General features: G+C 44.1%; 1 protein-coding gene across 1 annotated transcript; it reads left to right on the top strand.

Moving 5' to 3' along the window:
• Positions 1 to 62740: 62740 nt before the first annotated feature.
• On the top strand, positions 62741 to 140662 carry ELOVL6 (ELOVL fatty acid elongase 6). The gene is made up of 4 exons (XM_079990320.1): positions 62741 to 63089; positions 128709 to 128840; positions 132117 to 132268; positions 136176 to 140662. Exons 1-4 carry the CDS (start codon positions 63001 to 63003, stop codon positions 136598 to 136600), a joined length of 798 nt encoding a protein of 265 aa, XP_079846446.1. The 5' UTR covers positions 62741 to 63000; the 3' UTR covers positions 136601 to 140662.
• The last annotated feature ends 3517 nt before the right edge of the window (positions 140663 to 144179 follow it).

Genomic DNA, 144179 nt, shown 5'->3' with positions numbered 1-144179 from the left:
ACAATGTTTTTCTCTACCCAACAACCATGTTATTCCCTCCCCTTTGCTGAACAAGGTCATCATTGGTATTTTGTGGTTTGTCTACCTCTGATGTTAGAGCTCTGGGTGCTATAATTAAACATAAGTATTCTCTCATGAATATTAAAGAAACTGACTTCCTTCAGTGTTTCCTGGCATTTGCATAATTATAATCTCTGCAATGCCTGTCAGATTTGAGCTGTCAAGTCTGTTTACACTGCAGTGGGAAACTATTTACTGGGACATACAAATGTAACATTTGCATTTGTAACAGCTTGAACTCTATTATGGTAAAAAGATTCATTTCCTGGGTGTCGTTTTTGAAGTCAGATGTATTCAGATTTGGCCTTTTCCACATCCCATCAACAAACAGACATCTGTATTTCCTCCTGGTCTTTCGTTTGGCTGCTGAATCTTTGGGGAAGGGCTGCAGCTCAATGGTAGAGCGCGCAGTTTAGAGGCAGAAGGTCCTAGATTTGATCCTCGGAGAGGTAGAGCCTGGAGAACCACTACCAGTCAACATTGGCAATACAGACTCACTATCATGTAGCTTCCTATGTTTTTGTTATCAAGATCCACCTTGCCCAGCCTCTTGCTTTCCAGATGATTGAAGTTTAATCATCAGGACCAGTGGCCATGCTGTCTGTGATGGATGGAAGTTGTAGTCCCAAACATCTGCAGAGCACCATGTTGTGGGAAGGCTGTTCCAGCAAATATTTTACTCTCGGCATAATTTATGTAAATTGTTAAAGGAAGCCCCAGGCCACCAACAGCCATGCTCACCACAAAACACGTAGGAAGGCTCCCATACACAAAGTCATAACCTTGGTCCATCTAGCTCATTTTTGTCAGCACTGACAAGTAGCTGCTCTCCAGGGTTTTAGGCATGGATCCTTCCAGCCCTAAATGGGGATGCTGAGGACTGAATGCATGTGCTCTACTGCTAATCTGCATCCCTCCAAGCTGGCAAAGTTACAAGTAGCATTCTTTAAGAAGAGAAATGTTTTTGGGACTCAAATTTCTGTACTATTTTGTGCATGATAGAAAATGAAGCATTTTTATTTTTCCTTAAAACCTACGTTTTGATGTTTTTACAATCCTCATTATTTTTTTAAGCAGGGGAAGGAAAAGATCAATAATTTTAAAAAATGAATCAGGTGGATCCAGGAAAACATGGGTCAGAAGGAGAATGCAGAATAATAACCACACTTTTCAAGGTATAATACTCTTTCTGCTTATAATGTCATTTTTGCACTTTGACTACCAGGGCAGGCCCGTTAAATCTGTTGTAGTTTATATCTCTCACTCTTGCACAACTCTCATTCATGTCAGTGGCTCTTTGAAGATGAAGCAGCAGCAGCAGTTCTTGATAGATCATGTGCTGATAACTCTTTGAGAGGCTTGTTATGTTTTGGAGGGTGAGAGGTTTGTGTAAGATGGTGGAGCTTCAGCCAGAGGTAGACTGCAGGCAGTTGTGGGTGAGGCAGCTAACACAGAATAGGACCATCATACAGTAAATAATTAAACTACTTTCTGATTGTAAAATCACTGAAACATTATACTGATGAAATCTGCTGTCTGTCTTTACTGATGCAACTGAGGGAACACCACAGACCATGCTTGTGTATGGGCATGTTCTTTGTGGGTAGAAAAACAGCTGCCATTCAGCAAGTTCCATCACCCAGTGCTCGGCAGAACACCAGGTTCAAATAGCACCCTTCAGCATCCTTCCGTACCTTCTGTACTCAAGAAGGCTGTGCCCATGCCAGAGCTTAATTTAAGACAGGGATCATCAGAGCTGAGCCATGGACTTATGAACTGAGCCCTGGAACCTGTTTTTACTGTGCCAACTTGTAACGTGTGAAGTAAGAAGAAGAGGTTGCATCTGAGCAGGTGCATATATACCTCCCCAATAAGTAACCACAGTGCATCCCAATTCACACGGCTGGCTCTAAAGGATGGACCTGTTGAAGCTTCATCTGCCACCCACAGGGAAAAGAAGGAATTAGGCAGAGGTATCCTAGCAGTTCAAAAGCACATCAAAGTGCAAGTAGATAAATAGGTACCACTCCGGCGGGAAGGTAAACGGCATATCCGTGCGCTGCTCTGGTTCACCAGAAGGGGCTTAGTCATGCTGGCCACATGACCTGGAAGCTGTAGGCCGGCTCCCTCGGCCAATAAAGCAAGATGAGCACCACAACCCTAGAATCGGCCACGACTGGATCTAATGGTCAGGGGTCCCTTTACCTTTACCTTTATGGTGCTTTCAGACAACCTGTTAGTTAAGCGTTCATTGGATTTACTTCGGGGAGAGCAGACAACATTCTTTGATTTGTTCTCATTTGTTTGTGGGGAGGTTAGATGGTGTTGCATCGAAGCAAACATTGTCCCAGCCTTTCCAGTGCATTTTCCTTATCACAAAAAAGTCCCATTTTGGGGGGAGCAGGTCTGTTGTGCAGGACCTCTCAATCCACTAGCATTGCACAACCTGATTTTCCCACTATGTGACTGAATCCAATGCAGGAACAGCGACAGTCTGCAACTGCCCTGGAGAGATTAAAATAACTAGGCATTTTTGTTTGGTTCATAATGATATTTGCTTTTGTAGAAACACCAAATTCATTATGTAAACTCTTTCATTAAAATCTCATTCAGTTCCCCGTGTGTTTGATGAAGATACACCCCATTTGTTACTCATATTCACATCTGTTTCAGTTTGTTGTTCTATTTGTTTTAAAAGTTAAATAAATGGAGCACTGGCTTTGATTTCTGTTCCTGGCAGCCTCCATTTTTCTCCAGCCCAGATAACCTGGACATCATAATTGTTCTGGGGCACTGAGGGGAAGGGAGAATGGTGCACACACCAGACACACAGCAGCTGTAATTTGTGTGTGTGTGGTTGATAACCCACCTCCATCTAAAAGTCCCAGCATAGCATGATTTCTGGGCACCTGCAGAGTGGTGGGGGTGGACAGAAACCAAAGCATTCTCTGAAGTTGGCTCTCCTGCTGCCTCAGCTTTTACCAGGAAAGTAAATCCCCTTGCATCCTGAATGGTGTGAATGAATAAAGGGAGTCTTGACTGGGAGTCCCATTCATTCCCATTCATACTTCTGTGCATTCATCTCAGTAGGAATGAAAATAAGACCAAATGGTCCTCTCGTCCATTCATGCACAGCCCTATAAAGAATCTCTCCCCTTCCATCTATATGATGTCCCACCTCTCTTCAATGAAAATGGCTAGTTGTGAAGCAGATTGGAGACGGTAACTGGAATGGCTCATTTCTCTCAAAATAAATAAATGGTTTCTCATAAGCTGCGACAAACTGATGGATCCAAAAGGGATTTTGCCCATATTCAGTTAATAATACGATAAAACTTTCTTTAGACCTTTTGATGATTTGAGGTTTATCATTTTACATTTGTTTATTATCGTACTTTGCTTCAGAGATTGTCAAAAAGTGACTCAGACATTCCTGAAAAAACAGAAACAAATGGATAATATCCACATAGGATCGATCTCTTACAAAAATGTTTCCACGTCATTGACTGCATTTTCTGTTTTAGTTAGTTTAGTTAGTTAATTTTTTATATAGCTTCAAATTTCTACAAAAAGCTCTAGGTGATTTATAATTCTAAAAGAAAATGATTTTTAAAGCCAATTCCTTATATGTTAAGTTTCTTGTTTCAGTATTTTTTAAAAAATCTTGTTAACTCAGTAAGTATCCCAACTATGAAGTCCTGCATCAAAGATACACCTAACTAGAACATCCAACTGGTAGGAAACATGTTTTCTTTTATGAAATGTAATGGCATTCCCTCTGCTACCCACCACACTAACGAACGAACGAACGAACGAACGAACGAACGAACTAAATAAATAAATAAATAAATAAATAAATAAATGAAATCAAAATGTGCCTTTTTTATATCATGCCTTATACCTCCCTTTTGTTAACAATGCATTGCCCAGTCCCAACAAGGCTTACTTATACAGTGGTACCTCGGTTTAAGGACGCAGGTGGCGCTGTGGGTTAAAGCCTCAGCGCCTAGGGCTTGCTGATCGAAAGGTCGGCGGTTCGAATCCCTGCGGCGGGGTGCGCTCCCGCTGCTCGGTCCCAGCGCCTGCCAACCTAGCAGTTCGAAAGCACCTCCGGGTGCAAGTAGATAAATAGGGACCGCTTACCAGCGGGAAGGTAAACGGCGTTTCCATGTGCGGCTCTGGCTCTGGCTCTGGCTCTGGCCAGAGCAGCGATGTCACGCAGGCCACGTGACCCGGAAGTATCTCCGGACAGTGCTGGCCCCTGGCCTCTTAAGTGAGATGGGCGCACAACCCCAGAGTCTGTCAAGACTGGCCCATACGGGCAGGGGTACCTTTACCTTTACCTTACCTCGGTTTATGAACTTTATCCATTCCAGAAGTCCATTCTTGAACCGAAACTGTTCCTAAACTGAGGCGCGCTTTCCCTAATGAGGCCTCCCGCCGCCGGTGCCCTTCCACCATTCGGCTTCCATTCTTAGACCGAGGTAAAGTTCTCAAACTGGGACAGTATTTCCAGTTTTGCGGAGTTTGTAAACCGAATCATCCTTAAACAGGACTGTTCTTAAACCGAGGTACCACTGCAATCATTACCATCCATTTTACAATGTGTTTAAGGATTGCAGTGTTTTTCTTCAGAGCATAAGTCTATATAAATCTGGCCACGAGGGGGCAGATTCATCCAAAAAAGAAAGAAAGAAAAAGAACACTGTCCATCATATGGGAGAAACTTAGGAAACAGCAAACTAGTGATGTTGTGCGTAACATGAATAATCTCATTTTTATCATCGTGTCTGAAAAGCTTAACTATTCATTGTGTTCAGTTTTTAAAAATTATCTTCAGAAGCCATGCAATTCCCCCTCTCTAGCACTAGGGTGTTTATTTAGCAGATTGCTATTATGAGGGGATAGAGATCTGGCATCTTATTCTTTGATGATGGACCAGGAGCATCACAAGAACACAAATATAGGTAAAGGTTTATCATTTTATATTTGTTTTACAAAGCATTTCAAAGAACTCCATGGTGTACACACACACACACACACACACACACACACAGAGAGAGAGAGAGAGAGAGAGAGAGAGATTTTCTCCACCCATCCAAGTTAGAACCATTTCAAGTTATTACATGCAGTACTGTGCATGTCTAACCCACAGAGCCTAGGGCTTGCCAATCAGAAGGTCGGCGATTTGAATCCCTGCGACGGGGTGAGCTCCCATTGCTTGGTCCCTGCTCCTGCCAACCTAGCAGTTCAAAAGCACGTCAAAGTGCAAGTAGATAAAACGGTACTGCTCCAGCGGGAAGGTAAACGGCGTTTCTGTGCACTGCTCTGGTTCGCCAGAAGCGGCATAGTCATGCTGGCCACATGACCCGGAAGCTGTACGCCGGCTCCCTTGGCCAATAAAGCGAGATGAGCACCGCAACCCCAGAGTCTTCCACGACTAGACCTGATGATCAGGGGTCCCTTTACCTTTACCTTTACTGTCATTTTACAGCTGGGGGGACGGACAAATTTGTTAATGCACACCAGCCACAATGTAATTTTGCCAGTGTCTAGTGGTTGTGTCAAACTAAGTTGTACTCAGAGTAGACCAACTGAAATCAATAGACTTAAGTTGATCATGTTCCTTAATTTTAATGGGTCTACTCTGAGGCTGCACACACACCATACATTTAAAGCAGGCATAGGCAAACTCAGCCCTCTTGATGTTTTGGGACTACAACTCCCATCATCCATGACCACTAGTCCTGTTAGCTAGAGATGATGGGAGTTGTAGTCCCAAAACATCAGGAGGGCCGAGTTTGCCTATGCCTGATTTAAAGTGTATTTCCCCTTCCCAAAGAATCCTGGGATCTGTAGTTTGTTTAGGGAACTGTAGCTCTGGAAGGAGTAAAGTACAGATCTTGCTTTTGGGGGGAATGTGCTTTAAATTTGTGGTGTATACACAGCCCAAGACTAACTTAGGAGACAACCCTAAGAGATGGCAATGATGATCATGTTGCAGAATGACGTCAGAGGAACTCTGTGCAACTAGAAACCTACCTTTAAGAAAGTAGCTACATAACATATATGTAACACAGCCATAGCCCCCTGGTAGAGCTAAAAAGCACAGAACAGAAAATCCTCCGTTGTCATTTCTGTGGCTTAGTTCTCTTTCTTTTGTTATCTCCCAAGTAATGTGCTTCTTGTTGGGCCACAAATGTTGCAAATGTAGCACAAGCTCGAAACAATCACCTTACAAGAAATACAATCTTTGCTTTTTGTTTCTCAAATAATGGTCATAATTCTACCGAGCGGACTGAAGATCTTGTACATACCATGCAGGGCAGAAAAGCTGTCACTGCAACAATTACAGCGCAAGAGAACATATTGTCCTATAGGAAAATTAAGAAATGTCACTGATGAAAAATGTAGCTCCTAAAGAAAAAGTCCTTCTTTTAAGGAGAGGTGAAAAAAAAGCAAAAATAGAATTCCAGAGCACAGCAAGATTTCCAGTTTTTCTGTGATGTTCATCAAAATTGAAACAGCTCACGCATTAATTAATTTAACCTCACATCACCCCTGAGAAATAGGGTGTATTAAGAGTGTGTTGCACTTGCAGCAATGAAACCTTACCCCAGGCAGAAGAGAGGATGAGGATGTGTTGTGCACAGCTGGAGACTAGAGAGCCAGTGTGGTGTAGTGGTTAAGAGCGGTGGACTCGTAATCTGGTGAACTGGGTTTGCTTCCCCGCTCCTCCACATGCAGCTACTGGGTGACCTTGGGCTAGTCACACTTCTCTGAAGTCTCTCAGCCCCACTCACCTCAGAGTGTTTGTTGTGGGAGACGAGGGAAAAGGAGAATGTTAGCTGCTTTGAGACTCCTTCGGGTAGTGATAAAGTGGGATATCAAATCCAAACTACTCCTCCTCCCCCTCTTCTTCTTCTTCTTCTTCTTCTTCTTCTTCTTCTTCTCATACATGCAAGATCCACGGATGGAGGAGAAAGCCATTCAGTCTGCATTTTGGGGCAAAGCAACGCAATTTTCCAGTCCTAGTCTTGAATGCAAATCAGAACATAACTATTTAATCAAAATGTACACATTTCCAAAATTTTGCAATGCAGTTTCAATCACAAAACTGCAGAAAGCCCGACATTTTATGGACGTGGAATGTGCACAAAATGCATATTTTAGGGGAATACACACTGAAAAGCAGCTAAAGAGCACCCTTGCAGTCTTCTTCTTCTTTGGCTATCACTTGTAGCAGAGTAAGATTGTCTTCCATGAACACGATCTTAACAGTGAGTCCTTCAACAATGGGGACATAGGTTTCTGGGTGGGAGTTGATCACGGTGAGGGTTTGCCAAATGTGTCTTCCTTTTAGCTCATTTTTTTCCTTTTTGCCCTGAATTCATGCTTCTTCAAAGTCCACAACACCTTTGGTAAAGGCTGTTCTCCAGTTGGAGTGTGCGCAGGCCTGTGTTTCCCAGTTATCAGTGCTTCTGTTAACTTTTTTTAGATATGCCTTGAGAGCGTCTTTGAACTTCTTTTGTTGTCCACCAATATTTTGTTTTCCATTCTTGAGCTGGGAATAGAGTGGTTGCTTTGGAAGGTGGTAATCAGGCATCCAAACAACATGACCAGTCCAATGAAGTTGATGTTGAAGAATCATTGCCTCGACAATCACTTTGAGCGAAAACCCATGGCAAGGGTGACCAGGTACTTTTTCTGTACTTGAACTGATAGCTCAGATTTAAAAGTACTCATGCAAATGTTAATTATCATTATTTTAATGATTTTTTTGTAACAAAAGTAACAAGGGGGGGGGGTGAGAAAAACAGAGAGGGGAAAGGGAGGTGGAAACATCAGCTCATATTAACGCAATAACCACCTATACATCCAGCTTGATCTAAATAACTACGTAAATTAACATAAGCTCACCCAAATGCTCAAGTACATGATACTGAGGTTTAAGAGAAATGTGTTCAAATGTGGGAGCAATGAGGTCCTCAGACTATTGTGTGATAGATGGTGGGTGTTTATGCTTCCAGGGTTTACATATAAATTTATTGGGTACCATATGGGCTCATAAAATCCAATGTGATGGGTTCTTTGGTCTGAGTCTTGGACAGATTTCATTTCTCATAAGAGCATAGAGAACTGCCTTATACTGAGACAGACCATTGGTCCATCAAGCTCAGTATTGTCTACACTGATTGGCCAGTGGCTCTCCATGTTTTCAGAAAGGAGACTCTCCTAGTCCTACCAGATGTTGAGGATTGGACCTGGGAACTTCTGCATGCAAAGCAGTTGCTCTGTCCGGGTCTCCTCTGACTCAGAAGACTGGACCATGTCACTTTTGAATTCCTATTTTATAAGGCTGTATTACTGTTTTCATAATACTGATTTATTACTTTTGTATCCTACTTAGAGCTTTCAGAATAGTAAGCCAAGCCCAGAAATACTTTTAAATAAATAAATAAGGCCAGAGTTATATTGTTATTATTAGCATTATTAACGTCATCGTGGTCGTCATCCTCATTTAATGGTAACTAGTAATCTTTGTAAAAATAGCCCCTAAACTGGAACATCTTATGCAAGAGTTTGCATCATCCTTGTTATCTTTCTTATTAATTGGAACTGACAAGCCCATATTGTTCAGTGAGGTGTTCAGAATGCAGGCATCTTGCCAGTCTTAGTATCCTACCAGAGCACCATAAGAAGACCAGCCAGGAAAACAGGGAGGCGGGAGGCGGGGAGCAGGCAGAAGATGTGCTCTTTCATTTACTGCTCTCAGGTCAGGTCATTCAGTTCAGGACAACTTTGCAGCTGTCACTCATGAAGCAAAGCAGCCATCTCCTATTGATATGCCCCAGATTGCCCTGGAAACAATTTCTGAGATGGTGCAAATGGGCCACTTGTAACAGAGCAAGCTCACAGTTGCAGGGAAAAGGGGGGATTTTCCAAAATGCTATAGCCATTTGTAGCAGCCTGAGCCTGCAACGATAAAAGAAAAAAGTCTCTTCAAGATGTATGATGATGATGATGATGACTATGATGACTATTATTATTATTCTAGCTAAATAGATCTATTAGTGCTGGACTTTTGGCTACACAAGAAGAACCTCACTTCCCTCTCCCTGTGTGTGCCTGGGCACCTCTTCCCAAACTTGTTCTGGAGGTTCCTCAACTCACACACCCCCCCCCCGAGCAGATATGGGAAGGGGATGGGGAAAGAGCAGGTAGAGGAAAGGAAGGAGAAATTCCATTGTGCAAGAGAAAATCCTTGCGCTACTGGATCCTATTAGTTGGAACCTGTCCATTATTATTATTTATTTCATTTATGAATTACTTTCCACAAGGCATTTTTCAATACTTTATAATAAAGCATATATAAAACAGGAACATATATAAAAACAGTTAAAACAATTAGAAAACATTTTTTTAAGCACGCACACGTTTTTATTTATAAAAAGAGTTTAAAACTCAGCACATACATAAAATTTATTTATTGGCCCTCTTCCATTCCATTACCATATCCAGCCACTGGTTCAGCACTTGTTCAGAGATGCAATGAAGTATCAGCACTTGTTAAGCCTCACCTGTCTCAGGTAGCAAAGATGGTGCTCAGACTTTAAAACCAGACTTGGAGCAGGCAGCCTTTCAGATAGAGCATTCCTTCAAATAAAGGACTGTCCTTTGACAGCCCTTCAAGCAGAGAGTTGTTCTCTAGAAAATCAGGCAACAAAGAAGCCTTGTCTCCTGCTGCTTCCCAAACTCCCCCTACTGTGATACTATGTAGAAAGAAGAAATACGAATTTAGACGTTGCACCTTTCACATAGTGAACAATAGCCCCATTGCTAATCTGCCCAATGACCATGGCTTTGCCATCCATGTGTTTGGCTGGCATGTGAATTAACTCTAGGAGCATATCAATGAACACACGCAGAATGTTTTCACATGCCGGTCAAACATGCAGATGACATGGAGGGGATGAAGTCTAGCTGCTGGGACACATTTACTACAGTGTTTTCTGAGTTAAAAATTGGATAGTTTACAGAGTCAACCCTCTTCTCTGCTCTCTCCCCACATTCCCTGTAACCTCCAGCAAGTCTCTCCTGCTTGCTATGGGGGGAAATGAATGAGTTTTGAAAGAATAACAAATGGATACATGATATTCATTAGTGACTCTGGCCTTTGCCAGTTATTTGTATGCCATGTGGAACAAGCCATTTTCTCCACACCACTGTAAACGTCACCAGATAAAGCTTCACAGTGTGAGCAGGAGATAAAATGGCAGCACTTCTATCATGCCTTGAGAGAAAATGCTTCCCAAAATGTCATGGGACTGCCCAACACAGCAGAGGGGAGAGCCAGTCTAACACATGATAATAGTAAACAGAAAAAAGAGGAAATGAACTCCAACCTCCATCTTATATCAGGCTGAGGGCCATATTCCTGTCTATGTAAGCTTTTGAGAGGCCACATTCCAGTGGTGGGCAGGGCCAGAGTCAAAGGTAGGCAAAGCAATGGTTGTAAAAATGACCTTTGTAGAGTAGACTAGTTTCTAAACATCCTCACCCACTCTTTATCCTTCATTCAGGCAACCAAAAGTCATCATCAGAATCCAAGGACACATTCCTGCTAGGCAAAAGCATCCAAGGAGCATGTGAAGCAGGACCAGTGAGAGGTGTGGCTGGGGAGGGGTGAGGTTGGTGAGAGCCAAACCAAAGCAGGACCACATTCAGCCCCTGCACCTAAGATTCCCCACCATTTAACTGAATGTTGCGGAGATAATTCTCCCTAACTCACATGTACGTATATCTCAGAATGAAAGGTGCATTTGTAGAATTTGCACCTGTATTGTGTTTGAAATTGTTTTAACCTATGAAATTGTGTCTATCTATGACATGGTGTTTATGCTATTGTTTTTTGTTTTTATTGTTAAGTCACTTTGAGATGTTTTATAGGATGTGATTGGAAGGAAATAAAATAAATAAATAAAATAAATAAAATAAAATGTATGAACAAGAGGCCTACATCTATGTGACCAGGTGAAATATGGGAGGTTGTCAGCTGTGGCAACATGATCCTCTTTTCGTTCAATAAAATATTGTCATGCTGCCAACTTTCCTCTAATAGCACTTGTGTGCATTGCAAAGAAGGATTGATTCTTGATGGGAAAGGACAGTTTTCCCTTGCTCTTTTAGAAAATCAGTTTCCTTGACATGCAGCATAGACCGGCAGCCAGCAAGGGAGAAAGTTGTCATCTGCAGCAAGTCTTGTGAAATGGGCAGTTACCCAACAGAACAGTTATTATCACCTCCAATTTTGCACAGGCCACTAAGCAGCCAAAGGAAGTCACTAGGGATGATTTCTTCATGTACTCTGCTTTGGATAATACCCATGGATCTGTCACGTAGCTTAATGCTCTGCCCAGCCAAAATAAACTTCGTGGCAACTACCGCTTGGAATGCTTCTCACCACATAAGAGAAAGGAAGCAAACTTTCCAGCTGAAGAATTCTGCAGTAGTTTATATGCTCACCATGTAAAAAACAACAACATTGTTGTATTCCTGGTGGGATTGATTGCATTTAAATTCAAACCTCGATCCTATAATTCGGGTCCTTTTCCAGGTTTGCCTGCCATCTGGGGAATAGAGAGAGGGCCACCATGAGGATGCTGAATTAAATGGGGCACTACTTACATTCTTATGAACTAGGCCTGTGTCCATAGAGGAAAATCTGAAGGCTCAGTTGAGAACATTAAAATTTCAAAGAGTTCATAGCCAGTGAGCTAGCAGATCCAATTCAAGGTGTTTGTACTAGCGTATAAAGCCTTAAATGGCTTGAGACCCAAGTTCCTAAAAGACTGCCTTTCCTAGTATCAGCCACATTGAACTCTACAACTGACAGGTGAAGTCTTGTTGGTGGCACTACATGCCCACCCATGACAGAGCCTTTTCAGTGGTGGTTCCTCAGTTGTAGAAATGCCCTCCCTAGTGAGGTGAACCTACTGACTTTCAGGAGTGATTTGAAAACGTTTACCCTGACATTTGGTGGCTGAAACATACTGTTCCTGGCAACCACAGATGGAATAATGCTTTTAACTGAAATTGCTTTTAGAATGTTTTGACTGTTTTAAAATGTTTCTGTTTTGTTTCTGTTTTAAATTGCACATCCATTTGCCACCCTGGACTATTTTGGTGGGGCTGGGATATAAAATAAATAAATAAATTGTGAATTACCAATTCATTTGCAGGTGGGATTTGTTGTGCTCAGAGACCAGATCCACACATAATGGTAAGCTATACCATGGCTTAGTCCTGGATAGTGTTACAGTAGTAGAACTGGGCCATGGACTTCTCTGGGAACATGAAACATTTCCTCATTTCCACTAAACCATGGTTTGGCTTAGCGTTCTGTGGAAACTGAACCAGAGTAAATTGCAGGCCTCAGAATATTGGAACAGAATATTTCAAACAGGTGATTTTCAATGTTATTGAATACTTAATCAGGGGGAAATATAAGTACATAAGAAGAGCCCTGCTGGATCCTGAATTTGTCAAATTCTCTTTTAAAGCCATTCAAAATTATCCCCTTTTAAAACAAGGCAAGCTCTGTTTCAGATATACGCTGGTCTTTATGAACAGAAACAAAGGAGAAAACATTTGTATTTCCAACTGAACAAGCACAGTTTAGTTTGTAGAATGGACACAGTTGGAGGCGGGTGAGGAGAAGAAGCCACATAGATAAGGGCAGATCTCCCAGAACATTCTGTCTCCAGGAATTGAATCATGATCAAAGGGCTAGGTGTGAATAATTTGCTTCCCATGCACTTTCCAGAACAAAGACCATCTCTGTCTGAATATTTAACCTTTGGCAGTTACAAGCTCGGCATTTTCTATATACAGGAACAGCTATGTTTCCTCCCCTCCATAAACATCATACAGGACAAAGAGGCATTGGGTGAGATAATGGGATCAGTGCAGCATGTCCCCAAACTCAATGCCCAACGAGGCCTCTAGATCATAGCTGTCAACTTTTCCCTTTTCTTGCGAGGAATCCTATTCGGAATAAGGGAATTTCCCTTTAAAAATGGACAAAGTTGACAGCTATGCTCTAGATTGAAAAGAACATGTTCAGGGGCTGCCACTGTGAGGCATCTATAACATATGAAAGCTACACCAATAAGATGAACAACAACTGGTTTTATTTCTTGGCTTCTGTTGTGCAGTTTTTAGTCTGGCATCCATCTTGGAACCACAGGATTCGAGCTTGCAGAATTCCACCTTTACTCAAGAAACACTGCTGCCTTTTGGTCACTAGGTGGCAGCCACACAAACACATCTGGAGGAGGTACAGTCCATTGTCAGACACCAGCACTGTGGCCCCTGCTATTCTTTTAATTCTTCACCTTTCCTAGCCAAGCAGGTGAGCGGTGACAAAAGCAAGGAAAGAGCATAAGAGCTCAAGGAGGAGACCTGTTTAGCCAAAGGCCCAACACACTCAGCAGGGCGGCACCAAAAGACGGGCCTCCCAATTTTCATCAGGGGATTGTTGGAGGGGCACAGGTGGTGCTGTGAGTTAAACCACAGAGCCTAGGATTTGCCGATCAGAAGGTCGGTGGTTCGAATCCCCACGACGGGGTGAGCTCCCGTTGCTCGGTCCCTGCTCCTGCCAAACTATCAGTTCCAAAGCACGTCAAAGTGCAAGTAGATAAATAGGTACCATTCCGGCGGGAAGGTAAACGGCGCTTCCATGCGCTGCTCTGGTTCGCCAGAAGTGGCTTAGTCATGCTGGCCACAGGACCCGGAAGCTGTAGGCCGGCTCCCTCGGCCAATAAAGCAAGATGAGCGCCGCAACCCCAGAGTCGGCCATGAATGGACCTAATGGCCAGGGGTACCTTTACCTTTACCTTTACCTTTACCTTTACCTTTACCTTTACCTTTACCTTTACCTTTACCAGAGAGCATTCTTGATCAAGGGCCCTCCACAATCTGGACACGGGGACATGTTGTCATCTAACAACAACAACAAGCAGAGCAATAAGCCTGCATGAAATTTCTCTGCACCCAAATAACAGTGACAGCAAAATTGGGAGAGCACCTGTAGCCACCAGTTTCAATGCCAGATTAAGAGAGAGCAAAGGAGGACATGTGCCCCTAGCAGCAGATTGGGAGACAGTGGGCAGCAAGCAGCACCCCGCTCTGACCTTTGTGGGTGACAAAGTGGTAGTCCTGCAAAGCAGATTCTCTGCCTCTGAGTATAGACCTTTCTCACCAATCCTAAGTCAAGTCTTCTATATCCTGTGCCTCCCTCCCCAAGGCATACTGCTAGGGACTGTAGATTTCACCCTAAGCCTGAGTCACCTCCCTACTTCCCCATCTATCATTATGGGCCGGGCCCATTGCAATTCCTTTTAGCATCAGTTCAATAGATTACGTATGAAGCTTCCCCACTCTGCAGCAGCAGCAGCAGCACCTTTTGCCCTGTTGTCGACTTGAAAGTACTAGCCTCCCTCTAGGAGAAATACGAAAACAAAAACTGAAAAAACCCCTGATGACATGAACAACGCACATCTGTGTCAATTTGTAGAAGCATGAAATCCTTCAGAATAAATCAAGAGTGGAATACTCTTAGCTGACAGCTCAGTCAAGCTTGCTAGATGGGTAGTTACATTGATTCCCCAGCAGTTACAAATAATGCTATTTAAAGATCTCCGCAGTGCATCTGTCAAGTCTGAAAGAAAATCACAGATATATTTCAATTGAAGGGTCTTACACCTGAGCATGCATCCCCCCCTACTTTTCAGTCTCCTTAAAAGGTAAAGATAAAGGACCCCTGACAGTTAAGTCCAGTCGCGAACGACTCTGGGGTTGTGGCGCTCATCTCTCTTTACTGGCCGAGGGAGCAGACGTTTGTCTACAGACAGTTTTTCCGGGTCATGTGGCCAGCATGACTAAGCTGCTTCTGGCGAACCAGAGCAGTGCACGGAAACACCGTTTACCTTCCCCCCAGAGCAGTACCTATTTATCTACTTGCACTTTGACGTGCTTTCAAACTGCTCGGTTGGCAAGAGCTGGGACCGAGCAATGGGAGCTCACCCTGTTGTGGGGATTTGAACCGCCAACCTTCTGATGAGCAAGCCGTAGGCTCAGTGGTTTAGACCACAGTGCCACCCGCATCCCTTTCAGTCTCCTTAGCTCTTTGCAATTCTGAATCCACTCAACAGCTTTTGTACCAACAAAAACAATCTTCTTTAATATAAATATAAATATATGTATAAAATCAAGGAGAGAGAGAGAAAAATAAATTTGCTAATTTGTTTAGACATTGTCAGGAAAAAGTGCCTATTGGAGTGAAAAAGTTGTTTTATTAGGCTTTCTTGACTGTGTGTAATTAAGGAGTACTAGAAAATGAATAAAGATGAAAATGTGGGATGAATAAATCACACTGTGTGTATTTTGGGCTTGTAATGAGTTATTAAATTTCTTGAAGGTTCTAAAGCCAAAGCAGAGGGTTCATCCAGACATTCCCATGCCCTGCTGCTTTCTCTCAGGAAACCTCAATCTCTACTGCTGAATTGGAACAAACATCAATCAAGTTTTCCCCAGATTATCATTTGCTCCAATTTAATACTAAAGAGCAGGTTTTCCTGGGGAAAGCATGGGACAAGAGAAAAACCAATCAGACCCATGCTTTGTAGGCATGGGACAAGCAGAAGTCTGCGATTTGCAGACATTTAACTTTGTCTACAAGCTGGGGATGGTCACATGTTACTCAACAAATGTATAGTCTCTGTACACAATAGAAGAGCTGCACAAATGAACAAGCATACGCTTTCACACAGTGTGCAGAGACCGTTTGACAAGAATCCATTGCCTAGTAAATTATGACCTTGTAAGAATTCCCATGCTGTGTCAAACCAAAGTCTTGTTTAGTTCATCAGTCTGCTTCCATTTTTCTTTTCTTTTTAAAAGTTGCATCCCTCTGAAACACTGCAGACCTGCCTCCTGCAAATTGGTGCCTTCCAGATGGCTTGGACTACAACTCCTCATCTGATGGGATTTGTATTCTAAAAGATCTGGATGGACCAACTTGGAGGAGAGCCTGATGTAGACATACAGGGCTGAATCCAGAGGAAGTTATGGGCCAATCCTAAAAGAGAGAGAGAGTTAGGGAGCCGATCATTCACCAGTTCCAAAGCCTTCTTGGTTTGTTGTGACCAGGAACTCAGTGCAATCATGGTTCCTGATCACAGCAAGACTGGTAAGTATGTTCAGGGCTCGCTGCTGAAACATGGCATGATTGGTGATGGAGTAAGTGGGTTCTGCCTCCCGTATATTTGCACGTTAATGATACATGAAGGGACTTTAGCCACCTGTAGATCCTCTTGTTGACATTTTTTTCTTCTGCTTGATGCCTTTGATCCTCACAGAACTGACTCTGAAAGCTCCATTTTTCAGACCATTGACCCGGCAAAGGCTTGGAAGAGTCAACAATTCCCTGATCTGTGAAAGTATTCATACTTAGGGCCACCCATGCTTGGCATTATGCAAGGGCTTGGTGGTTTCCAAGTGATAAGAGAAGGGTGGCATGTTACAGGGTGGAGGAGGGGAAACGCAAGGAGATGAATAGAAGAATTGTCATCTGCGTGAACACAGAAGAGCATTTGTCCTCTAGCTGTTAAGGACACCCCCAATCAAAATTCGGATATAACAAACGAATGCTTTATCTCATCACTTAAATGCTTTCTTTGGGTCATGGCAAGGCCAAACCTCATTTGCTTTAAAAAAAGGAAAAGGAAAAAGAATCCTAGAAACCTTCAATTTGCTCAAATTGTTTTATTTTTCACTATCTTTTAGCCGCTGTTGGTTTAAAAATCAGAAAGTGGCAATGAGCAGCGCCATGTTAAAATCACAATAAAACCAACATCTATACCATGATTTAAAGTAAATTCAGAGCATACAAATTAAGAATAAGCCTGTATTAATCACCACTGAAGGCTTGGAAGAATAAAATGAGTTGAGACAATAGGGAACCTTCCCCTGATCCCAGCCAGAGTTTGAAATGGTCGCCATTGTCAGTGGTAACAAAGACAATGAACACAGCCTTGGAACAAAGGGGTGGTAAGAGGAACAATCAGCTTACCACCATGATGTAGGAAAATTCACTGATCCACAATTTAAGGAAGTTGCACAAGGAAATGGAAAGCTCTCTTTGCTTTTATTATTAATATTTTGTTTTTGTTTTTGTTGTTGCTTTAATAGGAATACAGTCGTATCTCGGAAGTCGAATGGAATCCGTTCTGGAAGTCCGTTTGACTTCCAAAACGTTTGAAAACCAAGGCACGGCTTCTGATTGGGAACCCGCAGAACCCACATTGGACATTTGGGTTCCAAAGAACGTTTGCAAACCAGAACACTCACTTCCGAGTTTGTGGCGTTTGGGAGCCAAAACGTTCGAGTCACAAGGCGTTTGACTTCCGAGTTACGACTGCCCTCCTGGCCAATGAAAGGTAGGTCTAGAAAGATAATGAATAAGTAAATAATAATTACTCCCCGCCTCTAATTTTCCAATAATTGTATGCACTTTTAAGGTGTGTGGGGATTCACAACACAGTGTCGATATAAGATCACAGTGCCTTGAGCTGCATTTCAAGTTTTACAGAACTTGTTCTCTAAACTGAAAGAGAAAAGAGAATAAAAGGGAGGACAGGAAAATATATTGCTAATGGCATGCTTACCAGTGCCAGCTCCAGATTTCAGGAGTTGAGTGTCCCTCATCCCTGCGTAGGTCCCCCGCTTTCTCTAGGGTTTTAAAGTGAACTCCCCCAATTTGCATTTCTCAGACTAGGAGAAAATTGGTTCCGTTCACCTACCTAATTCACTCTTCTCAAAACAAGGCACTAACCAAAACGGCCCTATCCTTTAAAAACCACACTTCTTGGCATTTTGTGATGCAGTTCTCCAGCCATAAATGTGTACAAAGATACATCTATTAGGGGAAATGTGCACAAAAATGCAAATATGGGTGAAAATAGCATACAAAAATGCATTATGTTAACGAACATTCATTGCATGCACATGTATATGTATATGTATATGTATATGTATATGTATATGTATATGTATATGGCAAAATCATGCATAAACATGTTCACAAAAATACTAGTGAATTTTCTTGAGGACTTTAAAAACAAACAAACCACCAACTGGTGCATACTTGGAGTGAACTGAATTTTAAGGCTGGGAAAATGAGAAACTGAATTTGATGAATCCATCCATCTCTACCCCAGACCTAGAGATTTGCAAATGGCTTCTAATGTCTCATCAGAGAAGATGCTCCCTGTGCCAATCCCATTAGTGTCAGCAGATACACAACTTCAGATGAAATATGGGGAAATCAAGCCCAATTTCTTTTTTTCCTTTTTTTTGGGGGGGGGGGTTTATTTCCCTTTTCTGACTCACCGTTAACAAGGGACTTTTGAAGTTTTGGCATGGAAGGAAATAGTCCCATTAACTAAAACTGACAAAAGGAACGGGTGTGCATTCACTTGGGGGTATGACTCAACCTTCTGCCTTCTTAACAGCTGCTGTAATATGATTTGAGAAGTGGAGATGATCAGAAACATACAGAAAATTGTGTTCTTTTTTTTCCCCTAGTGAAGATTAAATACAGGAAAATATTGCAGCTGCATACCGTCTGTTCAGTTCTAAAAGAAATAACCCAGAACAAATAAGAGGCAAACAATGTGGAAATGCCAATCCAACCAGTCTTCTTGGACTTGCTCCTTTTGGTCAGATTTCCCCCCCCCCCCCCTAGACTCCATATGAGAATATAAGAAGGGCCTGCTGAATCGACACATCTAGACTGAATTTACATGGCAGTTTATTCTATTTTCATGACTTTCCCCTAAAGTTCCACATAATATTTGAGCTTTCACATGATGCAAAAGCCACTTCTGGAACTACAGTGAAATCTATTTGTTTCTTTATTGTTGCATTTGCAGCCCATTATTTTCTCCAGGAGCTCAAGGAGGCACACATGGTTCTCCTGTAATTCCCACAGCAACCCTTTGAGGTAGGTTAGGCTGAGAGGCAGTGACTCCGCCTCCCTCTTACCTTGGAAGGTCTACCTCCCTTCTAATTTTAACCCAGAGAATTTCTAAAACTGACTTCCAGTTGGCACAAGTGGAACCTGCCACACTTGTAAGTTTCCATCTTATTTCTTACAAACGAGCATTAGTGGGTGTGTACGTTAATGAACAACACAGCCCCTTGGTGCCTTTTTTTACACTGCGATTGAATCAGCATACGGACTGGTGTACAATGCTAAACTGTAAGGAGAGATAAAAAGGAACACATTGAAAACCCTTAGTAAAGTGCACACATGGTGTTCTGGATGGGCAGAATTTTGTGCACATTCATACTCAATATCCAGTCTAACTGATAGGTGTGATTTGCCTCCCAGAATAAGCTTTTAGACAAATGGCAGCTTTCATTGCTCTAAGGAGGGAGCCACTTTGAATAACAGGGAATAACTGGGTTCTCAGCTACAGTAGTGCAGACTGGAGAAACTTCCCCCACAATTAAAGGGCTGAGCTGTCATCATTCAGAAGGAAGACGTTCCTGTAGAAACTCTTAGATTCTTGCTGTAATTTTAGCACCTTTGCTGTCAAAGCGAGATTTCCACTTAACAGCTTTTCTCCCTCTCAATGGATATAATGAATTGTTCAACTCCGATTCTGTGAGCTAACAATTTTCCTCTTGATATTCAGCTGTGATGTGCATTTTTCTCCAGCTTTGGATGGCTTATGCAGGGAGATCTAGGTTATTATCTGGTCTACAGTTTAGGTATTTATAGACTGTGTCCATCTCTTTTTCTACTTCTAGAGTTCTACAACTGAATATTATGTAAGTTCACTTAAAATTCTGGTTGTTGTATATGAGCAAAGCCAAAGAAACCCACATCTTTCCCCGGTGAGACTTATTGCTGCCTTCTGCTTCTGACTTTCTGCTTAATATTAGCTGATCTTTTGTGTCTCTTTTGTAACCTCATTATACACAGCTTAAACGCTATGTTGTTAAGTGGTATATATAAACTGTTGAAATAAAATAGAGCTTTAGGAAAAGTAAGGGAAAGGTAAAAGTCTTAGAAGTGTAAATATGAGTACTTTAATGCCTACAATCTAGATATGCTAAAATCTGACTCATTCAACAACTGCTGTCCACACCCAACTTATGTGATGCTTGCTTAGATTTCCCGTGCATTCTGATTCTTGGTTTTTCTCTCAGGTACTCCCAGGAATTTCCACGGCCCTCAATGGTTCCCACAGATGTCCTGAAGGACTCATAGAGGGATTATAGGAAAGAAACCACTGTACCTGCTACATATTATAATGCACTTTATATGTGTAGCCATTTGAACAGGTGTTCTGTGCATAATATTCTCCATCTTTCCCACTAGGTGGCCTTGCAGAATCATTCAGCACCTCAGTAGCTCATCTACTGTATACCAGGCATGTCCAACTCCTAAGAGACTGCGATTTACTCCCAGTATAAAAAAAAAATGTCATTGGAGGGAGAAGGAGTGTGCATGGGGTGGCTGGATTGCCCAGAGTTATTGAGCTCTTCAGGGAAGGATTGCACAGAGGGTTTTTTGCTTTCCCCCATAACTTTTCATACACAATAAGGATCCCGCGATCTACCAGGATCAGCCAGGGATCTACCGGTAGATTGCAATCTACTGGTTGGACATCCCTGCTGTATACAATAGACCTTGACCACATACAAACGTAAGAATAGCCTGCTGGATCAGGCCAACGGCCCATCTAGTAACCTCACCTCAAAAAGGATATTGTTTCCGTACATCCATGTACAGCCCATGTCTTTAGCGCCTGCATGGGCTGGGTGTCAGGTGCACCTTCTCTGACTTTCAGATCACAGGAACGTAGGAACAGCAACACAGCATTCCCGATGAATAGGTCCTGGTGCAGTGGACTCACATTTGCTCATGTGAGCACCTCAAATGCAGCAGAGCAATGGAAGCAAAGCTGTGGAGGTTTTGTTGCATACCTAATTTATTTCTTCTAATTAACCAAATAAAAGAACATAACTGTGGCGTTCGTATGGAGCCCCCAGTTGTCTCACAGACTATTGACCTGTGCACCACTAATCCGCTGCCACCAACCAGGTCCTCCCCAGTAAATCACTTCGTCTCAGTCAGGTTAACCAAGAAGAGTGTAGTTTATTTCAGACACAAACAAACTTTAACTGCATTCCAAACATTGTTACTCCTTACCTTCTTAATCTTATTTTATCCTGTCTCTATCTCTTCTACCGCCCCTCACACAAGAACCAACTGTACTAACTGCCTCTCTATTTCCAACTGCCTGCCAACTGCTTTCCCAACCAACCAACCAACCAACCCACTAAAACCAACCAACTACCCACCAACAACTAACTCAAACTTCAGGCTAAGCCATTTTATAAACAGGTGGGCTCCACCTCTGGCTTTCCTATTGGTCTACATTTTTAACCCTTTCTCAACCCCTGTACAGACAGGCTCTAAACGAACAGGCAACTGCCACAATAACAAACATGTACAAGAGAAACAGCTCTCTCATACTGCCTTCTTGTCCCTAAACAGATCAAAGGAAAAGCCACACAGTACTAGAGATGGAAGTCTGGAAGAGTAGCTTCTGCCTCCTCCTTTCTCTCAGACAGAAAGTAAAACAAACATGATCTGGTGATCCTTGCAATGGGAGGAATCCCATTCAGAAAAGGGCACCCAAAATGATCAAAGGGGTGGAGCGACTCTCCTATGAAGAAAGGTTGTAGTGTTTGCAACTTTTTAGTTTAGAGAAAAGGTGAGTGAGATGCAACATAATAGAAGTTTATAAAACTCTGCATGGCATAAAGAAAGTAGGCAGAGAAAAGTTCTCTCATAGCACTAGAACTCATGAATACCCAATGAAGTTGAATATTTGAAGATAAAAGAAAGTACTTTTTCACGCAGCACATAGTCAAACTATGGAACTCGCTCTCCCAGAGAGCCAGTGTGGTGTAGTGGTTAAAAGCGATAAACTTGTAATCTGGGGAACTGGGTTCGTGTCTCCACTCCTCCACATGCAGCTGCTGGGTGACCTTGGGCCAGTCACACTTCTTTGAAGTCTCTCAGCCCCACTCACCTCACAGAGTGTGGGGGAGGAAAGGAAAGAATGTTAGCCGCTTTGAGACTCCTTCAGGTAGTGATAAAGTGGGATATCAAATCCAAAACTCCTCCTCATCCTCCTCCCCCAGGAGGCAGCGATGGCCCCTGACTTGGATGGCTTCCAAAGAGGATTAGACAAACCCATGGAGGAGAAGGTAAAAGGTAAAGGTAAATGACCGACCCCTGGACGGTTAAGTCCAGTCAAAGGCAACTATGGGGTGCGGCACTCATCTCACTTTTCAGGCCAAGGGAGCCGGTGTTTGTCCACAGACAGCTTTCTGGGTTATGTGGCCAGCATAGCTAAACTGGTTCCAGCGCAAGGGAACACCGTGACAGAACCAGAGTGCACGGGCTATCAATGGCTACTAGCCGTGATGGCTATGCTCTGTCTCCACAGCTGGAGGCAGCAATGCTTCCAAATACCAGTTGCTGGAAACCATGGAAGGTGAGAATGCTCCTGTGCTCGTGTTTCTGCTCCCTGGTTTCCCACAGCCATGTCATCAGCCACTGTGAGAACAGGATGCTGGACTAGATGGGCCATCAGGTATTACTCTGCTTGGAGCATTGCATGATATAATGAAACAAAAGGGTTAAAGATTAAAGAAAAGTAGGGACAAGATAAAAGTCCTAGGAGTAGAAATATGATGTGCTAAATCTAGATATTTAATCTAGATATGCTAAAATCTGACTCATTAACTCTTCAGCAACTGCTGTCCACCCCAACTTATATGATGCTTGCTTAGATTTCTCCGTCATTTTGGTTCTTGGCTTTTCTCCAAGGAGTACTGTACTCCAAATATGGTTGCACCATAGATTTGTATTACAGCATTATGATATTGGCAGTTTTATTTTCAGTTCATTTTCTAATGATCCCTAGCATGGAATTTGCCTTTTTCACAGCTGCCATACTGGGTCAACATGCTCATTGAGTTACCGTATTTTTACGTGTATAACATGCCCCCCCCTGTATAAGACGCCCCCTATTTGGGGGGATTCAGAATTAATAAAATGGAGGGAGATTGCCCACAGATGTTGAGCTTGGGGGGGTTAACAAAAATTGCTCATGCACATCACATAGGCCTTAAATCGTCTGCCCGCTCTCAACCAGCAGCCGCCAATCACCAGCCCAATTGCCAAAGCACCAGCCAATCAACAGCAGCCCTTGTCACTGCCACCAATCAACTGCACAATCATCGCTGAAAATCTCCTGCTCACAGCAGAAACCAATCACCCATCCCCACTCTGCACTACTCATGTATAAGACGACCCCCAATTTTAGAGATTATTTTATCAGAAATTAACATAGTCTTATACACAGAAAAGTACGGTATCTACTATGACCCCAAGGTCTCTCTTCTGGTCTGTCAGTTGAGCCCAGTCTTGGCCGGGGAGGGCGGGGTATAAATACAATTACATAAATAAATAAAAAATAAATAAAACAAAGCTCCAGAGGTTTTTTTGCTCAAACATGCATCACTTTACACTTGCTTACACTGAATTGCATTTGCCATTTTACTACCCATTCACTCAGTTTGGAGAGGTCTTTTTGAAGCTCTCTGCAATCTCTTTTTGTTTTTAACAACCCTGAACAATTTAGTGTCATCAGCAAACCTGGCCACTTCACTGCTCAGTCCTGACTCTAGATCATTTATCAACAAGTTAAAGAGCACAGGTCCCAATATCAATCCTTGTGGGACTTCATTTTCTACTTCTGTCCATGGAGCATTTTGATCAGGGGACAATAGCACGTCCCCAGTACTAACTTACTATTGGGGCCCTGTATCGCTACTCACAATGATTCTGTGGAGGAGTCAGCCCCTTGTGAGATTTCTAGCTTGCTGGACTCATTACTGTCTTTGACGTACAGAATGACACCATCTTGGGTACATCCTTCTTTGTCCTTTCTATAGCATTTATATCCTAAGATAACCATGTCCTGCTGGCTCTCTCTGTCCCATCAGGTTTCCATTATGCTCATTATATCAATGCCATCCTCAAAGACCAAGCACTCCAGTTCTCCCATCTCGACTCTGATGCTTCTAACATTGGCATATAAAAATTTGTATGTCATTTCTCTGTTCAAGTGCCTTTGGCACTCACATTTTGACTTGCAGTTCTTTGGACTGTCTGTGTTGCAATCTTGCACCCCTGTACTTACAATGCCCAGTTCTCTGCAACTTTTGAATGTTTGAATGTTGATTGATTTTATCATCTACATCCTGGGAGTGCGTTCATACTGAACCAGAGCCTCCTCAGCTTCTGTTGGCTTTCTCCCCATAGTCAGTTTAAAAGCTGCTCTGCAACCTTTGTGAATTCAAGTGCCAGCAATTTGGTTCCATCCTAGTTCAATTGGAGTCCATCCCTTCTGTACAGACCTTACCTGCCCCAGAATGTTCCCCAGTGCCTAACAAATTCAAACCCCTTCTCCCAACACCATCGCCTCATCCACACATTGAGCCCACACATTGAGCTAAATTTATAGCAAACTGAGGTTCTAACCCCCCCCCCAACAAAAGGCCTGCCCCCCTAACAAAAATCCTGGCTATGCCCACGGTAACAAACAAATACAGCAGCCCTCTCAATAATCTATCTGACGACATCTGCAAGCTGATCTATGCTATGCTTTAGAACATAAAAATGTCAAAGAGTTCAAAGTTTCTAGGGCAAAAATGTGCAAGCTGATGGAAAAATGTGATTCATTTCTGCTCCAGTTAGAATTTGCTTGTGCTAATTGTTGAAGCGATGCATCTCTATAATGTGAACAATGGATTTAGGTAATTGCCTTGTTAGTTCTATTTCCTTCCTCCCCAGTCTGGAACTATGGGGATAGAAAACCTAGCATTAGCTGTGGAAATGTATGCAGCTGGATTTGTTACTAAATAAGTACCTTTGAATCTCAGAAGGGCTGCTGTCCACATGGCGTAAAACTAGTGATTCAAGCTAGCACTGTTTGCTTGGTAAAGGTGGGCCCATTAGGGCTACTGGTGCACAGCCCTCCCAGTGGAAATTACAAGCATTCTTTTAATACCCTCAAAATCTCAAAACCACTCACTCTTTCCTGTCCCCGTTTTATACTTCTATTTGAACTCACAGAAGCTCTGCAAACATTTCTGTCAATCTGTTGTTCTCTGGCCAATCAGCAATCTTTACCACTCAGCTGATCCTAATCCAAAAGTACAGCTATGGCAAAAAAAGGTCCCTCCTATATGGTTCTAAGCAGAAAAAACATGTGACTGATCAGACGACCTGAAATCTAGCCCCTCATGGAATGCTCTGTCTCTTGTTATGAGGCCTGTCCAGCAAAGCCACTATTGCATATATTTCAGGATTGCCTCAACAACAGCATATGTGCCACACCAGCCAAGAAGGTCTTACTCTTCCTGTTAAGTTGTGGGCGAACATGTCAGACGACACAGCGATTCTTTAAACAGCTCTTCTTTATTCAGATGCCAGAACAGAACTAGGCTGAGGAGCTCAGTCAGCCTGCTTATTATAGAGCTCCAGAACAATGCAACTGTTGCCATTTTCGACAGTATCCCCCTGCTGGCCCAGGGTGAGAACTTCAGTACATAACACCCCTCCCCGCCGAGATAAGGCGTTAGTTACAATTGTAATGGTTTCCTTATATACAGCACGACGCGTAATGGTTCAATTAGGCACAAAAGCATATCGGTTACATTTCTCATACTTAGACCAACAGTGATACATGTCCAACAACATAGTCCTTTAAATAAGTTGGGCGCTTGGAAACTCTGTCAGACCGCCGGGGACTGGTAGCCAAGTCTGGGGGGCCACACAATTCTTGCTAAGGCTGTGGTGCGACCCTAGGTGGCGTTGAAACCAAATCCCATGGATCTGCTGCTGTGGGTGGAGCCTCCACAAGTGGAGTGATCTGAGCCTGTGATAAGTCTGGCAGACCCTCTGATGTGGCTTGGTTCGGCTCCACGCTGGCAGTTTGCGAGGGAGGTTTAGGTGGAGCCTCGCCATCTGTAAGTGTCTCTTTCGGAGCCACGAGCGCATTTGGGGGCACCACGGTAGTGTCCATCGATCCCATCCTCGTCGCCAGTGTTAAGTTGTGGGCAAACATGTCAGATGACACAGCGATTCTTTAAACAGCTCTTCTTTATTCAGATGCCAGAACAGAACTAGGCTGAGGAGCTCAGTCAGCCTGCTTATATAGAGCTCCAGAACAACGCAACTGTTGCCATTTTCTAAAACTATCCAATCACTGAACATCACTTTTCGATCCTTCATTTGCATAACTATCTACAGTATCCCCCTGCTGGCCCAGGATGAGAACTTCAGTACATAACACTTCCCATAGCTACAGCTTTGGATTTAAGCAGAAACCAAGCATGGCTCTATCTCTTTAGCTTTTGTTTGCTTCTAGCTTGTAACTCACACAAAACTCTGCTCTGGTTTTTGTCCTTCTAACTACCAGCCAAGCGAGGGAGAGAAAGAGGTCTCCATTCATTTGCCCTCTGGGGATAACTTTTATCTTCTTTATCTGAAAATGCAAAAATTATTAAACTTGCTTTGGCGCTTCTTTTGAATGCGTGTTAAGCAGTCTCTGGTACTTCTAAAACAGTCACTTCAAGGACTTTATGGATGACACAGTAGTTTATAAATATAAATAAAAGTAAGGCTAAACCAAACTACCTTTAATAATCCTCGCATCATGCAGGATTGCTAGATGACCACTTTAGCTATGTAATTCTTATTTCTGAGTTCCTGTATAAAAGGGGTGATACCTTCACTTTCTGAGAGATAGTAAAGGTATCACCCCCTTTATACAGGATCTTAGGAATTTTGCTACCATTAACAATGGCCTCAAACCTTAAAGGAGAATGGAATGTGGCTGGCTTTAGTTTATACCATTATAACTGAAATCAGGATCTGCCTATCATTCTTCATTCGCCATTACACTCCCCATTAATATTTTTTATTGGGTGATTAATCATGTGGCGTCATGAGGTGCAGAAAGTTATCAAGCTCTAAACTGCAAATTAAATTTTTCATAAGCAGATTTTACTTAGTCCACAATCATAGATGGATTTCATAATAAAAACCAAAAGTTCTTGCATAAATTGACATGAAAGGACGGCGAGATAGATGGTTTTTCTGCATCAGTGGTCTATCGTGCACTAATGCTTCTTTCATATGAGTATAGCACATCTCTCACTTGCAGCATTTACCCTATGCCCAGACAGAAATTTGTACAAACTAGGCATTTTGGCCCTCATCCAGCTCCAGTTATGGGCACCTAGTCATGCAGAACAACTATAAGCCCCAGATGGAAACACAAATTCCCAGCTACATCAAATTCCCAGCTAGTTCAAAGGACTCTAGATAAATGCTGTGCTGTGTATGAGTGCTGGATGTGCTGCTGAAAACATGCCAGTTCTGTATACAGAAACTTTCTTCTGCTTGCACATTTCCCTTGCTAGATCGGGGCACTTGTTTCCGAAAAGAATGGTGTAGCACAATGAAGGTGTTCCTGCTATAGGATTCAGGACAATGAAATGTAGAGAATATTTCCAGGACTTGGTTTATTGTAGCAGAGTCATTGAGGTGGGTCTCTTTTTACCTTCTTTGATCCTTATATTCTTTTCTAGGTACTAGCACCCAGTGGGAGTCTTTCTGTTTTTATTTTAGAAAATGGGAGTTAGGGGAGATGATCAAAAATGCTTAAGAAATAGTGGCACAGAATATACATAGGGTTTATGGTTGTGTACACACCTTACATTTAAAGCACATGTGTACACACCTTACATTTAAAGGACATTTAAAGCATATTTTCTCCTCCTAGAGAATCCTGGGAACCGCAGTATGTCAAGGTTGCTGGGAATTGTAGCTCCATAAAGAATAAACTACAGTTTCCATGAATCTTTGGGAGAGAGAAATGTGTGTTAAATGCATGGTGTGTACACAGCCTAAGGATTTATGAGAAGTATCCAGAGTTCCCATGAGTTGTACTTCACTCATGGGACATTGTTGAGTTTGGGAGGCAGTTTTTTTTGCCAGTCCCTCTTTTCCCTGAGGCCCTCTGTGCCAATTGAAAAGCCAATTGGAAGGTTTGGGGGACACTCTGTAATGATGTGGGAGGAGATATGAGGAGTGGCATAGGAACTTACCTCTTTCTGCTTCCACAAGCAGAAATTTCTGCTGGATCTCAGTGCCTTCCAAAAACTGAAAAACTCTGGATCTAACCCAATATATTGTGTTAGTTATGTAAATAAGATTAATGATATTAAAATTAATGAGGACTGTAAGGAAAATATACTGTTGGCCGGGGTTAAGACATTATTGACACTGAACAAAGGAGGAAGATTCTTGCTATCCTATTTTACCAATACAAGAATTTTCAAAATACTGCTATCTCTCATGACATTGCCTAATCCACCATTAAAGCCATCTAAAGCCCTTTCGGTGTAGTGCTTAGAGTTCTGGACTAGGATCTGGGAAACCAGGGTTCAAATCACCACTCACCCATGAAGCTCACTGGTGACCTTGGGCCAGTCACAGTCTCTCAGTCTAACTTGCCTCACAGGATGTTGTGAAGATAAAAAAATGGAAAAAGGGAACGAGGTACAGCACCTAGAGTTCCTGGCAGGAAAGGCAAGTGTCAGGGACTCAGCGGGAGCGCAGGGAGGAGAGGAGATGGAAAGCGAGGGGGAGCAATCCGAGGGCAGCGTAGGAGAATATGACAGCAGCCCGATAGATTCCATGAGCCTCTCCAGCGAATCGGAAGATTCACAGAAGGGGGCGCCGATGGGCAGGGCAAGGGGCGACCCAAGGGGGACACCCCAGAAGCAAGGGGCCAGCGGGGACTCCCAGAGCACCAGTTGCAAATCAGGACCAGCTTCCCCACCAGAGCGTAGTGGGGGGGAGGAGTCCCAGGTGTCAGAGCCCACATATGCACCACCAGCGAGAGAAGATGAGTCAGGGTGGACCACGCCTCCATCGGAGAGCGAGTTAACGGTTAAGAGGAAAGTTGCAGGCTGGGCGCGCGCGCCAAGTTCAAAGGTACAGGCGAGCGGCACAGAAGGTAGCCCGGATAGGGAACCAGGTCCTAAAGCCCGCCGGAAGGAGGGGCAAGAATCGTCAGGGTCAGCGTCAGAGGAGTCCAGGAAGGATGAGACCCTAGCGGGCAGGAGGGCCCAGAGGAGAAAGGAATTTAGGAAGAGGTGGAGCAAAGCGAGAGTCTTAAACTGGTGTGGAGGGGGAGGAGACTCAGACAGGACTTCGCCGGTCTAAGGTCGGGACGTAGAGCTGCACGCTGCGGCTTTGAAATGGAGACTGAATCTCAATAAAGACTTTTGTACATAACTACAGCCTAGCGTTGGTCCTCTGTGAGCTGGGACCTGGAGGCAGCTCTGACAGTAAGTCCTGTCTCAAATTTCAAAGAACCTCGCAACGTGAGAGGATGCAGCGAGGGGCGAAGATTGGTGCTTCGCGAGCTCACAAAAGCAGCACAAGATGACTACAGAAGAACGACTGGCAGCTTTGCAAGAAGCCGTGGTACAACTTAACGCAGAAATACGAGCGGCAAGGAGGAGAGAAGAGGAATCAGATGCTGTCTGCAAGGATCTGCAAAACAGGTTGGAAATGTTGACTAAACAGGGGCCACCGGCAGCCAAATCAGAAGGGATTGGGCTCGGGAAGAGAGGGGGGAGCCTGGTGTCGCATTTCGATGGGAGTCTGCAGCAATATCCTAACTTCAGAGCAGACGTAGTTTTTGCGCTAAAGTTGCTGGAGAAGGACTTTAGAGATGAGCAGGAGAAAGTAGGCTTCATACTAACGCATCTCCATGGAGAAGCTAAAGCGTGGTTGCGCAATCTGTGGAGAGATAATGATCCAGCCCTCCAAAACGCAAAAGCCTTCATTAAGGCGATGGACGATTGTTTTTTATCGGAGATAGATGTAGATGTCGCTAGAAAAGAGATTCACGGTCTGAAACAAGGCAGAGCCACTGTAAGGCAATATCATTCCCGCTTTTTTGCATTGGTCAACGCGCTGGGATGGGAAAAAGACTCAGCGTCCGTCAGGGACCTGTTCTGGGAGGGGCTGAACGGGGCTGTGAAAGACGAAATCGCAAGGGGGGAGAGGCCACGGAGCACTCAAGAAGTGGTCCAGAAGGCGTTGACGATTGGTGTGCGGCTGGAAGAACGTCCCTGGAGCAAAGATGAAGGGCGTTGGGGACGCACGCCAGCAAGGGCACCTCCTTTCTTCCCCAGAGACTCAGCGCGCGCTCAATCCACGCCTCCACTGGGAGGGGGAGAGGAGCCGATGGAGATAGGTGGTGCCAAGGCTCAGTCAGCGACCAGAGCCCTCACACCAGGAGCAGCCAAGGTGAAGCCTCCTAGAGGGAACAGGAAGTGTTACATCTGCGAAAGTGCTCAGCATATGGCAAAAGAGTGCCCCCAGAGGCTCCACAAGCACAATGCAGCCTCAGCAAAAGTAACAGAAGCAGCTCAGCAGAGGGAACCGCAGCAGGGAAACGACGAAGTCTGGCTGGAAGCAGAGCCGCTGGGGCCCAGCCAGACGAATCAGTGAAGCAGTCCCCAGGAATCTTACAGCCCACAGACCCCCTCCCGCCCAAACCAGTGGTGCAGCTCACCGCAACACTCCAGCTTCCCAATGGGCTCACCATGGAAGTGCCTATTACCATTGACTCTGGTAGCAATGCAGACTTTATGGGGGTGGATTTCATCAAGCAACATAGCATAGCGCTCCTGCCTGCCACGATGCCCCTGAAAGTAGTGACAGTCGATGGAAGAGAATTGCTGGGGGGACAGGTGGTACAGCAAACGCCGCCAAGGGTGATGCGCATTGGAAATCACCGCGAAGTCATCAGCTTCAACGTCACCCAACTGTCAGACACGCCCATAGTGTTGGGCATGAGCTGGTTGGACAGGCACAGCCCGGCATTGGCATGGTACCAGCGTAAATTGACCTTCTGCTCCTCCTACTGCGCAGAACATTGCATCATGACTAACCAGGAGGACGAGGGGCAAGAGGATGACCCACAGCTACAACTGGGCATGCTGCAAGCTGTACCCGACAAGTACAAGGCGTTTTTGGAGGTCTTCTGCGAGAAGGAAGCGGACAAGCTGCCTCCCCACAGACCCTACGACTGCAAGATTGACCTCCTGCCGGGGGCAACGCTGCCGACCGGAAAACTGTACTCCATGTCTGAAGACGAACTGCAAGAGCTCAGGGAGTTCATAGATCACAATTTGAAGCGGGGATTCATCCGAGAATCCAAAGCAGTGGGGGGCAGTCCTGTTTTCTTTGTGAAGAAAAAAGACACGCCCCAGAAGAGGCTTGTAGTTGATTTCAGAATTTTAAATTCAAAAACCAAGCCCACCGCTTTCCCGATGCCCAAGATCGACGACTTGCTCGCGACGGTGAGAAAGGGACGCATCTTCACCAAGCTGGATCTACGAGGGGCGTACAATCTTATACGCATGCGGGAGGGCGACGAGTGGAAGATGGCCATGTTCACGCCCTTGGGCACCTATGAGTATAGGGTTATGCCTTTCGGTTTACAAAATGGCTCCCACTGCTTCCAAGCCTTCATGCATCACGTGTTAGCGGGGCTCCTATACAAGAAGTGCGTCTGCTTCCTGGACGACATTCTGATCTTCTCGGAATCGCAGGAGGCTCACGAGAGAGATGTCAAGGAAGTCCTGCAAAGACTACGGGAGCACAGGCTTTACGCCAAGCTGGAGAAATGCCAGTTCGACATGACGGAGGTGGATTTCCTGGGCTACAAGCTGTCCGACGAGGGAATCGCCATGGACAGCGCCAAGGTACGATCAGTACTGGACTGGAAGAGCCCGCGCAATCGGAAGGAGGTCCAGAGGTTTGTCGGCTTTGCTAACTTTTATCGCAAGTTCATCAAGGGTTTCGCTATGCAGACGGCGGCCATCACGGACACCCTCAGCTCCAAGAAGAAGAAGTTCATCTGGACGGACCAGGCGGAGCAGTCCTTTCAGAAACTCAAGCGTCTTTTCGCTTCCGAGGAACAACTGCTGCATGTGAACCCCAGCAAGCCCATGAGGGTGGAGACGGATGGCTCCGACAGAGCCGTGGGGGCAGTCCTGTTGCAGCGAGACCCGCAAGGGGATTGGAGGCCGTGTGCTTTCTACTCCAGGAAGCTCAGCAAGTCGGAGCAGAACTACACCATCTGGGACAGAGAGTTGCTGGCCATTCATGCAGCATTCAAGGCGTGGCGGCACTTCCTCATCGGAGCCAAACACACGGTGCAAGTTCGCACGGACCATAAGAACCTGGAGTACTGGCGCACGGCGCGGTTCCTGAACCAGAGACACATCCGCTGGGCGGAGTTCTTTGCGGATTTCGACTTCAGGATAGAATATATCCCCGGAGACAACAACGTCATGGCTGATGCGCTATCCAGGAAGCCGCAGTATCTGGAGGAAGCAGCACCGGTAGCGGCCAAACACATTTTCGCACCCAAGGCGTGGGCATGCGCTTCTGCCACAATAGACCTGGAAGCGATACGGCGCGAGCTGCGAACAGATTCCTTCGCGCGCTCCAAGATGGAGGAGGTGCGCAGCGGCACGGCAAAGGACGACGAGTTCCAGATACGCGACGGACTGCTCCTCCGCAAGGGGGCCATCTACGTACCGGGAGATGAACTCCGCGCGACAGTACTGCAACAGCTACACGACGCACCCAGCGCCGGACATTTCGGCAAGGAAAAGACGGTGGAATTAGTAGCCAGAGACTTTTGGTGGCCCAAGATGTGGGGAGAAGTCGCGGAATACGTCACGAGGTGCGACACCTGCCAAAGGGCCAAGCCAGTACACAGACCGCCGGCGGGACTGTTAGAACCGCTACAGACCCCGTCCGAACCGTGGGAGAGGGTAGCCTTGGACTTTGTCACTGACCTGCCCAGCTCGAGGGGCAAAACAGCAGTACTCGTGGTAGTCGACATGTTCACCAAGATGGCGCACTTCATTCCTTGCGCGAAGGTGGCCACAGCGGAACAGACGGCCAAGCTGTTCATAGACCACGTGTTCAAGGTACACGGCCTGCCACGGTCTATCCTGTCTGACAGGGGGCGCCAGTTCATCTCGAGTTTCTGGCGGAAGCTGATGGGAATCCTGAACGTCAAGGTCAACCTAGCGTCGGCAAGACACCCGCAGACCAACGGACAAGCGGAGAGGGTCAACGCCGTCATGCAGCAGTACCTGAGATGTTACGCCAACCAGCAGCCCTCGACCTGGGTGGACTATCTGCCCCTGGCCGAGTTTGCCTACAACAACACACTACACGTGTCCACGGGGGTGACACCGTTTTTTGCCAACCACGGGCGACATCCCAGGACCTTCCCGGGCTTAGAGAAAGAGGGGGAGGGGGAGCCACAGGGAGCAGAGGCATTGGCAGAGGAGTTACAGGAGGTCCATGAACAGCTCCGTAGACAGTTAGACCTAGCAAAACACGTATACAAGATGCAAGCAGACAAACACAGAAGAGTGGGGGAGGACATACGGGTAGGGGACTGGGTCTGGTTAGCGGCCCAGGCAGTGCCGGCCAGGTCCTTAGCTAAGAAGAAGCTAGGACACAAGCGGTTGGGCCCTTACCTAGTCGAGGCACAGATCAACCCAGTGGCTTTCCGTTTGACACTACCGGAGGGTTCCAGAATGCACCCGGTCTTTCATAGATCGGTGCTAACGCCCTACAAGGCACCTCACAGGTTTCAGGAGCCAGGGACAGCTCCCAGTCCGCTTAGAGATGCACCCATGACAGGGGGGTCGCCGAGGGCGGGGCCACTCAACGAGGTGACGGAGATTTTGGACTCGAGATGGGGGGAAGAGGGAGTCGAATATCTCATCGCAAGGGAAGGTGCCCCGGCCAGCGCCAACAGCTGGGTGCCGTACTATGCGGTGGAGGAGCACTACCTCAAAGACGAGTTCCACGCACTCTTCCCACACAGGCCCATGCCGGAGGATTATTTTGACGAATATCTTTTCACCCCCACACTCTCAGCCAGTACGTTTCAGGGGTTCTCCTCGGTTGAGGAGACGGTTCCAGAGACTACCTCGCCGGAGGGGTCGGTCTCAGACTTGGGTGCGGAGCGCTCTTATTGGTGGGACACTCAACCCGAGGAGGAGTGGCGCAGGAGACTGCTCAGAGGGCCCTGGCACGCAGACTACCCAGAGGAAATGGGGGAACAAGGGGGCATGGACGGGTTGGGGGAGGATCCTGGTTTCGAGCACGCCGGCAACGAGATGGAAGCGGAGGAGAGCGACGTCGATGTACCCGTCACGGACTGGCAGCATGCCAGGGGGGAAGACCGGTATCCGGCATGCACCCCCACAGCATTGGAGCACCCGGAACCCACGCCAGAAGAGGGGGAGGGGGGAAGGGGGGGCTTCGAGGGGGGGATGGATGTCAGGGACTCAGCGGGAGCGCAGGGAGGAGAGGAGATGGAAAGCGAGGGGGAGCAATCCGAGGGCAGCGTAGGAGAATATGACAGCAGCCCGATAGATTCCATGAGCCTCTCCAGCGAATCGGAAGATTCACAGAAGGGGGCGCCGATGGGCAGGGCAAGGGGCGACCCAAGGGGGACACCCCAGAAGCAAGGGGCCAGCGGGGACTCCCAGAGCACCAGTTGCAAATCAGGACCAGCTTCCCCACCAGAGCGTAGTGGGGGGGAGGAGTCCCAGGTGTCAGAGCCCACATATGCACCACCAGCGAGAGAAGATGAGTCAGGGTGGACCACGCCTCCATCGGAGAGCGAGTTAACGGTTAAGAGGAAAGTTGCAGGCTGGGCGCGCGCGCCAAGTTCAAAGGTACAGGCGAGCGGCACAGAAGGTAGCCCGGATAGGGAACCAGGTCCTAAAGCCCGCCGGAAGGAGGGGCAAGAATCGTCAGGGTCAGCGTCAGAGGAGTCCAGGAAGGATGAGACCCTAGCGGGCAGGAGGGCCCAGAGGAGAAAGGAATTTAGGAAGAGGTGGAGCAAAGCGAGAGTCTTAAACTGGTGTGGAGGGGGAGGAGACTCAGACAGGACTTCACCGGTCTAAGGTCGGGACGTAGAGCTGCACGCTGCGGCTTTGAAATGGAGACTGAATCTCAATAAAGACTTTTGTACATAACTACAGCCTAGCGTTGGTCCTCTGTGAGCTGGGACCTGGAGGCAGCTCTGACAGCAAGATATAAACATAACAATAAATAAAATAAATAACATTTGCCTGAAGGCATGAGGGTTAATGTCAAGGTTCTGTCAAGGCTTTGGGAAAGCTATTCCTCCCCTGGTTACAGCAAGAGAAGAGAAAACAAGGTAGAGTCCTTTTTTAATGAGTTTTACTGAATCCTAATAGCAAGAGACAAAAGAAAGCAACCAGCTTCAACAATGGCGTTGTTCCAAACTGGGCTCCTCCTTCCTAGCAACCCTTACGGTGGCCACTCATGGTCAAATGTCTTTGAGTCCTTTGTTCCTGTACTCTTAACGAACGCCGCATTCTGGGAGAAGGGGGATCAGAAATACTTTCCAGTGACAATGTGTCATCTAGCTGCCCTGCTGCAGTCCACCCCCCTTCTTCTAACACTTCCCAACTTTTCTGTTTGTCTCTCTCTGAGCTGTGACTTTCCTTAAACCCCTCAAAGCCCTGCTGTAAATCAAAGCTGTCTCCTTGCAGCATCAGGAGAAGGGAAGGGGATGATCTCCACCATCCCTCCTCCTCCACCTCACCCTCTTGAGTTCAGTCCCTGATATTTGCAGAGGATCATGGTGTGCATACAAGCCCCATCCCATGGCTCCCATCTGCTCAGACTTTCTTGCTCCAATCAATTTTTCTAAAGGGGGTTTCTAATTGCATTCAATCTAGATCTAGTTAGGAACCTCGGTGCAACCAGAAACCCTGCAGTATCAAGGAGGCTCATTACCACATTCAGACCTTTCTTTGAGTGCCTCATGTTCAGGGAAGGAAATGCATCCAAAGTTCATGGGAGGTTGAGATAGTACACTTAAGCTCAGCCACCTATACACATTTAGTGTTCAAGTAATCAGGTGAAGGGTTGAAGTCTGTGACCATAACCCCATCCTACTGAGGCTTCCAAGTAACAGTGACGAATTTAGGGTGGTGCAAGCAATTTTCACACACAAGGTGCCAATTTTTGTCCTTGCTCAAGGTTCCATATTACAAGGTTCCATTTGCCCCTGCCAAATAGCTATTAAGATGATAATTGTTTGCACAGAGTATATGATAGCCTCATAGTTGCAAAGAAATTATGATGAAAGGTTTAAGTCAGACTAGCTCTAATCCAAAGGGTTGCAGATATCTCAGCATATGAAACTTGGTGAAAGAGAACCATGGGCCACTACTGTATACCCAGCCAGATGGGCAAGGTATAAATAATGAAGTTATCATCATCATCATCAGTGAGAATCTAGGCACAGCAGTGGATCACAGAGCACTTCATGGCTGTGCATTTGTACAATGAAATTGGCCTTAAAAACAAATCTGTGATGTTCCCCACAAGTAAAATTGTGTGGTTTTCATTCTTCTGCCAAACCATGCATACATAGTGGGCTAAGTTGATAATAGCACTGACTGACCCAGCACAATGATCTTCTTTTCCTGGATCCACACATATCATCTCCATGACAAGCTCCTATTCACTTGGGTGATCCTAGCTTTGATATTTGGCCTGAATGCTCTGAGGTGTTTTCACAGGAGTGAAGAATGTGATTCATAGAACTAGCCAGAACTGCTGTTGACATTCAGATTCCTGTTGGTTTGAAATGAACAAATACTTTGGTAGGTCAGGTAGTGGTAATGTGTTATATGACTGTCCATAAATAATGACCACAAGGAAACATAACAGCGACAACTTGAATTAAATGGCTGCAATCCTGAACACACTAAGGAGAAGGCCCAGTGATCAGTGCATCTTGAGAGAGCATCAGCACATATCGAGGAAGTATTTTCTTCTGTTTCTAATCTATATGTAATTATTTCTGATAGAAATGCACTTGCTTGGCAGAATATCACTCAGAATATCACTAAATGGAGGTAGTTTTCTCCCCACGTGGTGGACCTACATGGTAAATAAAGCACAATTCTGTTTAAATGGAAATGGCAGATTACATCAATAAATTGAAAACAAAACAGCATAATTTTAAATTTTCACAGCACTCGGGAAATATAAAATGTTCCATCTCTATCTCAGTTTCTGTCAAAACCCTTGTGAATCTTTTTGCACATCTTAGTAAATGGTATTGTTTGAAAGCCGAAGGAATATTTCACCCAAAGTACTTAGGCAGAATGCTTGCAGTCCATGCACACTTATCTGGGAGAAAGCCCCACTGAATATGGCGGGGTAAACGTGTGGTGTTACTGCCAGCACTATATAAAAAACATGATGCAATACTAGAACGTTGGAACACCATTGTTAGCAGATAAAATAGCTGTGCTGCATGAAATACAGGCATGGAAGAATCTGTCCATTTTGGCAGGGATGGTAGAAGAGCAGAGCAGTACTTCTCATTTCACCTCAACCAACAAAATGGGACACACCACCCCTGCTACCCTGAATCTGTTGGTCTATAACACTGTCCAGCTGCAAATACTGTTTTCCTTGAGTGAGTGCCGAGGGCCCTGCTCCTCTCTGCCACTTACCATCTGGCCTGGGGCGGGGCCTGAAGCCTCATAAGGACTGCATGGTGCTTGCTGCCTGCTGCCCAGGAGGACTCCCCTGAGTGAGTGCTTGAGGGCCCTGCTCTTGCCACTTACCATCTGGCCTGGGGCGGGGCCTGAAGCCTCATAAGGACTGTGTGGTGCTTGCTGCCTGCTGCCCAGGAGGACTCCCCTGAGTGAGTGCCGAGGGCCCTGCTCTTGCCACTTACCATCTGGCCTGGGGCGGGGCCTGAAGCCTCATAAGGACTGCGTGGTGCTTGCTGCCTGCTGCCCAGGAGGACTCCCCTGAGTGAGTGCCGAGGGCCCTGCTCTTGCCACTTACCATCTGGCCTGGGGTGGGGCCTGAAGCCTCATAAGGACTGTGTGGTGCTTGCTGCCTGCTGCCCAGGAGGACTCCCCTGAGTGAGTGCCTGAGGGTCCTGCTCCTTCCTGCCACTTACCACCTGGCCCAGGGCAGGGCCTGCCAGGCCTCACTAGGACAGTGTTACTGCAGGAGGGGCACAGAGTGTTTTTAAAATGTTTTTTAAAAAATTCTTTTGGATTTTTTGTATGTGGGGGGTGGGGGTGGGATGGATGTTTGGTTGGGTTGGGGAATTATTATTTTTTTATTTTGATGTTTTTGTAATTTTTAAATTTTTTTGTTTGTATTGTTTTATTGGTTTTGTTTGTTTGTATAAGTTGTTATTTTGTTCTTAGGGGCAGGGGTCAGGGCTGCCGGGGAGTGGGCCCCAGCCCACAAAATGGCTGGGGCATGTTCCACAGGGGGGGATGCACTGGGACAACCGATCTCAGTGATCACGGGTAGGAGGAGGAGTTACGCTAAGACCAGACCATGTCATTACAGAGGAGGCAGGTTTAGTCGTTGTCTGAGGACTATTCCTGCCTCCGGGTCTGGTCCTGACCGGATGGATACTAGAATCAGCAAGGGATACCCACATGACCTGAAGGTGCTGCTGTGCAATGCCAGTTCAATGATTCATAAGACCACTGCCATCCATGACTTGATCATGGATGGAGGACTTGACCTGGCATGTGTAACAGAGACTTGGTTGGATGAAGCAGATGGGCCTGTCCTTGCCGCTGCTTGTCCACCAGGTTTCTCTTACGCACAGCAACCCAGGTCATGTGGGCGGGGACAGGGGGTTGCAGTGATTTTTAGAAAGTCATTAGTTTGCACCAGGCGTCCTATTGGGAAGACCCAGTTTTCTGAGTGCATGTTCTGGAAGTTGGGCAATAGGGGCAGTACAGGATTCCTTTTGGTGTACCGACCTCCCCGCTGCACCAAGGATTCCCTGCCCGAGCTGCTTCAGGTCGTGGCGGATGTTCTCCTGGAGACACCTAGCTTGGTCGTCCTAGGGGATTTTAACATCCATGCCGACACGACCTTACAAGGGGCAGCTCGGGACTTCGTGGAAAGCATGGCCTCCATGGGGCTGTCCCTGAATAAGTCTGGCCCAACCCATAGCCGCGGACATGCCTTGGACCTGGTGTTTACCTCTATGGATGTTGGTGATCTGACACTAAGTAAAAGTGAAACAAAAGAAGTGCCATGGTCAGATCACTTCCTGGTGCAACTGGACTTCTCTGCGACCCATCCCCTCTGCAGGGAGGTGGGACCAATTCGGATGGTCCGCCCCCGCCACTTAATGGATCCAAATGGTTTCCAGAGAGTGGTAGGGGATGCTTTATCCCATGTTGATGGCCTTTCAGCTGATTCCCTGGTGGCCCGCTGGAATGCGGAGTTAACCAGGGCTATTGACTGTTTGGCTCCGAAGCGCCCTCTCCAATTGCATGGAGCCCGGAGAGCCCCGTGGTTTTCCATGGATCTGAGGGCAATGAAACAATCTTTGAGACGGCTAGAGCGCCGGTGGCGGATAACTCATTCCGAATCTGATCGGACACAGGTTAGAGCTCAACGTCGAGCCTACCAAGTGGCGATAGTGACGGCGAAGAAGAATTTCTTCACCGCCTCTATTGCATCTGCAGAAAACAGCAGCAGGAGACTTTTTCAGGTGGTTCACAATTTAGCGGAACCACCTGTAACATCGGGGCCCAGTACGGGCCACATGTTCTCCTGCAATGATTTTGCAAAGTTTTTTGCAGATAAAATCGCTCAGATTCGGGAAGAAGTAGACTCCACCGTGGGAGCAGGGCCAGGGCGGGAGAGTGCTAGAGTTCTGTCTAGTCAAGTTGAGTGGGATCAATTCCAATCTGTTACCTCCGAGGATGTGGACAGGCTGCTTGGATGAGTGAAACCAACCACCTGTCTCCTGGATCCTTGCCCATCCTGGCTTATAAAAGCTAGCCGGGAAGGACTGGGCGATGGGCTTCGTGGGGTGGTGAATGCTTCCCTCCGTGAGGGAGCCTTCCCAGACCCGCTGAAAGAGGCAGTTATTAAACCGCTTCTTAAAAAACCATCTTTAGATGCGGCCACAATGGCCAACTATCGCCCAGTCTCAAATCTTCCATTCTTGGGCAAGGTGATAGAGCGAGCGGTTGCCGAACAACTCCAGGCACGCCTGGAAGAAGCGGATCATTTGGATCCCTTCCAGTCGGGATTCAGGCCTCATCATGGGACTGAAACTGCCTTGGTCGCACTGGTTGATGATCTCCGGCGGGCTAGGGACAAAGGTGAGAGCTGTTTCCTAGTTCTGCTGGATCTCTCAGCGGCGTTTGATACCATCGACCATAACATCCTTCTGGACCATCTTGAGGGGCTGGGAGCTGGGGGCACTGTCCTACAGTGGTTCCGCTCCTTCCTCCTGGGCCGTGTTCAGAAAGTGGTGGTGGGGGATGAGTGTTCAGACCCCTGGGCTCTCATTTGTGGGGTGCCTCAGGGTTCTGTCCTCTCCCCCATGCTTTTCAACATCTACATGCAGCCGCTGGGAGAGATCATCAGGAGGTTTGGGCTGGGTGTTCATCAGTATGCAGATGATACCCAGCTCTACCTCTCTTTTAAATCAGAACCAGTGAGGGCAGTGAAGGTCCTGTGTGAGTGTCTGGAGGCGGTTGGAGGATGGATGGCGGCTAACAGATTGAGGTTGAATCCTGACAAGACAGAAGTACTGTTTCTGGGGGACAGGAGGCGGGCAGGTGTGGAGGATTCCCTGGTCCTGAATGGGGTAACTGTGCCCCTGAAGGACCAGGTGCGCAGCCTGGGAGTCATTTTGGACTCACAGCTGTCCATGGAGGCACAGGTCAAATCTGTGTCCAGGGCAGCTGTTTACCAGCTCCATCTGGTACGTAGGCTGAGACCCTATCTGCCTGTGGACTGTCTCGCCAGAGTGGTGCATGCTCTGGTTATCTCCCGCTTGGACTACTGCAATGCACTCTACGTGGGGCTACCTTTGAAGGTGACTCGGAAACTACAACTAATCCAGAATGCGGCAGCTAGACTGGTGACTGGGAGCGGCCGCCGAGACCATATAACACCGGTCTTGAAAGACCTACATTGGCTCCCAGTATGTTTCCGAGCACAATTCAAAGTGTTGGTGCTGACCTTTAAAGCCCTAAACGGCCTCGGTCCAGTATACCTGAAGGAGCGTCTCCACCCCCATCATTCTGCCCGGACGCTGAGGTCCAGCGCCGAGGGCCTTCTGGCGGTTCCCTCATTGCGAGAAGCAAAGCTACAGGGAACCAGGCAGAGGGCCTTCTCGGTAGTGGCGCCCACCCTGTGGAACGCCCTTCCAGCAGATGTCAAAGCGATAAACAACTACCTGACATTCAGAAGACATCTTAAGGCAGCCCTGTTCAGGGAAGTTTTTAACGTGTGATTTTACTGTATTTTTGGTTTTTATGGAAGCCGCCCAGAGTGGCTGGGAAGGCCCAGCCAGATGGGCGGGATATAAATAATAAATTATTATTATTATTATTATTATTGATAATCTGGATTCATTCCAATCTGGATTCAGGCCTAGTTTCAGAATTGAATAGGTCACAGTGATCCTTCATTAACAGACAAGGGAAGTGCAGCAACCACCCATGGCACCTCCATCTAATCCAGATTTATCTTCAATTTGTTTGCCTACACCCAGTCCATACACCTCCAGACATCAATTCAAGAGCTTTCCTTCTGACACTAATGAAACAGGAAAATGGAGCTGGGTGTCATCGGTACATTGTTAGAACTTGACCCCAAATCACCTGATGACTGTTCCCAGTATTGGCAACAAACCATTACCAAAAAATGAGCCCATTAGGCAGAATTGCATAGAAACATGGGCACATCTATTTTTTCTTAGCATTCTTTATTAAATTCCTATACCACCCTTCATCCAAAGATCATGGGGCAGTGTACAATATAAAAACACAAAAATACAGAGCATAACAACAAACAAAAACAATACTCACATGCAGTTTAAAAGGCCATACAGTGGTACCTCAGGTTAAGTACTTAATTCGTTCCGGAGGTCCGTTCTTAACCTGAAACTGTTCTTAACCTGAGGTACCACTTTAGCTAATAGGGCCGCCCGTTGCCACCGCGCCGTCGGAGTACAATTTCTGTTCTCATCCTGAAGCAAAGTTCTTAACCTGAAACACTATTTCTGGGTTAGCGGAGTCTGTAACCTGAAGCGTATGTAACCTGAAGCATATGTAACCCAAGGTACCACTGTAGATTGATTAATTAGCCAAAGGCCTGGGATAAGAGGAATGTTTTTGCCTCACACTAAACTGTTGACACAGTTGCAAATGTTTTGCAGACATGTGGCAATCAAAACTGAATAAAAAGAGAAAGTGAGAGGAGCCAAAAGTGGGAGATCCTTCTGAAGAGGGCTAGGGTCACATGTATCGAAAAGTCAAAGCTCTGGGTTTTTGCTCTCCTGGGACTAAATTGTATAGATTTATTTGAAATGTAGAAAGCAGTACCTGACCAGAATTTCCTTTTATGTTCTACTCTCTACAGCTTCCAGATGGTGCAGCAGAACTAATGAACCTGTGCTTCAGCACTGCCTAGTGCCAAAGCAGGTGCCTCAAAGTGGAGGAACAGCTTTTTGCCTGCTATTCATCACTTTCTCCAGAATTAGTACAGTGCATGAACCAAGAGAACAGCAGCAAAAAACTTTTGTCCTCATACCTTTCACCTCCCTTCCCTCCATTCCTCTCTTAAGGAGGAAGAGCCAGCCCATTGCTCATTTCAGCAATGTGTTTACATTTGCACTTCTCTTCCATGTTCCTCTCATTCATTGCTCACTCACCCTTGAAAGGGCAAGTGAACAGGCGGCAGCGGCAAGGAGGACAAGCAGCAGTGCATGGGCTCCCTGTTGGGAACTTGGCGTGTGCCCAGCAATGCTGGGGTCTGGCGCGGACACTGTGTCCATCAGACGCAGATTCAAGGGCTGCTGGGTTGTGTGCAGGAATGGGCAGATCTGTCCGTTTCTGTTTCTTTCAGTTTCTCCTTTTTCCTTCTTGAGGTCAGTTATCCAGGTTTATACATTAAGGTAAAGGTAAAGGTACCCCTGCCCGTATGGGCCAGTCTTGACAGACTCTGGGGTTGTGCGCCCATCTCACTCAAGAGGCCAGGGGCCAGCGCTGTCCGGAGACACTTCCGGGTCACGTGGCCAGCGTGACATCGCTGCTCTGGCGAGCCAGAGCCGCACACGGAAACGCCGTTTACCTTCCCGCTGGTAAGCGGTCCCTATTTATCTACTTGCACCCAGAGGTGCTTTCGAACTGCTAGGTTGGCAGGCGCTGGGACCGAGCAGCGGGAGCGCACCCCGCCGCAGGGATTCGAACCGCCGACCTTTCGATCGGCAAGTCCTAGGCGCTGAGGCTTTAACCCACAGCGCCACCTGCGTCCCTAGGTTTATACATTAGTTTGCTTTAAAAAACAAACTGCAAGATCTCAAGAAAATACATCAGCATTTTAATACAATTTTCTCCTAAGATATAGTAGTAGTAGTAGTAGTAGTAGTAGTAGTAGTAGTAATAATAATAATAATAATAATTTATTATTTATACCCTGCCCATCTGGCTGGGCTTCCCCAGCCACTCTGGGCGGCTTCCAAAAAAATTTTTTTTTAATTATAATACTGTAATACATCAAACATTAAAAGCCTCCCTAAACAAGGCTGCCTTCATATGTCTTCTAAAAGTCTGGTAGTTGTTGTTCTCTTTGACATCTGGTGCGAGGGTGTTCCACAGGGAGGGCGCCACTACCGAGAAGGCCCTCTGCCTGGTTCCCTGTAATTTGGCTTCTCACAGTGAGGGAGCTGCCAGAAGATACACCTCTATCTATGCAATATCCCCCCCCCCCCCTCATATACATATATTTGCAAATAATGTTTCCAAATAAATGCATTTATTTTCACTAATATATGCATTTTTTATGGACACTTTGCACCGGTATATGCATTTTTATAGACATTACCTGGCTGGAGAACTGCATTGCAAGTGCATATTTTGTTTCAAAAAGTGCAGATTAGGTAACTTTGCCTTTAAACCAGTGTGATATAGTGGTTAGTATCGGACTAGGCCCTGAGAGAAACCAGGGTTGTAGTCCTCACTCGACTACGAAGCTCACAGTCTATCAGTCACCCTCAGCCTGCCCTACCACACAAGGTCGTTGTGAGGACAAAATACTTTATAATAACAAAACATATAATTGTTAATTTTAAAAAAATCAATGTGTGACCCTCAATAAAGTAGCAGCAACAGCTCAATAAAAGTCAACATCATCATAGTCTATCAAATGCCTGGGGAAAGAGTAACGGTTTTAGCAGATCTTTGTGATGGCTCCAGTTGGAGCTCACTGGGGAGACCATTCCATAAACAGGGAGCCACAACTGAAAAGGCCCTGGTGAGCACTGGTGAGTTATGAGTTCCTGAAGGGCCCTTGCGAAACTACCAGGTGCACCGAGTGCTTCTTTTCCACCAGGCTTATGAAGATCAGCCTTGATTTATAATACTTGTGACAGATGGAGAAGCAGACGGAGAAGCATATGGAGTGTACTGCAGTCATGGAAAAACTTACTTATCATCAGCATGTGCTGCAGGGAACCACAGAGCTTGAGGATTGTGTGGATATTGGGTGGACCTTTACAACGTATCTTAAGAGTCGCCCCTATCTCAATATAGCCCCTGCAAAGTATGAATTCATATGGAAGTACCTTTAACTAGTAAAAGGTAAAGGTACCCCTGCCCGTACGGGCCAGTCTTGACAGACTCTGGGGTTGTGCGCCCATCTCACTCAAGAGGCCGGGGGCCAGCGCTGTCCGGAGACACTTCCAGGTCACGTGGCCAGCGTGACAAAGCTGCATCTGGCGAGCCAGCGCAGCACACGGAAATGCCGTTTACCTTCCCACCAGTAAGTGGTCCCTATTTATCTACTTGCACCCGGGGGTGCTTTCGAACTGCTAGGTTGGCAGGCGCTGGGACTGAGCAGCGGGAGCGCACCCCGCCACGGGGATTCAAACCGCCGACCTTTCGATCGGCAAGCCCTAGGCGCTGAGGCTTTTACCCACAGCGCCACCCGCGTCCCCCTTTAACTAGTATTTTCCCCCATTTATCTTCCTCAGCCATTATTTGCCTAGTCTGTCTATTTTTTCAAATATTCTTTTTCTTATAATTACGGTAGATGTCAATGCTCTTTGAATCATACACACACACAGAGAGAGAGAGAGAGAGAGAGAGAGAGAGAGAGAGAGAGTATTATAAAACAAGCGAGTGGGGTCCTGCCCCTGCCCCACCACATAAGATAATGGAGAGGATGGGTATTGATAAATGTTAGTGGAACTTCCATGATGCGGGTGATGCCGTGGTCTAAACCACTGAGCCTCTTGGGCTTCCCAATCAGAAGGTTGGTGGTTCAAATCCCCACGATGGGGTGAGCTCCCGTTGTTATGTCCCAGCCCAGAAGTTTGAAAGCAGGCCAGTGCAAGTAGATAAATAGGTACTGCTGCGACGGGAAGGTAAATGGCATTTCTGTGTGCTCTGGTTTCCGTCACGGTGTTCCGTTGCGCCAGAAGTGGTTTAGTCATGCTGGCCACATGACCTGGAAAGCTGTCTGCAGACAAATGCTAGCTCCCTTGACCTGAAAACGAGATGAATGCCGCACCTCATAGTTGCCTTTAACTGGACTTAACCATCCAGGGGTCCTTTACCTTTATCTTTAGTTGTTGTTGTTGTTGTTGTTGTTTAGTTGTGTCTGACTCTTCATGACCCCATGGACCAGAACACACCAGGCACTCCTGTCGTCCACTGCCTCCCGCGGTTTGGTCAAACTCATGTTAGTAGCTTCAAGAACACTATCCAACCATCTCGTCCTCTGTTGTCCCCTTCTCCTTGTGCCCTCCATCTTTCCCAACATCAGGGTCTTTTCCAGGGAGTCTTCTCTTCTCACAAGTTGGCTAAAGTATTGGAGCCTCAGCTTCAGGATCTGTCCTTCCAGAGAGCACTCAGGGCTGATTTCCTTAAGAATGGATAGGTTTGATCTTCTTGCAGTCCATGGGACTGTAGTAGAACTTCCTTTTCCCTACCATTTCCTTTTCCCTACCATAGGGGGAGTGAATATGTGTGTAGTACAAAGAGGGTGCAGTGTGCAGCCTTTGGGTGGGGATTCCTAACCTTGATGTGTACTGCTGTGTGTGCCTTCCCTTTTCTAGGTCTTTAAGAAGCCAACTAATAGGGGTACTCCAAGACCTAATCACATGGAGGACTGAGTGGAAAGGATTTACACATATTCTGGAGAACCCAGATCTGCCAAATAAACATGAGAGACACCCCAATGGTCTATATCAACAAAGGATAGCCATTGTATGCTTGCTCTTTTCTCACCCTTTGTGACTTGTCCTATGTGAGGTCACTTTTCCAGGCAAAATGGAGACACTTACCTAAGAGGATTATAAACAGGGAGTTACGAAGAAAGATGTGGTTTGTTACTAATCATACAGAGGTTAATGCTGGCCACATTACTACTACTGTATTATAGTGATGATGAACACTGTTGTTACTACCAATTATAATTGTTAAGTATCGAGAGCCCTAGGCACTGCAAAAACTTTTAAAGAATGAAACAGACCATGCCTGCAGGCTTACATTGCAGTTTAGGCTTGGATCTACTACTACTACTACTATTTATTAATTAATTTTATATACCACCATTCATCCAAATATCTCCAGGCAGTTCACAAGCTAAAATACAGTATAAAGGCACAAAATAAACAAATACTTCAATCTCTGTAATGTTCCATCTAACCTTAGACTTTGGTTTAAGAATGAACGGTGGTGGGTGGCAACCTAAAGTCATACTGGACTATTTCTGAATAAGTCATACACAGAACAGACCTTAGATGGAATCAATGGCCTTGGAGTTAGACACAGGTCTACTCTGAGCAGGACTTAGTCAAGTATAACCCAACACCCTCTGGGGAGATGTAATACAAAATATATGCATTGAAATGCTGCCATCTTTGGGAATTCAGGTAGTTTTTACAAAATTTCCATGAACTCTGAATGTTGACTATTGCATGACCTATGTGAATCAAGAGAGATTAACTAACAGTGCTAATTCTATATCTTTATATTACATTTATTTAATCACAATATTTATAAGTCCCATTAACAAAACATTCTCTGGGTATAAGTAATACAGATTTGAGAAATGGTAAGCAAGGAGGGTCCTTTTGCACTCAGGTCCTTCTATCTTCATTTGTTCAGCCCCTGTGAGATCAGTATACTGGACGGCACGAGCCACTGGCCTGATCCAGCAGGGCTCTTATGCTCATAAAGTTCAAAAATAAAGCATAAACATGAAATCTAAAACCAACTAGAAACAGCAGAAGTTATCAGTATGGAGTTATCCGACCCCCAAGCCATCTGAAGGTAGCCCAGTATAGGAAGTTTTTTTAATGTTTAATGTTTTAATATGTTTTTATATATGTTGGAAGCTGCCCCAAGTAGCTGGAACAACCCAGTAAGATGGGTGGGATATACATAGTAAAATTATTATTATTATTATTATTATTATTATTACTACTACTACTATTGAATAGGAGGTACCTATTTTCATTGGAGAAATGTTGGAGGGTGTGTACTACAGTGGTACCTCGGGTTACATACGCTTCAGGTTACATACGCTTCAGGTTACAGACTCTGCTAACCCAGAAATAGTGCTTCAGGTTAAGAACTTTGCTTCAGGATAAGAACAGAAATTGTGCTCCGGCAGCGCGGCAGCAGCAGGAGGCCCCATTAGCTAAAGTGGTGCTTCAGGTTAAGAACAGTTTCAGGTTAAGAACAGACCTCTGGAACGAATTAAGTACTTAACCCGAGGTACCACTGTACTTGAAAGCAAACAAGCTGAAGAGCCTGGGGAAAACATCTTCACCCAGTGCCAGAAAGGACCACCATGCAGATGCTAGCCAAGGTACCACTGTAATCTCAAAACAAACAGTAATAATCACAACATTAATTGGGGGAAGCAACACCCAAAACATTCTAATCCACTTGAATGGTGTAACTTCTACTTTAATCTTCAAGTGAATTAGGAAAGCTGATTCACTGTTGCTGAGAACTTAGTTTGACTGAATAGTGAACATAGTGAAACAAGCATGGGACAGGAGAGAATGACACTTTAACTCTGCGTGGGCATCCAAGCTTCGTATCTTGAGCAGCTCACCCAGTGTTTGGAGAGAGAGAAAAGATGCTGAGAATGCTCAAAGGCCCAGTTGTGGTGCGAGGACCCGACCCCCGCGAAGGGAAATGAAAACACAGGGACACGTGATATAAGGTTAATGGGCAAGAAAAGGCCACAACTTTATTGATTACAGCGAAGAAAAGGTACTGGCTTAGGCATTGGATCGCGTAACAAGTGAGTTTATTCACCAGGGGTTCATCACCTGTTGATGCTAATCCAACTATAGGCTCACCCCTGATGTCACCGAGGGTCGTGCCATGGCCTCCCGCCAAGCAGGCTTTGGACGGAATACATGACTGCCAGATTCCTTTAACGGAATACCCCTAGAAATTGAAGGCATAGGCGATGGCCACACCTAGCACTTCGACACACCACAACACATTATTCCAATGCCTAACCTACCCACCAATACCACACAAAGTTGTGACGATTGATATGAGGTAGGCGAAAAAACCAAAAAGCCTAATGCCAAATGGAAAAACTCCTACCAGGCCCCCTGGGCAACCGGGGCGACCAACCTAAGGTCCATAGCAAGGCCAATGACCTAAGCCCTAACTCAAAGGGAGTGGAGGGTGGGTGACTCGCACGGGACGACGAAGAGAAATGAGGCCGAGGAGAGACTGGCACTGCAGCATAAAGGCTGCTGGACACGCCCCCCCCCCACGGCACCTGGTTGGACGGCCACCGGGGGGGGGGGGCGTGAGCTCCAGCCAGGTGAGCTGGAGGCTGGGGGGCAACGCCCCCTGCTAGGGGCGGTGTTCGGGCTCCCGCCCACAACCACTCCCCTCTCTTTCAGGGAGGAGAGTCTTTTGCATTATTATTGGTCTGATATTCCTTAACTACTTGTTTAGGCATGCAGGTAAGAGTCTAGAGACACATGTAGAACTGGAGATGCTAAGCTCTGGAAATTGCACTTCCCATATTGTCATCACTGATGTAAATGACGCCTGACAATTTTGCTTAAGGGGAAGCAGGTTCTACCTGTTCAAAGCATGCTTTATGCACAGATCAGATGTGTTGGTTGCCTGGAACATCACAAAAACAGTCTAGATTTGCCTCACAGCAAATCAAACATTGTTGTTGTTGTTATATTATTATTATTATTATTATTATTATTATTATTATTATTAAAATCTCAATACCAACTTTCATCTGAAGATCACAGAGTGGTTTTCAAGATAAAAACACAAAAATGCATATAATAATAACAACAAAAACAACTTGGCCATCTTGCCCACTCATTTCTGATTGCTCAGATTGGCAGGGGACATCCAGGTTCTCAAAGAGAGATTTTTCCCAGCACCTTCTATCTCAGAAGAGGCTGGTAGGATTACCTAGTGGGGCCCTAAGAGGCAAGGGGGCACTGAAGGTGAAAATGACAAGAGATCACTGGATGAAGTTTTGCTGAAGTAGTTAAACTATTTAGTCTTAATGGGATTTTGAATAAATATGCAATTAATTGCAACTATTTTGAATTTCATTATTTCATTATGTTATTATCTTCCTTAGTGGGTTGTGCAAACCACTATTCTGAATACAGTAATGCTTTTTATAGGGTAGAGCATACCAGGGATGAGTTTATAGAATCAAGGAGATGATGGCTTGGAAAAGTTTGGGAACCCCTGTTCTGATTCTTCTAAGACGAGATGTCAAGGATTAAACCTTGGTCTTTCTGCAAAGAGCTCTAAGCTGCTGTTGCTGTCTCATACGAACAGCAGTTCAAGAGGACTAAAAAGAGGGTTCTGTTAACCCATCGGAAGAGATGGGGAGCAGCAAAACTGGAAAAGAAATCTGCACTCACTGAATAGGCAGAAATATGTGCCATTTGAAGAGCAAAGGCCTGAGGGAATCTGGAAGACCCTCATGCAAGCTCCTCTTCAATGTGTATCTGTTCTGTGCACACTGCAAACACCTCTTGGGTAGAGATATTTGATGAAGGGATGGGGGAACCTTCAAGCCTAGATAGTTCCTGATGTGTGTATGTGTGTGATTTTGCAGGGGGTTCTGCATCTGTTAGAAACAAGCCAGTGAGTGTCTATAGAAACAGCGAAGAAATCTGATACAGAAAAGAAAGCCTGAAATTATTACAGAGCAAATGTTTTGGAATACAGTACGTAGAGAGTAATCACACATACCACTGTAGGACTCTGCATGTTCTTTTATTTTATTTTATTTTTGGTTCCTCAAATAAAGCTGAATTTCAAAAGCTATATATTTTATTCATTGTTGTAACACAATCCTATACATTAGAAGAGTTGTTGTTTTGCGGTACACCCTACATTTTGCATGTAGAATATCCCAAGTCCAGTGCCCTGTATCCCAGGTCCACCTCTCTTACCTCTCCCAGGTGAGGTTGGCAGAGACCACAGTCTGAAATCATGGACAGCCACAGCCAGTCGGTGTAAACAATACTGAGCTGGGTGGACCAATAGCCTCACTCCTTGTAAGGCAGCTTCCTGTTTCATTTGAAGTTCACTGTTTTGAGTGGATTTACTAGCTAGTGTATCTAGTATTCAGTCTACATTTGCTTACTAAGAATTCCAATAAATCTGAATAAATCTGTGGGATTTCTCTTTTAAAAGGGCCTTCTCGGTGGTTGTTCCCAGGCCCTGGAATGTCCTCCCTGGAGAACATAGACTGGTTTCCACCTTGTTGTCCTTCAACTGGCCGGTGTGAAGACCTTCTTGTTCCTACAAGTTTTTTGGGGGGGGAAATGACTGCTTTTAATTAAAGTGCTGTTGCTGTGCTGTTTATATTGTAATTACTAGTATGTTTTAAACAGATTATATATATGTTTGTAGTTTTAGTTCTATCAGTGTTTAGTTGTTTTTTTAATGATGGGTTTTTTTCTGGGGTTTTTTTTAGCGATTCTTGTTTTTAACTGTAAGCCACCATGAGTCCTATGAGGGGAAAAGGCAGTATACTGTATAAATAAACTAATAATGCTAACACTAATACTACTAATAATAATGTTTTGGGTCAGGCCGTTATTGTGACAAAGAAAGCTTGAAGTGACAGAAATGCAACAGTAAACTACGTTTAACATACTAGTTAAACTGGAATGATAGGATCTACAGTGGTTCAGCTGCATTTAGGAAACTGGCTTAAAGCCAAGCAATCTTGTTCAACTGGTTTGAGGATTTGCAACCTTAGCCTATGGAAGCTGCACACTTGTAATGAGAAAGTAATATACTGTTGCATGCCACCCCAATCTCAAAGCAGTGTGATTCCAGAGCTTCCAGGCGCTTACCCTTCAGCGTGAGGGACAGCGGAGACTGTGGTGTCTTTATGGTATATGGTCAATTTACACATACAGTGGTACCTCGTGTTACATACGCTTCAGGTTACAGACTCCGCTAACCCAGAAATAGTACCTCGGGTTAAGAACTTTGCTTCAGGATGAGAACAGAAATCATGCTCCGGCGGCACGGCAGCAGCAGGAGGCCCCATTAGCTAAAGTGGTGCTTCAGGTTAAGAACAGTTTCAGGTTAAGAACGGACCTCCAGAACACATTAAGTACTTAACCTGAGGTACCACTCTATATACAACCTGAACCTATGATGGATTGGCTCACAACACTAACACCCAAGAGGGTCTTGCTTCTCCCTTGGCCACAGCCTTGGGTTCCAACAGAAATCGGGCATAGCTGTGTCTCCCAGCAGCCCAGCCTGCACACTTCCAGCTTCTAGCTCACATAACTCCACTCTGTCCTTTGTCTTTCTAACTACGTACCAGCAAGGTGAGAGGGAGACATCCTTTGTTATCTGCCACAGAGCCACTTCCTTTGTTACCTTAATGGCCGGTACACAGAGGGCCATTACCTCACCAAGAAAATAGCCTGGCTATTCCATGTATTGAATCCAACCTGAAGGGGGCTCAAGCATATATCCTACCCCACACAAAAAAAACCACACAATACTAACATTAGCTGATCACCAAAGTGAGATGAAACATCTTGCCCATGATAGGGCAAGATAAAGGTAAAGGTAAAGGTACCCCTGCCCGTACGGGCCAGTCTTGACAGACTCTGGGGTTGTGCGCCCATCTCACTTAAGAGGCCAGGGGCCAGCGCTGTCCGGAGACACTTCCGGGTCACGTGGCCAGCGTGACATCGCTGCTCTGGCCAGAGCCAGAGCCAGAGCCAGAGCCGCACACGGAAACGCCGTTTACCTTCCCGCTGGTAAGCGGTCCCTATTTATCTACTTGCACCTGGAGGTGCTTTCGAACTGCTAGGTTGGCAGGCGCTGGGACCGAGCAGCGGGAGCGCACCCCGCCGCAGGGATTCGAACCGCCGACCTTTCGATTGGCAAGTCCTAGGCGCTGAGGCTTTAACCCACAGCGCCACCTGCGTCCCTGATAGGGCAAGATAGGGCTGGCTATTGGCCAGAAAAGAAACCTAGCCAGCCAGGTCTGTGCTCTTTCTACTTGGATATGGATTTGCTATGCATAAATCAACATGTGAAGCTCTGCATGTCATGAAGGGAAAGCGCCATCACCTTTGGCAGAAGTACGATGTACATGTGTCAGCTTTCTTTAAAGCGATTTTCCTCGGGGGTGTATGGGTGGGTAGTAAGGATGAGTAGTTAAAGCTGCAAGACTAAAATGCAAACGCCTTTGGAAATCTATCCCACTGGAATGCTGCTGTTGTTGTTCAGCTGGTGGTGATCTGGCGCTGGTAGTCTCACCTGCAAAAAATATATTTATTTACTTAAGCCGCCGCACATCGGATGATTGGCCAAGGACACGCCTACAGCCCGTGGGCCGGCATAATGGCGAAGCGCCCCCTCCGCCGCGCTGCTCTCCCTCTTGCTCCGCGCTCTGCCTCTTTCGCGGGCATTCGGCTGGGCGTGACGTCATTTCATTCATACCGCCAGTTTGCAGAACAATCTAGACCCTGGGCTCGTTCGAAGTGAGACAAAGGTGAGGGGGAAGCTGGACCGCCCAACTTCTCTCGCCGGTTTATAAATGCCTCGAAACCGGTTGCTTGAGTTCGGCGCGCGCCCCTGAGCTAAGTCGGTCCCCCTGCAGCGGATTATTTTTTTTAAAAAAAAAAAATCTCTTCCACTTACTCATGTTTCGGCACTGTGGATTCAGTGCATCGCATATCTTTCATATAGAAATGTTTAAAAAGTCTCTATCCACACACCCCTTGCCAGCTCTCGGTGGTGCAGTCCATTGTGACATTCCGCTAGGAAACCTGTCGGCTTCGCCAACTGCAGACCACGAGGGCGCTCCTGGGTCTTAAAGCACGCGAAGTGTAGTTTGCTAAGATTTCGTCTTATCTAGGGAAGGAAAGTGCGTTCCTCGAACCTAACAGTGAAAGCTTTCCTCAGTTGCCTCTGAGGAAGATATTGGAACGGTAAACTTGGTTGCCTCGCTGAATTGCTGAGAGACAGTATGGTGTAGTGGTTAGAGTGTCAGATTAGGACCTGGGGGAGAGCAGGATTCTAGTGCCAACTTGGCCACGAGGCTCACTCCGTGACTTTGAGCCAGGCAGTCACTCAGCCAAACCTACCTCACAGGGTTGTTGCCAGGATAAAATGTCACTATGGGGTGGGGAGAGAACTATAAACACCACCCTAAGCTCCTTTGATGAAAAATAGGGTGTAAAAGAATTAAGTGACTAGGCTGCAATTTGAATCCATTAGCTGGGAGTAAACATATATCTTAGTATTCTGCATAGCTATTCAAAGGCAAATTCCACTGAGGTCAATTGGGCTTACTCCTAGGAAGTTGGGCATGGGATTGCTCTTTCGCTCTCCCATTGACATCAATTAAAATACCTAACTTTTGAAAGAGGGAAGGCCAAAAGGAGGGCAAACTGTTTGTGTAGATGAACATGTAAAAATTAAATCACTGTCCATTGTTATTTATTTAAGGCATTTATACTGCATAATCATTAGCATTTCTAAGCAGTGTATATAAAAATAAACCATACAGAGAAGAAAACAATAAATGTTCAGCATAAAACCAAACATAAGCTGGAGCATTACCTTAAAATGTCTGTGCCATGTGCCTGAAGTTCAGCAAGCAGAGTGCTTGTCTGATCTCAGGAGGGAATTCCACAGACATGTTCCCATAACACTGAATACATGTCTTCTAGTTGTTACAAGATGTGCATGGGGGACCCACATACAGAGAGCAAGGTGCTTAAGAGGTTGGTGGTGGTCCAGCTTCAGGAATGCTTAGAAGAGACTGAATATATCTAAATCCATTTCAGTCTGGCTTCAGGCCTGGTCATGGCACTGGAACTGCCTTGGTTGCCCTGGTTGATGACATTTACTGGGAGAGAGATAGGGGCAGTTAAGCCCCACTCTTTCTTCTTGACCTCTTTCAATACATTAACCATTATCCTTCTGATGCAGCTCAAGGAGTTGTAGGTACTGCACTTCAGTGTTTCCTCTTAGCTCCAGGGCCATTTCCATAAAGTTGTTATGGGAAGTCACTGTTCAGTGCCACAAGAGCTTGCCATCTTCTCCCACGTGCTATTTAACTTGTATATGAAGCCTCTGGGAAGTCATCAGGAACGTCACCAATTTGCAGATGACACCCAGCTCTATCTGTCCCTCTGTTCCATCCGAATCCGGCTTACAGATGTTTGGTGGCAGTGATGGGCTGGATGTGGACCAGGAAATTGAAATTGAATCCTAATAGACAGAGGAGTTATGTGTTCCAAGTTCTCAAATCCAGGAGGTGAGAAGATGGCCTGTTGTAGACAGGGTTGCACTCCCCTGGAAGGGGCAGGTTTATCATTTGGGGGTATTCCTGGATCCAGTATTGTCCCTTGAGATCCAGGTTCATGGTCCTTTCTATATCCCAGCACAGAACCTTCAATCAGTCAACCAAGGTTATCTGTGTCCCAAAACCAAATCAAAAGTGACAGAAAAGGTTCAAAATATCCTCCTCCAAGAATCTCTGGAGCTGGGTTGCCACAATATGCTCCAATATATTCCTCAAGTAGACCATTTGTCTAAAATTAATAGGGTTAGCCAAATCATATGTGGGCTTTTTAAAGAGAAACAATGTCATCTAACCACAGTCCTCTTCGGGTTTATGGGAACCACCTTCTCCATTGTGTAGGCATTTACTACCCTCCTGGTCCAGTTGCTTAGTCTTCTTGTAGCAAATATAATCCAGGAATAGGTAAAGATCAAGAGTGCTAGTTGTGGCTCTCACCCCTTCAAGAGTCTTGTCCATGTCCTCTGGTTGCAGAAACTGGAAGGCAGAACAGAACACGAAAAGAACAAATGGAACCAGGACAAGTGGATTAGAGCCTTTCTCAACTAGGTGTAATCCAGATGTTTTGAATGACATCAGCCCCAGCCCACACAGATGATTTAATATGTATTTAAGCTATGCCCAATAATCTGATTATCATTTGCGATAAACACAAATCAGAAGGTGCATCACATTAAGAGTCAAATCAGGATGAGCTGGACATGCCTAAAGAGATATTAAGAAAACACCAATATTTATGCATGGAACAGTGCTATTCAGCCATCAAATGCCTGCCTAAGCAGGATGTTTTCAAATTTATCCTGATAATAATGATGGAGACAGGTGCACCTCACTAGGGAGCACATTACACAACCAGGGGTCCACCACTGGGGCCTTCTCAACTCAGGCCCTGCCAACTGTGCAGTCCCTTGTAGCAGCAGCACAAACGAGGCCTCACTTGCTGAACGCAGGGCCCAAAGTAGTTGGGAAAGGTGTTTTTTTGGGTATTTGGTCCCTAAGCCTTTTAGGGTTTTTTTATTATTATTAAATGTTTATTAGCAGTTTCAATAATAAAACAAAAACAAACAAAAATAACAAACATACAAAAATACAAACACATGAAATTTCAATTTCTTATTTTCTTTTACCTTATTTCTCAGACCTCCTCACACCTCCCCTTCTTGTATTCCAAATTAAATTGTTAGCTCAGCAAATCCTTATAGCCTTTTAGGGTTTTATATGCTAGTACTAGCACCTTGATTTGGACCCAGTAGTTCACTGGAAGACAGGACATTGCTTTCAGGACTGGTGTCACAGGGTTGCCCACACACAGCAGCCTCCAGACAATCTTCAAGGGCAGCCCCACGTAGGCTACATAGCAGTAGTCCAAGTGGAAGGTCACTAGAGCATGAACAACTGAAGCCAGGCTATCCCTGACCCAGAATGGCCATAACTGGCAAACCAGCCAAAGCTGGAGGTAAGCACTCCTACTCACAAAAGTCATTTGAGACTCCAGTGACAAGTTGGAATCCAGGAGTACTCCCAGATTATGAACCTGATCCTTCAGTTGGAGTGTAGCATCCCTCAGAACAGGATATACATCTAACTTCCAAAATATAAAGTATACATGGGAACCACCCACACACTGTTTTAGTCCTCATTGTTGGATGAAGAACTCAAAACGCCTCGTTTGGTTTCTGCTGAAGTCTGTAATCCACAAATCTGATGGGCGCATAGGCAAGGGACAGGTTACAAGACTCAGCAGGTGCATAAAGATCAAGATACATGTTGCTGTTGTTGGCATCCATTTGTCTTGAGAGACAATGGTCAAACGGCTGTGCTGGCAGCACCATGGTGACTTCCCTGGGTAGCAGCTGGGGCAGCGTGTATGGAGGTCCTGGGGTGCCCAGACGACAAGATCCCACTCTCGGCCTCACTGTTGTGATCCGAAGGAAAGCAGAACAATACATTTGGCACCAGATTGGCTACAGGAGTTGCCAGAAGGAGGTGTACGAGATGCCATGCCAACCGCCTTAGGGACTCCACCCTTGTGAAGGGTTTAGTCCTTAGCCTTTTCTTCTCCCAGAGATATCCTGCAAAGCAGCAGAGGTTATGGATCAGATTTTTCCTTCTCCTAGATGGACTACGTTCCCAGGCTGATAAGCCCCACCTGCCCTTCACTCCCCCCTACAGCATGCACATAAACCACCTTCTTGACAACTGGGCCCGCTATTGGTCTCATGCATTCAATCCCCCAGAGCCTGTCTTCACATGCTGGGCAAATCCCTAACTCAAGCTAAGATATTTATCCAACAAGCAACATAACCCCTGCACCTTCCTTTTTGAAGGACAGGGCAGGCAGAGAGCACTTAGTGTGGCAAGCAGGTAGAGTCCTGGGACTGGGCAAGCAGATGGACACTCCTTCAAGTGAGTTGAGCTTACAAAGTTTGTTTGCACTGGTGCTGGGGTCCCCATGACCTTGGAGACAGAGGCGGGGCATCCAATTTCCTCTCCTCACTGGCAGGAGGCACTGAGGAGCAGCTCCACAACAGGAGGTATCTGAGATGGGGTGTCTGGTTCCACAGGGGCAGTACACTCCTCTGCCAACCTGCTTGGTCCCTCCCCTAGATCCAGCTCTCTATTCCCTGTAAATACTTGTACCCTCCCTGAGCTCAGACACTTCTTGGGGTCCCAATTACATCTCCCCCCATGCTAGGATCCTCCCTGGGGTTATTCAGATCCAACTCTTTATTTCACACAGTTAAGGTAACTGAAATGGAATCCCACGCACAGATTTTCTTTAGATTAGCATTTGTGAAGTTGAAACAATGTTTCTAATCCACCTTTTTTTGTTTGTAATCACGGGCGGACTGATTGGAACTGGAGAACCAATTAACAGATTCCTGATAAGTGCTATAAGCATGCTCTGAAAAAAATGGCTAACAGAACATTGCTTAAAATGCCTGCGGACTGGCGATTCTCACCTAGTACTGATGACCGAAACAAACTAACAAGACACAATCTATTTCTAGATAGGAAAGGATACAATTGTAGGCACTTGGTGCAGCTTGGAAACTGAGCATGATTCCTTAGATGCAAACCTGAGTTCAGTGGTTCCCCAGTAAAATGTGCAGCTACCTAGTTAAACAAGGCAAAATTAGGCAAATTTGTGGAGCCTAAGGCTACCAGCATCTACAAGGCATGATGTCTATCTATGTATCCTCCACTTTCAGAGGCATTACATCCGTGAACGCCAGTTGCTAAGAATCAAAGGTGAGCAGAGTGGCATCTGGTTGGCCGCTCTGAGAACAGGATGATGGACTAGATGTGCCACTGGCCTGATCCAGCAGCGATCTCCTTATGTAGCTCCCTAGACACTATTTGCTGTGAATGCAGTGCTGAACATATGGCGGAAATAAGGGGAAACTGTGGGTCTTTTTTTGTTCATTCTGGATATTTCCCCTTCATCCTTTCGCCCATATCAGAGTAGGCTTGGCCCAAGCTGTATGATGACATCATTTTTTAAAAAAGAAAAGACAAGACAAAATAAAGAGTCACTACTGCATTTGTATAGGGCAGTGAGGAAGAATACAAAGGACAATAATTTTATTTATTTTTCACAAAATTTAGATACTGATTGGTTGTTAAAAAACAACAACAACCCTCAAAGTGGTTAACAAAAAGAATAAAACAATGAAATTATCAGTAAACACAGTTAAAAGCAACAATTAAACCTTCAAAAAGAATGTGGTTTGTTGTTGTTGGTTTTGCTAAAAACGAGATTAAAATACATGTCAGCATAACCACATGTCTGGATAGACTTGCCTAAACAGAATTTTTTTGTAGCAATCACCAGAATGTACCTGCCTGATGTGAATAAGCAGGGTGCTCCAAAGTATGGGTGCCTCAGACTTCCGGGTTAGCGCCTCCAGTAATGGCGGAATTCCTCTGATCGGGAGGAATTTGCTTCGTAGGAATCCGGGTCTGGCCGCCACGGCGAAGGCGGAGACCCACTAGAAATCACAGGCGGGTGAAGCCTGTGAACGTGGGATTCGGCTGGCACCTTTTGCGCCTCCCCTACTCGTGGGGAAACCCGGTTTCGGGGATCCAGAGCGACGTGGGGTGAGCGGCGCGATGCTTCGAATTGACTGCTTCTTCCATGGAGCAAAGCTGCATAGCTGTTGCCGGAGAGCGCTGACTTTTTCCTGTGGACAATTTGATCTTAAAGCAACTATCCGTGAGTAGAGCGGAGAATTGGATTTTTAAACATCTTAATTTAATTAAGATTGAAGCAATGAGGATGCAAGCTGAAGTCTCGGAAAGCCTATTGTAAAGGACTAAATTTCCATCAGTAAAAAAATACTAAACCCCCCTTGGTGGCAGGAAAAGAGGGGGGAAAGTTTTGGACTGAGTATACCTGCAGGAGAGAGCGAACAGAGTTAATATACCACTGCTCCGATCCTGGAAACAGGCTGCCAACAGGACTGACCATGATTAGAACCTTCACTGACAGTTAGTTAAATAAGAGGAATACATTGTTTCCATGGTCTCCGTCTGCGTTTAAAAAGGAGCAAAAGTAACAGAAAATTGCAACTAACTTTATTGTTTGAATTGAGTTTAAAAGGACTAATACAAATAGAAACTGTTTCCCTCTAGAGGAACTGTTTCCCTCTAGAGGAAGCTTTTGAAACTGTCACAAGAGTTGAGCTGGGGGAATTTCCAGCTACAAGATAGAAACCTGTGAGATTCTGGGGACCTTGAATCGGTTAAGAATGTTGACAGAAGAGGCCTTAGTGGTTGTATTATGTAAGATAAGTGACTCATTGGAACAGCTTCACAAAAAGGTGGATGTGGTAACTACCAAAATTGACAATTTGGGACAAAAAGTGAACACCAATATAGAAACGATTCAGAAACTGACATAGGAATCTACTTTGACATGGCAAACTGCGGAGAAGGCTAGGGAGAAAGTTATTGCCGTTGAACCTAAAGTAACACAATTGGAGAGAGAGAGAGAGTCCCAGCCTTACAGATGCAATTTGATGACCAAAGGTTGATGCCTGCTATGATTGAATTTAAAGAAAATCAGATTTCGAGGATCAGAGCCCTACCTGAACTGGAGAAGGAAAGTGTGATAGATTTCCTTACACAGGAATTTAATGACTTTTGGGACCGGGACTTGGGTCAAGAAGAGATTAAAACTGTGAGGGCTCGGACTTGGAAGAGGAGGGAAAAAAGAGAAGAACAAAATAAGAGACTGTTGGAAATACCAGAGGAACTTAGAAGAACAACAGTCAAGAGTGGAAATTTTGAAAGACGTCCTGAAATACCTTTCGGATCTTAGATTTAACTACAGAGATTTGGTTGCCCTGTCAAGAAGGAATAAAATCATCTTTAGGTGGGAGTGTCCCCGAGATCTACTCTTTAGCCTCAAAGGAAGGGAAATGAAAACAAGATCAGTGAAAGACAAATTAAAGTTCATGTATAAATATGAAGAAGACTCGCAGAAGGGACTTGGAAAAGAGTTAAGAGCATCGGACAGAAGATCACCAGGTTGATTGACTATAGGGAATTGGCGGATATGACTGGCAGAATCCGGGACCAGGGAGAAGAGTCGGTGGAAGAAGATTGGAAAAAGTTTAAAGACTATTTATAAAAATATTGTAAAATTAATGAGTGTTAGAAAAATGTTGGAAAGGAGTTATATGGCTTTAGTAGAAATGTTACAAGGAATTAAGTACAAATAGATTATTAGAGTATTAAAGGGGAAATAAAGTTAAAATATGTTAAGACAATAATATATTAAAGGGAAAAATAAGGTTAGAATATGTTAAGATAAATTACAGGACAGAAAACAGAGGAAGATGGAAAGGAATTGCTGAAACAGTTAATTAAAGTGGAATACAAAAAGGGAGGTGTGAGGAGGTTGTTGAAACAAGTAAATGAAAGTTAAGATACTGAACTTATTAGATGTGTTTTAAATTGTGTTTGTTTGGTTTTGTTAATTTAATGTTTGGGGGTTGGTGTTGTATGGTGTTTTTGTTTTTGTATTGTATTGTTTTGTTTTGTTTAATTCTTTGTCTTTCTTTTGCAGTCTTTAAAATGTTAATAAATATTATTTAAATTAAAAAAAAACAAAGTATGGGTGCCTCCACGTCAAAATATTTTCTTTACGAATGCCATGAGCAGGGCCAGCACAAGACATTTTGACACATGAGGCAAACCACAAAATGGCACCACCTCACCAGGGAAGGAGGGTTGAGTAAAGATCTACACAACAAGATCAAGCTGGGGATAAAGATCTACACTGGGAACAAGGGGGGGGGGGTAAAATGAACCCCAGCTGATGGTTGAAGGAATGGGAGGGGAAAAGGTGGATGCAGAATCCAGGAGACCCCTAAGGGTGGAAGGAGACCAGAAATGCCTCCCATTGGCTGAGAGGCCCCTATAGAGGGGGGCCTGCTGAGGAGGGGGCAGATCAGGCCTCTAAGGAGCGTGTCGCTGCTGTCACTGCCACTGCAGTAGCAGCTGTGGGCAAAACATTACCTGGAGGCTGGATCTGCTGCCCCTGTGGATTCTGCCGCCTGAGGCAGTTGCCTCACCTTGCCTCAAGAGTGGGCCTGCCCTGGCCAGGAGCATTATGTGGCACCTGTAACAATGCCAGTGACACCGAAGGAAGATATTCCGCAGAGACTCTTACTCAAATCTATTCCCCAAATAGATCTTGCTCAATTGGTTCTTCCTAGCACTGGTGCATTCTTACTTGTTGGCATCCGCCCATCTCAAGAAACAGTGGAGTGCACCTCCAGGGGTGAAGATGAACTGCTGTGTTAGCAGCACTGAAATGACCTCCCTGGGGTGCAAGCCTGAGCAGTGTGCGTGGAGGTCCTGGGCGGCCCAGACAACAAGACTCCCCTCTCAGCCTCACTGATGTGGTCCAAAGGAAAGAAGAGTAATATGTTTGTCACCAGCTTGGCTGCAGGAGTTGCTGGAAGGAGGGCAAACAAGGTGCCATCCAATTGTCTTAGGGACTTAGGGTTTACTCCTTAGCCTTTTTTTCTCCTGAAGGTGTCCCACAATCAACATTTTAATCAAGTTATGGGAATGATAGGAATCAAGGAAGGCTTGGAGAGTAAAGACAAGTTTAAAACACATCCCTAAAAAGTGTGTTGCTGCCAAGGTTTGAAGGCCAGGTTGAAGGTGTTATCTGATGTGCAAACTGAGCAGAAAAGGTCCTTCACGGTATGGAAGCGTGGGAATCGCCTGCATGTGTCACTCAGCATGGTTAGGAAAGCAAAACCTTCGCACTGCTGCAAGCCCCGCCTCACCGCCCCTCCACCCGTTTCTTTTCTACCCACACTTGGAAGCTTGCCTAGTTAGGGAAGCCAACAGGAATGAATGGACTTGGGGAGGCTCTGAAGGAGGGTTGGGCACTAAGACCGCCGCGGCTCCCTTTCCGCCCAGGGTGGATTGCAGAAGCGGAGAGGAGGAGAGATCTCCAGACACGAGAGGAGGTTATAGGAAGAGGATAAAAGCAATGCTACAACAAGGATATAGCTGAGAGAGAGAAAGAGGGGCGAAGAAGAAAAGGAGAAGGTGGTGGATGAGGCCGTGTGGTGGGGATACCTGACGAGACGCTGAGCGGGGGGGAAAGGGGGGCATTTCGCAGACCTTGTATTGTCAGCCAGGCGTAAGGAAGCTTCCCCTCCAAGATCGTTCCAATGAACATGTCAGTGTTGACTCTGCAAGAATACGAATTCGAGAAGCAGTTCAACGAGAATGAAGCGATTCAATGGATGCAAGAGAACTGGTGAGTGGTGATGATGGTGGCGGCGGCGGCGGCGGCGGCAGCTCCGGGCGAGCCGGTGCTCTCTGGCTGGGAGCAAAGCGTGTGCGTCTCCGGGTGATGCTCTCGCTCCCTCCCTCCTGCCGTTGCAAGGATTACAAGCGAAGGAGGGAGGGAGCGGGGCGAGCGGTGGCGGAGGGGAGAGAATGCAGATCGCCCAACGTGCCCAAGACGCCTCTGTGCGTCCGGGGCGCGCGCGCGCGCGCGTGTAGGTAACGCTTTCCGTGAATGGGTCTAGTGTTGGGAACCCTCCCAGGCTGGAACAAGAACACCACTGTCTTCTGGGGAAGACAGTGTTCCTGTTGTTTATTTGGATGCCTATACTGTATATAGATATATTATATAATAGAGCACATCTCCCACATTGTTCCTCGTCCTTAGAAACCATCTGCTTCTCCAGCACCACCGTTTTGCATTAGGCCCTCGCTCTGTTTCACCCATTGCGCCCCATGCGTCTTTAATTCGCACCCTCTCTTCTGTTGTGACTCCTAATTTTACTCGGGGTCCTTTACCTCCCCCCACCCCTCACCATGCATGTTTCCTCTCCCCCCACCCCCTTTTGTATGTGTGTAGGAGGTGAATACAGGCTTGTTTCGATCCATGCAAAAATAAAAAAAGCCTCCTCGCTTCGTTGCTGATAAAGAAGCCCCGCTCCCAGCATCTCTCGGTGGGGCTGGGATCACTTTCTATGGATGGGTTTGGAGAGGATGATGAGAGGAGGGGTTCCTCTTCCTGCCGCCGGTTGCCTGGAAGGCAGGGAGGGGCTGGGAACTTGGGAGCCGAGAAGTAGTAAGGCTGGTCACATTCAGCATTCAGGCAAAGCAATAGTAAGAAGGTGAGAGGGACAAATGTAAAATTATACGCATTTCCCGCTGACGAAGTGGCCTGCATCTTCTCTGACTCTGCCGTAGGAGGGAGTTTCTGCTCACAGCTAGACTTTAGGCTAGACTCGTCAGGTGCTTTTTTATTTTATGGCGGTTTCTCCCTCCCTGCTGCCGCGATCCCAAATCTGATCTCCAGCGAGATCTCTTGCTACAATAAAAGTCTCGGATACAATGTCCTTGGCTTAAAAGTGCCTTTGATCCTGACAACCTTCTCTAAGTAAACTTTGTCGTGCCACCCCAAGAGGACTGAAAAATGCATCCTTTTTTCCCATTTTGAGGATGATGGTCCGCATCGGAGGGAGGAAAATGGAGGGGGGAAGCTTTCCAGACAGAGGCTCATAGCACCCCCCGGATCTAGCCTGAGCCGGCCAGCGAGACTGTGTGTGTATGCGCGCGCGCCTTTCCTCAAACAAGCACATGCATGCCGTTGTGGGCGAATCAGTGGGGAGACGGAGAGGGGAAATGAGGTGACGCCATGGGAGCCGCTGCGCGGACAGGACTTAGTTTTGAACCCGGGCTCGGTCCCTGAACCTATTTTTGAAACGCCGGGACCATGCAAATCAAGTCGGAGAGTGGCCAGTTCCTCCGCGCATGAGCAGAGCGCGCTCCCACGGAGTGACCCAGGCCGCCGGCACACCGTGGAAGGGGAGGGGCCGGGTTAGGTTGAGCCCTGGCATCTGTTGTCTTAGAAATTTCGCTTTGGAAAGAGATGGGTGGAGAAGGCAGCCCCTTTTCCCTGCATGGAGGGAGAAGGATGGAGCTGATCGTGTGTGTGTGTGTGTGTGTCTCCTCTTGTCCTCCTGGCCTGCTTCTGCCGCTGCGACCTGCGGGGAGCCGCCATCCTTCCAGGCACAAACACGTGCCTGCCCCTAGCCAGTTCACGCTCTCTCAGGTTTAAATCTGCCATCCCGCTCCGCCCCTTCTTCCTCCCTTAAGTAGGCCGGGCCTGCTGCTTTGGCAAGCCTGCAGCTGGCGAGCAGCGAGCGCGCTTGCCAGGTAGCAGATTCGCCCTGGCGCGCCCCGCGTGCAAAATCTCTCCACCCCTCTCTCTTTCTCTCGGTCGTCACGCAGCATTCGCCTGTCCTCACCTGAACTGCAGCAGCTACATGAGGGAGGTCAGCAGATCGGTGGGGTGAAGTGTCTGGGCCCTCCAAGAGCCAACGAGGGCACCGTTGCACAAGGGTGCCACGAGGTAGTCATCCCTGCTGTAGTGAGGGGACCAGTCTGTGTGCTGATCAGGTTGGCATGCAGGCAAGTGCGCGGCTCGCTACGATGTTCCTTTCCACACCTGGCACAGATCTGCTAGACGATCGATTTGGAACTCTTCTCAGATGAGGTTGCCAGATGTCTAGATTTGTCTGTTTGCATGTTTCATTCTTGGCCCCATTTCACGGCGGCTTGACCTGCAGCAGTCATCAGGTGAGACTTGGGGGCGGCGGGGGAGAGAGCCAGACGTGATCACCTGATGATTGCTGTGGGTCAAACCGCTGTCAAAGGGGACATGCCAAAAAAAAAAGAGATACTCTTTGTCTGGCAGCTTAAATATTCTCCCTGTCTCTCCCCCTGTCCTCATCTACTCTGTGCAAACTTTTGACTTTTAGTCAACTTTTGTACTTCTTTTAGCCAGCAAACATTTGTTGCGTGAGCTGTGGCCCTCTCACTTTCAAGTAGTGTGGCAGCCTTTGCCAGCCTGGTGCCCTCCATATGTTTTGGACTACAGCTCCCATCAGTCCCAGGCCAAATTCATAGAATCATAGAGTTGGAAGGGACCCTGAGGATCATGTAGTCCAACCCCCCTGTAATGCAGGAATATGCAGCTGTCCCTGACAGGGATTGAACCTGCAACCTTGGCATTATCAGCACCCTGCTCTAACCAACTGAGTTATCCGTACATTTAAAGCGTTATAATACTGCACTAAAAAGCACGGGTCCCCCCAAAATATTCTGGGAGCTGTAGTTTGTCAACAGTACTCAGTTGTTAGGAGATGCCTTCTCCCCTCACAAAACTGCCTTCTCCCCTCACAAGGAGTTCCCAGTGCTCCATGTGAAGATTGACTTATTGTAAAAACCGCTCTGGGAACTAGCTTTGGGAGGGGAATATGGGTCTCCAAACAACTCTCAGCACCCTTAACAAACTACAGCTCCCAGAATTCTTTGGGGAATAAATGTTATCATAGTGCTTTAAATGCATGGCATGAATGAGGCTTCAACATGATGGGAGTTGTAGTCTATCTGGAGGACACTAGGATGGCAAATGTTGGTGTACACTTCTATACGTTCTCCTCTCACCCCCAACCCTGCAAAACCCCCTGGTTCTTAGATTTCTTTGCTCCATTACTTTTCTTCAGCAGCACTGCTCACTAAAAAAAAGCTGAGAAAGGGGGGTGCATCTCCTTTTCCCACTGTCTATTGCTAGTGGGTTCTTCCACAATAAATTTATTCATTAAATTTATATCACATATCTTCAACACACTCAAAAGTTCCCAGGGCAGCAAACAATATGAATGCAATAATAACAAAAGTACAAGCATAAAAAATCTTGGAAAAAATAAGGAAAAGCCATCTATCAAAACCTGTACAAACAGCTCTTCTCGGCAGTTTGAAAGGATAGAAAATATAGGAAGTAATTCATTGACCTTAAAAATGCTCTTTTAACAGTAAACTGGTGGGGGCACTGAGGACCTTCAGCACATCATATTGCAAGCTCTTTCTTGATGGCTGTACTGAAGACTGTGACAGTATTATACTGAGAGATCTAAATTTTAATGTCTTTAGAACATTCATATCCCTCGTTTAATTTTTTTGAAAAATGAATTTTAAAATGAATTCTTATATCCATCTGTCTCCCCAAAAGTTTCCCTGGTGGGGGTGGTACTGGTTTCACATCCTGAGCCCCCCTCATCTGTAGCAGCTCAGAATTTCATGCCCTCCTTGACCACCATGGGCCTATCTCAGTTGATCATGTGATGTCACACACGTTTGATGTGGTCCATCTGGGATAGGATGGTGGGGATGACAATTACACTTAATTGTAATTAATTATCCTTAACTGGTAGCATCTAGGCTTCCTGAGATGCCTAACCTCTGCAGGGGTGAAGGGCCAATTAAAATGGTCTCCTCAGACACTGATGGATTCCTGACTGCTCTGGAGGATGAAGTTGTGGCTGGGGCTTCATTCCTAATACCTCAAGCACCCTCTCCTGCCTGCAAGTGCTCCTGCTCTTTGGTTTACTGAAATGACTGAAGATGGCGTAGGGTGATGGTAGTTTGATTTGTATTCCAGGTAACCTTTGGGATTGTGCTGGTATGACATTGATTTTTGCCTATGCTGCCTTGTGTACTTTTGTAGAAAGGCAGGACATAAATACAACAACAACAACAACAACAATAATGATAATAATAATAATAAATAATAATTGGATGAAGATTTTTGATACATCAAACACAAGCTTTAGATCATTTTAGAGACTACTCTATAGTTATGATGGCAGCAAAGAAATCTGAATTCTCTGCTACCATCGCATCGGTTCAGTGCCAGCCAGCAGAGCTTTATCCAGTGGTTAGGACCTTATTTCATCTGGAGCTAACGAACTTTTGAAAACCCGCTTTGAGCAATTATTTTTAAAAACCCAACACTTTGCTGATAAAGTTGCCCATATCTGCTCCAACTTCACTCTGTATTTAAATCATGAGCAATGTATGTGCCCTTGATGCCAGCTTGACATATTCTGATTGACACATTTCAGTTTCTTCAACCTGTGGATGTGGACAAGTTGCTTGGAGCTTTGAGACCAAACCTGTTATTGTTGACCTTGTCCATCCTGGCTGGTGAAAGCCACTAGCGGAGCAAGATGGCAAGATTGGTTAAATCTTACCTTTTGCAGAAGGTACAGCACCATCTATTTTAAAGCAAGCAGTAGTAAGACCTCAGTGGACCTTGCTACTTTAGACAATTCTAAGCCAGTCTCTCATTTTTTCATTTCATAGCAAATTGCTCCAATGAGTGGCAATGACTCATCTCCAGGCTTCCTTGGTCAAAACTGATTATTGGGATCATTTGTAATCTGAGTTGAGGACTGATTTTGGAACTGAAACTGCCTTGGTCACCTTGGTGGGTGACCTTCACTGGGAACTGACTTGGTGGGTGACCTTCACTGGAAATTGACTAGGGCAGGGGTGGGGAACCTGTGGTTCTCCAGATGTGGCTGGATTGTAACTCCTATAATCTCTGACCATTGACGATGCTGGCTGGGGCTGATGAGAACTGAAGTCCAACAACATCTGGAGGATCACAGGTTCCCCCACCCTCTGGTTAGGGGGAGTGTAGTCCTGGTCTTTGATATTATCAGTCAAAACATCTTTCTGGTTAATAGGAGAGTTGAACTGGGACTTGGGATATAGAGTATATCCTGTTCTAGATGGAATAGTATACCCCTTGAAAGACTCAAATCCATAGCTGGTGCAGAGAAGGCATGTTTTGTACATTCATAAAGACTTGACCAGCTTGGAGACAGGAAGGAAAAAACAGTTTCACCATATAGTGGTACCTCGGGTTAAGTACTTAATTCGTTCCGGAGGTCCCTTCTTAACCTGAAACTGTTCTTAACCTGAAGCACCACTTTAGCTAATGGGGCCTCCTGCTGCTGCCGCGCCGCCAGAGCATGATTTCTGTTCTCACCCTGAAGCAAAGTTCTTAACCTGAAGCACTATTTCTGGGTTAGCGGAGTCTGTAACCTGAAGCGTATGTAACCCGAGGTACCACTGTATACAAATCTATGTGCCAGGGCACATCACTTTCCAAAAATGGGCCTCACATTAGGAACTCTAAGCTGAATTAAAAATCTGGTTCTTCTACTGACACTGAAAGCCTAACTGAAGAAAAAAATGGTGTGATCAAATCGTCAAATAGATTTGAGGCACTTCTCTTTCAACAGAAACACCTTTATAAAAATGGCATCAATGTACCACCTTACTGTTAGCTACTGAAAACAGATGGAATTTAGCTCAGTTTATGCTCTCAGGCCCTTCTCCACAACTCCATCCACATCCTTTCGCTCTCTTTTCTGGATGCCACTGTGTCACCTCCCACTTTTGTCACCCACTATCTTTTACTTCTTCAGCTTGTGTCTGTTGGCAGCTTCATACATGTTCCCCAGGTAGCGTGCCACCTTGCAGTCTGTTGCTTATCTTCTGTACCCCACATATCATCATTGCTAGCACACCTATGCTCCAGTCTGTATCTTATTTTCGACATCTGCTTTGTATCTCACTCTTTCAAGTAGTCATCACTGGATTAGATGACCCTCAGGGTCCCTTCCAACACTACATTTCTATGATTCTATGTATTCTAGTTTATGGCCTCTCTATAGTCTTCTGTAGTACTTTGCCTCATTGTTTGCAATGAGCTATCCTGTTCAACCCATCTCTGCTTTTTTATCTGTTGCACCAACAAGCTCTCTAATTGTTTTATCCATTTGGGAGGGAAGGGAAGGGATAAATTATTACCCCCATCACTGATTTACACACAAAATTTTGTCCAGATGTCTTTCTCCAATATCTATAGTAAGCATTTTATCCACTTCTCACTAACAGTAGCAGAATGGCTGAGAGCTGGACAAGTATCAATACCCAACTCTCATTTTTTACTCACTTTGCCAAACAAACCTGTACTCTGTTAGGTGAATCTTCAGAATTTTCTGTGTGACCTTCAAAATTTATTGGAAAGTAACACAAAAGAAGTCATGTGTGGATGCTTCTTCTGTCTCCTATGAGGAAGGGTAGCCTTGAAAGGTTGGAAATTGTCTGGTTTTGAAAAAGATAGTTTCTGTTGCCTCTGGTAAGTTTCTTGGAGCTTTGTAGGGCTGGGAGCAATATATGTTGAGCTTCACACTGCTCACTAAAGGGGGAAATGAAACATTTCAAACTTGTGCAATAATTATATGTGATACTGATGCTTATTGTCAGATGATATTTGCTGCTAATCTTTAGTGATTGTTTACATTGTAATGAGCTTGTGCTTTAGCTTCCCAGACATTTCCTTAGGTGTACTAGTTAAACTCAAGGTGTGTGCAGGTTCAGTTAAAGAATTACGCCAGGTATCTTTCAACTACTTATGGTATGTGTTTCATAGTAAATATTATTGATATTGATTTGCAGCATGGTACTTACTTCTAATCAGAGGCATATCTAAGGATTGGGAAAACCAGCTGCCCGAAATCTGTCTTTAATTACCTGTGTAAGGTGGTAAGTTTAGGCAAGAGCTGAGAGCTGAGTGGTAGGAGAAATGGCAAGGCAATGTCTTCATCTTCTATGTGTTGTCTTCTTCTTCTTTGCCGAGTCAGGTTGTCTTCCATAAACACAGTTTTAACAGTGAGTCCACTTGGGATGAGTTTTTGGAAGATGCCTGTGCATGAATTTGTTTTATTTGTGTAGATCAGTGCACGCTGACCAACGCACGGTCTTCGCAGTAAGGCTCTATTTCAATGGCATAAGTATCACGACGACCGGTAGATTCTTTTCTGCTGCAGCCTTCATCTGCCTTCACAGCCGTTGTAACATACCGCTTGGTATCATCCGCCTGTTCTTCCATTGAGGACTTCTTGGGTCATTCGTTATCTAGCTTCTCCCCTTTGACCTTACCGTCTTGGGTGACCCTGCTGGGAGTACGAGACTCCCGGCGGCTTCACTCACAAGGGTCATAGGAACGTTCAAGCTCACTCACCACGACAAGGTGATGATCTAGCAAGGGAGAATGTGAAGGTAGACTGTGGGATACTATGGAGTGTGAAATATACCGTATGTGTGCGGCATCATGGTGAGATAAAATGTAGGAGAAGCTTCCTTTCCTTCTTGCACTGTAGCGCAAAGGCATGCTTCCCCTCCCTCCTCCTCCTCACTTTGTCCTTCCCCTGGACTCTTCAAGTACTTGGGTTCTGTAACATGTAGCAATTTCTGGTGTGGCTGTTGTGGTTGATTTTTTTTAAGGGGGAGGGGAGGGACTCTGATACAGTTCCTTGCCAAGGAACCCTAGGTATGCCTCTGGTTCTAATACTAAGCAATTATTTTTAATAGCTAGGTCACACTATTAAAAAAAAAATCAACTACCAAATATTTGTTAAGCTAAATGAAGTAGATTACTTTAGAGTATTACAATGATTGGGCAATACATGTTGCATTCCAAGATTATTAATGTAGAACTATTATTCAGTACAAAAGTGACTCAGCAGGTAAACTCTTTTTGTAAATAGCTTTGAGGTTATTTTTACAATAAAGTGGTGTACAGTATCAGTTTTATAAAATAAATAAGTCAACTACAGGGACACTTTGATTTACAGTGGTACCTTGGTTGTCGAATTTAATCGGTTCTGGGAGTCCATTTGATTCCCGAAATGGTTTGAAAACCAAAGCGTGGCTTCCGATTGACTGCAGGAGCTACCTGCACTCAAGTTGAAGCCGCGTCGGATGTTCAGCTTCCAAAAAACGTTTGCAAACCGGAACACTTACTTCCAGATTTGCGGCGTTCAGGAGCCAATTTGTTTGGGAGCCAAACCGTTCGAGAACCAAGGTACCGTTGTATAAATCTGTATTCTCAGCTAGGCTCTGATGTGCATCTTTTTTGAGTGACCTTGTAGGGATCATACAACTGTCTCTGTTTCTCCAGCTGTAACATGAGAATAACGCTTACCTCGAAGAGGGTTAATTTCTTATTGTTTCTGGAACTCTCTGCGAACAGGGAAAATGCAGAATGTGGTGTTGTGTATTAATAAAGAAGAAACCACAACCCTCATTATGAAATCTCTTGGGTATCTTAATTCGCTGCAGAAGTTTACCTGCTGGGATCTCAGTAATAGCAAGCTCTCACTGTTTTGCCTCATGGGGGAACTTAGTGCTTTTACACTGATTCCTTCCAGTTTCAGGTATTAGATCAGCCGCAAGTCTATATCAAATGTATGACTTTGCGTACTGTGTTAAAGGGCCCCAGTGAAGCAAACCCTTAAGCTTCATTTCATAATGCTTTAGGATGGGGTAGAAAATGGAATGGAACCGAGACTCAGGAGATGTTTACTAAATTCCTTGAAAATACTGGAAAGATTGAGGAGGGTGCGCAGGAAACTGGTCCATCTACCTCAGTGGTGTTTACACTTAGTACTGCAGAAAGGTTTCGCCCAGGTTTTGGATGGGTCTTTTCCAGTCCTACCTGGAGATTCCAGGGATCAAACCCGGAACTTTCTGCATGCAAATGTTTCCTACATTTCTAGGGACTGCTTATTTTCAAGACATCCAGTTTCCACTTCCACCACCACCCCGCAGTAAAGAAGAAAGATTGCATTATTAGCAAGGGGTTGGAATTCTAGGCATGTTTGCTGGGAGATGAGCACTATTGAAATTAATGGAATTTATGTATGCAAGGTGAGAGGTAGGATTGTACAGGAAAGCTATTATTGCCATCCATGCATCATGGGGGCGGGGGGCTCTCGAGATGAGGTTGCTCTAGGCATTTAGCCTCTCCCCATGGTGTGAAAAGCTGATTGTGCTGGGTTCAAAATCCATAGCATGTAGAGCATGCTTCCCTCTTCTAACTCCCAAAGCAAGTGTGGCAGGGGGCAGAGCTGATGAGGACTGGATGGCAGGACCAGTTTTACATGAGCCTTAATGCCCTTGCAATATTCTGTTGCCTTCTTCCTCCTCCTTGCAGCCCAATGCCCACAGATCCCTGGCACTAGACACCCCTTTCTTGCAAATCCTCATGCAGTGCAAAGATATTCCAGTCTATGGGACCTTTGCAAGAATTGCCTTTCCCCAAACCAAACTTACAGCAGCTGATCCACATTTCATCATGACTTTACTCCAAGGAGCTCAGGGTAGTATGTACAATTCTCCCTGGACAAACACTTTGAGCTCACAACAACCCAGTTAGGCAGAGAAATAATGACTGGTCCATGGTCACCCATTCATAGCTGAGAGAGATTTACACATGCGCCTCCTGAATTTAACAGGATCACTACCCTGCTCTAATAATCAGACACTTCATATTTTAAATTCTCTTGCCTTGCGGCCTGGCTAGTTAGTTTTAACATTGAATATTTTCCTTTTGCCATTTCCTGTTTAGAGTGAGGGGGGACCAATTCTCTCCCCTTTCCTCAGCTACCTCTATAGAGTTTAATTCCAAAACACAAAGTTCTTTCCCACCATGGCGTATATTATTTTTAGTTTTATCAGTACTTTGTCAAGGTCATGGGTCGGCAAACTAAGGGCCGCAGGCTGAATCAGGCCCAATTGCCTTCTACCGTAGATCTGGCCCACAGACGGTCCAGGAATTGCCGCGTGGATCGCCACTGCGCGCGTTCTTTCCCTCTCCCTCTCCCTCCCTCTCCCTCACATGGTGGCACTTTTCTCCTCAGGGATGGAGCAATCTTGTGCCACGCCAGGTGCTGTCAATGGCAGGAGTTGGCTCACCTGCCTGCCCACCTCCGCAGGGCGACACTGTGAAGGGGGCGTGTGACACCAGCTGCCGGCTGCTGAGGCATTTTCCTCCTGCTGCTCCTCCCTCTTCCTCAGTCTGCCCTTCCTTCCTTCTCTGCGCCTCTTTTCTGTGCTGCTTCCTCACACACTTTCTTCGTCACCTCCTTCCTTCATTCCTCCCATGGCGTTTAGGCAGGTCGTTGTGTTGGCCGTGGCTGCTGCTTGCTGGTTGGGGGGCAGCTCTGTCATCTTCTCCATGGTGCCTCTCAGCAGCAGGTGGTGGGTAAAAGCTCTGGCGACGCCCCGGTTCCCCGACCTCCATCCACGGCTCCTCTGCCAGGGCTTCAGCTTCTGTCTTCACCGGCCAACGCAGCCTCCTACCCCGCCATGGTGTCTGGCTGGCTGGGAAGCCCAACTGCGGCTATTGGGATGATAACTGGGACAGGTAAAGCGAAGCATCTTCAGGCCTCTTTACAGGTGGGCGAAAATCATTCATTTTATTTCTCTTCAAAATATAGTCTGCCCCCCCCCCCCAAGGTCTGATGGACAGTGGACCAACCCCCTGCTGAAAAAGTTTGCTGACCCCTGGTCAAGGTCATAGGCTCAGTAGAGGAAGACTATTTTTCAAACCTAATCCCTCCCCGTCTCCCACATTGCTCACAAATATCAGTTTTTAACAATTATATGTTCAAATCTTTGCATCCATTCACATCAAAATAATTATAAAATTCAACATAGTAATATTAAATAGATTTGAATTGCTAAAAACTTTCCTTTCCACAATCATAAGTCTTCTTCTTTGGCGATCACTCATAGCCGAGTAAGATTGTCTTCCATAAATACGGTTTTAACAATGAGTCCATAAGTGACTATGGATGACAAGGTGATGATCCAGCGAGTGAGACAACCATAAGTTGAAGGTTTAAGACAGTGGTGTTGGGGCTCTCTGATATTCCCTTTTCTGTCTCTCAACACTGCGCAGTAGCTGCTTTTAAAGTCTCCTGATATTAACAATCAGTGAAGAGTATCTACTATAGTAAATCAATGTTATTAAATTTATTTTAGTCAGTGTTCACAGTGAATAATCCTGTCCTCTTCTTTTGATCTAGATTTATAGCCAGCAAATGCCTTTTAAGTACATAGTTGTAAATCTGTTAATTTTGACATCATCAGAGTAAATCCCAAAGTACTTTACCAGAAGTAAAATAGTTTCTAGAAAGTCAATCTGTGGGCCATCAGTAAGTCTGTAGAACCCTGAGACACCCCAATGCTCCTCTTGTGTTTTTTTGGGGAGGCATGTCACCTTCTCACTCTTCCCCTCGCTCTACGGAGCCAAATCTTACAGAGCCATCAGATTCCCAGTCCAATCACCATGTTGCGAAGTCCTCTCCATTGTCATTGTCAAAATAATAACCAGCTGTCAGTCTTGTCAGCATCTGCATGGGGATTTGTGGGTGAGGAACAGGGAAGGGAACTATCTTGCAATTTCAGGCTCCCTCCCTGGCTATTTGGCAACAAATGGAAGCTACTTTAAAGCCACAGTGGATTGCATACTACCATTGTACAACCAACACAAGTATGTTAGCATACCATTAATCCTGTTTAAGTAGAGGTTCAATAAGATCAATCAAAATTTCTGGACTAATTTCAAAGGTCAGTAGTGTGTTACAAAATGTTTGATGGAGTCAAACATTCCATAACACGCTATTGACCTTATTGAGGACAAGTTTTGAAATTAAAACAAAGTTTCAGGTAGACTTCATAAGAGCATAAGAAGAGCCTGCTGGATCAGGCCAATGGCCCTTGTAGTCTAGCATCTTGTTCTCACAGTGGACAACCCGTTGCCTGAGGGAAACCAGCAAGCAGGACCCGAGCACAAGAACACTGTCCTCTACCATGATTTCCAGCAACTGGGGTTCAGAAGCATTGCTGTCTCCAACTGTGACAGTAGAGCATAGCTATTGTATCCAGTGGCCATTGATATCCCGGTCCTATGAATTTGTCTGATCCTATATCAAAGTCACCCACATTATTGGCCATCACTGCCTCCCATGGGAATGAAGGCTATACCTGTTTTATAATTGTAATGGTGTTATCTGTTTTCACAATTGAATTTTCTGTTGCAATCCACCCTGGGATGAAGGTAAGAATTGTTTTCCCCCCAAAATACATACAGTGGTACCTCAGGTTACATACGCTTCAGGTTACATATGCTTCAGGTTACAAACTCCACTAACCCTGAAATAGTACCTAGGGTTAAGAACTTTGCTTCAGGATGAGAACAGAAATCGTGCTCTGGCAGCGCAGTGGCAGCAGGAGGCCCCATTAGCTAAAGTGGTGCTTAAAGTTAAGAACAGTTTCAGGTTAAGAACGGACCTCCGGAGCGAATTAAGTACTTAACCTGAGGTATCACTGTAGATACATAAAAAATACTAATCTTATTTTACCAATTGGAAGTAACTCCTATTGATGATGTTCAGTGGAGTCGGAGGATAGAAATGAGCTCAAACACACAGCCTTTTCAAAAATGTGGAACATTCCCAAATGTGTTTTGAAAAACAACAGCACCAGAACATAATCCTATTTACCAGTATTTTGTTTATAGGCTCCCTTCTGAAAATGACATGCCTGTGATCCCAGTGAGGCTTATACACATGAGACCTGAGACAAAGCTTTGCAGTGTGGAGTGCTCCTGTTTAGGGTTCCATGTCCTCTTCCAGAATATTCCAATTCTTCCCCTCCCCACGCCTGGTTTTCTACCTATGCGAAATGGAATTGTGTGCAATAGTGTGATTATGCTTTAAAAAATGGGCAGCATCTGCAGGGCTGTCCCTACCATTAGGCAGAGTGAGGCAGTTGGTTGCCTCAGGTGGAAGCTGGAGTGTGTTACCAGGAGTCATTCATCATGCCATGCATATTAAGCTAGCCGAGTCTTATTTTCCTCTTTTGGATCTGCGATCCCTGCGGCTTCTCCATACCTACTGACACCTTCCTCTGTCTTGTCTATGGGTAGTGTTGTTTTCGCCTCCATAAAGATAAATAGATAGTGGGGTGGATAGATTCCAAACTGCTGCCATTTCCTTGTGGTCAAAGCTTTAGGACCTGAGTGGAGCAAATCAAACTGTTTTCTTGGGGTGGGGTGGGGATTTTTAATGTACAGTGGACCCTTTAGTTACATACCACTCTGGATACGTAACTTTCAGATTATGAACGCGGCAAACCTGGAAGTGTATACTTCCAGGTTTTGCCATGCGTGCATGTGCAGAAGCGCTCTGTGCACCGTGCACATGCACAGAAATGGCACCTCTGCCTACAAACTTTACGGGTTGCGGACGGATCCCTGGAATGAATATAATTCGTATCCGGAGGGTCCACTGTATTACCTATGGAACATGCTCCCCCAGGAGGCAGTGATGGTCACTAACTTGGATGGCTTTAGAAGAGGACTAGACAAATTCATGGAGGAGAGGGCTTTCAATGGCTACTAGCCGTGATGGCTATGCTCTGTCTCCACAGTTGGAGGCAGCAATGCTTCCAAATACCAGGTGCTGGAAACCATGGGAGGGGAGAATGCTCTTGTGCTCATCTTTCTGCTCCTTGGTTTCCCACAGCCATCTTAGCAGCCACTGTGAGAACAGGATGCTGGACTAGATGGGCCATTGTCCTGATCCAGCAGGAATGCCAGCACCTGTTGCTATCAATTCAGAAAGGTGGAATGGCGCTGGTTGTGAGAAGGGGAAAGGAGCACCTGTCCACCTGCGGAGGCTTGTATTCAGTGCTATCTCATGGTCTGTCCTTTTCCCCACTTGTCGCAACTCCTCCTTTCTCAGATTCCAAACCTGCAGCCAATGACCTTATCTACTTTTTCTTTTCACAACACCTGGTTGCTGCACAGACATAATTGGCTAGTATTGCAAAGTGAGTATTGAGAAATGGGCAAGTAATTGGCTGACAAAGTAAATCCAGCAACTTGTCAATACTGCACTAGCTCACACTTCCTACTCCATGTTTTTGACACTCTTTAGTTGACCTGGTATAAGGTCATAAACATAAGCACCAGCATCACCATGATGATCACCATTATCATATATTTATACCCCACCTTTTCCCCTAATAGGATTCAAGGTGGCTTACAGATAAAAACAAGAACGGCCAAAAACATAGAAAAAACAACCCTTCAATATTTATAGAATTAAAACTATATACTTCTATAAAATCTCTTAAAACCAGACAAATAATTACAATAATGCAACTCAGCACCAGCCTTTCCATTAAAAGCAGTCAGTTCCCAAAATCTTGTTGAGAAGAGACCTGTGCATCCATACTCAGGGCTGAGTGCAGAAGCACACCCAATCTGTGTTTTCAGAGGGAGGCCGAATCTCTATTCCCTGTTGCGCCTTCTGACTGACCTGGGTTGTCTGGATTAAGTTTCAGCTTGTTCACCCTCATCCAGGCCATTACTGATGATAGACACCAGTTTAGAACTGAAACAGCTTCCTTGGATTTAGGTGGAAAGGAGAAAAGGAGCATGCAGAACCCTGGAACTCTGGATAGGCTTTCCCAGCAGTTTCATGTAAACGGTAAATAGCATGGGGGATGGAACAGAACCCCCTGTCCAGTTCCTGGCTTAGGTCAACCACCAAGATGATCAAAGCCATCTCTGTCCCATAAACAGGCCTGAAACCAGATTGAAATTGATCTAGATCAGGGTTTCCCAAACTTGGGTCCCCAGCTGTTTTTGGACTACAATTCCCATCATCTCTATCTGGCAGAAGCAGTGGTCAGGGATGATGGAATTGTAGTACAAAAACCGCTGAAGACCCAAGTTTGCGAAACGCTGATCTAGATAATCCATCTGCTCCAGAAACTCTTGGAGCTGAGATGCCACCACACGCTCCCGTACCTTGCCCAAAAATGGGATGTTGGAGATGGTCTGATAGCTATCCAGTATGGTGGGATTCAAGAAGGGCTTCTTCAGTGGAGGTCCTTTAGGCACACTTGGAATTATGTTTTGGGGTTGCTAGCACAAGTATACAGGACACCTCAGATTTTTCCTTTGCAGTCTTTAATTAAACATTCAGCAGAGCAAACTCCTGTGCAGAAGAACCGTCTTCTCTAAGGAGGCATATAATTATACCCAAAAGTTCAGCCATGCAGTTGATCCGATTGCACTTCTTGCAAAAGATGAGTTACACAGAGTTTGCACACAATAAACTTAACACCATCCTAGTTGAAAGGGTCTGTAAAATAGATTTGGAAGCTGCTATTCAGACAAAACAGCTACAGAAGTATCAAAAATTGGTCGGTGACTGTAGTTTGTTTTCTTTCTTTTTTTAAAAAAGGAAACCAAGTAAACCACTAAGCAAGCAACAACACCCCACTTTTTCTTTCATTTGTACAGACTGTCAGCTTTAGGCTATCAGCAGTAAATGACAGTTACCTCCCTTGTAATGGTCCATCCAGTAATATTTGTCTTCTGATGTCTGCTGATGCAGGGCACACCAATAGGAACTCAGGAAGTCTGTGCTGACTGCTCAGAGAGAATTGAGTGAGGTTATGTCATCAGAAGGAGAGGGGGTTGGTTTGAAATGCCATCAAAACTCTTCTCCATGAAGCATTCAGTGTAGTTTTGCCCTGTAAAGCTGTATTTTTAAAGACTCATTTGGATTTGGATTGGTATATTTGTTACAGCTCTGAAACTGGCTGCAGTTTTCTTCTCTCTCTCTCTCTCTCTCTTTCACACACACACACACACACACACAAACATACACACTTAACATAAGATCAGAGTTATTGTGATGAACAATTCTCTATACAAAGTGATGTGGAAACTTGCTTTAAATAAGTGTACTACAAATGTGTTTTTCTAGGAAAGCTTGTTCCACAACAACAGCCAATATATTTTGTTTTAAAAGAGGCAGTTTTTAAATAATAAAAAACCACATTTGATTCAAAAGCCTAGGCTAAGTTTATAGTGCTGTTTATAAACAGGCATGCAAGCTTTCCCCCGTAGCAGTTTGTAAACCAAGTATTCCTAGCAAGAAAAAAATCTAGCTTTAAAAAATTGAGTATTACTACTTGGAGTATTAGGGTAACAGAAAAGTGGTGCATGAAAAAGAAATAGAAATATTAAAAAGGAATGTTCTTGTTTTTATGTGCGCAGGTGGAAAAAATACGAAAGTAAAGAGATATTTGAACAGATATATAAAATATATATATTTGCATTTATTTTTCTCTGTACAACACAGCAATCTCTCTAATGCCCTTTTCCTCTGCTTTCTAGATCAATAGCAGAAATGTCAAATCTTTCCAACTCTCCACACACAGAATTGCAACAATTTATGCTGTTAAGTGAAAAAGCCATTTTTACTTTGATTGTGTAGCTGGTGACAGCCAATCTTGGATACAAATTAGGGCAGCTTCCAGAGGGCTCTAATTTAGATCATTATAAGCCAAATCCAAGCCAAAGCTCTTCCAGGATGAGAAAATTTGGATTCAACGGATCTTGAACTCAGCCAGGGCTATGTTAGTGTAATTCCCTCACCCTGACTCAGCCAGGCCTCAGCTAGTGGAACTTATGTTGAAGTTAGTCCCCAAAAGAGGTGTTCTGGAAGTGTGCCAAAGGCGAAAGGAGGCAAGAAGAGACACTTATTCCAAATCCTATTCAGCTCAGCAATGTGATCCAGGGCCTGATCCTCAACAATTGGGCCCACACTCACCTGCATGCTCAGTCAACAGTAAAAGGTAAAGGTAAAGGTACCCCTGCCCTTGACAGACTCTGGGGTTGTGCGCCCATCTCACTTAAGAGGCCAGGGGCCAGTGCTGTCCGGAGACACTTCCGGGTCACGTGGCCAGCGTGACATCGCTGCTCTGGCGAGCCAGAGCCGCACACGGAAACGCCGTTTACCTTCCCGCTGGTAAGCGGTCCCTATTTATCTACTTGCACCCGGAGGTGCTTTCAAACTGCTAGGTTGGCAGGTGCTGGGACCGAGCAGCGGGAGCGCACCCCGCCGCAGAGATTTGAACCGCCGACCTTTCGATCGGCAAGCCCTAGGCACTGAGGCTTTAACCCACAGCGCCACCTGCGTCCCAGCGCCACCAGTCAACAGTAGCTCCTCCCAAATGCTCCTGAATGGAGTTTGGGTAACTTAGGTCAGCCTAAGTTACACCATCTTTTATAATAAGGTTTGCTCAATTTATTTGTAGAATTTGTAACTTGCCCTTCCCACCATCTGCTGCCACCCTGCCCCAGAGTGAAGAGCACTGCAAGATGAGCAGCATGCAACATTCGGTTGACTTGCCTTTTGTAACTCGCCAATCTTATGGCAATAACTGATGACAGTCTTTTGTAATTGCAACTCAGTTCTCAGGACCAGAAGACTTACTACTGCTTCCAGAGTAGAATTATTGTAACATACAGGGTGAACAAGAATAGAGATAGGCAGGGAACAGGACACCTACAGAACTCTTCACTCAGATTCACCACTTAGCCTATTTTCTGACACTTATTTTTGGACAAAAGTGGCTCAATTGTCTACTCAGATCACTGTTTGGAGGACTGGAAATATGTTGAATATGTTGTCCGTTTGAGCTTTTCCTTCCCTCCCCTTCTCTTCTTGCACATACTGATTACTTCTTCCAATTTATGGTTTCCTCTAAACCAGGTATCTTCAACCTTTTCTGACCCAGGACTGACTTTTAACCCAAACATGCATTTGGGGACCCATTCTTAATCCATTTGGGGATCCATTCTTAATCTTTTCCCATATATTTGCATGGTGGTGATGCTCTTGTTGTGACCCACCTTGGATCAGGCCATGACTTACTAGTGATCCTCATCCACATGTTGAAGATCAGTACTTTGCTATGACATTCAAATCAAGCAATCTATGGTGAGTGATAAACCCAAACCATAGTTTGGAGGCAAGTGCTAACTACAGCTGTCCAAGTTATTTTAACAATGCCTAAACTGTTCTGTATCCAAAAATGAATTTCAAGGCAGTGTACAAGAAAATTTAAAATCTCCAGGTACGACATAAAACATAACCAGTAACGCAGTAAAATAAATAGGAAGAAAACCAGCTAGCCAGCTAAAAATATCATAATTTAAAATGCCTGGGCAACTAAAGGTTTTAACCTTTTACAAATGTCACAACAAATTATAGTTAGAGAAACCTGAAAATGGTGGAGGAAATAGACTTGTGAGAGGGAATGAAGGTGTACATGAATCTGCTTAATTATTTAGAAAAGCCATCTAAATCAATGACTGTTGCAGCTTGTGGCAATGCATCTCATAAACTAATATACTGTAGTGTTGAGCAAAGAAGTACTTTTGGTTTGGTTTGCCTTGAACCTACTTCCAATTAGCTTTTGTGTTATTGTATATGTCAGTCAAGCAAAATGCTTTTCGTATAGGGAACATGCTTAGAGGTGATAGTTGTGATTTGTGTATCATGAATCTTCCCTTATGTTGTGTCAGCCTTGGCGCTCTCCAGATGTTTTGAACTACAGCTCCCATCAGCTCAACCAGCTAGCACAGCTGGCTAGGGTTGATGGGAGTTATAACCCAAAACATTTTGAGGACACCGAGTTAGTGATGGCTGTTACAACTTGTTGAATCCCAGTGGGACATGGAAGGCCTTCTGCCCAGATTTTCTAGTTGCTTCCATTTCTATGAGACAAATGAAAATTCTATTTTCATAACATGCTGTGATGTGGCTGTGGTTAGCATTAACTTTGTATTTATAATCCCCAGTATTATTAATTGATTAATTGCTTACAGCTAACCACTGGTGATGCTCAAACTCTGGGTTTTCTGCATTGAGCAGGAAGTAGGACTAGACCTCTTCCAACTCTGAGATTCTACATATCCCACAGGGTCATGAACTCTAAGCAATTTACAACAAGATGCAGAAAGTTAAATGGATCAAGTAATAAACTCAAAATACTGTACTGTATCCAGCACCAAAATAAATAGCAAAGCCCAGAATTGACAAGTAAAAGCTCCAGCCTATAAACTCACTCATGTCAAAGGTTGTGAGCCACCAAGTACTTAGGACAGAACATCGTTACAACATCTCATTGCAGTACAGTGGTACCTCGCAAGACGAATGCCTCGTAAGATGAAAAACTCGCAAGACGAAAGAGTTTTTCGTTTTTTGAGTTGCTTTGCAAGACGAATTTCCCTATGGGCAAGACGAAAATGTCTTGCAAGTTTGTTTCCTTTGTCTTGCAAGTTTGTTTCCTTTTTCTTAAAACCATGCATTCAGGGGGTGCAGTTGCGACTTGACTTCGAGGAGCAACACATAGCATGCGGTGTGGTAGCCTTTTTTGAGGTTTTTGAAGACTTTGGTGATTTTTGAAGCTTTTCCAAAATCCGTGCTTCGCAAGACGAAAAAATCGCAAGACAAAAAAACTCGCAGAACGAATTAATTTCGTCTTGAGAGGTACCACTGTACAGGACATTTTGTTGTCGTTAAAGGGTTGTGTTGTTGGTTTCTGGCACACCCATCACTATGCATTTCTTTTTTACTTGGTGTGTCCATAGCTTATCTGGTTCTACACTGCTTGTATTTACATAAGAGGAGCAATCCTATATCAGTGAAACTCCCACAGGGAAAAAGTCCATTGTTTTCCGAGTTTTAAGATTGTGTAAATACAGAGTTTGATTGTTGCTTCCATTTCCCCACCTCCTTTCTTTTTGATTCCTGGACTCCTGTGCCTTTCACCAGCGGTGTTTTCAACCTGAAATTTTTCGGGATTTTCTCACGAAGGTGCAGTGATAGGCAAAGCATCACCTGTTGCCCTTGTGTTTGTCAGCTAGTTTATGAAAGCTCAGGAGTCTTCCTAGAAAAACTGGGACATCCTAAGATAGAGAATAATCAAAATGATGCATTTGTATGCCATTCCTAATAGAGCTGGGCGATATATTGTTTAATTATCTGAGACTGGTATGATGTTCAGATCATGATACCGGTTTCATACATTTTGAGTTGGCAACATATTGTGCCAGCTCAAACTGCCGGCAGATGGTGTTGTAAACAAAAATTACCCTTTTCCCTTATGGGGTATCCAAGAGCCCATATAGAGTCCTAGCATAGGTTCCCTATTGGTAGGAGAGAATAACAAGAGGCCAACCAGAGAATATTGAGAAGCAAAGCAGCTAGTAAGCTTGATCTTTATTGATCTGTTGCAACAGGGTGCTCCCCTCACCTGTAGGAGAGGAGGAGGGACCTAGAAAAATGGCATGCAAGGCCTTATAAAGACTTTTGAAATTCCCATCCTGTAGATCAAGACCACCCCCAGAAACATCATACATACATCACAGAAGGGGTGTAACCTAAGACCACCCCTCAGATACATCACACCTGCATCACAGAGGTAAAGGTAAAGGTACCCCTGCCCGTATGGGCCAGTCTTGACAGACTCTGGGGTTGTGCGCCCATCTCACTTAAGAGGCCAGGGGCCAGCGCTGTCCGGAGACACTTCCGGGTCACGTGGCCAGCGTGACATCGCTGCTCTGGCGAGCCAGAGTCGCACACGGAAACGCCGTTTACCTTCCCGCTGGTAAGCGGTCCCTATTTATCTACTTGCACCCGGAGGTGCTTTCGAACTGCTAGGTTGGCAGGGGCTGGGACCGAGCAGCAGGAGCGCACCCCGCCGCAGGGATTCGAACCGCCGACCTTTTGATCGGCAAGTCCTAGGTGCTGAGGCTTTAACCCACAGCGCCACCTGCATCCCTATTGCATCACAGAAAAGGCGGTCTAAAACAGAAATTTGAATATTGTTTTTCTCCTGTTGTTGTTTATCTCCTGTCTGGCAGGTTACTTGATTGGATTGCCTGGGGAGCCCACCATTCTTTTGTAGTGATAAATACTTAGTTCCTGGGCCAGGTCACAGGCTCATACCCTATTCATATCTTAAATGTGTCCTTAAGACAGGATTTGCGAGGAAAGAGATAATGGGGAGGTTTCCCACTTTGACCTTGCAGAGAAAACATTTGGTCAGTTTAGGAATCAAAATAGTTCCAGGTTGGCCTTCCTGTGCTGATCTATGTATGTGCTTGGTACGTACACTTATGAACATTACCATATATCTAAGACCATAAAATTCCTATCACAATGGCAAAGGTGCAGACAGGCAAATAATTAGCCTCAATTTCCCCATCATGGCAATGTACTCCTACATATGCATTCTTAGACTGCTGTTGCAAATCTTTTAATGGAGCCATCTCCCATGGCCTCTGTTTCCCAATGCTTGCAGTTGGCAAATGGTTACCAGAAGTCCCACACAGCTCCCTTTCCCATCCCAGAAGCTACATGCACTCCATAAATTCACAGCTGCAACCATGCTCTGTTGAAACGGCATCTAAATTTTGCTCTTGCCTCAGAGATTGCAAAGAAAACTGCAGTTCAGCCTTGCTTAAAGTATTATTGAAACAAATAGATCCTGCTGCAGAAGAGGAGGTCTTAATAGGGAGGCTGATGTATTGTCTCATTCAGCAGAGCCGGATGGAAGTCTGATTGCACACATTGATCTTAATAGTCAGAAATGCTTGTCAATCGAACAGATTAAGGCAATCTGCTGAGTCACGGTTGCACTGCTCCCCCACCTCTGGCATAATTTGATGTTACCTTTACTTGTGTGGTGGTGCTCGGCAGCTGTAATCTAACTACTGCCTCTGCTACTATTTCAAAATGCAATTAGCTCTGACAGTGCACTAGGCATTGAATCCCAGGATGCTCTTATTTGTCCTGCATGCACACTCTGGTAAGAGTTGTCAATATGCCCATTAAAATGCTTTGTGTGTTCCTTGAAGCTAGACTCCAATGGCCTCAAATATTAAAGTTCCTCACCTTTAATATTAAAGGGCTAATACTAAACACTACCATCCCCGAATGATAGGAAGGATTTCGTCTACTTATTGTTACTATACTTGCCATATAAATGCTCCTGACAAATGTGTATATTAATTGCAAATATCACATTTTAAATAATGAGTTGCACGGAAACTACCGAACCTAGACAGTAGGGTTAAGTGTGTGTTTATGTGGAACAAAGGAAGCTACCTTATTCAGATCATTGAACCATTTAGATCAGTATTGGCTACACTGGCCTTCTCCCAAAGAAGGGCAGTGCCAAAGAATGCTCCAACTATCGCACAATTGCACTAATTTCTCACGCTAGCAAGGTTATGCTTAAAATTCTACAAGGAAGGCTCAAGCAGTATGTGGACCGAGAACTCCCAGAAGTGCAAGCTGGATTTAGAAGAGGCCGAGGAACCAGAGACCAAATTGCAAACATGCGCTGGATTATGGAGAAAGCTAGAGAGTTCCAGAAAGACATTTACTTCTGCTTCATTGACTATGCAAAAGCCTTTGACTGTGTCGACCATGGCAAACTATGGCAAGTTCTTAAAGAAATGGGAGTGCCTGATCACCTCATCTGTCTCCTGAGAAATCTCTATGTGGGACAAGAAGCTACAGTTAGAACTGGATATGGAACAACTGATTGGTTCAAAATTGGGAAAGGAGTACGACAAGGCTGCATTTTGTCTCCCTGCTTATTTAACTTATATGCAGAATTCATCATGCGAAAGGCTGGGCTGGATGAATCCCTAGCCGGAATTAAGATTGCCGGAAGAAATATCAACAACCTCAGATATGCAGATGACACAACCTTGATGGCAGAAAGTGAGGAGGAATTAAAGAACCTTTTATTGAGGGTGAAAGAGGAGAGTGCAAAATATGGTCTGAAGCTCAACATCAAAAAAACGAAGATCATGGCTACTGGTCCCATCACCTCCTGGCAAATAGAAGGGGAAGAAATGGAGGCAGTGAGAGATTTTACTTTCTTGGGCTCCATGATCACTGCAGATGGTGACAGCAGCCACGAAATTAAAAGACGCCTGCTTCTTGGGAGAAGGGCAATGACAGGCCTAGACAGCATCTTGAGAAGTAGAGACATCACCTTGCCAACCAAGGTCCGTATAGTTAAAGCTATGGTTTTCCCAGTAGTGATGTATGGAAGTGAGAGCTGGACCATAAAGAAGGCTGATCGCCGAAGAATTGATGCTTTTGAATTATGGTGCTGGAGGAGACTCTTGAGAGTCCCATGGACTGCAAGAAGATCAAACCTCTCCATTCTGAAGGAAATCAGCCCTGAGTGCTCACTGGAAGGACAGATTGTGAAGCTGAGGCTCCAGTACTTTGGCCACCTCATGAGAAGAGAAGACTCCCTGGAGAAGACCCTGATGTTGGGAAAGATGGAGGGCACAAGGAGAAGGGGGCGACAGAGGACGAGATGGTTGGATAGTGTTTTCGAGGTTACCAGCATGAGTCTGACCAAGCTGCGGGGGGCAGTGGAGGACAGGAGTGCCTGGCGTTCTCTGGTCCATGGGGTCATGAAGAGTCGGACACGACTAAACGACTAAACAACAACAACACACTGGCCTTCAAAAAACCTGTTGCCTTCCAGATATTTTGGTCTATATTTCCCATCAGCCCCAGCCCAGTGTTCGAAACTCCCATTGTTCTAGGTGCATTTTGCAACATTAGCACAAGCAGTTTCACTTCCAGCTACTCTCTGAAGACTGTAGAAGAATATTAGGGGGTGGGCAGGGGAAGGACCAGACCATGTATAAAATGAACATAATATTTTAGCTGCAGTTCATTCATTTGCAGCTTTGTCATATATAAAAAAAAGCATGCCTAGACATTCCATTGTTGTGCCCATAACCTAGGTTTAAGGTGCCATCTAGCTCCTACCTTTCATATCTCCGTTTCTAACACTGCCTCCGCCACCATGGCCAATGATCAAGGATTATGGAATCTGTAGTCTGAAACATCTGGAGAACTTCAGGTAAGGGACGCCTGGTCCATGCAGGTCAGCAGTGGTTCTCCAGGGTTTCCAAGAGGGCTCGATCCCCTTCCCAGCTAGAGATAACAGGGATTCAAAGCATGTGCTCTAACTCTGGCTCTTGACACTTCCCCTATGGAGAAGACTAAAGATCACCAATACCAAAGTTCTGGGGCTTTTGTTTTCATCTTTACAGTACACATCTGTGCAATCCAAACCTCTGGCCATGCATTGTGGGCAGCTGGGTTTTTGTAATCCCAGAAATGGGCAAAACCAGGAGTATTTTTTGGCTCTGGCATAGGGATTCCAAAGTGTTAATCTGTCTTCGTTTACTGGAGTAGAAAGCTTAAGGGCATTATAGGAAAAACAAGGCAGGGTGTACTTTTGCTGTTAAGTCTGCATTGATCTCAGTTCAGCAGATCAGTCCAGTGTTTCGATGCCTGTTAATGGTTCAGTGTTGGTGTCTGTAATTTTTCTGAGGATCTCAGCTACAAAATGGCCCTATGGGCATTAAGCTCTTTTCTGGTGGGTGTGTAGGAAGCACACCTCACAGTCCCCATGGCGAGCCTTTGAGCAACTGGGTTGAAGCATTCTGACTATGGCCCCTTGAGCTTAAGTTACATTCTGGTAATTTGTTCATCCATTTTTAGAGAACTGCAGTTTTGCTTGTCAGTGCCATTCTTCAGGCAATCACGTTGCAATGCATTGAGGAGATGGCTGTGAAAGGCGTCCTCAACCCCCCACCTCCTCTGAAGACTCTTCTGTAGAAATGCACAGTGTAGGCTTTGATATGTAAAAGAACGGAGCCTTATTCATTTTCATCTTTCTTACACCAGGCTGTGAGACAGAGATGTGAGCACACAGCTGTTCTTCCTTGCCTCACCCAACCAGGTGAAACTGATTTCATTTACATTAAAGGTAAAGGTAAAGGTAAAGGTACTCCTGCCCGTACGGGCCAGTCTTGACAGACTCTGGGGTTGTGCGCCCATCTCACTTAAGAGGCCAGGGGCCAGCGCTGTCCGGAGACACTTCCGGGTCACGTGGCCAGCGTGACATCGCTGCTCTGGCGAGCCAGAGCCGCACACGGAAACGCCGTTTACCTTCCCGCTGGTAAGCGGTCCCTATTTATCTACTTGCACCCGGAGGTGCTTTCGAACTGCTAGGTTGGCAGGCGCTGGGACCGAGCAGTGGGAGCGCACCCCGCCGCAGGGATTCGAACCGCCGACCTTTCGATCGGCAAGTCCTAGGTGCTGAGGCTTTAACCCACAGCTCCACCTGCGTCCCTATTGCATCACAGAAAAGGCGGTCTAAAACAGAAATTTGAATATTGTTTTTCTCCTGTTGTTGTTTATCTCCTGTCTGGCAGGTTACTTGATTGGATTGCCTGGGGAGCCCGGCCATTCTTTTGTAGTGATAAATACTTAGTTCCTGGGCCAGGTCACAGGCTCATACCCTATTCATATCTTAAATGTGTCCTTAAGACAGGATTTGTGAGGAAAGAGATAATGGGGAGGTTTCCCACTTTGACCTTGCAGAGAAAACATTTGGTCAGTTTAGGAATCAAAATAGTTCCAGGTTGGCCTTCCTGTGCTGATCTATGTATGTGCTTGGTACGTACACTTATGAACATTACCATATATCTAAGACCATAAAATTCCTATCACAATGGCAAAGGTGCAGACAGGCAAATAATTAGCCTCAATTTCCCCATCATGGCAATGTACTCCTACATATGCATTCTTAGACTGCTGTTGCAAATCTTTTAATGGAGCCATCTCCCATGGCCTCTGTTTCCCAATGCTTGCAGTTGGCAAATGGTTACCAGAAGTCCCACACAGCTCCCTTTCCCATCCCAGAAGCTACATGCACTCCATAAATTCACAGCTGCAACCATGCTCTGTTGAAACGGCATCTAAATTTTGTGCGCCCATCTCACTTAAGAGGCCAGGGGCCAGCGCTGTCCGGAGACACTTCCGGGTCACGTGGCCAGCGTGACATCGCTGCTCTGGCCAGAGCCAGAGCCAGAGCCAGAGCCGCACACGGAAACGCCGTTTACCTTCCCGCTGGTAAGCGGTCCCTATTTATCTACTTGCACCCGGAGGTGCTTTCGAACTGCTAGGTTGGCAGGCGCTGGGACCGAGCAGCGGGAGCGCACCCCGCCGCAGGGATTCGAACCGCCGACCTTTCGATCGGCAAGCCCTAGGCGCTGAGGCTTTAACCCACAGCGCCACCTGCGTCCCCTTCATTTACATTAGCAAGATGCAATAGAGTTGCAGATATAAGGTGTTTTCTGTGAGTTGCCTGAGGATATTAGCTAACAGGGTGCAAGAGAGATGGGAGACTTAGAGCACTGCTATTTGTTTATTTTTAAATTTCTAACCTTTCTTTTCTCTCAAAGTAGCCCAGAGCAGAAAATAACACAACAGCAAAACAATACAAATTTTTAAAGTGCTTAAAAACAGTCACAGTTAATAATTTCAAGTGCAGTTTATTTCAGATGGCAAATGCCAGGGAGAATTGGAATGTTTTAAAATTCTTCCTGAATGTTAATGATGAAAGAGGGAGACACCTCAGGCTGGAGCGAATTCCATAAATGGGGAACCACTATCAAGATCTTTGCTACATACCCTACTGTCCCAAGAAGTCCAGGGTTGTGCAACAGGTTGAGAACATGAGATCCCTGATGGACGAGACTAAGACCCATTTAGTCCAGTATTCTGTTCCTTCCATAGTCGGCCATAGACCTACCAGAAGCCCACAAGCAAGACATGAGTGCAGTATATGAGCATATCCTGGCCTGACTGCACTGGCTGCCAGTTAGCTTCCAGGCTCAATTCAAAGTGCAGTTTCTGACCTGTAAAGCCTTAAACAGCTCAGGACCACAATACAGTACCTCAAAGAATGCCTCTACCCATATAAACTGTCCCAGACTCTGCATTTATCATCTGATGCCCTTCTTCGTGTGCCTCCTCTACCTCCACATGAGGGTGACAACATGAAAACGGGCCTTCTCTGTAGTTGCTTCCTGTTTATGGAATGTTCTCCCCAGGGAGGCTAGCCTTACACTTCATTATATATATTTTAGGCACCAGTCAAGAACATTCCTTTACAATCAGGCTTTTGGTTGATTACTATTCTACAGCCTTTCAAATATGTGTCTGTAGGAAGATGGGGCTATTGTTTTGCTGTTTTGCTTAATTATTTACTTGTTTTAATCCTATATTTAGTCTGTGAACTGCCCTGAGACTTTATGATGAAGGGTGGTAAACAAATCAAATAAAGCATAATAATATTTCTGTAACTTTTATTTGGGTAAGAGAGCACTTGAGATTAATGGCACATGTGTAATGTTTAATTACAATGTGCAGTATTTAATTACAAATATGGGGGAGCACCTTCATAACCAAATAACTCCTACCGTACAGAACTTGCATCACTGTCCCTGGATGAACAGCATACCGGTAATCCTGCCAGAGCTCCTCTACCAGTCCAGCTACATCTACAAACTATTATCTCTTTCCATCTGTCTGTGACCAAATCCAAGCTTGAAGCAACTGCTTCACTGCCCCTCCTTTGGTGGGAAGAGTAGAACCTTCTAAAGGCTGGAGAAAGGTTGTAAAACATGGTTATACAATGACATTAAGCTTTTTGTGTGATCCCTGATTGGGTAGGATTACAGCTGGATGATGCCCGCTTGGAACTGAAGTACTGTAATAGATCAGCTGTGAATAGGAAGCAGATAAGGAGTGAAAAGTGCAACGACGTTTTTAGCTCCTCCTAACACACACACATGCACACACCCCGCCACAGATTTTAGGGAAGAGAAGATTGGCACAACCAGTGTAGACTTTTTTCCATTTAAATTGCAACGAAGTCTTGTTTCACTCCTTGAGCTGCTCCAGACTGTGCATTGCTGTTGTTTTGCAGGTGTTTTGCAACATGGCATTGATGCAATAGTAGAGAATTAGACTTCCGGGTTAGCGCCATCGCCTAATGGCGGATTTCCTCCGAGCTCCGGAGGGAATCGGCTCAGTAGGGATCGGGTTCTGCCGCGCCGGCGACGCGGGGACCCTTAAAAACCACAGGCGCAGATGCCTGTGGACTTGGTAACTCGGTGGGCACCATTAGCGCCCCCCCACCCGCAAAGGAGCCTTTTTAAAGGCTACGGAATGGGGGACGGGGAGCGGCGCGGTGCTGAGAGTCTTCTGCTTCCCCTGCTGAGCGAAGCCGCATGCCATGGACGGAGAGCGCTGACTTTTTCCTTTGAACATTCGGACTGAATGTTCGTGATTGGACAGTACAACTAATTTTGCTGGAGGATAAGAGTTGGTTTGGAAAGTTAAAGTGCAACCCCCCCGAGACCTGGGAGTGATCCGTGAGAGAGCCTGTCAAAAAGATACAGAAGACTTTGACAGCTGTCAAATTAGCTGTCAAAGTTGGGGAATAAAAGGAAACTTTGTTTTTGGTGACTCTGCTGGTTAGATTTTCTTTAATTTGGATACAAATTATTGGGAACAAAGGAAAATAAGTTACATTGGACTTTTGGATTGAAACTGGAAAGATACTAAGTAAAGATAATCCCCCTAGAGGGGATTTTTGAGACATTGCAAGAAATGGCTGCAAGTGGAAAATTACTCACTGAGCTGAATAGGACCTTCTATCTCCTGGGAAAGCTCCAGGAACTCCAGGGAGAACTCCAGGACCAGAGCGATATTTTGGCTACAAGTGTAACAACATTGAATGAAACAGTAAATAATCTTACTGGAACAGGAAGAGACTTGACACAAGTCTTTGTTGTTGAACCAAAAGCCCTTGAAGTTGGAACAGAAGCCGTTGCAGCTGGGAAGAAGAAATCTGATAAATCTGAGAAAGTGGTACAAGAGATATATGAGGATTTGATGGAAAATGAAGGTGAAGCTACAATGTTGTGGAAGATCAAGCTAGACCAGAGGCCTGGTAGCACAAATTTGATTAAGATGGAAGTTGGAGCTTTTGGAACATATGGACTTAAAAGATTTAAGAAACAAAATTTGAGCTCCACTTTTAAATACAGAGGCCTGCTTGGAAGAAAAATGGACATTATTGGGAAAGAGCTTCTTCGAGAGTTGGTGTTGAATATAAAGAACTGTGAAAAAAACCGGCAGAGAGAAATTGAGAGAGGTCCAAGAGCCTCAGAAGTTTGGGATCCAGGTTGAGAATAGATGGACTGACTGATGGACATTGGTTTGGGGATCAAAACCGGGAAAGGGAGGGTGGGATTTGGGAATCCAAAGGGTGTTAAAACATAATTTGTTAAGTTCTTTTATATATATATATTTTTTGCAACTTTATGGAATGTGGGAAAATCGTGGAAGGGAAATTTGGGTCGACTTTAGGAAAAAGGTTTAAGATTAAGTTAAAATTGGGTTTTTTAAATTAAATAGATATAAGGTTCTTAAAAATAAATTGAGGAACGGAAGAAAGGAGAAAAGGAAAATAACAGCATGATTTAAACAAATTATTAAGGTTGAGAAATAAGATAAGAACTTGTTGAGCGGATAACATAAACTGGAATACAAGAAGGGGAGGGGGAGGAGGTCTGAGAAATAAGGTGAAGGAAAATAAGGTTTTTTTAAATATTATGTGTTTTTTAATTGTTTTCTTTTTTGATATTTTTTGTTTGTTTAATTTTTGTTTTTTGTCTTTGTATTATTTGTAAAATTTCAATAAATATTAATAATAATAAAAAGAGAATTAGTGGTAGATTTATAACAGATCATCCACACATTATTCTGCCTTATTAGTTGTTCTGCAATACTTTCCCAATGCTGCTCCATTATTGCCATCAGGAAGGGCACTATAACCTGCACAATAGGTTAGCAAAAGCAGGACAACGCAACATTTGTCTACCCTGGCTGGCAGCTCACAGTTTAGATCTTCCATATCGCCTAAGATTGAAATTAGGACCTTTTGCAATTGAAGGCATGGGCTCCCTGAGTTATGATCCCTTCTGATATGGGAAGAAGTCATGCTTCTCACTTTGGCACTGTTTCTGAGCAGCACCTGGTTTGTGTGGACACTTCCCTTGAAATTCTTGTACACTCTTCTAACTTCCAACCATCCTACACATTTGCACTGGCTTCAGATGTAAAGCATGGCATGCAATTAGCCATGGAAAGGGCAAATGAAGAAAGAGAGTTTCTTGCAAGAAAATAGACCTGCCCCATTTTCTGGATTTCTATTTCTGTTGTGAGAAAAACATATTCCATGCCACCTATTTTAAGGCAGGGAGAACATCAATCGACATCACTTCCATTTCTTTTGTACATCAGACGTCATCCAGAAACTGAAAGGGGGGAGAACTTAAATTGTTCTAGGAACTGTAAACTAGACAAGCGCACATTTTTGCATCCTGGTTCTGTCATAAAAAAGCAAAACAAATGTTCTGGGTATATACCTGGCACCGTGCCATAAGGTAAGATGAAACTTTGAGTTCTTAGGCAAATGAGCTCCCCTTTTCCCTACACTCTGTGACACCCACACTTGTATTTTGCTTATATAGGCTTTGCTGCTGTGGCCGAATGAATTATTTAGAATGTAGCTGTCTAGCACAGTGCAAAGGAAAGGAATCTCTCATAAGCGGGTGCCGAACAGCATTCAGTTGCATTGGTCAGGATCCATTCCCTTCTTCTGTGTGATCAAGAATACAATTGGTAAGGCTGGAGGACATAGACAAGAAGTTTAGTTTGGTCATCGTGACCACTTGCTCTTAGGACCCTTGCCCATCTTGGCTAATGAAAAGTAGAAGGTAGTTGACAGCTGGCTGGGCCATGGAGGTGACTAGTGCCTCATTGTGAGATGGGCTGGTCCCTGTCTGCTTGAAGAAGGCAGTGGTAAAACTACTCCTAAAGAAATCCTCCGTGGATTCAGAAAATCATAAGTACCGTAATTCCTGACGAGTTGCCAGTCTCCCCTTATTGGGCAGTGTTCTTGAGAGGGTGGTTGCATATAAAAACATTAAGGCCTTGGAAGTCTTTTAAAACTTCCCCCTGACTCCTTTGGCATCCCATGATGAGTGATCAAAGAACTACATTAGCACCCTAACTGCTATCATTTGCCCCACTACATAATGGAACATTTGAGGAATGTGTATATAATTTGTGATTCGAGAATTAAATTAGAAACTAATTGATGTAAAAAATAAAAATTACTGCACCCAAACAAGGCAACTTTATTTGGTTTGCCTGACCAGAATGAGTTGCAATTTTCTGTTTGCTTTTTGCTGGGATAGCAGAGTTTAGCCTGAGGTTACAGCATTTAAATAAAATAGTTTGAAAATTTGTGATGCTGAAGAAGCATTCAAGGATGCTGTGGTGTCAGTTTTGAACTGTGTGATTGGCCAAGAGACCTGAAAGATGTGTTTTGTGGCATCCCTAGGGAGAAATATATTGCTTCTTGTATTGTGTGATGAATTGTCTGCATCAAGGCATTCTCTTCTTCCAAACAGGACCTCAATATGTCCCCTGCATGAAGCAGAAATATAATTTATTTGGACTTTCTATTGTTTGTTGCAAAACAACAGCAACAACCCCACTTTGAATATGATCCTTCCCTACTCTGGGACTCACACAATTTGATTGTGCTAGAAGGAGAGAGCTAGAGGAGTATTTCTTATTTCCAAAATGTTACACAGATTCCTTATTTCCAAAAATTGCCTTACTACAGTGGCTACACACCTGCCCAAGTGTAGCCAACTGAGCAGGGCAGCTAGAAATGGTTGAGTTTGTAGGGATCTCTCTGCACATGTGCTCTTGTATCCACAGGAGGAAATAAGTATCACACGCATGCTAGAAGAATTGTAGATGTTAATGCATGTTAAGACTTCCTGATCTACATTTGTTCCAGCGCAAGATTGAGTAAATGTAATTACAGTGGTACCTCGGGTTAAGTACTTAATTCGTTCCAGAGGTCCGTTCTTAACCTGAAACTGTTCTTAACCTGAAGCACCACTTTAGCTAATGGGGCGTCCCGCTGCCGCTGCGCCGCTGGAGCACGATTTCTGTTCCTATCCTGAAGCAAAGTTCTTAACCTGAAGCACTATTTCTGGGATAGCAGAGTGTGTAACCTGAAGCGTATGTAACCCGAGGTACCACTGTACTGAAATCACAGCAGAGTCATCAGTAATGAATGTCTTTACTGAATAACAGAATTCATATAGCAATTAATAACATTACTTACTGCATCATCAGTTGTTGGAATCCAACTCAGCAGCATTATACTAGGAATTATTTTGTCCTAGTCCTGTCCATGTGTACTTCAATGTACACAACAAAATCCCACAGAAATGTTCGATGAACAACACTATCTGAACTTTTCAAAACTGGGTGGTTCAAACACAGAGGACTCACCACTTACATAGGAGTTATGTTCTGGTGCCCTGCGCACATAAGTGAAAAATCACGTACTGTGGGGGGGCAATCTCTAAACACCCTTTAAATGCCCTCTCTCCAAAAATACTGTATCAAAAAATATCCACAGCTAGAACTGAAGTTCTGGAGCTGGTGGGAGGCTGGAGGATACACAGCAAAGCGCAGCTGTTGCTGCTGCACTACCCTGCACATCAGCTGTTAGGTGGGGAGGCTGAGCAGCATAAACAAAGCTCTGCTGTGCCTCCAGACTCTTTAGGGCTTCCTCCATCCTCTTTGGGCTCTGTGGAGGGTCTCCACATGAGCTATGAAGACTCTCCAGCTTGCTTCTGCCATTTCTAGGTATGAATCAAATTGTTAATTTATTTTCCAGCACTGCATATATATGTGGCCACACGCAAGTTGATCACCTGCAAATGGGGGGGGGGGGGGACGACTACTGTAGTCACAAACAAGGTGCTAGGCCTTTAATGGGGCTATAGCATTTCAGGCTTCATGTTTTGTAGTTGAAAGTCACACTTGGTTGAAAATTTAGCCCTACTCACAGAAACTTGTCTGCTCAGAATGGAGACAGAAGACCATTAAAAAGCTTAGTGGTAATGAGAACGAACACCCCAGTCCACCTGCCAACTTGTTGCATAGGAAGAAGGGGAAGTCAACTGCAGGAATGGTTGCCAGTTCTACCCTGTGGTGTTTCAAGGGCAGCTCACTGGGCTGTATAATTGTTGTTACATCTAGTGAATAATAGCTATTGCTCAATATGTATGCCTAAGGTACAGATACTGGCATGAGTCGAGGAAAGCATATTGGACCTTGAACAGCAAGATTGTGATGGCCTGGGAATCCGATTCAGAGGCTGAACCGGAGGAATCCCAGCCTTCACAGGAGTCCCCGCCTCCAGGGCCGGCTGAACTGGGGCAGGGCCTTGATTCTGAAGCGCCTGCACCTGTGCCGGATCCTCAGGAGCAGGAACCAGGTGAATCCACTCTGGCTCCAGAGGTGGTTGAGGACTCAGTGCCTACAGGTGAGTCTCCCCCTGGGCCCAGTAACCCTTCAGCCTCTCCTGAACTGCAGAGGCTCAGGGCAGAGAGGCGAAGGGAACTGGTTTCTCCCAGGAGGAGTGCTCGCCTTAAGGCCAGGAGAGGCGGGTCTCCTGGGGGCCGGGACCGCCCTTGGCCTCAGAGAAGATAAAGGCCAGTCAGCCCGGTCCCAGGTTGCGGGAGCAACGTCATTGATGAGCTGTTTCGGCCAGCATCCAGTCCTGTTTCCCCCAGAGTTCCTGTCCTTGCCCGGCTTCCCTCTGTGGACCCCGTTTCGCCCGAGGAGGACTGTCTGCCAACCCTCAACTCAGGTCCTGGACCTAGCCCCACAGTAACCTCCCCCCCCCCCGGACCAGCACAAAGATCAGATATATAAGCTAGGTGCCAAATGGCTCCTTTCACCAGACTTATAGTCACCAAAATGGAATGTCTAGTTGCCATTTGCTGGCCAGGCAGTTCAAACACTATATTTTTCAATACAATGTTTTGGTTCCCGAAATGCATTCTGATTGTGCAGATCAAATTGAATTCTCCAGGATATGTCAGGTGCGCCGAGTTGGACCAAACATTTAGGGGGGGGGGAGCTGTCACACATGCATGACATCACATGTGGAACATCCCCCCCCCCTTGGACCACGTATGTCGGGACATGCAGGCACCTGCCAGGATGCTCTGGCAACCATGGCGGGGAACACGGAGGGCGAAAATTGCCCTCCAACCCTCCCACCCCTGCCTAGTGCATGCCCGGGAGCAGCAGGGGATGGTGGCCCCCTCAATCAGGGGGGGGGGGCTCAGCTCCCAGCCTCAAAATATTGAGGGGGCTGAAGCCTCTTCTGCCCCCTATAGCTGGCACCCGTGGTTTGTGTTACTAGTGTGTGAAAACAGTCAAGATCCAAGGATTTTAATATATTTTTAATCTTTGTTGGAAGCCGCCCAGAGTGGCTGGGGAAACCCAGCCAGATGGGCAGGGTACAAATAATAAATTATTATTATTATTATTATTATTATTATTATTATTATTATTATTATGATCCCCAGGCATGCACCTCCAGATGGTGAAGATATCAGGCACTATCCTGGCACCTGGACATCTTCTCTTTGTGGCACATGGCGGATATCCAGGTGCAAAATGTGCCAGGCAAACAGGTGGAACAGTGAATAGAAATACCTTCCAGTAGCACCTTAAAGACCAACTAAGTTAGTTCTAGGTATGAGCTTTCGTGTGCATGCACACGAAAGCTCATACCTAGAACTAACTTAGTTGGTCTTTAAGGTGCTACTGGAAGGAATTTTTTGTTTTGACTATGGCAGACCAACACGGCTACCTATCTGTAAGTGAATAGAAATGTTACCTTTGTCTCTCTACACCCCCACAACCCTCTTTAACCTCCATCCAGGCAAGCAAGAGTTCTGAGGTCCCCCACCCTTCTGTAATTGGTGCCTCTGGTGAAATGTGCCACACGGAGAGATGGGGAAAGCAATTAAAACAGCCTTCCTGTGGCAGCTTCTCCATTTGAACTGGCTGCTACTTTTCTTGACTTAAGTTAAAAAGGTAAATAAAGGGAGAGAAGATGCCAGGTGGTAAAAACAAAAGAAGAAAAGGAAATGCACAAATAACGCACCGCATTCCGATTGCACAGGAGCGCCTAGGGCTGCCTTGCACAAGCACGCAGACAGGAATGTAACCAACTGCTTTATGCAGAGTCAGGGACCGCTGGCCCATCAAGCTCAATGATTTTGACACTGGCTGACAGCAGCTCTCTAGAATTTCTGAGCCCTACCTGGAGATACAGGGAATTAAAGCCAGAATCTTCTATAATCAGCGCATGTGTACTACTGAGCTATAGAGCATGCCTGGATCTGCCTGGGTGGGGAAGGGCTGGGAGTTTTATGTTTGCAGGTGGTGACAGTCAACAACATAGCTGATAAATATGGAAATTCCTGGCACTGCTGCCTGCACAGTTGAGAACTGTGTGACTCATAAGGTTGTGGGTTGTTTTTTTTAAAAAAAGTATTGGCTGCATGACACATACATTGATCAAAATGAAACACCAATGGCCTCCACATCTGAGGGCAGGGCAGCAAGTTAAGGTAGGAGGTGCAGGGTGGATCAAGTGGCACCTGCCACTCAGTCCTCCAAACACGCCGTCCCTGCTCCCCAACCTTCAATATCTGCTGCCTGAGACCACTGCCTCCCTTTGCTTACTGGTTGGGCTGGCCCTAGGTTTAGTTTCTGGTTCATGCCTCATCCTTCTGATTATGGTCCACATATTGGGGTGGAAAACCTTCCCCCGCTCGCCATAATCTGCAAAGGGGAGCATTGGCTGGCTTCATGGTTTTCCCCGTGAAGTGATGTGTGTAAGTAAGCTTCATATGCACTAAAACTTGCTGTATCGTCAACATGTGCACGCACACGAAAGCGTATACCCAAAACAAACTTAGCTGGTCTCTTAAGGTGCTACTGGACATTTTTTAAAAAATTTTTACTTATTTTGACTGCGTCAGACCAACACAGCTCCCTGCCTGAATCTATGCAACCAAAGGATGCTCTTTAGATAAAGGTCAATGTTGTTTTCACGTTCATGCCAGTGCCTAAAAGAATGGCTGAAGAAAAAGCAGGCTGAACAGTAATCTATACCAGGGAAGGAAAGGCCAAATAATGCCTAGAGCTCTGCACATATTTGCAATCTCAATTTTAGTTGATTGGACATTGGATTGTCTTTTTGTGGAAGGGGTGGGGAATCCATTGGGCCAGCAGCTATGCAAAAGCATGTTGACTGTAGCTGCTAAGCTCCCTTCTTGTTCGCAACTGTGGAGGAATTACTGCAACCAGTTAGTGGAGCAGGTAAAAGCAATGGTATTGGTGACAAGCACAGCGAGTCTGAGTGTGAACACAGCCTCAGATGCTAGCTTGGTTCAGGGGGAACACTGATTCAGGCTAGCAATTTGAGCAATACAAGTGAATAAAAGTGCCATCTCATGGCTTCCAGTGTTTGGATTATGTGATCCATTGCTTTTAAAACTGCTGCTTTTTTATTTTTTACTGCTGCTTGTTTTGTGTGTTTAGTTTGTTCTGTTTTTAGGTTTCTTTTAGCGCCATGTTGGTTTTGTGTAAGCCTCTATATGCACTTTTGGATAAAGGTATGGCATACATTTATAATCAGTCATAATAATAACTTTGCACACTTATACAGCTGTCCACATGAGGATGTAAATTAAAGAAACTGGATCTCTGATGCACTGGTCCCCAGAGTTAATATGTGAGTTTCATCTCTCCCCACTGATTTGTGACTATGTTTTTTTAAAAAAAACCACAGAAATTTTAATTAAATGCATGACTTTCACAACTGTGTTTGTTTACACAGCACCGCTATTTGGTAGAGCATGAGACTCTTAATCTCAGGTTCATGGGTTTGAGCCCCACGTTGGGCCACAGATTCTTGCATTGCAGGGGTTGGACTAGATGTCCTTTGTGGCCCCTTCCAACTCTACTATGCTATGCTTCTATGATTCTAAAATCAGATTGTGCATATTTACATAGCTACCAAACACTTTCCCCAAGGCATCATCTTTTGTGTCTAGAAGATAATCTGACACTTATTTTGGTGAACGAGTGAAGTAAAACAAATCCTGTCAAATATACTTTTTATTTTTATTCATGATCCCCAGCATAATTTTTTTTAATAAGTTTTTATTGTTAAAATAGTTCATCATTAATACACATATACAAACATACAAACAAACATTTCATACAATCCTTAAAAGTGTTCAAACATACCTACATTCAGTCCCACAGATAATTCCTTTTCCCATCACCATCCACCACCCCTCACCCCACCTTTGTGTTTGACTTCCAATCTACTCAATTACAATTTCTTTCCACTTCTATTACTTTCTTTCACACACCTTTAGCCTAATTTCATACTTCTTTTTCTATTACACATTGTTATCCATCTTTTTTGATATTTCAGTATTTGAAACGGAACTTGTTTATTCTAATAGGAGTTCTGATTTTTCGATATGATTTTGCAAGTATCTTTTAAACACCTTCCAGTCCCTATCTATCTTTTCTTTTGAAATCCTTCCAATTTCTTCCATTGTTTTGGATATATTGTAATACTCCGATAATTTGGCAAGCCACTGTTTTTGTCAGTATTATACCACTTTTCCCGTTTTTTGCAATCAATAGCCTTGCTGCTACTGTTGCGTATAAATATAAGGTCTTATCTTCTTCCTTTAGGCTTCCTGGTACTACTCCCAATAGAAAACCTTCTGGTGTTTTCCTAAATGAGTATCTAAACATTTTTTTCATTTCATTATATATTATTTCCCAAAATTGTTTGATGTTTAAACAATTCCACCATATATGTATCATAGTACCTTTTCCCGTGTTGCATCGCCAGCAGACATCGCTACAATTTTTATTCATTTTTGCTATTCTTTCAGGTGTTAAATACCATCTATGTTGCATTTTTAAGGTAATATTCTTTCAGTATATAACACATAGTGAATTTCATATCTTCTTTCCACAATTTTTCCCATTGTTCAAACATAATATTTTTCCCAATATCTTGCGCCCATTTAATCATTGATCCTTTAACCAATTCATCCTTTGTTTCCCACTCTAAAATCAGATTATACAATTTAGATATATTTTTTGATTTTTCTTGTATTAAGTATTTATCGAATTTTGATATTTCTTTTTCAAACCCTAACTTTTTGTCTTTCGCTAATCTATACTTAATTTGAATATATTGGAACCAATCACTAATATGAGCTTTAATTTCTGTGTAATCCTTTAATTCCAATTCTCCATTTTCTTCCTTTAATACAGTTTTATAGGTAGCCCAATTTTCTTTCATATTTAATTTTTTCACTGCGACAATTTCTAGGTCATATAATCAGAAAATCTACATATAAAATTTGGGAGAAATATAAAAGACTCCTAGAACCGAAAACTCCCTGGTGGGCATCGCCAGCAGAAATTGTCGAAATTGTCGATCCCCAGCATAATATATAGCATTGATAATACATGACAGTACAGTAATTCCTCAAGGTAGACAGTGTCCCATGCAGCTCTGTGAGAATGAACAAACACACAAAATACTGTGGGTGAAAAGGCTAGGTAGAAATTAAAACAAATGACACTCCTGGTTATTCAAACTTCTGGTAATGACCTGTATACTTTGCATCTCTCCCAAGCTGTTCAGATGAATCAGGTTGTAGTTTGTTGGCAATCTGGGTGTGGATTTCAAGAGCAAAGGGAACTCTTTACATTAGAAATATGGAATAACGTATTCACAAGCTCTTCAAAATTGCTTCTACTGTTCCAATTCTGTCTCAACTAACCTCCTCTGCTAACTGCCAGCACACCCCTCTTTTGAAGAATCGGATCATTCCTTCCAGGCAGTTAAGGAAGATCTATAGCATTTTACTGTGTTGCAGGCCTCAGAGAGCCAGAATCACTGAAATATACACAGCATCTGATCTGCAGGGCTTTGTTTGTTTACAGATGTGTGTATTTTGAGTTTGTGTGTGTGCACGCACACACACAACTAGTCCTAAAACAACAGATGTCCTGTTCATGAACTTAACTAGTCCGAATACATAATATAGCAGGCAATGGGTAGCTAAGCTGGCAATATTATTATTCCTAACAATGTCCAGGGAATCCTTTGTGCAGGAGGATGTCAAAGTGCTGCTGTATTCCAGTCTCCTTTCTAGCTCACCCACATCCAGATTGCTCTGCTCAGCAAAGTGACCTCATGCTCTTTGTAGAGAGGGCGCTTCTCCATTGTAGGCTGATCCTGTGTAAACACAGCAGTGCCAATTGCCTCTTCCTGAAGTGGTGCCAGCCTTCAGGAAGTTGGATGCAGCATCTGTGCTTGATGATTATTCACCGAAAGGCAGGCAAAATACAGAAACAGTTGTAAAAATACTGCCAGCACTGAAACCACCAACACGCTTTGCTGTTTCTCAGAATGAGGACTCTCTCTTTGGATGAGAGCGTCAGAGTGGTAATGATTGGCAGCATGCGTTGCTGTGATACGAAGGGGCAGAGCAGGTACATGCTCTTCTTGCGCAGGGAGGATGTGTGTTTGACTGTATTGTCTTGGGAAGAATAGTATATGTTAGCTTGTCATGGAAGGAAAATATGCAGTTAGGTAAGCAGAGATGAGCTAAGCCTTCTTAAGCTGCTTACTTTGTATTAGAGAAGCTATAGTCAAGAGAAGACTCGTTATTCTCTCTCTCCACAGTTATTTCAGGAATGCTATTGGAAGGCATTCTCAAGTTCTGGCTTCTATTGTGCTTCCTTCTCAACTTTCAGAAGGAAATTGTCGGCATGCAAAGACGAAAGGTCCCCAGATTTACATCACAGATAAATGATTCATAGATGACATCACCCATGTAAAGAGAAAGATGCATCTATTAGCATAGATCTTTGTTCATTCTAGGACAGGGGTCACCAACATTGTGCCCTCTAGATGTTATTTGACTCTATCAGCCCCTGTCAGAATGACCAATATTCAAAGATGATGGGAGCTGAAGTTCATAAAACATCTGAAGGGCATCCATTGGGTATCCCTGTCTTAGGAATGACCGAAACATATCTATCTGTTATAACTGGTGAGTGAGAATGTTCCAAGACCTGTGAAGAAGTATCAGGAAGCACAGTTGATTTAATGTTTGAAAGAGCAGCTAGCCAAGGAGCGACTGCAATTTTAGATGACAATGGTCACTTTTCAGCCTCCAGTGCAACACTCCCAAACACTATGAATATAGCATTTTTTAAAAAGAAGGCCATTTCCTTTTATTTTCAAATGAAATGCATATTTCTCAGTCATTAAGTCTGTAATTCTTTGTGCATTTACTTTGGAAGAAGCTCTGCTTGAACCTAGAGGGACTTACTCCTGAATAAACATGCACAAGATTGTTCTACATGAGTAGGAATTGTGGGCCAAGTTTCAAAAGTGCAACCATGAATAGTATTTTCCAAGGTACAAAGTTTTGCAGATCAAGTGTTGGCAAAAACAGTATCCCTGCAATAGGAAGTCAACACTGGAGGAGGGGGGAAGCACACTGGGGAATCCTACATGAATCGTAAAAGAGACTAGAAAGGATTGACATTATATTGAAAGTACTGTTTACTGTACATTGCTTTAAATTTACTTGCTGTGAATTGCTGTGCTTGAATAATTTGTGCATGGTCTGGAGACACACATGATACGACCATCTTGCTGATACTTAGAAGGTTTGGGTCTGGTCAGCAAATGAGTGGGAGAGCCCTGTTAGCTGCCACAACAAAATGTTAAACAAAATAATAAGGTGTGCAGTAGACTTGGCATGGCGTCTTTAGAGGAGGACATTGATTTGGTCAAGATTATGATGCTTGGAGTTCTGACAACAATAGCTGAATTGCACAGCTTAAATATCCTTCAGGCAAAAGTGACCCATGGTCACTGTAGACAGTGGACAGATTTGAACTAATGAACCAGAGGTAAATGGATCTAGATCCCATTACAAAGCCACTGTTCAGTCCCCCTCATTAACATTTGAGTGGCAGAAGCTCAAATGATTTATTTCATTAATAGTCATGAAACTAATTACACTGAAGTGCATTTGTTAGTAGCAGAAGAGGCTGATTTTGTCCTGCAAAATAAATTCTCTCTCATTAGGTAGATGTTACCTTTTTAAAAAGCAAAGAGCGACTAATTTCAAAAACAAAAGCTCATTGTAGTTCATGAAAGAGACAGGACTCATTTAAACATTGATCTGGAAGTGTGTTTTAAATATAGAGTGCCAGGTTTGAATTGTTTTTAATGCAATCATTTAAATAAATCATCAGAAATGTGTATGCAGATATAACACAGCTAGACCTTGCTTCATTTCATCCCCTGTTAGCATTTGCAACATATTACAGAGTCCATATCACATTATCCTTACTGCTGTTCACAACAAAGGGCATTTTCAGATGTTCTATAGATGCAGGAGAGAAAGCACAGATTACATTTATGTCATATTGTCTGTGGAACATATAAAATGAGAGTGTGTGTATTTTCCACACAGTAAGATGCATGGACTGTATTATGCATTTCTGAAACTGTGCTATCTTTCCCCAGGGCAGCTCTGCAAGTTCTCCTTCAACACTGGAGACTCAGATATAAGGCCAAATTGCTTCTGCTTCCCCTTACACCAATTCATTATAACATCTGAAGCTGCATAGCATTATTCTAAATCTATCAATACTTCTTGCAAGCCTTAAGCAGAACTGAATCAGAAATGTGATGGACAGGAGGCAGATGCTGATTCCAAGACTACCCAGATACCCCATCCAAGACCACTCAGACACCCCACCTTTGCAAGGTGGTAGAGGAGTCTAGCTCTCCCATGTGTTCAGCACTCCTTCCAGTTGGTGTCATGAGCTGAAACTTCCTCCTTTTTAAAAAAAGCAGCCTGGAAAATTGGAAGCACCATGATTCAGTAATAACACCAGGGTGGCCCACACAAAATCAACTCATTTTGCTGGACACTTTGCTGAAATGTAACGGGGAGCAGCTTCTGGTCCAAAGTCACAATAATAAAAAAAATTATTTATAATTTACTCACAGACATAGCATAAAAATAGATGAGCTTTGGCCTTACAGCTTAATTTAAAAAAAGCGTGAGGGGGGGGCGTTAATCATGAGGGCATGAGAAAATGTAGTAGGTCAATGCTTGATGGCGTGGGTATACGTTTTATACCGGACAGCCTGGTTTTTTGCTTTTTCCAGTAAATTGGAGGAGGAAGGTTTGCAGGCATCAATCCACATACTGGCTGGGTTTGATTGAAATTGTATTTTGGAACATTTGGAGGGCACCAGGTTGGCAAGGGTTAATGCAGACTGATGTGCACGCTGACTGTGTTGTGTCTCTCTTGCCTTTTACTAATAGCAGAGCTGCTGTTCACTGAGAGAGCAAATTTAATTTGGGTAGGATGGGAAATGACACTTTTGCAAACGGGATAACTGTATCAGAAACAGGGGACAGTAACATTACATCCTGGTCAGTTTGCTACTGTAGCCATAAAAAGATACGTTCTGTTTTGTTTGACTGTTTGGTCCCTCAGATAGCTAAGGGTGTGGGGAAAGTAGTTACTATAACCAAATATTTGCAACCAAGGCTGTTCATAGATCCCCTATCCATCCTATGATCCCCAGCCAATTACAGTGGTACCTCGGGTTAAAAACTTACCATAATTCGTTCTGGAGGTCCATTCTTAACCTGAAACTTTTCTTAACCTGAGGTACCACTTTAGCTAATGGGGCCTCCCACTGCTGCTGCGCCGCCGGAGCACGGTTTCTGTTCGCATCCTGAAGCAAAGTTCTTAACCCAAGGTTAGTTATTTCTGGGTTAGGGGAGTCTGTAACCTGAAGCATCTGTAACCTGAAGTGTCTGTAACCCAAGGTACCACTGTATACTGATTCGCCCTGTACTGCCTGGGGGCCAAGGCCCACTTAACCCCTCCTGGATCTGTTCCTGAAGCAGTTTGTGGTTAGGGGTCAGGGTGAGGGTTTCCAAATCCTCTCTGGATTCAGAGGTTATTGAGAAATAGAGCTGTGTATCATCAGCATGCTGGTGGCATCTCACCTCAAAATGCCTCATGACAGCAAAGAGCATTAGAGATAAGAAACAAACACCTATAATTAAAACAGTAAAAGAACCCATTTAAAAAAATAAAATACAAATATAAAATATGGGGGAAAGTCCAATTAAGTCAACACAGCAATTAAAACAGGAGACTTGGGTTAAGAGATTTTTCATCATTTGCACTTCCTCAGATGAAATCTATGTCAGTGCAGATGAAAGATCCATGATGATAATGCATCCCTCCATGAATCACTCTTGGGCTGGATCTGGATGACACAGTAAGCCAGAGGTAGCCAATGTGGGTGTTGTTAGACTCCAGCTCTCATCATCGCTGTCCTTTGGCAAAGCTGTTTGGGGCTGATTGGAGTTGTTGTCCATCATTATCTGAAGGGTACCATGTTTGCTACCCATCTGGTAAGCCATAAACCATGGCTTGCCATGAATAAGCAGTGTGCTAATGTGTGTTCATTCCTGCTTACTGAGGTGTCTGAACCCTGACTCATGGTTTGCGTCCCTGAACAAACCACCAACTATAAGCTCTGATTTGATTGCCCTGATGAGCCAGGGTTTGTGGTCTGCTGCTTTTGCTCATGTTAGAAGAGGAGGGCAGCAGGAGTGAATCATCAGTATGCACTGGGCATGCTGCACCTTTGCAGCAAACCATAGTTTGTGGCTTACCATATCATCTGAATGCAGATTCTGTCCAATATCTGACTTGGGTGATCCAGTTCTGATGTAGGATATCTAGCCTGAAAAATCAAACCACTGGAACACTGAAGCAGTTATGATGGTGCAAACATTTTATAACCTCGCAATCTCAAAAGATACATGAATGTGAAAAACAGGGGTAATCCCTCAGTTGGATTGGTCCCTTCTGGAGACTGTTTAGAGAGAAACTGTATCTCTTTTACAGCTAGACACATCCCTGGCACTTGGCCTACACAGGTAATAGGAGCTGAGTCGCTGTGATTTCCAATGAACACAACGAGCATCAGTCTCCACTGAGAACACAGTCAATAATTTGGAGATATCCCTTAACACTGTTTGGCTAGCACTGTTTTACTTGTTGCATAGTTTAAGTAGATCACAATTCGAAATGCAGGGTTCCCCTGTCTGTAACATTATATTCTTTGCTATAAGTGGTATATAAACTAGAACCTGCCCAGAAGCTCCACTGTTAAATTTTTCATGGAACTTTGTGTGGTCTTTGGGAAGGGGCTCTGAAAAAGCAATACATCCTCAGAGATGGGAGAAGTTATGATTTATTTATTTTTTTGCAACAGTTTTACCTGAAAAGCTGCTGTTTCTGTTTTTTAAAAAATAACATATTTTTTTAATTCAATCAATCTTTGTTGTTACAATCACAGATCAGCCACTAAACAACAATCAAACAAACACCGTTTTAAAGTGCATAAGAGAGCAAAAGACAATTTGGAATTAACTGCACGGCAAAGAGCTAGGATATGTGTGTGTGGTGTCATACATTCACATTCACACTAGAATGAGGCTGTTGAGTGCTAGGTAGCAGCACTCCACCAGAACAACAACCATGCCTTCTATGAACCCCCTTCTATGGGGGTTATGTTCTGGACCCCCGCATGCATCAGCATTCCTCCCCTTTAGCAACATTTTAGTGATGTTTTTTGGTCACTTCCGGGTTCAGCACATGCACAATCACACATCAGACATGTGTAAATCAGTTGTTGCCTATAACACACAACTCAAACACATTTAACTTGTATGCATTCAAATTTACGTGCTTAGCAAAAATAAATGGAAAAGGTAGTGGGCTTCCGGGGGGAAAGGCTTTGGCAACCCCACCTGCCATTGTACCCAATGTGTTTTGTCTTTATGCAATTTCAGCTTTATGCACTATCCCTGGAATGTAGCCCCCACATAAGTTGAGAGTCACCTGTAGGATCATTTCTGGGTGGCTTGTTGAAGGGGGAAATGGTCACAGGGGAAGGTGATTGGACAGACAGATAATGAGAAGAAACTGCCGTCACTGTTTTTGGCCCCTATCATAACATGTGCATATAGGAAGCTGCCTCATACCAAATAAGACTCTCAGTCCATCCAACTCAGTATTGTCTAAACTGAGTAGCAGTCGCTTTGCAGAGTTGCAGACAGGGGCCTCACCCAGCCCTACCTGGAGATGCCAGGGACTGGAATGGAGATCTTCTTTATGCAAAGCAAATACTCCACCACTGCTCTGCAGCCCTCCACAAAATGTGTTTGAGAAATTCAAGGCCACCTCTGCAGCAGCCAGCCCCATTGTGTATGCGTAAGAGGGGGAGGAGAGAAACTTCTCAGCAAACAGTGGAACCACCCCAGTTTTCTTGGCCGGATCCTGCAAGCACCTTGAAGTGGCCCAAGTGATGCCAAGGAGATAGGAAGTGTTAATAGTAAGCTAAGTTAGGATAGGGCAGAACTGAGCATGACACAGCTCTGCTGCAGCATGAAGAGATCATTGATGCGATAACTCCAAAAACTCCTACGTTGCCTGCGGGGCTGACAATTAATTGTTCAGTCATCCAAGTTTCTGTGTTCCTGCAGCAACCCTCTAGGTTTGGACTGTTAACTTGCACATTTTCCACCTCACCTCGATGCGTGTAAATACACAAGCGTACAGAAAAAGCTCTGTGAGGTTAGGTTGCAGCTAAATATATTTGGAAATGATGTGAACTGTATATGTAAAGCCATGTGTATGTACTTGTAGTCATGACCTAGAGTGACCTGACCTAAGGGTGAATGAATAGTTCCTTTAATTTTTCTTTCTGTAGTCTTTTGTGATTACTGAACGGTACATTGCCCAGAGACTTCCCTGCTACATTCAGATAGAATATGATACCTTACTAGAGGACACATTTTTATGATAGTTCATACTAAGAGCAGCTGGGAACATCAGATGAGAGAGATTACATAGCCAGCCTCCAAACCTTCCAGCCTGTAGTTAACACCCAAGTCTTGAAATAACTTGTGCAAACCTAACCCATTCCCATGGAAAAAAAAATTGGGACATATTCAAAATAAAGCAAACATGAGCATCATGAACTGAACAAATCTGTGGCCGGGTCATATACTTTATCCACTGCAGCCCATTTGAGCATATAGTTAGGGTTCTTCATGCTCAGCTAAACAAGTTCTCTAGATAATTCACTCACAGGTGCTAGTCAAGCTTCTTTGTAAAACATTGCTGACAACCTTTTCATCATGAGCTTGAGGCTGCCAGGAGCAACCAGGTGCACCAACCTTCTCTCAGCCTTGAGACCAAGGGCAATAATGCCTTTAAAGAGGGCAGATCTGCCCAGCCACTGCAGCGCAGTACCACCAGAGTTGCCACTATAAGGGCCACCACTCTCATCTAACAGCACTCTTGCCCTCAGTTGAAAATAATGGTCTGTGAACTGAGTTACATAATAATAAATCAAACAGCTTTATATTTTGTACCTTAATTGCACCCCTGCTACAATCTCTGCACAGCCACAAACATTTGGGCAGTCTTCTTTAAAGAGTATAGGGTATAATTTGCGGTCTGCTTTAAAGAGTGACCATTTTTCTGCTTTTTTTATAATGGAGCTTAAATATCACCTTAGTGTTGTGTGTCTTGGGCTTTTACCTTTCTTCATCCAGGCACCAAGGACATGTTAAACCTTCACAGCTGTGGGAACATGACTTACAGAACTTTCTGTTGCTGGGAAGAAAATGTAAGCGGGATGAGGGAAGCAATGAGTTGCATCACTGCTTCACCCTGAAGGATGAGCCACACCTAACTGTTAGGGCAAGAACATTTATGTCATTCTTATTTATGTTTGAAATATCTGGAGAGCACCAGGCTGGGGAAGTGGAAGTAGTTCTTGTACTTAAACTTGCTATTCAAATACAGTTGATTACTTATTTTGGAGTGGAAACTAAAATGTATGGGTGTGTGTCATATTTGGATGAATCCCTTGGAGGGATTTTGGACTTGTCAAAGGTGAAACACGTTCAGTACAAGTCTGCATGAGTCAAAACAGAGATCTTTGAAGGGCTTTGTAGTGCCTCAATGATCCAGGCATCTTAAAAAATGCTGCGGACAACACTCTGCTAAATGCAAAAGTGATGTCTCTAAGCTTACTATACAATGAATGATGTTGGAGTAGAGTGTTAGGGGAGGGGAGAACAAACACCAGTGTGGGAAGAGGGAAAGCTCTCTTGTGATTGACAGGTAAAGTTTTATTTAAGGGGAGTGGTTTTATTCAGAAGAAAAATCCCCTTTGATTCTTCCCTTCAAAGGTGCCATGGCTTTTTATCTGTGACTTGGCTGGTTCCTTGCCCAGCACACCTCTCTCATGTCTACAATTTTCAGAGCAATTGCCAACTAAACACTGGGGGAAATTAAGTGATACATTTCTTATTTACCCCCAAACTTAATTGACTACCCTTGCAGAAAAGCCACTACAGCTATCCTTCTCAAAGTCAGCAAGATACATGACCTCAGAAGAGTGACCTTGCCAGCAAATTTTATCCAACTCTGTCCCTTTCCTCAAAAAACAATTCTTTCCTCAAAATCGGTATAGGGCTGTCCCTTTCTCTGCTCCCCCCAAAACACCCAAACTTTTAGGGGCCTACCACAAAAGAGCCAGGACCTATTTGCCTGTAGATTGGAGGAGCTACTATGCCTTCAAATTTCATCAATTTCTGTAAAAAGAAAAGTAAACCATTTTTTTGATCTCCCAATAGCTCAGGGCATGAAGCAGACTCAGATGGGGCCAAATTGGGCAGCCTACAAACCCTCTCAGGCAGGGGCAGGCTATTTTCCAAAGCACCAGATTAGGGTATGAACAGTTTCTTGTGGTCAGTGCACAACCCCACATTGTTCCTGCCTGACCACCACACTTCATAATCACTACCCCTTTTTCACCTATTTTACTTGTGTCTGCATACGTGTTTGGCATCTACAAGTTTATCCAGCTCCAGGAGAGCAGCAAATGAAGTTGCAGCTTTAATTTTCTTTACTGAAGTTGATACATATGGCAATTTGCCTTTGCTCACCAGAAGCCCTCTGAAAGAAGCAGCGGCAGATATATTAGGTGCAATTGCAATTTTACTTGCTTAAAGGTACAGAATGCTAGCAGGGAAAAATGTTAATCACTTTTACAAACTACTGAGGCAAACTGCCTAGGCATGAAAACAGCAAGCATGTAGTGCCAATCATTTGTGTGAATGGGGGAAGTGATGGAGGATTTTCATCACTCCTTTGGGTCTGGTAAACGTTCCTCTTATGAGACCTATACTTAAGGTTTTCCATGAGCATTGGGGGCATCTCAGCTTCCTGCACAGTGATGTAGCAGTGAATTTTAAAAAGCAGGAGCACCCCATCACCCTAGCCACACTCCCAATAAGACTTCAGAAATGCAAGCTACTGTGTTTATCTGTCACACACACATGCATCTCAAATAGTAGTAGTACATAGCACAATGCCAAAAATGTTAGTATCACTATGACTACAATCCTATACAGTGGTACCTCGGGTTACAGATGCTTCAGGTTACAGATTCCACTAACCCAGAAATAGTACCTCAGGTTAAGAACTTTGCTTCAGGATGAGAACAGAAATTGTGCAGTGGCAGCGTGGCAGCAGCGGGAGGCCCCATTAGCTAAAGTGGTACCTCAGGTTAAGAACAGTTTCAGGTTAAGAATGGACCTCCAGAACGAATTAAGTTCTTAACCCAAGGTACCACTGTACACGGTCACCTGGGGAAAGATCTCAGTGGTGATTATTTCTGAATATGTGGGTGCAATTTGTCAAACACAGAGAACTTTAACAAAGTATCTACTGCTAGTTGAAATGCAACCGACTTCCTCTATGTTAGGTCCCATCTGCACTATGCATTTAAAGCAGTATCATATCACTTCAAAGAGTCATGGCTTCCCTCAAAGAATCCTGGGAACAATAGTTTGTTAAGAGTGCTGAGAGTTGTTAGGGGACCCCTAGTCCCCCCCCCAAAAAAAGTAACAATTCCCAGAATTCCCTTGGAAGAGGTATTGTTAAACCATTCTGGAAATTGCAGCTCTGTGAGGGGCATATGAGTCTCTTATTCCAACTTGAAAACAAACTTGAAAGCCTCATTATCACTTCATTCACTTCCCAGAACAAAATGGGTTCATAGATTTCTCTGGTGCTTTGACAAATGACTTCATCACTCCTGCTCTTCAGTAAGTCTTGGAGCCATGTTCACCTGCTCCCCACCCCCACTACAGCACTGTACCTTTGTAAAGCCACAGAGTGTGGGCTTCAGAGTCTGAATACAGATTTGCTAAATGGTCACTTATCTGTAGGTTTCTTGAGAAGACTATCCCCATCACTTTAAAAAAATAAAAATCTTTGCCATCACAAACACACACAGAGGGAGGGAGGGAGGGAGGGAGGGAGGGAGAAAGACAGAGAGAGAGGAGAGAGAGAGAGAGAGAGAGAGAGAGAGAGAGAGAGAGAGAGAGAGACTTGATTCATGGTGTAGTCAATAGTGTCAAGTAATATGGACAGGCTAGGCTGGTAGTTTAGGGACACAGAAAGCTTCCTTATAACAAACCAGATCATTGGTCCATCTGAGTATTTGGAAGATAAGGCTATCAATGCTCTGCCTTTATGTTTTAAGGCAGTAATGCATACCAGTTGCTGGAAACCACAGGAGAGTGCTCTTGTGCTCAGGTCCAGCTTGAGAATTTCCCACGGGCATCTGGGTGGTCACTGTGAGAACAGGATGTTAGACTAGATGCACCATTGGCATAATAATAATAATAATAATAATAATAATAATAATAATAATAATTTATTTATTCATACCCCGCCCATCTGGCTGGGTTTCCCCAGCCACTCTGGGCGGCTTCCAACAAAATATTAAAACACAGTGGTCTGTTAAACATTAAAAGCTTTCCTAAAGAGGGCTGCCTTCAGATGTCTTCTAAAAGTCTGGTAGTTGTTCTTCTCTTTGACATCTAGTGGGAGGGCATTCCACAGGGCCAGTGCCACTACCGAGAAGGCCCGCTGCCTGGTTCCCTATAACTTGGCTTCTTGCAGTGAGGGAACCGCCAGAAGGCCCTCAGAGCTGGACCTCAGTGTCCGGGCAGAACGATGGGGGAGAAGATGCTCCTCCTCCTCCTTCTGCTTTTACGTCTACAGTGGCTGGCTGCCCTGCCCCTGTGTGGAGAAACTGGAGATGAAGCCAAAGATATTTTGCCTGCCACATATATGCTTGGGATTTTCATAAACCCAAAAAGCTTCTCTTGTCTTTATAGTTTCATTTGCTTGTTTTCTTGGCTTAATGCTGTTTAAAAGAGTTAACATGGAGTCCTGATTTTATCTTCCAGTTGTGGCTCATTTCAAGGTGATTTAGGGACTTGTGGTAATAACCTTACATGAAAACATAGCTGTGCCGGTCTGTTTCTTCAGAAACAACAGAGAGCCATGTGGCACCTGAAAGACTAATGATTTTACCATGACACAAGCTTTCATTGCCCTTCCTGGACGTGCCCTTCCTGGACTTTGCAGCATAGGATGTAATTAAGGAGGTCATTTGTGCTATGTAGTTGTACAGGGTTTTCCCCTATTATATATTCTCATTGCTGCAGGGTTCAAGGAAGTGCTTGACTTTTCCCCCCACATGGGTAAATGTTTACATAGAAAGCTGCCTTGCACTGAATCATACCATTGCCCTACATAGCTCAGTACAGTGGTACCTTGGTTCTCAAAGGCCTGGGTACTCATACAACTTGGAACCCAAACACCGCAAACCTGGAAGTAAATGTTCCGGTTTGCGAACTTTTTCTGGAAGCCGAACGTGCTCTGTTTTGAGTGTTACACTTCCGATTTGAGTACCACATTTCCGTTTTGAGTGTTACGCTGAGATCTGTCTGTTTTTGCTATTTATTTTGCGTTTTTGTTTTTGCGGCTTTTTTGTTTTGTTTTTGTGACTGTGTGGAACTCAGTTCTGCTACTGATTGATTGATTGACTGATTGATTGTGTGACTGCAGTAATTGTTTCTTATTTTCATTTTATGGATCAATAGTCTCGTTAGATAGTAAAATTCATGTTAAATTGCTGTTTTAGGGGCTGTTTTTAAAAGTGTGGAATGGATTGATCCATTTTGCATTACTTTCTATGGGAAAGCGTTCCTTCATTTTGGAATGCTTTGGTTTTGGAATGGACTTCTGGAATGGATTAAGTTTGAGATCCAAGGTACCACTTTACTGTCTACGTTGACTGACAGCAGTACTCTGGAGTTTGAAATGGGGTTATTCCCAGCCCTACATGAGAGTTGCTAAAGATTGTACCTGGAACCTTTTGCATGTTAACAAGACGCTCTGTCTTTGAACTATGACCCTTACGCCACTTCCTTCCATCTTTTAGAAGCATGCCAAAATGTTGGTGTCTATATTATGAACTTGAATGAGTTGGCTTTCTGCCATCTGAAGCTGGTTTTTTCTTTTCTGACAAATCTTGTAGCTTGGTGTGTAGGATTGTTGCCACATTCCATGTTGCTACAACACCTTTCTTATTGCAGCCTTTCTTTTCTTTTTTCCATTTAGGTCACTCTGCCTCAGCCTAGTGCCCTCCAGCTGTTTTGGACTTCAATTCCATTAGCCAGTGCTGGAGGAGCTGGTGGGAGTTGTATTCCAAAACAGCTGGAGGGCACCAGCTTGGGGAAGGTGCACCACAAACATAATCAGAAAAGTTCAAGTTAGCCTAATGCGTCAGCAGCCAACGTCATGCCCTACAGATGTTGTTGGATGAGCAAGGGATGATGGCAGTTGTAGGTCAACAACATCTGGAGGGCATACCTTGACTCACCTTCCCTAGTTTTGGATAATTCCCCTTTTCTGTTCCTTTTATTCCAAATGAGAGGTGGATTTTGACAGGGCAGAAAGCAAATTCAAGGTCTAAAGGTTTAGATTTTATATGCAGCAAATAATATAGCAAGCAACAACCAGTCACTGCCTTCTCCTATTAGTGCAAATGTGCTCGTTGTTTTTCAGTTCCCATGACTCAAATTGCCTATTGGCTCAGACTGTCTGCAGCTATCCCAGTGGGCTTAACTCTGCCCCAGATAGGCCCACTCTGTGTTGTTTCTGTTGTTTCAACAGTGTCCTGGAACCCTGCTGGCTACTCCAGTTCTGTAGAACTGTGTTGCTGTCTGTAAGCCAATTAGAGTAACCACAGCCTCTTTTAGGTTCAGCTGAACAGACTAGGTCAAGAGTTCACAAATTAATCAGTTTGTTTAAGCACATTAGCATAACGCATTTAGCAATAGGAAGCTAATAAAAGCACATACAAAGCAAACTATACCTCTCATGTAGATCATTGTCTCTCTGAGTTAGGCAGATTGTCTGGATTTTTTTACTCCAGGAGCAGAGAACATTGATGGATCAGGTCTTCTCAGACATCCAAGGTCCTCTTTGCTCTTCATGTTCACAGTGGTGGAGACAGCAGAGCAGAGCCATCCTTGCTTCTTCTTTTTTTATGATGATGGCTCCTCTGTGTGTCTTTGGCTCTCTGTCCTGGGCTCCAGGCTTGGTGAGTTCCTGTAGACAACCAATCATATAGTCCAATGTAAACCTGTACAAAAATCAACAGCGATTTCCCCTTGGAATAGGTTTCACAGTTAAGACTGAGCAGTGACTGGGTAGCTTTTGCTATCCTGGTTGTCCAAGACATGCGCCTTGGCACATTTCTTTGTACTTTCCATATGTACTTTTCAACTACAGGCATTTATTCATGCATTAGCTAAAGCATCCAAGTTAACTCAGGTGTTTCCTGCAGAAGGGTGCTATGAGAATGGACCTCGCACCTTTGATAGTTTAACCACAAATTTAACTTAACTTGCTACAACATCATACCTGCAGTCCAGCATGCAGAAAGCAGGCCATCATACCTCAGAGGATTTTCCCATCCCCAGAGTTCTACATGGTCATTTATGCTTAGAACCATGTTTTCAGATCCTGGGGATTTGTGGGTTCCAGAATCATTGCACCCCTTTCCAGTTTTTCTTGAAATAAATTAAACATGCTTTTTAAAAATAGTTTTTAGGAGGCAGTTCCACTCATCGCAAGCTTTCTGAGTGTGAAGGAGCACATGCTGTAGCCTTCACCAAGGGTTACTCTGACATTTTATGCTGTTTGAAGCTTGTGGGCCAATGGTTGCACACACTATCCAAGCATTGTTCTTCTGGTTGTCTGCCACACTCATTGTTCTTGGTCGTCATGTCATTTGGCAGCTCCTTGGACATTTTTTAAAGGCTAGTAATTAGAACTGGTGAGGGGATGCAGGTGGCGCTGTGGGTTAAAGCCTCAGCGCCTAGGACTTGCCGATCGAAAGGTCGGCGGTTCAAATCCCTGCGGCGGGGTGCGCTCCCGCTGCTCGGTCCCAGCGCCTGCCAACCTAGCAGTTCGAAAGCACCTCCGGGTGCAAGTAGATAAATAGGGACCGCTTACCAGCGGGAAGGTAAACGGCGTTTCCGTGTGCGGCTCTGGCTCGCCAGAGCAGCGATGTCACGCTGGCCACGTGACCCGGAAGTGTCTCCGGACAGCGCTGGCCCCTGGCCTCTTAAGTGAGATGGGCGCACAACCCCAGAGTCTGTCAAGACTGGCCCGTACGGGCAGGGGTACCTTTACCTTTACCTTTAATTAGAACTGGTAACTGAGTAGCTGACAAGATACAGTGGTACCTCTAGTTACAAACTTAATTTGTTCCAAAGGTCCGTTCTTAACCTGAAACAGTTCTTAACTAGAGGCATGCTTTCGCTAATGGTGCCCCTTGCTGCCGTTGTGCCGCTGGCACACGATTTCCATTCTCATCCTGAGGCAAAGTTCTCAACTAGAGGTAACTCTTCCAGGTTAGCGGAGTTTGTAACTTGAAGCGTTTGTAACCTGAGGCGTTTGTAACTTGAGGTACCACTGTATTCACATTTTGCCACTGGTTTTGAAATAGAGCTAATGAGTACAAACAAGGTTGTAGACAGGGGCGTAGCTATCTGCTCCGGCACCCAGAGCGGTGAGTTGGAGCAATCCGCCCTGGGGGGTGGTGCGGCAAGCTGCCCACGGAGTCTGTCTGCTGTTTCGGGCACCATGGCCCCCCCCCTTCAGACTTTCACCCTAAAAACTTGTGGAGAACTGTAAATGGTGTGAAAGTGATGGGTAGGAGCATGGCAGTGTGCCTCAGATCCCCCTCATGTTTTTGTTTACATGTGGAGAGATTTGGGTTTACACCCAAAAAGAATGAAAGAATAATGTGGTGTAATGAATTTACTTCATTCCCTCCTAACTTCACAACAGCCACACTAGAAATGACATTGTTTTAGTATTGCTGTATTTATACACAAAATGTAAACGGTAGCACGGCTTGCCCATGAGGAAAATTCCGGAATCCATATTTGAACAATACGTTAATAAGATTAACCAAAATGTCACCAGGCTTGATGGTAAAGGGATAGGACTGGGGGCCGGGGTGGGGGGGTGTTGGTTAAATGTTGGAGCCATGACAACTGCATTTGTTCATTTATAATAGTTGCATTCCAAGATGGAATATGGGAGGAGCTAGCAAACATTCAAATGAGGCTCTTTCTGTGCCTCTCTTACTCTGTTCATCTAGCCCAGGTGTGGATAATCTGTGGTCCTCCAGATATTGAGCTACAACTCCCATCAGCCCGAGTAAGCGTAGTCAGTGCCCAGGGATGATGGCAGATATACAGCAACATTTGAAGAGCCCAAGGTTCCTCACAACTGATTTAGCCTGATGAAGAATTTTGGAGAATTCAAAAGTTTATGCACCATCTTATGACATTTTTGGTCATTTCCATTTCCAGGATAGCTACAAATAAATAAAAACAATTTTAAAAATCTAACAACACTTTAAAGGTCAAGGAATTGTTTTTAAACAATCATTGCAGCTGGGAATCATGTAATAATGGCATCTTGTCACGATGCCAATGAAATTACATGCCTAAGTAAAATGTACAGATTCATCAATGTCTTCCTTTTTAAGGCACATTATGTGATACAATTAGTACAGCAGGAGCATTTGACCTCACAAGCTCTTATTTAAAGCTATTAACTAGTTATATGCTTACTTTTCCTTAAAAAAAATAGTATTGATTGAACAATAAAAATGAACTGTTAATTCAGTCAGTCATTTATTTGCTTAAAACCAAAGGTCAGCACTAAAATGCACAAGGCCCAGTTCCCAGTATAAAATATTAATATTATTAATTCATTGGACGAGAACCAGAAAATGCAAAAATTGCAAAACTACATTCAAACACTGTAAACAATATTCTATTAAAGAAATAAATAGAAGTCCACCATTAACAAAATATAGTGTTGCCAATGCAAGTGGCTTGTTTTGTGAGTAGAAAGCCAATTCCATACAAGTTGGGTTTTCCCCAACCCCAAATCTACATTTTCTTTACCTGTTGCAGCCCTGGCATACCATTCTGGAGGCCCCTAACCCTGACCATTAAAAACAGGTTTTCAGAAGCCTACAGTTGGAGAAGGGGCAAGGAAGCCTTGTGTGAATAGAACTCCTCTGACAGGGTAATAAGGAGCAGGGCCTAACAAAATGATGAAAACTTTTAATCCAGGGCAGGATAATTATGGACCATTTTGGGTAACATTAAAAAGTAACACTGATGTTATGACATGTCAATACTTTATGAACAGATGGAATTTTGTCACACAATATATCAATAAAGAATTATGAATATTATGCATCGGAATAAACTATGTGCGATTTTTAAGGAAAGATGAATTAAGTAGTAACTTGGTTACTGTTAAGCCCTCTTTTAGCAGTTATAAATAAGTTTTTGACTCTCTTTCTAAATGACTATGCACTTGATATTGATAAATATAAATTTTACAGGTTGTTTAAAGGAAAATATTATGTTTACATCATTTGCATATTCACCAGTTTATATATTTATCTACATACTTAAGATATTTATAATGTAGGCTCAATAATTAAAAAGACACTGACCTGTCTATTTGTTTTTGTCCTGTTTTTCTGCATTGCAGAATGCATTGCATTGCAATCCATTTGCATTGCAAAATTTACAACCACGGCTGTATTCACACCATACATTTAAAGCACATGACTTCCCTCAATGAATTCCGGAAACTGTAATTTGTTAAGGGCGTTGGAAGTTGTAACTTTGTGCAGGATAATTAAAGGTAATTTTTCTCATAACTGCTGCTCCTGAAGCTGGTTGGTTTCTTTTTTCTTTTTTACCATAGTGGTTTTCTTAGATCCAAAATAACACCTTACATTTATGCTCAGGTTTCTGTGCTACACAGCTATTTACTTAATTTTTGTTACATCTTCCTTTTCTTCTACAGTAGAATTCAATGCAGCTAACAAGACAAAAGTATAAACAATTCAAGCAATCACAATTTTTATTATTTGTCTGTCCATCCAACTGTCTGTTTTATTACATGTATAACCTATATTTCCTCCAAGGAGCTCGAGATGGCATACATAGTTCTCCTCCTCCCCATTTTGTCCTCACAAGAACCCTGTGAGGTAGGTTAGGCAGAGAGCCGGTTACTCGCTCAAAATCACCCAGTGAGCTTCATGGCTGAATGGAGATTTGAACCCTGGTCTCTCAGGGCATTATCTGACAAAGAAAAGTTGGGGAAATGATAAAATGCTTCTGAAAATATAATGTATTATTTTCAGTGCCGGAATTCATCTACTTTTCAAGCACAGGCTGTTTTGCACAGGCTGCATTGTTTATGTTGGCTATTATGTAAGTTATAGAGACTCTTATTATTTAACTTACAGCCTCATGCTCTACCAATTGAACTATGGGGTGAGAAGTTATAGGGGTGTTTAGCCCCCTATGGAAGAGTCTTCTGTCAGTCTTTCTTAATAAGATAAAGCCATCGTGGTGAAAGTCTCTATTAAGAAGAGTCGAGGAGCAAAGATATTTATTAGTCTTGCCTTAGGCACCTTCACTGACCTCATTCTAGGTGACATTGTCTTCCCCTCCAAAATTGCTCTTTTCTGCAGTTTTTTTGGGGGTAAGTTCCGCCTTAACCGTATTCCCCAGAGGCTTCTGTTTCAAGGCTTGTCTTACAACATTACTGTCTCATTTCTGAAGCAGCATGTAGGCAATTTTGGCTTCCCTTTTGCTCCCTTTTGCCTGGACCTGTGCAACTTGCCACTGAACCAACTGCTGCTCACATGCAATATCTTCTGGCCTGGCAAAAGGTTTCAGCTAAACCCCAAGGTTTTGGGTTCCCCACATTGGCAGGCAGGAAAAAAGAAGAAGAGAAGAGAAAGAAGTTTTATCAGGTTCTTTGCGGGCCCTAGAAGAAAGATCAGAACTTATCCAGCTTGTTATATAGTCAGCTTGTCCTCATTTGGTATATTTAGGTCTGTGAGGGTGGAACCCTGATTGACTCCAGCTACAAAAGCTGAGACTGCTGAACAGAATATTGGGCTGAGGTATTGTTTAGCGAGTGTTGTTGCTGTTAAATCTTTGGATCTTATGGTGTATGTGGAAAGTGTTCAGTTTGGTTGTGTACTTTTTGATGTTTGGTTTATTGTTTATAACTACTTTTGTTATTTTTGTAGCTACGTAATTTTTTATATGTTGTAAGCTGCCTTGAGCATGGTTTTATTTTGGAAACATGACATGCAAATAAAATGATTGATTGATTGTGCAGGTGCAGATGGACATACAAGTGCAGATGGACATACAAGTGCAGATTACAGTTTAATGCAGGGTTGCCATATTTCAGAAAGTGAAAATCCAGATACAAAAGTGTCTTATGGGTTGCCATATGTCTGAATTTCCCTGGACATTTCAGCTATGTCCAGGAAATTCTGGATGTATGGAGGCCCATAAGTCTATATTTTGGAGAATTTCCTAATGATTAGGAGTTTCAGGGGGGTACCATGGGCAGGGAAACCAAGAAGGTCATGCACATCAGGTGAATATAACCCCTCTCCAATGTGAACAACCCCATGCAAATGTTGCATGCAATTTATCAGGGGGAGTGACCTTGCTGCATTTTAAGCTTCTAGTGCAGGCATACGTAAACTCGGCCCTCCAGATGTTTTGGGACTACAACTCCCATCATCCCTAGCTAACAGGACCAGTGGTCAGGAATGATGGGAATTGTAGTCCCAAAACATCTGGAGGGCTGAGTTTGCCTATGCCTTTTCTAGTGTGACTATACCCTTACTTTCTTTTTAAATGAAAGCTGAGAATCTGGAGTTTATGGTTCATCTGGGGCAACTACCCCCTTCCCTTCCCCCATGAACAGCTATGCTTTCTGTTCAATGAAAATTAATGGTTCCAGGAGGCGGGGTACAGTCCACATGACTGTATGGAGGATGTCATGTTAATTTCTAATTTTATCATTATAGTCTTTGCCCATAATCTTCCCCGGGCAACAAAGTTCAGAAATCCTTATAGACGTAGAAAATAGATTTGCCTTGACAATTGCTGGCTTTAGCACTATGTTTGTACAAAATATGTTATATGTTTCCTAACTAATTCATCTAGGCATGGATTAATGTAGCTCCCTGTTGTACTGAAAGGTATTACATTTATGGAATTACAGTTTTTGACATGTTTGTGGTGTTAGGAGATTCGAGTAGCAACACAACTTAAATGTTTGCTGTATTGCTGGAACAGTGGTAGGCGAGGTAGAAATTCCCATTGAAAATACATTGCTTCTGACGTAGCTACAAAACAACAGCAATGATAAAATAGGAAATGTGATACTTTTATACCTTTGGTTTTACTTATGTCTGCAAGAATAATTCAACATTTGGTAATAGCTGGTGGTGGCTGGTGAATTTTGCAGTTGATGAGATTGCAATTAAACAACAACAGGTATGTTTCTCCTTTCTCCCCAATATCCCCTTCACCCTGTTTAAACACAGTATTAAAATAAATCTGGTCAACTTGAGACCTACCTGGAACATGTACATTATCTGAAGTAGAAGAGGGCAATGAATTTCAGCCAGGAAGCTTGAATCTTTTTGGTTAGGGAAGATGATGAATAGGAAACTCACATTTAAATTCTGTTCATCTTTAACCATGGTTAGTAAAATTTTCTGCTGTGTTCCGGTTAGGTGAATTTCATCTTACATTTTACCTTCTCCCAGAACCATAGGAAGCATTGAATCGTCTTTTCTGAGGGCAGAAAGAGAGTTTGCACCACACAGAGAGAGAGATAGTGTTCAGTGCTCTAGAGACAGACACTGTCTCTTTGCCAAACCTATCTTACAGGGGTGTTGTGAAGTTAAATGGGGAGGGAGAAAACCATGTACAGTGGTACCTCTGGATGCAAACGGGATCCGTTCCGGAGCCCCGTTCGCATCCAGAAGTGAACGCAACCTGCATATGTGCGTGCACGGGTCGCGATTCCCCACTTCCACACACATGCATGACGTCATTTTGACCGTCTGCGCATGCACGAGCAGCGAAACCCAGGAGTAACTCGCTCCATTACTTCCGGGTCACCACAGCGCGCAACCCGAAAATACTTATCCCGAAGCTACTTCAGCCCGAGGTATGACTGTACATCACTTGATGTCAGGGAGCTGACAAGGAGAACAGGGCGTTCACAGATCGGGGAAAGACAAAGAAACACGGGCTAACTTATAGTTAGTTTCTTTATTAAGAAAGCAGAACAGAGAACGCACAAAGACTTCTAAGGGTTGCTCCTGTCTAGATGAAGCAGTTGCTCGGACTGCTTGTAACTGCCCCCTTCACTTCCTATTCCTCTGTGTCAGGCCCCTCCATCTGCCTACAGCGAGCCCCAAGAGACCCTCCCTGTTTCTGCCTGGCTCTCTGCTCTTTAACCTGCAATAGACACCTTGTTCTGGGAGGGGGGGTGGGTCTTACAGACAGTCAGCAGAGAAGCTGTCAGGGTGGCTCTGTGGTAGAACTGCCAAGTCTGATTCCCTGTGCGGGGGCACCTGCCTGTTTCCTCCTCTTCATCTTCCTTCAAGCTCCCAGCCTCCAGTACTTCCCAGCTCTTCCCCTCCTCTGGGGTGTGGCTGGTTTCCCACCACCAGGAGGAGTTTGGATCCTGATCCAAACCCTCCCCTTCTGTGCTTTCCCTGGGGGGTCTCTTGGTCAAGCAACTTCCACAACTCCTCATCCAGCCAGTCCCTGACACTTGAGCTCCTTGGAAGAAAGGAGGGCACATAAATGTAATAAATCCATAGTAGGAATTTTCAGCAGCCCTCTGGATAGTGGAGGACTTTGAGGCTCCAAATGTGGACTTTGCTAGCAGGCCTCTACCTTCAACACCTCCCCCAGATCTGGAATTCCTGTTTCTTTTATTCCTCTGCTGCCTCTTTTCAATTCTCTTTTCTCCTCTTCCCTCCCTCTCTCTCATTGGGTAGGGTCAGGGCTTTTATAGCCAGCTGACTGGGCCCTTCCCAAGATCCCCCAACCCCCCCTTGCCTGTTTAATCTTTCCCTGCCTTCCTGGGAGCATAGCTGTCAACGTACAGATTTGAAAATAAGGGACCAGCAGCCTCGAAAATAAGGGATCAGCAGCCAAAATAAGGCATTTTCCCAGCACAGGTATGTTCAACCTCTGAGCCCCTCCAAACCAAAGGCAGAAAGCCCAGCCAGCAGCCAAACGAAGCCTCAAGCGGTGGTTCCCACAGCGCAGCAACCCGGCAAAGGGGATGCAGCAAGGAAAACCACCGTCACCTCTCTGCTGGGAAGCGCTGAGCAAAGGCGAGTCCCCAGGCAACGCGCCCGATTTGATCAGCACAAGGCATGCAAGCTCCACCCACCAGTCATTCTTAGACTCCTTATTGGGTGAGCAGCACAGCCAAGCAACACAGTTGGAGCCTCCCTCCTCCCTGGCCAGCAGGGAGGGAAGGAGAGGAGCTGCTTCCTTTGAAACCCGGGAAATTTAAGGGATATCATCAATAAGGGACAGCGGCGGGACACAGCGCTGGGATAAGGGACTTTCCTGCCAAATAAGGGATGGTTGACAGCTATGCCTGGTAGCCTCCCACCAATGTTTGTTCTGTTGGACCTTAGGTGCCCTCCTTCTGGCTCTGCAGTCCTTTTCTGTAGGTGTCCACCTCTCAAGGACCACAGAACCAAAATACACAAGGTCCCATTTTGACCACAGAAAATATGCACAGCTGGATTTTCCCCTGTTACAGAGAAGACAGGTCTTTGATCCAAGACTACTGGAGCACAGCCAGCTCCAAGCATTTGTCTGATGTTGTCCAGCTCACTATGAGCTAATCAATCTGTGGATGGAGCAGGGAGATAAATGAGATGGCTTTGCTGTCTGTTACAATCCGTTGCTGTGTTGTCAGTCCACTGTGGAGAAAGGCACAGAAGGGATTTCAAAGGGAAGCCATCACAATGGATGTTATGTGGTTTCTAATATATACAGCTCAGATGGGCTGAGCCTGGAATTCCCTTACTTGAGTTCAACAGAGATTCACATCAACTATTAGATGCTTATATTTGAAGCAACCCACAATCTTCCAAATAGAATGTAAAAATATTTCTATGTATCTGTTATGCGGCTGGGACCATCTGTTCATTCAAACAAAATATACTTGAATAGAAAGTATAAACCAATGTTGGTAGTCCATAGAAACACATTATTTAGCATGTGGTAGCCAAATTTTTTATTTCAGGAAAGAAAATGGTACATCTCTGGCACATTCCCATAAATGTTGACACATTTCCATACATTTTTGCTTTCCATTCATTTGCTCTTTAAGGTTAGTATCAGCGATGATCCTGGCTTCTTAAACTAATCAGATTTTGTTATAAACTGCACTCCCTGCTCTGGATAACAGAAGAAACCAAGATTCAGAGAAAATGGAAATAAATATCTTTGAAAGACCCATCCTGGCTTCAGGGCAGGAGGAGAAGAGAGGTGGGGAGGAGCACATGGCTCACTCGTGCTTGTGCATGTAATGCTAAACAATGGTTTAGCATGACCTACCACAGCCAGTGTCTGGTCTAGTGTTTTTGGTACCAGTGCTATATGTTATGACATCCTTCTCCAACCTGATGGCCTCTAGATAATAGCTGGACTACAACTCCCATCATCCCTTACCATTGACCATATTGGCTGGGGCTGATGGGAGCTAGAATCCAGCATCAACTGGTGGGGTTTTGGAGAAGACTGTTTTATGAGATCAGTAGGGTCGTGGGTCCATAAATTTTCTCAGTATTTTACGAAGAATATAAATGAGACATTACTGCAGTATCCCCTCCCTTCCATCTGTTGTTTTGCTTGTGTCACATGTTAGTTTGTAAGAGGGCAGAGATCTGTGATTTTTACTCCATGAATGCACACTGATGGCACAGCATAAAGACCTTGCCTTTATCTGTACTGTAGCATCACCTTTTGTTCTTTCTTCTTTTCTTTTTTCATGCTTTCAGTCCCCCTCTTTCATTTTAGGCCATTCTTTTTCCTTTTCCTTTTTTACTTTTCTGTGGTTCACTCAGATTCATGAATCAAAAAAAGCAGTCATTCTGATGGATTGGGTTTTTTTACAATTCCCTGTTGCTCTTCAACTCTACTTGGGTGTTCTGTTTGCACGTAATCCTTACACACAAGCAGGGTGAGTAGAGACAAGCGGGGATCTTCCCTGTAGGGAGTGAGAAGTCTCCTCTACTCATAGAAGTTCCCTGCATGATTTAATGCCCTGCATAACTGGGGTTCTAAATCGTACAATGCAGGAATATGCAGTTGTCTCATACAGGGATCAAACCTATAACCTTTGAGATATCAGCACCATGCTCTAACCAGCTGAGCTATCCAGGTATGTGGGAGCATCTGCAAGCTCCCATTCCCCATTGAGGATGATGCCAGGGTAGAGTTTTGCATGCTTCTCCCAGCCTGCTCAACTCACGCACAGGGTTTACACTCGAACCAACTGGAATTTCAGGCTCTGCTACCCCATGTATTATTCTTCTATTGGTTGCTGTTTTTTCCTGCTCTCCTCACCTGTGAATGACAGTATGGATGACTGGATTACCAACCACTAGACACCCACACTTTGATGTGGTCTTCTGTATTCACTATAACTCTTTGTGTTTCTTTTGCTCCTTTGAATGTCATCACTCCTTTGTTCCATAATGTCATTTCCCCACAGATTTTAGGCCTCAATGGCCCATTTGTAGGGTCTGCTGTTTAAATATCTTGCCAGGGAAGCAAAACATTCATTTTACTGATCCCCAGCAATAACGCCTTCTGTAGATAATGTAGACAGGCAGATAATGTAGAATGTATGACCTTTAAAAGTCAGAAATAAGGAGCTAATTAAAAAGTTGTGAAGTGACCTAAGATATAATTATAGATGCTGACCTACTTAATACAGCTTGAACACAAAGTAATAGGGGTAATTTGGGTGCCATTTTCTGTTAAATAACTACATTGTGCCTATAAAAAAAATCAAAGAACTGGGAGAGAGGTCAGGTTTCTCCAGTCTATTATCTTGCCCTGATGTAAGTTCTACTGCAAGAGGGTAGAAATGGTTTTGTAATTTTATTCTGCTTGATATACATTCGCAACAGAGGTAAAGAACCAAAGAGCTGGGTTGCTTTTTGCCGCTTCTGCGCATGCGCGTGACATCATTTTAAGCATCTGCGCATGTGTGAGCGGCGAAACCCAGAAGTAATGCGTTCCAATACTTCTGGGTCACTCAGAGTGCAACCCAAAAACGCTCAACCTGAAGCGTATTCATCCCGAGGTATGACTGTATTATTATTATTATTATTATTATTATTATTATTATTATTATTATTTGAATTTATATACCTCTCTATACCTGGAGGTCTCAGAGCAGTTCACAAAACACTGTGTCTAGCTTTGTTCAGGTTACAAACCTGTTTTCCTGGAGGGTAAAAGCTGGGCTTGGCTTTTCATCTGAATCTGCATGATATATGCTGCTTTAGAAACATGTGACAGGAACTTTTGAGATGTCACTCTGCTGGCTGCAGTGCCCTGAGGGAAGGCAAGAGTGAAGAAGAGCAGGGCAGGGAGCTAATAGCCACCAGCTCCTGAAGCTTGGGAGAGAATATATTTTGTTTATTCTAATGTATTTTAAATTGTAAACTGCCTTGGGTTGACTTGGCAGAAGGGTGGCGTATAAATGCAATATATAAATAAACTTAAATCCATTAAATTTCGGGTTGTGGGTTGGCCTTTGTGTTGGTGAATTGCTTTCACTAGATTTTGGTTCAGGCTGTGTATGATGACTGCAAATCTTTGATAGAAAATAACTCAGCAGAGCAGATTTGGACAACATATGGCCTGTTGGTTACATGCAGCTCCTGAGGCACACTTGTACAGCCTGTGTGATCTGGATCATTTTTTTTATTAAAAAAAAAGAAAAGAAAAACCCTTCTGCAACTAAAACAGGCAGATTTATCTGCATGTGATTTATCAAGTCATGATGTATTTCTATTGTGCATGAGAAACATTGGTCAGGTTCTGATGTAGAGATCTCTGTTGTATCTTTTTGTACCCTTATTCAACAGATTGTGATGTGAAGCAGCATATAAATTGTTGAAATAAATATATAACTAACTCAGACCAAGAAACTATGGGGTTTTTACAGACTGAGAACATTGTGAATGTGTAAGTCTAGACAGGAAATCTGTGGTTAATGCTCTGGCGGCAAACTGGTCAAAGTTTATCAGCATGACCCAGGAATATACCTGCTTTCAGGGACAAAAGAATGTATTGTGTGAAACATCTCTACTAACTTGTTCCAAACCAAATGCCTTTCCCCAACCAACAGGGCAATCATTAGTAAGTCCCATTGAGTTTAATAGGTCTTACAGATATAGGGATCTGGGGTTGCAACCTTGATGATCTGTAAATGTGAAGGAGTGTCTCCACGCCCATCATTCTACCCGGACACTGAGGTCCAGCGCCGAGGGCCTTCTGGCAGTTCCCTAACTGTGAGAAGCCAAGTTACAGGGAACCAGGCAGAGGGCCTTCTCGGTAGTGGCACCTGCCCTGTGGAACGCCCTCCCGGCAGATATCAAAGAGAACAACAACTACCAGACTTTTAGAAGACATCTGAAGGCAGCCCTATTTAGGGAAGCTTTTAATGTTTGATGCATTACTGTATTTTAATATTTTGTTGGAAGCTGCCCAGAGTAGCTGGGGAAGCCCAGCCAGATGGGAAGGGTATAAATAAATTATTGTTTTATTATGATGATGATGATGATGATGATGATGATGATGATGCAGCTAAAAAGTTCATTGAATATCTTTTGGTGATTGTGGGTTTTGTGTTTTTCCCCCCAGGAAAAAATCTTTCCTGTTTTCAGCTCTTTATGCTGCCTTTATATTTGGTGGTCGACATCTAATGAACAAACGAGCAAAATTTGAACTGAGGAAACCACTAGTGCTCTGGTCTCTGTGCCTGGCAGTCTTCAGGTAAGTAGAGGAATGTGACAAGAATGCCCCTTAATCAATATCCTGTAATGCAGCCTACCCCAAACTGATATCCTCCATATTTTTTAGCCAACCACTCCCCTCAGTCCTGGACACCATGGCCAATGGCCAGTGATGGTGAGAGATGCAGTTTAACTACATTATTATTATTATTTATTAAATTTATATGCCCTCCTATACCCACAGGTTCAAGGCGGTTCACGGGATAAAGGGCACCAGGTTGGGGCCAGGGCAGTCTTTGGTCATATGGCACCTTGAGCAAGGATAAAATCCCCCCCCATTTCCCCATTTTTTCATGCCTTCCTGTGACTTGGACCCAGGTCACAGACCCACTTGACACGAGTTCAGTCGTGATTTACCCGCCACTTGACCTCTGCTCAGTTAGTCCTTAGTAGCAAGGCAACACAAACCAGCTACTGTAGAAGCTGTCAGTTCTTAGAAAAGCTAATTCTGTAACCCAGCAGCCTCTGCGGTTGGGGAATTTTGACATCAAAAGTACAGACAGGAGGGAGGAGGTCCAGGCAGTGAGCTCGCTCCATCTCGCCTTCCATTCTGCGCCCCCTCAGTTCAGTGGCCTGTATGAAGGAACCACCTTAACAGCCCTAAATCTGGCCTTGGTGGGGGAAGGCTGCTTTAATTACTGTCGGTTTCTTAACCGCTTTCTCCAGCACACTACAAGCATTGGAGAGGAAGGAAGACAAGAACCACAAGGCTAGGCAAAGTGTATGAGCGAGAAAATTGCATTGTGCTACTGCCAGCTGCCCTAACATTGCAAACTTCGGCATTCAGTTGGTACCTGCACCAGAACAGGCGTTGAAAAGGCTGGATTGAAATAAATGAAAGGCATGCAAACATGTTTCCCACATGGTGAAAGCACCCCCATGTGGCAAGAGTCTAGATTTCACGTCCTGAAAAAGTGTGCTTTCTGCATGGAGCCTAATGGCTGTTGCAATAAGGTATGATTTAAAAGAACAGTGTAACTTTCAATCAGGCCTGACATCAGCATGCAGCCATTTTTGTTACCACCGCTGATGCCTGATCTAGCCCCCAAGCTTTAATATAAGCTAAAGCATTCCTCTATAGCCAGGTTGTTGGCCTTTAAATATCTGCGGCCTTTTAGAAGTGGGTGGGATGGTTTTCATGTATTTCTCTTTCCTCTTGGTTTTAAAGTATCTACCGTATGTGGGATTTGCTTGGTTGTAAGTTGCTTTGGGTTGCTTTGTGCAAGATAAAGCAACTGACAAATAAATAAATAAATGAATGAATGAATGAATGAATGAATGAATGAATGAATGAATGTCTGGAAACTGCCATTTTAATTTTCCACAGTGCCTGGTGTGCCAGTTAGCTGTAGGCTAAATTCAGGGTGATGGAACTAGTATGCAAAACCCTACATATCTTAGGACCAGGATACCAAAAAAAATCATATATAACATATATACCCAATGGATTGCTATGCTGTGCAGGGCAGCGCCTCCTGCAGATACTGTTCCATGTGTTTGGTATAAGAATCAGAGATTTAATGTGGTGCCACTTTGAAATTCCCTCCCTTTATTTATTTATTTAGCCACAATTTGAAATACAAAATTAAAAAAAAACACAGTTTAAAACAGCTTAGAACCACCTATTGAAGACCTTTTCTTTTCACTGATTTATTATAATTGTATTAGAACTCAGCTTTTCCTTCCAGCCATCTGAAACTTTCCATGCCATTTATAATCTGCTTAAACTATTTTATAGTTTAGCCTTATTGAGTTCATTTATTTGCCTCAAGGCTTTCTTACTTTTTCATTGTTTGCTCAGGATAATTTTCAACAGGCACATAGATACATACTTTTCAGGGCTAAGTATTCTAGTTGCTATAACAACTGGATACCTTTGATCTTGTAAGAACCTTAAAGAGTATCCTCTAGAAACAGGTATTCTGCCTTTTCGGATTACTGTTCAAATCTCCAGATTACTGCAGTATTTTCAGATTCTGTTTGGAGCCTAGCCCTCTCCCGCTGACCCCAGTAACTTCACAGGGCTACATCCCTGAAGTATTCATTAAGGATTATTTCAGTGTTATACCATGCTTATGAATCCCTCCTGTGCCATCCTAAAGATTATTAAGTGGCTTCCTTAATTCCAATGAGATCTCTTGCCAAACAGAGTTTTAGCTAAAAAGTGAGTATTGCCTTTGCATATAAAATCCAGAAGCTGTCCAGTCTTGTTAACTGTGAATGTGGCGGAACTAAGATATTTCCTTAATAAAAAAAATTATTGGTTATGCCCCAGTCTCCGCAAGGCCTTCGGCAGACTTTGGCATAATTATAAAAGCTTTGATATATTTATTTGTAAATGCTGAATTTACCCACAAATGTATTTGAGCGGATGAGTAATTTCAAAATAAAGGAACCTTACAAAAGCAAGGACACTCTGTCTTCTGTAGCAATGAAATTCAGTATTGATTAATTCTAGGGGGTTAGCGTACTTGGAAACTAGATGTGAAATGCTATGGAGAGGATATGGTGCTGCATATTTATTTCAAGAGTTCTGTTGCTCTAAGGCAGGGATAGGAAGCCTATGGACAACCAGATGTTGTTAGACTCCAGCTTCCATCATCTTGGACCACTGGCCATTGTTGACTGGCACTGATGGGAGTTAAGTCCAGCAACAACTGGAAGGCCCCTGCGCTAAACTGTATTAACTCACCAATCATCCTCCCAATTAGAAGCAGTATCTCTCACACAGGAGACATGGAGGAAGTGTCCACTGTCTGTAAAGGGATAGCCTTGAACTCCCACATAGATTCATAGAAGGGTGTCACAAGGGTCATCTAGTCCAACCTCTACCAGCTGAGCTATCTATATGATAAGCTCTATGTTGGAGAATAACCATGCTGGCTGGGACTGATGGAAGTTCAGACTGATGGAGTCCAACAAAATCAAAGGAACATGTTTCCAATAAATGTGTTCAATAGCAGCATCCTTAACTAAATTCTTCTGTGGGAACATTTTATTCAAGTATTCAGAAAGGGTGCAGTCTTCCCATGAGCATCTGGTTGGCTGCTATAAGAACAAGTTGCTGGAGTAGATGGGCCTTTGACCGGATCCAGCAGGACTCGTCTCATGTTCTTAAATGGAGGTCAGGATAGGCACAATGAAGGTACTTCCTGCTTCTTGCACTCAGTAACTATATCTGGGCTCTCTAAGGATTTTGTCTTCTACCTTCTGACGATAACCGACTGCTCTTTGTTTTCTCTTTATGGTCATGAAGTATATTTGGTGCTGTTCGAACGGGTGCTTATATGGTGTACATTTTGATGACCAAAGGACTGAAGCAGTCAGTTTGTGACCAGAGTTTTTACAATGGACCTGTCAGCAAATTCTGGGCTTATGCATTTGTGCTAAGCAAAGCACCAGAACTAGGTGAGTGCCTTCTCTCTTTTTTCACTTCATGGGGTACATTTGGATCAAAAGGACAAAGGTGTGACAGGATTGCTCCTTGGCAGTTCTCTTGTTTTATGCTATATATTTGTAAATCACCTTGATGTGCTTGAAAAAGGTGCTTCTTTGATTGCTTCATAATAGTGCTCGAAAAAGGCCTTTAAAATGTTGCATTCAGTCAATATAGTAATCACCATACAACCACTTGTATTTGTGGTCTCAAATGAGTTTTCCTCAGTGGAAAAAAATTGTAATATACCGTAGTTAAGTCATTGTGGGTCACATTTGTGAAAAAAATAACTAATACAGATAAGAATAATATGAAGATGAAGAATATGTCAACAACGACAAACAAAAAGACTCTCAAAATTTCAGATGGAATAGTTGTCCTTAACTCATACTGTTTGGATTATTAAGGCTCATGGGTTCTATATTTGCTGCTGTTCCTCAGCTATCTTCCAAGAGCATGAAAGTAGCATTTAAGCAACCACACAAAGTGACCATTCACCAACCCAGTGAATGGCCAATGCAGCCAAAAGACCTTAACCCATTGGTGGCGCAAAGTCTACCTAACACAGATACGGTCATATATTGTTCATTCTGCAGTACTTCTACACCTATCAAAATATTGTATATAACCAACACAGTCTTCTCAAGGGCCAACAGAAGAGTAAAAAACAATAATATGGAAATCAGTCATATATATGACTGCCTGCTCATATGCCTGCCAACAGGATGGTCTAACAAATTCCTCACCTAGAAATAATGGCCAGACCTAGTCTCCCTTCATCACTTAGTTTATGAAGATGTGTCTAAGCAGTTTCCTCACCAGCAGTTTTAAAAAGCTTGTAAGTAGCAAACCCATTTGCACATCTATGTTTGCTTATCCTGAAGCTTCTTAGGCAGATTCTAATTGGAAATAGGAAGCAGTGATTTGGCAGACGTTCCACAGCTTGTTTCTCAGGAAACCTCACAGGGCTTCCAACCCAACAAAACAATGATGACTATTAAGAATATGCTGTTTCAGTGCATTGCTGATTTTCAGCATCAGCTAGAAGGAGATATACAATATTAACTTTATTGTGTATCCTGCCTTACTCTCCTCTTGGGGACCAAGGGAACCTGTGTTTCCCAAGTAGTCTTTCATCTAAGCACTGATCAGAGCCAGACCTGCTCCACATCATTTAGAATGGTACCACTTTGTACCCTTCAGACTGCTGTTGAGAATGTCCAGTGCTTTTTTTCTAAAAAAAACACACATTTAGGGGTACTCTCATTTTCCTACTCATACTGAAATACTCCCCCCCCCCCAAAGAGTCCAAACTTAGATTCACAAAATGTTTAGGGGTATGCGTACCCCTGCGTACCCCCAGAAAAAAGCACTGGGAATGTGTGAAAACCTATTGTGAGTCCTGCAGTTGCTTATGGAAATGGGGCAGTGTTAGAAACTCATGTATATATAAGCTAGGCACTAAATATTTCCTTAAACCAGCATTATAGTTGCCAAAATGGAATGTTTAGTTGCCATTTGGGGGCCAGACCGCTCGAAAGTTGTATTTTTTCAATACGACTTTTTGGTTCCTGAAATTCATTCTGATTGTGCAGATAAAATATAACGGATATAATTCCACAGGCTGTGCTATTAGTGTGTGAAAACAGTCAAGATCCAAGGATCCCCAGGCATGCACCTCCAGATAGTGGAGATGTCTTCAGATGGTGGAGATGTCAGGTGCCATCCTGGTGCCGAGGCATCTTCACTTGGTCACAAAATGACCTGGCGAAATATGAACACTGATTTACTAATCAGCTTTACTGCTGATTTAGGTTACCATCCTAAGCACCACCAGTTCACCCCTTCCTCTTTGCAATAAACATGTATGGAGTTGGGTTACAGGTAATGAAGACACTGGTTCATATCCCTTACTAGTATTCTTTCGTTTGAGTTTTGAAGCAGGGGCGGCTGCAGGGCAGGGCAGCGATGTTACCGGCCTCCTGGAACCAGTGTCTCTGCAGCTTACCAGAGGGGCGAGGCAGCGAAAACGTTGGCACATTGCACACACATTGGTGGGGGTGCCAGTTTGGCTCTGCTGGGGCATTAGTACAACACCAACCTCCCTCACAATATACAAAATGATCTTAGAAAGAATCATGGAATAACTAAGTTTGATAGGGCATTGTTTACTTGCAATCTTTTCCTCTCTAAACATATCTAAAGAGATATGTTTAGATATTGATAGAGTTTTCCCATAGAGGCAATTTCAATAAGAACATCCCAACTGGAGGCTGTGATGTTTCAGTCTATGAGAGAGCTGTGCCATTTTAGCTGGGGAGCGTCTCTTCGAATAGATCTAATCTTCTAAGTAGTGTGTTAAGAACTGAGTTGTGGGGAGATTTTCTGTCTTACGCTCTTTCTAAAGTCGTACATTGTTCAGAAAGCAATTTGTCTCTCTATAGGTAAAATTCAGGGATTTGATTCCAGTTGCACAATATTTTTCATTTGCACAGTACTTTTCTTCTCCCTAAATGTAAAGTTAATTTGTGTTGGAACCTATTGACATGACTAATTGTAATGACTTCAGAGACCATAGTATAATTAGGGCTTGGATTGATATGCATTTTCCTCATCTATATTTAACTTCCATTTTCCTCAGGCTAATACAAGATAGCCATTATCCATGCTTAGAAAGATAATAGGTTATTTCAAAAATGTATTTTAGTTTTTTTCTCAATAATATCTTCTGTGAAATGTCTACCTTTGCTTAAATTTTGTGCAAACGCAGTCATAAGCTGACTTTCGATTCTATCACTGCAATCCTATACATGTCAACTGAAAAGTCCCATCTGAGTTCAATGGGACTGACTCCCAGGTTAGTGGGAGTAGAATTGCAGCATCAGTCTCATTGAAAAATTGATCTTTGCAACTAAATTGGACAAAAAATTCCTAAATGACCTTACATAGGTTTTGACAGTATAATCAACTGCAAATGTTCCTGGATGACACGGATGATCTACAATAGAACCACTTCAGTCTGGGTTTAGGCCAGGTTATGGGACTGAATTGACTTTGCTCACCCCACTGGATGACCTGAATCAGGAGAAGTAGTGGGGGATTGCAACCCTGCCATGCTTACTTAATCTCTCAGCATCTTTTGTACCATTCACCATGGTGTCATCCTGGATCAATTGAATAGGAGAGGTATCAGAGATATTGTATTACGTTAGTTCCATTCCTACCCAAGAAAATAACATTGGGCAAGTACTCTTGTGCTATGGGGTTCTGCAGGGCACCCTTTGGTCTCAAATGTTGCTTAACATCTGAAGCTACTAGGAGTGGCCATTAGAATTTTTGGAGCACGGTGCCATTAGCATGCTGGCGACACACAGCTCAATTTCTCTATAACAGGGATGTCCAACAGGTCGATCGTGATCTACTGGTCAATCACAGGGCGTCCCTGGTCTATCCTGGTTGATCGTCAAGAAAGCTCAACAACTTTGGTCAATACAATGGGTAGATCACTGCCAGGTTTTTTTAGTGGGAGTAGATCACAGTCTCTTGGAAGTTGGACATCCCTGCTCTATAACATCTGAATCAGAAGAGGCTGTGCAAATTCTGTACCAGGGCCTTAATGGACTGGGTAAGGGCCAATAAACTGAGTTTGAACCCTGGGAAGATTGAAGTTTTGTGGTTTCCATGTCTGGAAGATAAGTAAGTTGCCTGTTTTGGATGGGCAGGTAAATGTCTAAATGGGCAGGTACATAGTTTGGGGGTAGTCCTGGTTGCATCTTTGTTATTAGAGGGCCAGGTGACCTCCATGGCTAGGAGTGCCACCTAATTCACAAGTACGCTTCAGGGTTCTAACATTTTTCTTATGTTTTTTCCTCCCCCCAGGAGATACAATATTTATTGTTCTTAGGAAACAGAAGCTTATCTTCCTCCATTGGTACCACCATATTACTGTACTGCTTTACTCTTGGTACTCATACAAGGACATGGTAGCTGGTGGTGGCTGGTTTATGACCATGAACTATGGAGTGCATGCACTCATGTACACTTACTACGCCTTGCGGGCTGCTGGCTTCAGAGTGTCCCGGAAGTTTGCCATGTTTATCACACTATCGCAGATCACACAGATGTTCGTGGGCTGCATCATCAACTACCTGGTCTTCGCCTGGATGCAACAAGGCCAGTGTCACTCACACATTTCCAACGTCATCTGGTGTTCTCTTATGTACCTCAGCTACTTTGTGCTCTTCTGCCATTTCTTCTTTGACGCATATGTTAGCAACACCAGAAAAACAAGGAAGGCCGAGTAAAGCTAGAAAGGAGAGAGAGAAGGAAGCAGCTGCTCAGGTCATCCACAAAATGGCAAACACAAAGAGGGAGAGAGAGAAAGAGAGGAGGGGGGGGACAGAAATGGCACAAGAAGGAAACATTTATATATGGTGCAACTAAAACTCAGCAGCTAAGGGACAGCTAAGTTTGTTCAAAACCAGTAAGTTTATGATCCTGTCATGGAGAGGACTCACTGAATGATCTTGCATCTCAAAAGGCTGCTGTAAGACATCTTCCTTCTTAGACATCTTACTGCTCTTAAAAAAAACCAACCACACTTTTTTTTAAGAAAGGGGGGAAAGCAAAAGATGATAATGATTTTGCAAAATAAAATGTTAAAAGAAATGGTTTCCCTGAGGATAGATGACTTTTATTTTTAAAAAGCAAACTAATTATTTATATATACTTTCTAACGTGTTGTTTTTAAAATACAAAACTTGAACAAGATTTGAGCAGAGGAAACACACAATCTGTGTCATATGAACATAGGGCTTTGACCTGTCAGAGCTGCATATAGCCCCATAGAGTCACCTCTGACTGGCAGCTGCTTTGCAAGGTCTCAGGCAGATGTTCTGCAACCTGACAGCCATTAAAAAAATAAAAGAGTCCCAGGATCAAACCTGCCATTTTCTGCATGCAAAGTACCTTCTCTCCCACTGAGCTCTGACCCCCAACAATACCAGATTTTTGCAAAGTTAAAAGTTATCTCCTTGAAAGAGTTGAACCCTAAAAGCTTCAATGTGAAAATGAAAGGTTAATCTTGAGTGCCTGCTATAGACAGCCGTTTAAGCTCAATTGAAGTAATAAATGGAGAGGAATTGGTTGGGTTTCTGTTTTGTTTTTAGTACTGTGTATTATGCTGTGAGAAGACCTGGTATGAGATATTGATTTGAGAATTAAATACTGTTGAGATGCAGTATCAGAGAGAATGTGTTCCAGTGCATCGTCTGGTCAAAAGCAATGTGTATAGAAGAGCAGTTTAATATACAGTCAGTTATAATTAAATATGCTTGGGGCTAGTAATAAAGGAGAGCAGGGAAAAGGAATCAAGGAGCTAAGAAAAGGCAGAGTAGGCCAGTCCTCAACATGCCCTACAAAATACTGGTGAGAAGCGTTTGAGAGTCATAGTACAGTATATAATTTATTTTTCTGAAGTCTAATTCTCGCACAGGATGGCTCTGAGTGTGATTGCTGTGGGTGCATTTTGTTGGGAATATATCACCAACATCACTTGCCCAAAGTCAATTCCAGGGACTCATCAAGCACAGGTTAAAGAGTAAGAACCATAACAAGGGAAAGAAGGAGTCTTGAGGTTGCCCAACCACAACCAGCCCTCGGGCAACGGACTGCCATTCTCACTAGAGTGAGAAGTATTATATTTCTCTTTAAATTTCAGCTATTCTTTCCAAATTGGCATCTATCGTTATAAAAAGAACATGCAAATTTTATGCTAACTGTGCCCTCTTGTTTGTTTTTTGGTGGGGGGCAGGGGGGACAGTGATTTCTTCTTTTTTGGTGCTGTGCAAACGGCCACCCTACAGACAGATCCATTTCATGCAGTCTCTTTGGAGAAGCTGAATAGATTCTGATGTGATGCTTCCCTATGCACACAGGGCCCATGAGGCGAGGTGAGGCAGTTGCCTCAAGGCAGCAGGCTCTGGCAAGCTGGGAGGGGCAGCTGATCCTGACTCCATGAACCTAACATTGCCTATCCCTCCGCCAACCCAGGACCCTTAACAAATTCCAATTCCTGGGGGTACCATTTTCTGATTCAGCTCAGGCAGCAGAGTATTTTGAGCTGGCCCTGTCTGCACACATCCACCACAGGAATTGTTCCAAAAGCCATCTTGCGAATGCAAAACATTATGGTGGGACTGGTCTTTGGAACAGGAAATGGTACTTTAAAATATCCTGATCGTGGCAGCTTCCATTTTTATTCTAGCGCTGCCCATGATGGTTCCCACCACATGATCTGCAAAGTCATTTTCATGAAAGAAAAATTGTGATTTTTAATATTATTATTATTATTTTTGAGGAGACGCATGCAAAATGTCCGGTTCTGCTCCTAGCACATAAATCCAAAATTCCAAGAACCATGAGCAAGCAATGAGCCATCATGGGCAGATGAGAACAGCAGCTGCTATAAACACAGAACAGCCCTGAAGTTACAGCAGTCAGTAAATGCAATTGGAGTGACAGGTGCAAAGACAAATGAAAAAAACAAAATATCTTTAGAGAGGGTGTTGTTAGTGTTGGATGGAAACTTCAGGAAAAAAACAACCCTGTGGTATGGTACATATTTTATATTTTTATGAACTTTGAAGAATAGATATCTGCAACCTTAATAGTGTTCTACAGGATTATATGTGACTTTAGGTAACACTGTGCTTCTGCATTTGCCTCACAAGCAATGCAAAGATGTTTAAAGTGCCCTCATCTGGTCACTTGGAGATACTACAGTAAAAGGCATACGCTTGGCGTCATCACACTGCGGGTTTTAAATGGGAAGGGATTGAAAGCCTAAATGCAGTAATTGTGCTGCAACAAATTAACTCTAATGTCCAGAGAGAACTATTCTTAATTTTTTAAAAAAATGAAATCTGTAGAAAAATATACTGTAGCATCTTTGGTCGCTTAAAAAGACACCTGGTTCTTCAGTCAGCTGCAGATAAAAGGACAACCTCAGAGAAATAGCTGAAAAGAGCCATATTTTCTACAAGGAAAAGTAGATTGTATTATCTGTAAGATTTCAGTCCTTACAAAGCCAAATAAAATGTGTAAACGTTCCTAGTACTTCAAAGAAACAAGTGTGTAAACTTGATGTTATAACTGTGTTAACATAGTATTCTCAATCGTATCAGTTTGGTAGTTTTAACTAAACAATTAGAAGAACTAGCGGAACCAATTAAGAACTGCTGTTCTACATAGAAAAATCATACATGCCTATAACTACAACCATAACACATATGTGAGCTGTCCAAAAATAAAAAATAAAAACCAGGCTGGGGGCAAAAATCTCCACCCTCGCCAGCTAATGCAAAATATTCTCAACTTCCCTGCTTTGAGACTGTACAATACCAAGTAATATTTTCCCTTATTTTTGCTTCAACTGTGCTGTCCACCATTCATGACAAAAAGCTGGTGTAATATTCTGTTAGACATAACAAGGGCTTTTAGTGTTTCACCTTGTGTAGAAAAACTGCTGCATTCTATATTATATGAACAGTGTTTTAAGAAAAGGAAATTGGAAAGCTCTCTGGAGTTTAATCATAACTGTGAAAAATGGTGGGGGAAGTTTCTGTCTGTGTCATTTAAGTTATTAATGTTCTGACATTGTTATATGGTACAAACCCCCCTCCCCAAGCAAATTGTTATGTTCAGTGAAACATATGACATGATCTTAAATTATAGACTCCTGTATAAATGGAAATATCAATTAAAATGTATAAAAAATTAATAATGTTATTTTACAGTTTTGGGAGTATATTCTATTCCACAATGAGCCTTTTCTGCCTAAGTATTTCTCCCCAGTTTCTAATATTTGAAGTAAACCAAAACCAGTTATTATAGAATAACAAAATTATTGGGCAGCAGTAGTGAGTAACTTTCAATGGTGCCATTCATTTTTGTGACTCTTGTTCCTCCTGTTGTGCTGACTGATCTGGTGAATCAACACTTCCACAGATCTTATCTTGAAATAAATGAAAAGGTATTTCATAAGGGAAGCCAATACTGCATTATAGTTTCTTTTCTCTATAAACCAAAGGAACAAACAACAGTAATCACAGCATACATAAGAAGCTAAAATCCTGGACATGTTCACCTGGGAGTAAGTCCTATTGAAATGAATGGGGCTTACTTCTGAGTGGGCAGATATAGGATTGCTCTGCAAATTTCAAAATGTGTTTTTCTTCCACTTACACTCTTGCATTAATGGCAATGATACTTTAGACTCTCAAAGTTTAGAGGTGAAGAAAGGTATTCTTAATATCACTTGTGAAAAATGCTTCAATTCTTCTACCATGATTAAACAGTGATTACTATTCTTGTTGTTGCTATTGCATTTAGTTATTCAGACTTTTTGTGTTCAAACACCCAAATAAACATCACAAGAAACAAGCAAGCTATTGACAAAAAAAAGTATAGGATGTTTACAGAGGTAATAATTCTAAGAAATGTGTTCTCACTTACTTGGAAGTAAGTGCCATTGAATTTAACGGTGCTTGCTTCTGAGTAGATGTGTATATTGTACTGTTATGTCCCATTAGGACTGCACTGTTATATCCCATTATTTGAAATGTGAAAATGTAAACATAAGCTAACTTTCCCATTGAAACCAATGGTTCAATGCTTAATTTTAACTTGATTGTGCCCATTTTCTTATGCTGATATGTGTAGTATTTTGAGACAAATGGACATTTTACACCTCCTTTAGTTTTCTTCTCAAAATATATAAAAACAATTATTAATAGCTCCATCCTGTCCACCACTTTTGGGTCAGTATCACATTGAATTCAGAAGGATTACTCATTCATGAGTTTGAATTATGAGACTCAAAGTAATTCAGAAAAGCCCTTCAGAAACCGATGGTACCTCAATCTTTGAATCTCGATAAGGGGAAAGGGTCTTTGCTATCCAACTAAGAAATGCTCAGAGAAGACCCACTGAAAAATGGACTTTTCCGTTGATTTTAATTGGTATACTCTAGCACAGGGGTCAGCAACCTTTTTCAGCCGTGGGCCAGTCCACTATCCCTCAGATCATGTGGTGGGCCAGACTATATTTTTTTGGGGGGGGGGAGATGAACGAATTCCTATGCCCCACAAATAACCCAGAGATGCATTTTAAATAAAAGGACACATTCTCCTCATGTAAAAACACACTGATTCCTGGACCGTTCACGGGCCAGATTGAGAAGGCAATTGGGCCGCATCCGGCCCATGGGCCTTAGGTTGCCTACCCCTGCTCTAGGATATAGTTGTTTATTGCCCATAGATTCCTTAACCAGCTTCTAATGTGCAGTGTCTATTGTTTTAAATGTTCTGGGACTGCACAACATTATGGATAGGAGAGCTTTCCCACATGTGTTCATCTCTTGATTCAGATATGCAATGTAAAAGTGAATGATCTCTACACCTTAAGAACCCAAATTACCTGAAAACACTGCCAGCCAACACAATATCTGGATCTACATATGAACAGCATATGCTCTCATTATTTCCATTAATCTTGATTTTTTTGGCCATTGCTTATACAAATAGATACCTCTTAGGTGTGGAAAATGTGGCACAAGTTAACAATAGTCAGGCTATTTAACTGGAAGTTTGCATTTAAAATGCATGTTTAAAAGTGGGTAGGATTTGTCTCGCAGACTCAGCAACATGGTGGGTAGTGGAACAAAGCATGTGTGAAGTGTTCTTTTCTGTAGAATGGCATACATAGCTTGCAAGACTGCAAAAGGCTCCAGCACACTTACTCATGAGTCAGTCCTCCTGAAATCTGTGACACTTTGTCATGAATGATGGTTACGGTACTTAGGTGTGCATGCCCTCCACTTGTTTTCCCACTTTAGAATAATTTGAAGATCATTCCATTGATTTAGGGCAGATATCCCCCAGAAGATGCTGAACTACAACTCCCATCATCCCTGGCCTGTGGTCATACTTACTAGGGCTAATGGAAGTTGTAGTTCACCAACATCTGGAATGCCAAAGGACATGAAGCATTTCTTAAAATTTTGCATATATTTGAAAGTAAGAAATTGTAGCTGAAAGCAAGAAAAATAAACCTCCCAGTGATTTTTTTAATGTTATGCAACACAGTATGTATGAAGCAGTATTTTTAAACTAACATTGAAATAGATATCTCAAATACCGATTTCAGTAATGAGACTTGGTTCAAGCCCAAATCTCCAAAGTAGTAAATGGCTTGAAGCTATGGCTGACAGTTCTCTTTGCTTTATGTTGCTCAGAAATCCAGAATCTGGGTCCTTACTTCCCATCTCTCATGGCTGGAACCCAATTTACACGAGCCACTTTTGGTATGTATAAAGCATTTAGCTGCACAGGATTCCATTCTGCCTGGTGTTACATTTAAAGGGTTTTTAACTGGTGCAGCAGTCTCTATACGCATGGCACCTGCATCCGTGAGCTATTATCTGGAGGAAAGCTGTGACTGCTGGTGGTAACCACATGGGCTTAGAACTCCTTAACTGTGACTGCAGGTTTTATGGCATCCTGGGGACATAAGTATTTCACACACCTATATTATCACACTTAAACCAGGCGCAGAAAACCAAATGAAAACTCAAAAACATTATACAATGGGGGGGGGACATATTTAGAGACTATTTCCCTAGCTTTTGGTCATAGGAGGTATCAATGTGACCTACAACAGAAGTGTAGCGTGCTCCTGCTGTTCAGCATTCCAGCCTGCCAGGATACTCCATTCTATCCCCTGCCCCCAGGCAGCAACAGCCAGCATTCTATTACCTCTGAGCATGCTAAATCCACATTGGGCTGTTTTTTCCTTTCCTTCATTTCTCACCCTCTCTCTTTCTCATTCTGCAAATCATGGGCTTTCTCAAAATGTGCTGATAACTCACTCATGTGCATGGATAGTGCCATCTTGGCTACATAAGGTTCCATGCTCAGAGAAGGGGAGTTTATTATTAGTGTATAGGAACTGTCATCTTTCAGCTGTGCACTTTACTGCGCTGTAGCCTGGGCAAGAGTTTCTTATGCCCAGCGCCACTTGTGCTACTGCTCAAATCTCGTTGGGTTGAGTGAGTTGTGAAGGTGCTCAGCCCCTTGCAGCATTACTTGTAGCAATGGATACGTGCCCTCTAAAATAAATGCATGCTTGAATTATGAGCCAGCGACCCTAAGAAGAAATGCTTTAGGGGCAAACTAGGTGGGATGGCATCAGTTCCATTTACTACAATTAAAAGGATGTGGTGCTGTCTGATTTTAGCAGCAATGGGGACACGTGGATGGGAAGTGCAAACTGTGTGAGACTTACCTTTCTTCTTAGATAAGCTCCAATGCCAAAAATCAGCTGGGCAAAAAGAGCTCAGGGAGATGGATTCAGGGAGTAAGCGCATCACTTGCTTGCCCCTTTTGCTGTTAAAACCAGTCATTTTTTAACACAATTGGAGCAGTCCCAGTTTAAACAATACAGCCGTCACACTTAGTTTGACCCTTGGAAAAGCGCTAACGTATCTTGGACTCAGATGGATAAGGCTACGGATCTGTGAACAAGCCAAGTTTCTCTTCATTTTTACAAGGTCCGGTTGCCGATATTGTCTATTCTGTCAATGTCTCTCCAGAGTCTCAGACAGAGGTCATTCCCAGCACCTTCATTCTTTTAAAATGAAAAGACCTCTGGCTTGTAAAGGCCCTTGGCCATGTACAATAAAGCTGACTTACTGACACTGAAATTTAGGTGTCACATCTATGCCCTCTACCACCGAGTCACAGTCTTAGCCCAGTAAATCTCCACTAATGCCAATTTTACCCATTATTTTCATTTGATGCACATTACTTCTCTCACCACGAGTAG

The sequence above is a fragment of the Podarcis cretensis genome (genome assembly GCF_951804945.1).
Source record: "Podarcis cretensis genome assembly, chromosome: 9".
In the NCBI taxonomy this organism is placed as follows: domain Eukaryota; kingdom Metazoa; phylum Chordata; class Lepidosauria; order Squamata; family Lacertidae; genus Podarcis; species Podarcis cretensis.
Note: the sequence above shows the minus strand (reverse complement) of the source record. Positions and strands in the feature narration are given on the sequence as shown.

Excerpts from the sequence above, each read along its gene's own strand:
- ELOVL6 (XM_079990320.1), top strand. The coding sequence starts at position 63,001 with ATGAACATGTCAGTGTTGACTCTGCAAGAATACGAATTCGAGAAGCAG. Across the intron at positions 63,090-128,708 it reads CAATGGATGCAAGAGAACTG|GAAAAAATCTTTCCTGTTTT; the intron begins GTGAGTGGTGAT and ends TTTTCCCCCCAG. Across the intron at positions 132,269-136,175 it reads AAGCAAAGCACCAGAACTAG|GAGATACAATATTTATTGTT; the intron begins GTGAGTGCCTTC and ends TCCTCCCCCCAG.